The sequence below is a fragment of the Pimephales promelas genome, chromosome 20, assembly GCF_988280905.1.
Source record: "Pimephales promelas chromosome 20, fPimPro1.hap1.1, whole genome shotgun sequence".
Lineage (NCBI taxonomy): Eukaryota > Metazoa > Chordata > Actinopteri > Cypriniformes > Leuciscidae > Pimephales > Pimephales promelas.
This window is the reverse complement of record NC_142788.1, coordinates 3,338,449-3,482,627: the sequence shown is the minus strand read 5'-3', so window position 1 is coordinate 3,482,627 and position 144,179 is coordinate 3,338,449. Positions and strand designations below refer to the sequence as shown.

Genomic DNA, 144,179 nt, shown 5'->3' with positions numbered 1-144,179 from the left:
GCTCTAGCCCCTTCCAGAGCTGAGATATCGAAACTCAAAAATTCGGCCCGAAAAAAAACCGACAGTGGTACCCCTTACGTTTTTTTTTTGGGGCGAAAAATTAAGTTTCTCCAATCTTCCCAAATTCTGATAGAGGGCCATGAGACTTAGACCTGAGTGCAAAAATGGAGGCTCTAGCCCCTTCCAGAGCTGAGATATCGAAACTCAAAAATTCGGCCAGAAAAAAAAACGACAGTGGTACCCCTTACGTTTTTTTTTTGGGCGAAAAATTAAGTTTCTCCAATCTTCCCAAATTCTGATAGAGGGCCATGAGACTTAGACCTGAGTGCAAAAATGGAGGCTCTAGCCCCTTCCAGAGCTGAGATATCGAAACTCAAAAATTTGGCCCGAAAAAAAAACGACAGTGGTACCCCTTACGTTTTTTTTTGGGCGAAAAATTACGTTTCTCCAATTTTCCCAAATTCTGATGGAGGGCCAAGAGACTTAGACCTGAGTGCAAAAATGGAGGCTCTAGCCCCTTCCAGAGCTGAGATATCGAAACTCAAAAATTCGGCCCGAAAAAAAAAAACGACAGTGGTACCCCTTACGTTTTTTTTTTGGGCGAAAAATTAGGTTTCTCCAATCTTCCCAAATTCTGATAGAGGGCCATGAGACTTAGACCTGAGTGCAAAAATGGAGGCTCTAGCCCCTTCCAGAGCTGAGATATCGAAACTCAAAAATTCGGCCCGAAAAAAAAACGACAGTGGTACCCCTTACGTTTTTTTTTTTGGGCGAAAAATTAAGTTTCTCCAATCCTCCCAAATTCTGGTAGAGGGCCATGAGACTTAGACCTGAGTGCAAAAATGGAGGCTCTAGCCCCTTCCAGAGCTGAGATATCGAAACTCAAAAATTCGGCCCGAAAAAAAAACGACAGTGGTACCCCTTACGTTTTTTTTTTTTGGGCGAAAAATTAGGTTTCTCCAATCTTCCCAAATTCTGATAGAGGGCCATGAGACTTAGACCTGAGTGCAAAAATGGAGGCTCTAGACCCTTCCAGAGCTGAGATATCGAAACTCAAAAATTCGGCCCGAAAAAAAAACGACAGTGGTACCCCTTACGTTTTTTTTTTTGGGCGAAAAATTAAGTTTCTCCAATCCTCCCAAATTCTGGTAGAGGGCCATGAGACTTAGACCTGAGTGCAAAAATGGAGGCTCTAGCCCCTTCCAGAGCTGAGATATCGAAACTCAAAAATTCGGCCCGAAAAAAAAACGACAGTGGTACCCCTTACGTTTTTTTTTTGGGGCGAAAAATTAAGTTTCTCCAATCTTCCCAAATTCTGATAGAGGGCCATGAGACTTAGACCTGAGTGCAAAAATGGAGGCTCTAGCCCCTTCCAGAGCTGAGATATCGAAACTCAAACAGTCGGCCCGAAAAAAAAAACGACAGTGGTACCCCTTACGTTTTTTTTTGGGGCGAAAAATTAAGTTTCTCCAATCTTCCCAAATTCTGATAGAGGGCCATGAGACTTAGACCTGAGTGCAAAAATGGAGGCTCTAGCCCCTTCCAGAGCTGAGATATCGAAACTCAAACAGTCGGCCCGAAAAAAAAACGACAGTGGTACCCCTTACGTTTTTTTTTTTGGGTGAAAAATTAAGTTTCTCAAATCTTCCCAAATTCTGATAGAGGGCCATGAGACTTAGACCTGAGTGCAAAAATGGAGGCTCTAGCCCCTTCCAGAGCTGAGATATCGAAACTCAAAAATTCGGCCCGAAAAAAAAAAACGACAGTGGTACCCCTTACGTTTTTTTTTTTAGGCGAAAAATTAAGTTTCTCCAATCTTCCCAAATTCTGATAGAGGGCCATGAGACTTAGACCTGAGTGCAAAAATGGAGGCTCTAGCCCCTTCCAGAGCTGAGATATCGAAACTCAAAAATTCGGCCTGAAACAAAAAAACGACAGTGGTACCCCTTACGTTTTTTTTTTTGGGCGAAAAATTAAGTTTCTCCAATCTTCCCAAATTCTGATAGAGGGCCATGAGACTTAGACCTGAGTGCAAAAATGGAGGCTCTAGCCCCTTCCAGAGCTGATATATCGAAACTCAAAAATTCGGCCCGAAAAAAAAAACGACAGTGGTACCCCTTACGTTTTTTTTTTTGGGCGAAAAATTAAGTTTCTCCAACCTTCCCAAATTCTGTTAGAGGGCCATGAGACTTAGACCTGAGTGCAAAAATGGAGGCTCTAGCCCCTTCCAGAGCTGAGATATCGAAACTCAAAAATTCGGCCCGAAAAAAAAAAAGACAGTGGTACCCCTTACGTTTTTTTTTTTGGGCGAAAAATTAGGTTTCTCCAATCTTCCCAAATTCTGATAGAGGGCCATGAGACTTAGACCTGAGTGCAAAAATGGAGGCTCTAGCCCCTTCCAGAGCTGAGATATCGAAACTCAAAAATTCGGCCCGAAAAAAAAACCGACAGTGGTACCCCTTACGGTTTTTTTTTGGGCGAAAAATTAAGTTTCTCCAATCTTCCCAAATTCTGATAGAGGGCCATGAGACTTAGACCTGAGTGCAAAAATGGAGGCTCTAGCCCCTTCCAGAGCTGAGATATCGAAACTCAAAAATTCGGCCTGAAAAAAAACGACAGTGGTACCCCTTACGTTTTTTTTTTTTTGGGCGAAAAATTAAGTTTCTCCAATCTTCCCAAATTCTGGTAGAGGGCCATGAGACTTAGACCTGAGTGCAAAAATGGAGGCTCTAGCCCCTTCCAGAGCTGAGATATCGAAACTCAAACATTCGGCCCGAAAAAAAAAACGACAGTGGTACCCCTTACGTTTTTTTTTTTTGGGGCGAAAAATTAAGTTTCTCCAATCTTCCCAAATTCTGATAGAGGGCCATGAGACTTAGACCTGAGTGCAAAAATGGAGGCTCTAGCCCCTTCCAGAGCTGAGATATCGAAACTCAAAAATTCGGCCCGAAAAAAAAAACGACAGTGGTACCCCTTACGTTTTTTTTTTTGGGCGAAAAATTAGGTTTCTCCAATCTTCCCAAATTCTGATAGAGGGCCATGAGACTTAGACCTGAGTGCAAAAATGGAGGCTCTAGCCCCTTCCAGAGCTGAGATATCGAAACTCAAAAATTCGGCCCGAAAAAAAAACGACAGTGGTACCCCTTACGTTTTTTTTTTTGGGCGAAAAATTAAGTTTCTCCAATCCTCCCAAATTCTGGTAGAGGGCCATGAGACTTAGACCTGAGTGCAAAAATGGAGGCTCTAGCCCCTTCCAGAGCTGAGATATCGAAACTCAAAAATTCGGCCCGAAAAAAAACGACAGTGGTACCCCTTACGTTTTTTTTTTGGGGCGAAAAATTAAGTTTCTCCAATCTTCCCAAATTCTGATAGAGGGCCATGAGACTTAGACCTGAGTGCAAAAATGGAGGCTCTAGCCCCTTCCAGAGCTGAGATATCGAAACTCAAACAGTCGGCCCGAAAAAAAAAACGACAGTGGTACCCCTTACGTTTTTTTTTTGGGCGAAAAATTAAGTTTCTCCAATCTTCCCAAATTCTGATAGAGGGCCATGAGACTTAGACCTGAGTGCAAAAATGGAGGCTCTAGCCCCTTCCAGAGCTGAGTTATCGAAACTCAAACAGTCGGCCCGAAAAAAAACGACAGTGGTACCCCTTACGTTTTTTTTTTTTGGGTGAAAAATTAAGTTTCTCAAATCTTCCCAAATTCTGATAGAGGGCCATGAGACTTAGACCTGAGTGCAAAAATGGAGGCTCTAGCCCCTTCCAGAGCTGAGATATCGAAACTCAAAAATTCGGCCCGAAAAAAAAAAACGACAGTGGTACCCCTTACGTTTTTTTTTTTAGGCGAAAAATTAAGTTTCTCCAATCTTCCCAAATTCTGATAGAGGGCCATGAGACTTAGACCTGAGTGCAAAAATGGAGGCTCTAGCCCCTTCCAGAGCTGAGATATCGAAACTCAAAAATTCGGCCTGAAAAAAAAAAAACGACAGTGGTACCCCTTACGTTTTTTTTTTTGGGCGAAAAATTAAGTTTCTCCAATCTTCCCAAATTCTGATAGAGGGCCATGAGACTTAGACCTGAGTGCAAAAATGGAGGCTCTAGCCCCTTCCAGAGCTGATATATCGAAACTCAAAAATTCGGCCCGAAAAAAAAACGACAGTGGTACCCCTTACGTTTTTTTTTTTGGGCGAAAAATTAAGTTTCTCCAACCTTCCCAAATTCTGATAGAGGGCCATGAGACTTAGACCTGAGTGCAAAAATGGAGGCTCTAGCCCCTTCCAGAGCTGAGATATCGAAACTCAAAAATTCGGCCCGAAAAAAAAACGACAGTGGTACCCCTTACGTTTTTTTTTTTGGGCGAAAAATTAAGTTTCTCCAATCTTCCCAAATTCTGATAGAGGGCCTTGAGACTTAGACCTGATTGCAAAAATTGAGGCTCTAGCCCCTTCCAGAGCTGAGATATCGAAACTCAAAAATTCGGCCCGAAAAAAAAAAAGACAGTGGTACCCCTTACGTTTTTTTTTTTGGGCGAAAAATTAGGTTTCTCCAATCTTCCCAAATTCTGATAGAGGGCCATGAGACTTAGACCTGAGTGCAAAAATGGAGGCTCTAGCCCCTTCCAGAGCTGAGATATCGAAACTCAAAAATTCGGCCCGAAAAAAAAAACGACAGTGGTACCCCTTACGGTTTTTTTTTGGGCGAAAAATTAAGTTTCTCCAATCTTCCCAAATTCTGATAGAGGGCCATGAGACTTAGACCTGAGTGCAAAAATGGAGGCTCTAGCCCCTTCCAGAGCTGAGATATCGAAACTCAAAAATTCGGCCTGAAAAAAAACGACAGTGGTACCCCTTACATTTTTTTTTTTTTTGGGCGAAAAATTAAGTTTCTCCAATCTTCCCAAATTCTGGTAGAGGGCCATGAGACTTAGACCTGAGTGCAAAAATGGAGGCTCTAGCCCCTTCCAGAGCTGAGATATCGAAACTCAAACATTCGGCCCGAAAAAAAAAACGACAGTGGTACCCCTTACGTTTTTTTTTTTTTGGGGCGAAAAATTAAGTTTCTCCAATCTTCCCAAATTCTGATAGAGGGCCATGAGACTTAGACCTGAGTGCAAAAATGGAGGCTCTAGCCCCTTCCAGAGCTGAGATATCGAAACTCAAAAATTCGGCCCGAAAAAAAAACGACAGTGGTACCCCTTACGTTTTTTTTTTTGGGCGAAAAATTAAGTTTCTCCAATCTTCCCAAATTCTGATAGAGGGCCATGAGACTTAGACCTGAGTGCAAAAATGGAGGCTCTAGCCCCTTCCAGAGCTGAGATATCGAAACTCAAAAATTCGGCCCGAAAAAAAAAAACGACAGTGGTACCCCTTACGTTTTTTTTTTTGGGCGAAAAATTAAGTTTCTCCAATCTTCCCAAATTCTGATAGAGGGCAATGAGACTTAGACCTGAGTGCAAAAATGGAGGCTCTAGCCCCTTCCAGAGCTGAGATATCGAAACTCAAAAATTCGGCCCGAAAAAAAAACGACAGTGGTACCCCTTACGTTTTTTTTTTTGGGCGAAAAATTAAGTTTCTCCAATCTTCCCAAATTCTGATAGAGGGCCATGAGACTTAGACCTGAGTGCAAAAATGGAGGCTCTAGCCCCTTCCAGAGCTGAGATATCGAAACTCAAAAATTCGGCCCGAAAAAAAACGACAGTGGTAACCCTTACGTTTTTTTTTTTGGGGCGAAAAATTGAGTTTCTCCAATCTTCCCAAATTCTGATAGAGAGCCATGAGACTTAGACCTGAGTGCAAAAATGGAGGCTCTAGCCCCTTCCAGAGCTGAGATATCGAAACTCAAAAATTCGGCCCGAAAAAAAACCGACAGTGGTACCCCTTACGTTTTTTTTTTGGGGCGAAAAATTAAGTTTCTCCAATCTTCCCAAATTCTGATAGAGGGCCATGAGACTTAGACCTGAGTGCAAAAATGGAGGCTCTAGCCCCTTCCAGAGCTGAGATATCGAAACTCAAAAATTCGGCCCGAAAAAAAAACGACAGTGGTACCCCTTACGTTTTTTTTTTGGGCGAAAAATTAAGTTTCTCCAATCTTCCCAAATTCTGATAGAGGGCCATGAGACTTAGACCTGAGTGCAAAAATGGAGGCTCTAGCCCCTTCCAGAGCTGAGATATCGAAACTCAAAAATTCGGCCCGAAAAAAAAAACGACAGTGGTACCCCTTACGTTTTTTTTTTTGGGCGAAAAATTAAGTTTCTCCAATCTTCCCAAATTCTGATAGAGGGCCATGAGACTTAGACCTGAGTGCAAAAATGGAGGCTCTAGCCCCTTCCAGAGCTGAGATATCGAAACTCAAAAATTCGGCCCGAAAAAAAACGACAGTGGTACCCCTTACGTTTTTTTTTTGGGGCGAAAAATTGAGTTTCTCCAATCTTCCCAAATTCTGATAGAGAGCCATGAGACTTAGACCTGAGTGCAAAAATGGAGGCTCTAGCCCCTTTCAGAGCTGAGATATCGAAACTCAAAAATTCGGCCCGAAAAAAAACCGACAGTGGTACCCCTTACGTTTTTTTTTTGGGGCGAAAAATTAAGTTTCTCCAATCTTCCCAAATTCTGATAGAGGGCCATGAGACTTAGACCTGAGTGCAAAAATGGAGGCTCTAGCCCCTTCCAGAGCTGAGATATCGAAACTCAAAAATTCGGCCCGAAAAAAAACGACAGTGGTACCCCTTACGTTTTTTTTTTGGGGCGAAAAATTGAGTTTCTCCAATCTTCCCAAATTCTGATAGAGAGCCATGAGACTTAGACCTGAGTGCAAAAATGGAGGCTCTAGCCCCTTTCAGAGCTGAGATATCGAAACTCAAAAATTCGGCCCGAAAAAAAACCGACAGTGGTACCCCTTACGTTTTTTTTTTGGGCGAAAAATTAAGTTTCTCCAATCTTCCCAAATTCTGATAGAGGGCCATGAGACTTAGACCTGAGTGCAAAAATGGAGGCTCTAGCCCCTTCCAGAGCTGAGATATCGAAACTCAAAAATTCGGCCCGAAAAAAAACCGACAGTGGTACCCCTTACGTTTTTTTTTTGGGGCGAAAAATTAAGTTTCTCCAATCTTCCCAAATTCTGATAGAGGGCCATGAGACTTAGACCTGAGTGCAAAAATGGAGGCTCTAGCCCCTTCCAGAGCTGAGATATCGAAACTCAAAAATTCGGCCAGAAAAAAAAACGACAGTGGTACCCCTTACGTTTTTTTTTTGGGCGAAAAATTAAGTTTCTCCAATCTTCCCAAATTCTGATAGAGGGCCATGAGACTTAGACCTGAGTGCAAAAATGGAGGCTCTAGCCCCTTCCAGAGCTGAGATATCGAAACTCAAAAATTTGGCCCGAAAAAAAAACGACAGTGGTACCCCTTACGTTTTTTTTTTTTGGGCGAGAATTTAAGTTTCTCCAATCTTCCCAAATTCTGGTAGAGGGCCATGAGACTTAGACCTGAGTGCAAAAATGGAGGCTCTAGCCCCTTCCAGAGCTGAGATATCGAAACTCAAAAATTCGGCCCGAAAAAAAAACGACAGTGGTACCCCTTACGTTTTTTTTTTTTGGGGGGTGAAAAATTAAGTTTCTCCAATCTTCCCAAATTCTGATAGAGGGCCATGAGACTTAGACCTGAGTGCAAAAATGGAGGCTCTAGCCCCTTCCAGAGCTGAGATATCGAAACTCAAAAATTCGGCCCGAAAAAAAAAACGACAGTGGTACCCCTTACGTTTTTTTTTTGGGCGAAAAATTAGGTTTCTCCAATCTTCCCAAATTCTGATAGAGGGCCATGAGACTTAGACCTGAGTGCAAAAATGGAGGCTCTAGCCCCTTCCAGAGCTGAGATATCGAAACTCAAAAATTTGGCCCGAAAAAAAAACGACAGTGGTACCCCTTACGTTTTTTTTTTTTTGGGCGAAAAATTAAGTTTCTCCAATCTTCCCAAATTCTGGTAGAGGGCCATGAGACTTAGACCTGAGTGCAAAAATGGAGGCTCTAGCCCCTTCCAGAGCTGAGATATCGAAACTCAAAAATTCGGCCCGAAAAAAAAAACGACAGTGGTACTCCTTACGTTTTTTTTTTGGGCGAAAAATTAAGTTTCTCCAATCTTCCCAAATTCTGATAGAGGGCCATGAGACTTAGACCTGAGTGCAAAAATGGAGGCTCTAGCCCCTTCCAGAGCTGAGATATCGAAACTCAAAAATTCGGCCCGAAAAAAAAACGACAGTGGTACCCCTTACGGTTTTTTTTTGGGCGAAAAATTAAGTTTCTCCAATCTTCCCAAATTCTGATAGAGGGCCATGAGACTTAGACCTGAGTGCAAAAATGGAGGCTCTAGCCCCTTCCAGAGCTGAGATATCAAAACTCTTAAATTCGGCCCGAAAAAAAAACGACAGTGGTACCCCTTACGTTTTTTTTTTGGGCGAAAAATTAAGTTTCTCCAATCTTCCCAAATTCTGATAGAGGGCCATGAGACTTAGACCTGAGTGCAAAAATGGAGGCTCTAGCCCCTTCCAGAGCTGAGATATCGAAACTCAAAAATTCGGCCCGAAAAAAAAAACGACAGTGGTACCCCTTACGTTTTTTTTTTGGGCGAAAAATTAAGTTTCTCCAATCTTCCCAAATTCTGATAGAGGGCCATGAGACTTAGACCTGAGTGCAAAAATGGAGGCTCTAGCCCCTTCCAGAGCTGAGATATCGAAACTCAAAAATTCGGCCCGAAAAAAAAAACGACAGTGGTACCCCTTACGTTTTTTTTGGGCGAAAAATTAAGTTTCTCCAATCTTCCCAAATTCTGATAGAGGGCCATGAGACTTAGACCTGAGTGCAAAAATGGAGGCTCTAGCCCCTTCCAGAGCTGAGATATCGAAACTCAAAAATTCGTCCCGAAAAAAAAAACGACAGTGGTACCCCTTACGTTTTTTTTTTGGGCGAAAAATTTAGTTTCTCCAATCTTCCCAAATTCTGATAGAGGGCCATGAGACTTAGACCTGAGTGCAAAAATGGAGGCTCTAGCCCCTTCCAGAGCTGAGATATCGAAACTCAAAAATTCGGCCCGAAAAAAAAAAACGACAGTGGTACCCCTTACGTTTTTTTTTTGGGCGAAAAATTAAGTTTCTCCAATCTTCCCAAATTCTGATAGAGGGCCATGAGACTTAGACCTGAGTGCAAAAATGGAGGCTCTAGCCCCTTCCAGAGCTGAGATATCGAAACTCAAAAATTCGGCCCGAAAAAAAAAACGACAGTGGTACCCTTACGGTTTTTTTTTTGGGCGAAAAATTAGGTTTCTCCAATCTTCCCAAATTCTGATAGAGGGCCATGAGACTTAGACCTGAGTGCAAAAATGGAGGCTCTAGCCCCTTCCAGAGCTGAGATATTAAAACTCAAAAATTCGGCCCGAAAAAAAAAACGACAGTGGTACCCCTTACGTTTTTTTTTTGGGCGAAAAATTAAGTTTCTCAAATCTTCCCAAATTCTGATAGAGGGCCATGAGACTTAGACCCTCACCTTTTGACCATACGTCAATATTCGCCTTTTTAGGGCCCCCTTAAACGTCGGTAGATGAGGTTATGGGATCCTAACTCTACCCCATACCTAAACCTAACCCTAAACCTAACCCGTCACCTAACTGACGTTAAAGGTAAAGCGTCAGTTGTATGACGACCCGGGATCGCCATCTACCGACGTTTAAGGGGGCCCTAAAAAGGCGGATATTGACGTATGGTCAAAATACGTCCCAAAACGTCAGTTATATGACTTTTTGGGATGAGACTGTGTTACATAAAACAACTCACCGTACAAAACACGTTGTGTTCAACCAGTCATATTTACCCCAAAAGAGAACACAAATTGAAAGTAGCATGTGTTGTATTTAGGCTATCCTTGTTATTCATGATTATATGGCTATAGTTGCTTTGCTTTGTTTGCATTTAGCATAGTTTTCCCCGATTGTCTGCAACTGTATCAGAACAAACCTGCCACCCATTTTTGGTTTGTGACCACACCAGTTGAAAACCACTGGCCAATGATGACATAAGAACAACACAATAAGAAAGTCCATGTGAGCACACATAAACACAGACACATATTCCTTTGCTTAAAGGCATCTGGGCATGAGAGAGTTTCTGAGACAGACAAACAAACGCGTGACAGATGCAAATGTTAAAACTCAACTAGCAAAATTATCACACATCCATGAAGTTGGTGTCCAATTGATTTGAAAACAGATTAGCCATTGGCTTTTGTTGGTTGCCAATATTGTCTGATTTCTTTCTTCTTTTTTTGTAAAATATGTCTTAATGGAACACCAGCTGAGAGTTCTATGTGTCTGCAAAAAATACTCATATTTTCTCAACTCAACGGGAGTTAAATGGAGAAACGGTGGTTATGCGAAATGATACTGTTCTAAAATGAGCACTCATTTGTGTGTTTGTGTTTGATATATGGGGAGATTCTGCCAACGTGTGTGTGTGTGAGAGAGAGAGAGAGAGAGAGAGAGAGAGAGAGAGAGAGAGAGAGAGAGAGAGAGAGATAATAAAATAAAACAATTTTCAGAAGAAATGTGAGTGCTTTCCTGTGCAAGACTTGATGCAATGTGGTTACTAAGGTAGTCTTTGGACAAAAGAGCCCAGCCAAAGTCTCAATGATATACCTTGGGTCCTTCAATGTAAGTGCATCTGACTTTTTCAAGCTTTTTGTTGTCTGTTGGGTTCCTCACTTTAAAAAGTCCCATGCAGTGTTTATAGTGTGGGACAAGTTGCATGTTGAAATTAAATTAAACACACTTTGGGAAAAAGGATCAGAGACTAAAGGCTGCCACACTAGTGGCAATGAAAGGTTTTGAGGTAGTTGAAACTGTGAAGAACCTCGGGGTCATTATTGACAGCGACCTAAGCTTCAATAGCCACATGAAGGCAATCACAAAAAAATCGTCTTTTTGTCACTTAAAAAAACAATTGCAAAGGTTAAAAACTTCATATTACCGGTTGAATTAGAAAAGCTTATTCATACTTTCATCTCCAGTAAGGTGGATTATTGTAATGGTCTTTTCACTGGTCTCCCTAAAAAACAATAAAACCTCTTCAAATTATCCAAAATGCAGCAGCAAGGCTACTGACCAGAATCAAAAGAAAGGATCATATCACACCAATTTTTAAATCTCTACACTGGTTACCAGTGACTTATAGAATTGATTTTTCTTGTTTTTAAAACACTAAATGAAGTTTTGTTAATAACTAAGTTCGGGAGGAGCACGTTCAGATAATTAACACGAGTGGACGGCAATCAGCAATCAGCAACCAATGATAAGAGGGTATATATAGACTCAGCAGTCTTACCTCGATCCATTGGCAGTTTGCAGCATTTGGCCATGTCCGAATCTAGCTCTTCCTGTTTTCGATAGAGAATCTTTCGTCCAGAATTAGGAATCTTTTCCGCAACCCGGTATCATCCCATGGGCGTCAGGCCAAACAAACGGGTCATCGCCACCCCGGGCGAAACATCCGCAATCTACTTCCGCGGTATCTTTAAACCGGACCATTCAATAATTCCTGCCATAGAGATATGGACAAGGCAATGCTGCCATCTTAACGCAAAGGAATGGACATTCCTCCAGCGTCGGCCGTCGCAACAGGCAGTAAGTAAGTTAAGCCACGCTGCAGATCCAGTCCCGGCTGATCCACACTCTCAAACATCTGCCGGGTCAACTCTGTGAGTGCTTAGCTGAAAACTTTCGCGTCCCTGATTGAACTTCGCATCGCTTCAATCGTTGAATGTCGAGCATTTACGCTATCCGGATACTAATTGTGATCGATATAAATAGTTTCTGTACAATGATTTGCGTTCCTTAAACGCGATGCTTCTTTATGGCGTAAAACTCACACGTAAACAGTAGGGCTGGGAATCGATTCTAAAGAATTGATTCCTCGATCCCAAAAAGAATCGATTCCTCGATCCGAGGCGTTAGGAATATAGAGTCGATTCCAAAGCTAGGAATCGATTCCATTAACAGGAATCGACTCCTCTTTTAAGATTTCAGAAGTTCAGACCAATTCTAACCCGCAGCTTCACCATTTGGTTTACTAATCCAGAACGAACAAATCGGCAGGGAACCACCCTTAGAAATGACAAATAAATAAATGAGAAACAACGGAGCTTTTACACTAGGCTTGTTACGGTGAAATGCCATATATGGTTTGTATCCTGTGTTTGCAGCGGTCCGAGCGCATTTGTCCCCGACGCCCCCCGCAGCGTGGGTCCGGTTCCACACCCAATTTAATTCTATCGAACCTTGGTGCGTTCGCGTGCATCTTATGTCATTGCAAACGTGCACGGCGCTCGATGGAAAGCAGAACGTGGGTAAATATTGTGTATTTACTTATTTATTTTTAGTAAAATTGCTTCTACTATGCGCAGTTAAGTGAACAATACAGGTTTATTGTACGTGTGTCGCATAAGGTGGTTTTCTGCTGCTTGCAAACGGACCCGTAAGAATACAGTGGATTTACAAATATGTTGCTCTGATTCCACGTACAATGCTCGAATACACTGCAGGCTCACTCTCGCTCGTATCCAGGGTAATTCCTCAACACTATCATCCCTTACTCATTTAACTGAATACATCACAATAAGCTAAAACGCATGCACAGGATACCTTATTTCCTGAACAAGGGCGCACCCGAGTCCGTGCTGGGTAGTCAGTACTACCACCACCTCCTCCAGGTAGTCTCGGGTCCGGTACCCCAGTGCGCACCCGGTTCCCATAATGGCGTTCACATTAGCGATTTTTCATGCGAACCTTTCCCCGTTACGGACTTAACTGCCAGGGTGAAAGTTCCCTAAGCCATTTTGAAACGTTAATAAAGATGTGCATAATCCTGCAAAGATTAAATCGCCCCTCTTTTTCGCATCTTTGTTTGCGCTCAAGAAGATGATAATCGGCCAGCCAGGCCCCAATCTACTTCCCGCTCTTGCTCGGCTTCACACCACAGCTCATTTGCACAGGTACGTTTCTCCACTGCCCAGCAGTGACGTCTACTCTGCTCCCACTGAAGCTCTGTTTCTCCGGCTATTTTTCTATACTGCCCCAGCAGTGACGTCTCCTCTGCTCCCACTGGAGCTCTGTTTCTCTGGCTAATTTTTTCCACCGCCCCAGCAGTGACGTCTCCTCTGCTCCCAAAGGAGCTCCGTTTCTCTGACTAATTTTTCTACTCTGCCCCAGCAGTGGTGTCTCATCTGCTCCCACAGGAGCTCTGTTTCTCTGACTAATTGTTCTACTTTGCCCCAACAGTGATGTCTCATCTGCTCCCACAGAAGCTCTGTTTCTCTGACTAATTTTTCTACTTTGCCCCAACAGTGATTTCTCATCTGCTCCCACAGGAGCTCTGTTTCTCTGACTAATTTTTCTACTCTGCCCCAGCAGTGATGTCTACTCTGCTCCCACAGGAGCTCTGTTTCTCTGACTAATTTTTCTACTCTGCCCCAGCAGTGATGTCTACTCTGCTCCCACAGGAGCTCCGTTTCTCTGGCTAATCTTTTCTACTCTGCCCCAGCAGTGATGTCTACTCTGCTCCCACAGGAGCCGTGTTTCTTTCGGCTAATTTTTCTACTCTGCCCCAGCAGTGATGTCTCATCTGCTCCCACTGAAGCTCTGTTTCTCCGGCTAATTTTCTATACTGCCCCAGCAGTGACGTCTCCTCTGCTCCCACTGGAGCTCTGTTTCTCTGGCTAATTTTCTCCACCGCCCCAGCAGTGATGTCTCCTCTGCCCCCACAGGAGCTCTGTTTCTCTGGCCAATCTTTTATACTCTGCCCCAGCAGTGATGTCTCATCTGCTCCCACAAGAGCCGTGTTTCTTTCGGCTAATTTTCTACTCTGCCCCAGCAGTGATGTCTCATCTGCTCCCACAGGAGCTCTGTTTCTCTGGCTAATCTTTTCTACTCTGCCCCAGCAGTGATGTCTACTCTGCTCCCACAGGAGCACCGTTTCTCTGGCCAATCTTTTATACTCTGCCCCAGCAGTGATGTCTCATCTGCTCCCACAAGAGCCGCGTTTTTTTTCCGGCTAATTTTCTACTCTGCCCCAGCAGTGATGTCTCATCTGCTCCCACAGGAGCTCTGTTTCTCTGGCTAATCTTTTCTACTCTGCCCCAGCAGTGATGTCTACTCTGCTCCCACAGGAGCCGTGTTTCTTTCGGCTAATTTTTCTACTCTACCCCAGCAGTGACGTCTCATCTGCTCCCACTGAAGCTCTGTTTCTCTGGCTAATTTTTCTACTCTGCCCCAGCAGTGATGTCTCATCTGCTCCCACAGGAGCTCTGTTTCTCTGGCTAATTTTTCTACTCGGCCCCAGCAGTGATGTCTCATCTGCTCCTACAGGAGCTCTGTTTCTCTGAATAATTCTCATATGAGCTCTGTTTCTCTGGCTATTTTTTCTACACTGACACAGCAGTGATGTCTACTCTGCTCCCACTGGAGCTCTCTTTCTCTGACTAATTTTCACTCGGCCCCAGCAGTGATGTCTACTCTGCTCCCACTGGAGCTCTCTTACTCTGGCTTATTTTCTACACTGCTATAACAGTGACGTCCCCTCTGCTCCCACTGGAGCCCTGTTTCTCTGGCTAACTTTCTACACTGCCACAGCAGTGTCGTCTCCTCTGCTCCATCTGAAACTCTTTTCTCTGGCTAATTTTCTTCACCGTCACAGCAATGATGTCTACTCTGCTCCCACAGGAGCTCCGTTTCTCTGGCTAATTTACTACACCGCCACAGCAGTGACGTCTCCTCTGCTCCCACAGATGCTCTGTTTCTCTGGATAATTTTCTACACTGCTCAAGCAGTGACCTCTTCTCTGCTCCCGCAGGAGCTCTGTTCCTCTGGCTTATTTTCTACACTGCTATAACAATGATGTTTTCTCTCCAGTACATCACCATTTAGAATTATTATTCCTGCTAAAACCCTTAATTGATTATTTCCTCTGTCCAGCAAGCTTGGGCTCCAAGCTAACATCGCACGCATCAAAATTTATCCTCCAAGCGGTATCTCCCAGGACCCTTCAATCCTATATTACCGCTTGGAGGTAACATAAAGAAAGGAAACGATAAATATAACGTCTCTTATAACTTGCCTTCCCCCGATTTTTCTCTTTCCAATCAAATCTTTTATCTCCTATTAAAGGTTATTTGAGCGGCAATCCAGTTTTTCCCATAAACTGTCGTACGGCACTACTTCTGTGGAGTTAAACAATTCACAAACCCTGATTAAAGGGATCCAAAGATCCCAGCCCACCCGCCCCCGACTCCGGACACCCCATAACACTGGAAATTCTCATTAAATGTATTCGGCTTTCCGCATAAGCTACCAGCCCTTCAGTTCCACTCACACACTCAATGCCACGTTTAAATTACCCTTTTTCGTTTTTCTTAGACACTCAAAAAAACCGCCATCACTTTATGAGCAGAGTGAGTGCTTTCCCAGAGGAGCCCTTACATTTTTCTCCTTCATCCAGCGAGCAGTTGGTCTCACAGCGGATGCAGTGTGAGAAAAAAAATCTCCTGGGCAAGCACTCAATTTTTCCACTTTTCAGTTTTCCTTCTTCCATCCAGCGAGCATCGGTCTCACAGCGGATGGAGTGAGAGCTTTCCCAGTAGAGCACTTAAAATTTTCTCTTTCATCCAGCGAGCAGTTGGTCTCACAGCGGACGGACATGAGAAAATTTCCTGGGCAAACACTCATTTTCCCCTCTTGTCAGGTTTCCTCTTTCCGTCCAGCGAGCATTAGTCTCACAGCGGACGGAGTGAGAGCTTTCCCAGTAGAGCACTTAAAATTTTCTCTTTCATCCAGCGAGCAGCTGGTCTCACAGCGGATGGAATACGAGAAATCTCCTGGGCAAACACTCATTTTCCCCTCTTGTCAGGTTTCCTCTTTCCGTCCAGCGAGCATTGGTCTCACAGCGGACGGAGCGAGAGCTTTCCCAGTAGAGCACTTAAATTTTCTCTCTTTCATCCGGTGAGCATTCGGTCTCACCGTGGACGAGAGTACGAGAAAATCTCCTGGATAAGCACTCATTTTCCTCTTTTCAGGTTTCCTCTTTCCGTCCAGCGAGCATTGGTCTCACATCGGACGGAGCGAGAAAATTCCAGGTAGAGCACTCATGTTTTCTCTTTCATTTCAGCGAATATTTGGTCTTACAGTGGATGCAGCGTGAAAACCTCCTGGACAAGTATACAACAACCACACCTTGTTCGCAGTCAACAAGGGCCATCAGTCCAGGCAGTGAGCCAACATCACGGGCCTCCCTGACCAAGCATCCAGGCCCCTTCTCGAGATGCCAGCCCGCCATTTCTTGGCACTCTTTGGGGGGTCTTTAGTCCGGCGGCTGTCCTCTGCTCTTTAGCCTTTTGGGGGGAGTACTCTGGGTTCGGGCAGAATTCCGAGCACGGAGCCCTCCCTCCGGACAGCACGCCAAATACGCATTGAATCTTACTCACTCAAAATTATATGTAAGTGTGAACTCGTGAAATGAAGTTTTGTTAATAACTAAGTTCGGGAGGAGCACGTTCAGATAATTAACACGAGTGGACGGCAATCAGCAATCAGCAACCAATGATAAGAGGGTATATATAGACTCAGCAGTCTTACCTCGATCCATTGGCAGTTTGCAGCATCCCTCCTCCACCCCTTCTCCACACTCCTAGTCCTGCACACTCCTCTTTCTAAAAAATCACTTACATACGGGGGGAGTACTCTGGGTTCGGGCAGAATTCCGAGCACGGAGCCCTCCCTCCGGACAGCACGCCAAATACGCATTGAATCTTACTCACTCAAAATTATATGTAAGTGTGAACTCGTGAAATGGTCAAGGACCTCTCTGTATAGCAGAGATGCTTAAAACATATAGCCCTCAAGATCACTTAGATCTGCTGGTAAACTCGAACTGGTACAATCCAGCGCTCGTACCAAGCAGGGAGAAGCAGCCTTCAGCTGCTATGCGGTCCGTCTTTGGAACCGTCTTCCTTTAGACATTAAGACCTCTCCCACTATCTCTATTTTTAAATCCAGATTAAAAACAAAACTCTTCTACGATGCCTTCTACTGACCCCCCCTTTTTTATTCTTGTCAAGTCACATGTTTTTATTTTATGTAATGATGTTTTTTTGATTGATGTCTATAAATATTGATTGATGTACAGTTTATAAATTATTTCTTAACTGCTATGATTATGTAAAGCACATTGGGCTACCTGTGTATGAAATGGGCTATATCAATAAACCTGAACCTGAAATTGTCTTCTTAGGGCGAGGGATTGGTTAAAGACCCAAACCCAAAGAATAGCACACCCTTAGCACACACTATGGTATTCTTACAGTTGTTTCTACTGGGATAGTGCAATTTCAATCACGTCAATGTTTGCAAAACTGAATGTCAATAACAGTACAAAAATAACCAAGCCTATTCTCTTCTAACAAACATTATGCACATGTGAGAATGAGTGTTTGTATGTCAATAATGACGCAGTGCTTGAGGTCGCTGCCATTAGTGTGAGTCACAAAGAACATTCTCATCATCATTACTCCTTTAATTCATCGAACTCTCTTTCATCGCTGACAGTCATCTAAACTGTGATTAAGCACACGTGTTGCTGTGTGCATCAGCTATCTTGTGGTGATCATGCTGAAGTGGAAGTAAAGAGAGAACATAAGCGTGTGTGTGTGAGAGAGAGAGACAAATTACAGATCCTGCCGAGTCCGTGTGTGTTTCTCTGGTTTGGGCTTTTGGGCCACGTACACAAGTTTTGTGCTACGCTATCTCACGACCAATTCACACGAATTCAACGAATGAGTGTCTAATTTGTACGACCTCACTCGTACGAATTCGTACAATTTATCTAATACCACGTGATGGGTAGGTTTAGGGGCGGGGTAAGGGGTAGGTCATTTGTACGAATTCATACGAATTGGCCAATTCGTAAAATATGTACGATTTAGCAAAATCATACTAATACGTACGACTGAGGTCTTATGAATTGTTACGAAATAGCCATTTTTTAATCATTCGTTGAATTCGAACGACTTGGTCGTGAGATTGGGTTGGTTTTGTGAGTGAATCCCCTGGGAATATAGACGGGTGTGTGGAGAAGACATATCAACATAGACTTTTATGACATTTCTATTTATTTATTAACTAATGGTAAGTTAAGGAAGTATTGCAAAAACGTAATTGCAGTAATAATGTGTTCAATCAAAGTTATCACGTTTTGTGTTAGCTCCTTATATTTAGTTCCTTGATGGGTTACTGGATTTGTAAAACCTAAAAACCCCTGACCAAAGTCTGATTGTTTGAAAAACATGAGTTACTCCTAGACATGTAACAGGAATAACCGTCGCAAACGTTTGGCATCTCACTGCTGTAAACAAGACACATGGATTGACAACTAAGCTGCCTAATGTTAGCTATTTTTGACAAGATATTTTTTTTATCCAAAGCTACAAATTAGTAATTCATCATACAAGAATCAAAAATGTGTGTAGTATGTGCAGTGCAAGTGAAAGCTAGATGATTTCAGAAAGTAGAGCAGGGCTTGAATTTAGAGAAAGATAAAAACGTATAGGACGTGCCTTTAGGTAAAACAAGAGGAAAAGTTGTGCCTCCAGCCGATTTTTGAAGATTGTGAAAGTGATCAGATGGAGGTTTCAAGCTTCTCCACCACCGGGGAGCAGAAAGAGTATATCTAGTGATAAAAACACTATAGGCAAAGCCTTAAATTTGCATAAGTGCAGCTAGCTAGTGAAGTGGAACCAGCAGGGGTGTGTGATTAGCCTTGCATGGTTCGTTGAAGACCAGATGTGCAACTATGTTCTGGATTAACAGCAAAAGCTTAATTACAGTCAACACAAAATTGCAGTAGTCCAATCTTGAAATGAAGAGGCTGGAGATAAGCTGTTTGCCTTTACGATTCTGTGGATAGAGAAGATGAGCGGACCCAGCCCTGAACCCTGAGGTACCCCAGTGGTTAGCTGATGTAGCTAATCATTTTGAATAGTGAAATCACTCATAGTAACATTAATGTGTTAAGATTACCTCCATCTTGCCAACACTTAACTACAATGTCTGAAAGGAGATGGATTACGACCTCAAATGTCTTGATTTCTATTGGTAGTCATTGTTGCACATGGCATTGCTGCATATAAGCATAACGTTTCAGTGTAACAATATTGCAATGCAACAAACTTTGTTTCAATGTAACATCCTTGTAATACTGTCGTCACAGAACTTGCCTGCAATGCATAGTCAACACTCACTGTTAGTCACCGCCAGTTATGTTCCCAGTTTCCAGACATGGGAAGGTTTGTTGCTCAAAACCGTGTGATCACTCTTAAGTCATTCCTATTGTAGTCTCACATAGTGAGACTTTTGACTCAGGGCAGAAGGTCTGGACCTTTTCACTGATCATTCTGTCCGAGAGCCGCCCACTTATACTGTCTGACTACTGTTTGCCTAGATAAAATTTGAATTGGCCTTATGCACAGCTGCACTACTTCCAGAACTTAAGCCAGCTCCTTGTTTCCATAGACAGTAAAAGAAATGGACAGAGTGATCTCATTGGAACTCCATTGAGACGATTAAAGCCCGTTTTTGGCGATTTTTTTAGCACTTCCGTCCCTGATGCGCAGACTCAAACAGAGCTTGACTACGTAATGTGACGAGAGCAACCCGTCTGTCTTCTAGTGCTGTGGCATTAGAAATCTGAATCATTCCCTTCTGAAACATGCAGAGGCGGAGAGTGCGAGTAGGAGCTGTCCATGAGCTAGGAGAAGGAGACAATTCTGCTAAGTATTCTGATTAATTATTTTGTCATTTTGCCTCCACGTTTCCCCGATTGCGCGGGAGCTTCTTCTCATGTCCATACGGTAATCTCTTTACTGTGCGACAGAGAGTCGCGTGAGTATGACGCAATCGTTAGCCTACTTTCACTAAAACTGCTTCTATAGAGCCATAACATAAGCTACAAGGTAAAGGAGCATTTTATACATTGTCGTGTTTCTTTAGAAATAAATAAAGGACAAATGGGGTCTTCAAACGCCTCAGATGTAAAGTTATTCGCTGTCAAAGTGACGCCAAAATGAATGGGAGTCAATGGGAATGCTAACGCAAGTGAAGTTCTGCTACAAGATGGCAGCTCCCGCGAGGCTTCAACTTCCGGTCGATGGATTACCCCCTTGCTTGTTTCCTGTCTTGGTCAAATTGATTGATTCAGGTGTGCCTGACCTCAGTAGTCATGGCAACAATAATCAGACACACCTGAATTAATCAAGTTTGGCCAATGATAGCAGACAGGAAACAAGGAGCTGGCTGGAGTTCAGGAAGTAGTGCAGCTGGGCATAAAGCCAATTGGATTGAGTTTAGTTTTTCCTGACATATAAACAGATATTTGTTAATTTGGTGCTATTCTGCAGACATGTATAATTGTCCTGCATAATTGACCCTTCATCAATGTACTTTTTCGTGAATTAACAGAAAATATATAATAAATATAATCAAATACACTCCTGTAAAATGTAACTGCAACAGACAAATGTTGAAACAGGTGAAACTCATCTAATTATTCACCAAATTCATTATCTAACCAAACAAATGAGTTTGATTAATTTGTAGCACAAATAAAGGTTCATTAATCGTGATATCACAAAGAAAGTGAGGGCAGGACTCAGAACAAAACAGCATTGCCACAAATATAGCATATAACATATATTCTGAGCAATGTCATAAATAACGAGAATGCTAATGCTAAAAAATTTGTTATTTATTCAAAATGACAGAATATAACCCTGGCAATGGGTTGGGTTAATGTAGGGGAGATAATATACAATTTGTGCAATATAAAAACCATTTTACAGTCCCCATAAAACATGAAAATGTGTATGTGTGTGTGTGTGTGTGTGTGTGTGTGTGTGTGTGTGTGTGTGTGGGAATGTTTCATCTTTCAGGTGAAAGGAATCTCTCAGAGAAAGAGCTGTTTTAGCTGTTATTTCAATCAAGAGAAGCAGGCATGAGAAAGCCACAGACTTTTATTCATAAACAAGTCACACTTGTTCCTGATTCTGATTATATGAGTAATTTTCATGAACTGGCTATTTAAATCAAAACTCAAACCAGATTGATTGAACCTGCAGAGTTGTACTGACAATTCACAGGCTAATCAGTTGCAGACAAAAACATCAGTATTTCTGCTGTATCCTGAGGAGAAGATATCATATTCACATAAACAGACGAGAAGAATATGTATGCGTCAGTGCATCTGTGTGTAGTTTGCTATAGCGTCTGCAAAATGTGTTCATGTCTACTAAAATGAGTCTCGTTCAGCGTGAGCCATGGTTAGGAACTGAGAAAAATATATGAACTAAATCATTTTCACGAATCCTGCTTCTGTTAAAGGTTCTTGAAGGTCTTTCTATGTGGACAAAACACCATATACTGCTGATCCTGTGGCGCTTGTCTATAGTGTCACTGGAATAAAACAAATGAACATGACCATTGGTTTGTGAATATATGAGTCTTAGGAGTTTGTTAAATAAATCGGTCAAAAAAGTTACCAACTCAGTAACTGAATCAGAATGATGAATCTTGACTTGTGAATCTTACACACAAAATGGACTGAACTGATAATGTTTTATGTTTATGGAAAGTTTCATTTAGGCCTAAATCCTTTGGCTACTGACTGGCTGCCTGCTCATATGACACCATGAAATTAAAGATGATATGTTATAAAAGGACGTGTCCTTAAAATACTTGGAAAACCATAAACAGATTTCATTCCAAAATTGTAGTTTTGGAAAACAAGACTGGTTCCAAAAAGGCAATATTATGGTCAATTTATTTGATTTGAATAGATCGGTTGTTTTATATTCATAATCTTTGATTTGTAGTCCAGTGCTTGAATCGGCTTTGGCATTAGTTGAAACTATTTTCTTTGACAGAGCAAAAACACCTAAATTATATTAGGTGATATAGTAAACGTTTGTTTATAGAACTGTATGAAAGCAATATTACACTCACAGTTGTACCGCTGCTTGTATGATATCGCGCTGATAAAGCTTGATCCAGAAGAAGAAAACTAATATTAAGAAGTAATTTACATTGAGTGATCTACTGTCAGGTTGTGTCAACTTTTTGGTTACTATCCAGACTCACAAATTGGTGAGAAAATGTAAGAAATCGGAAGTATACTTTTAAATTTGGAATTGGAAATGTATTTTTTGCATTGTGTAATATATTTTGTCATTTCAAGGTTTAACAGAAATATTTTTCAATTTGAAACATTTCTTTAAAGGTATAGCGGAGGATTTTCTTTTTCCGGGTGGGTAGTCTATACTATTGGTCGATCTAAGTGTCAATCATTCTGGTGATATGTTTACGTAAGGCCGTCGCACGTGCTCGTCCCTATGTAGTTTTCACTTTCAGGTGTATTATGTCGGAGTTGCGGTTTCAGCCATTCCTTTGAAAATGGCTGAGGGTCGAAAGAGAAAAAAAAATGTATACGAAGTGTATGATAAGAAGAGAAAGGCAGCAGAATATAGAAACAAGACCAGAGTGATTTTGGGTGAATATCACACGCTGGCGTGGGCTAAAAGCACAGGTTGGGCTTCTCACTGATGCCGCAGTCGCGAAGATTCTACTACACAGGTAAAGTTTGTCACGCTATTTGGAGAAATCCATTTAAAATCACTAGTAAAAGTTAATGCAAGCTACTTAGCAATGCTAGCCCTGGCACAAGTCATGCACCGCATAGACACGGTAAACGTCTCAATTTGTCTAAAGTAGCCTTTTGACCAAAATGGTAAATGGTATCACGCTGAAATATTCTAAAACCTTGTGTGTTTATTATTACACAAATGCAACAAGCTACTTCTCCATACGCAACTATGTATAAAAATAACTTATTAATACCTACGTATTAACAATGAGACATATTAGGTTAAGGACCAACGTAATAGCACTGCTTATATCTTGCTATGTAACGTAATTGCGATTTGCAAAATAGTTTCCTCAGATCGTATTTTGTGTGATACAGGGTTGGACATATCATGTCTTGAGTCCTCGGTCACTCAATCGATCAGTATAATAAGTAAATAAAACACGGGCATTTGACATGTTGTCTTTCTTATGAATATTTTTGAGTTAGTTTACAATTTGCAACATAATTGTGCAAGGCGTAATAGTAGGCGTTCCCTCTCGGGAGTGTTGTGTTTGTGCATGTGCATTTTATTTTTTTTTATTTATTTATTTTTTAAATTGGAGAGGGCGGGTCTTCTCTAAAATTCGGAAAGATCCTCCGCTATACCTTTAAGCCATTTAAAACATATTTAGCATATATTTGAAATCTATTTTGGCTATTAATCTATATTTTGTTTCTGTATGGGCTTTGCAAGAAAATCCCTTTAAAACCGTAATTAACATCTATTCTTTGAGATAGCAATAAAACCCCATGTGGAAATGTTTCCTGCACTTCTGAGCTCTGAATATCAACCTCATAAAAACTATAAGTAACTTTTCAACTACATGTCAACTAGCTGTCTTTAGAGTATTAGTAGACTGTCAGCTTAATATTTGCTAACACTTTATCTTGTTGGTCCCCCAACAGACATTCAACTGACTATTAGTAACTTGGCGACTACCAGTAAACTTATTCTCCTAACCCAAAGCCTGACACCTAACCATAACCTAACAGTCTACTATAATATACTGATACTCTAATGACAGTTAGTTGACATGTGGTTGAAAAGTTACTTCTAATTAGTAGAATGTCTAAAGTGACTATTGAAATAAAATGTAACCCAATCTCGGGACAACCCCCCAAACACACACATAGATGTGACCTTTTGCTTTGTCTTTGCAGGTTTGATGGTGTTTTTGCTCTATGATCATGTGTTTCCCCAGTGCTGTCGTTTTATAAGTTGGCTCAAAAGTATTAGTCATTAAGTCAAGTCAAGTCAAGTCAAGTCACATTTATTTATATAGCGTTTTTCACAATACAGATTGTATCAAAGCAGCTTCACAGTGATTAAACTTTTAATTTTGGCTGAAAAAACAACACAGTCTTATTAAACAGAACAACTGATGCCTTCTGCAGTACAGAGGAAATCTGCTAAGTTCATTTATTAAATTTCATGATCTGGTTTCCCAAATAAATAAAAATTAAGCTGATTGCGTTGTCGATGAAGGCATAATTCATATATTTGACTTTAGATATACATCAAAATCTTTAGATCTATGAGATTTTGACTTTAAACAATTTCAGTCAGAAGTATTTTTGTAAGTGGGTTTTGTAATTGTGAGCTACCTTCAATCAAAGTAGTGGACAAATTGTAGTTCACCTGGGAATGAATGCTTTGCACGAAGATAAAATGGCAATAGGTTGTATAATTGTGGACAGAAGTGCCAGATAGTTGCATACCTCTGCAGTCCACACACGAAAACAAGTTGTGGTCAAGCCCTGGCTCTCACAAGACTGAATTTAACTGGACAACACTGCATTAGTTTGTTGGCATCTTCATGCTTTATGACCACAGACATACCTGATTTAGCAAATGATGGTAAGATGAAAAGGAGAGAAAAACAGTGGACAGAGAGCAAAGATACTGAATATCTGAAGCTGCTTACACACAGAGTGTAGGCTATTTGAAGGCCACTTAGAAACTTTTTTACCATGCCTTCGTCAATTACTTTTTAAATGCCTTTTATGACATTTATTCGAATATGAAAATCCATCATCCATGTTGAAAACTGGGATCTAAACAATGACAATGTTTTATATATTTAAAAACCAATTAAGGTTGTTCCTCAATTGGCGCTCGAAACAAAAACTATTTTTTCCATAATTTGTTCCCTCGGAAGTTACTGTAGAATACTTGTTTGTAACTAAAAAGTGATATTTACCTATTTCCAATCAAGAAAGTATTCGTGATGTTACAATATTGCACTTTACACTGTAAAAATGAATAGGAATGAATGTTAAATCTAATCAATAAAATTGAGGATTGGATCTTTTAGATGTCAGCCAAACAACATCTAAAATGAATAATCGGTAACACTTTATTTGAAGGGGTGTGCATAAGACTGACATGACACTGTCATAAACATGACATAACACCTGTGATGAACATGAAGGAGTCTTCTTTATGAATGTTTGACTGTTGTCATTAAGCGTCATTCGGTAAATTATGACACTTTTAATGCAAAGTTGACATTGTTTAAAATGTCTTTGCTATGGAAACTTGACATTAACCAAGACAAAAATGTCTTCTTTGTTATGACAACTTGACATAACCAGTCACAAACATGTCATAACAGGTTTAATTATCAAACTTAAAGAAGTTATTTAGCTTTGTGTTAACATTACATTACCCTGTCATATGTGGTTGGTTTTGACTTTGGCCGTCATGACACCATTATAACTGTGTCATTAATATTTTACTTGTCCTCAAGTTAAGTGGAACACATTGTACTAGTTATAAACATGTCATTAAGGGTTATTAAACTGTCAAATGCTTTAACAACAGTGTCATTAATATTTCCCCTTACCTCAAGTAAAGTGGAACACGTTGGACTAGTTATGATTTATTGGTTAATGTCAAGTTGTTATAACAAAGACATTTTAAACAATGCCAACTTTGCATTAGAAGTGTCATAATTTACCGAATGAAACTTAATGACAACAGTCATAAACTTTCATAAAGACTCCTTCATGTTCATGACAGGTGTTATGTCATGTTTATGACAGTGTCATGTCAGTCTTATGCACACCCCTTCAAATAAAGTGTTACCGAATAATGTAAGGGTCAAGAGCCCAACTACACACTGATCACCATAATGGTGACTCAAAATTATGTTTTTATCCTTCCGTGATTCTGCTTGTTAAAATCAGGTGTCTTCAATGATGGCAATAAGGAAAGAAAAAAAAGGAGTTCTTATTCAGTGTGTTATTCCGATATTATTGTTTAGAAAAAATGTGTAAATTTTATTCATTTTAAATGGTTAACTTTTAAGTAATTTTTTTGGTTAATTATTTTTATAGACATTTGCACAACTGTAACTAAGTGTACAAATAGCCTTGGCTACAAAAATAAATCTTAGAGTGTGTGAAGAAGATTCTAACGTAATTTGTATTATTTACTTTATTATAGACTTACATTGGTAAAACTTTTTTTTTTTTTAGAGAAATCTCAACATAAAACTGCCCGTAGCCTCGTTTAAAAGGCTTGGGTGTGCTTGCCACAAATAACTAGTTATTGGCTCGTTCCTCCCTCTCTCCTTCCCTCCCTCTCTCTCTCTCGTGCATCTTTCACAGCACAGCGCACGCCGCTCCTCAACACATCCGATCCGATCCTCCTTGTCACAACACTTGGATAGTGCACGCAGTTACAGAAGAGTCCACAGTTTTCTTCTCTCATCATTACGTTTGAGGGTGAGTTCTTATTTTAATTAGGTTATTTTTTCCTTCAAAATGTGAATGTACATTAGAAACATGCAGCGGAAGCGGAGACAGTTAAATACAACTAATAACAGGAGTAATCCATATCTTTTCACAATAGTGTTTACTCAATGCATTATCTACACATTAAATGCAGATTTATCAATGATTGGCTTTACCCTTTCTCACTGAATTAGGCTACTCTTTAAATTCAGCAATAACAAGAGCCCAATCCTTACAGGATAGTCTACACTGCATTATTCATGTTTAATTCAGCTATAAATAATACAACTAATTGTCTGTTACTATAAATTATGGCTCAATTAATTGACACACACTATGATTTTAAACATGTAAACTAAATAAATAAAAAATTATGAAAAATTTCGGTAACAATTTACAATACGGGTGCACTAATATACATTAATTCATGCTTAACTAATGCACTGATAATCATGAGTTAATGTATAACTAATGAAGAACTAAACCATTATAATTAATGATTACTGCATCAGCAACTAATAAAGAGTCTATATGATTAATAGATTAAGTAATACATGAATTGCTATTAATTCAATGTGTCATTGTGTATTAATTCCTTAACATATTTTATTAACTAATAGTGTAAATTAATGTGTTAATTACCACAATTAGTCAAAGCTATGCACTTCAACTTCCAGTTGTCTGCTTTAATTAATCATTAGCTAATGATTTGCAAAGGTATCATTATGTTATGACTTTACTTGATGGGGCACATCATTATTAACTAGTCATTTAGTAATTGTAGTAATTTGCACATGAATTTGCAGTAACAATGAAGTAATTAATCATGTGTTAATGCATATTAGTGTACCTGTCATATTATCTGGAAGTTGAAATACAAGGCTTTGGCTCATTCTGGTAATTAACATATTAATTAACACTATTAGTTAAAAAAATGAGTTATTATGGAATTAATCCACAATTACATATTTAATTAATAACAATTCATGCATGAACTGATACATTAAACCTACAGACTCTTAATTAGTTTCTAATGTGGTAATCATTAATGAATAGCTTAAATAATCATTAGTTACACATTAATTCAATATTATTTGTGCATTAGTTAAGCATGAATTAATGCTTATTAATGCACCCGTATTGTAAAGTGTTACCAAAATTCCTTTAGCCTAAATAAAATAAAAACATATACATGTACATTATCTTTAGTCCTGGACATAATTATTGGCACCCCTTGATGTTCAAAGTATATTTTCAAGTATATTTTCAAAAAATAAAAGCAACTGAACTGATGTATGTATAATCATAAAACAGGTTCAAAGTTATTGAGAAACAACAAAAAGGATGGACAGAATTATTGGCACACTTTTGATTATTTAGTTCCTTAAACAATATTATAATAATAAAACTCAAATTTTTATTATAAGAAAAAAAATCCAAATAAAACTCACCTGTTGACATGACCTGGTTTAACCGATGAATGATGGGTTTACTACATGGAAAGGGGCTGATTGTTTCCAGTTTCTTTTTCACAATGATGGAGACAAGAGCTGTCTGAGAGCATCATCAATGCTATCATTCAGAAGCATAACAAATCCAAAGGCTACAAGGCAATTGGCAAAGATCTTGAAATCCCTGTTTCAACAGTTTATAATGTTATCAAGAAGTTCCTCAGTCACAAAACTGTCAAGACGCTTCCAGGACGTGGAGCCAAGCTGAACTGGTTGGTGCAGACCACATCTAAAGAGCTCCAGGCCGACCTGTGCTGGTTTCAGCCAAGGCCAAGGAGGACAACACTATTGAAATCCAGGAACAAAAAGACAATACAAATTTTTGCTAGATCTTGCTAGATCCTTCATAGATAAGCCACAGTCTGTCAGGGATAATGTTCTGGGCAGATGAAACCAAAGCAGAGCTCTTTGGAAACGCAGTGCATTAGTTTGTTTACAAGTGGCAAAATGAAGCATGTAAGGAAACAAATAAAACACTCGAACTCTCATGCTGTGGAGAGGCTTTGCTGCCTGAATGATGAAGCATTTTGAAGTGAAATGTGTTAGGTTTGAGGTGAAGGGCTGTTAGATGTGACTCTTTCAGCAGGACAACAACCCAAAACACACATCTAACAGCACCAAAGAATGGCTGAAAAGGAGTGTTTATGGCCTAAATCCCATTGAAAAGCTTAGGGAAGAGTGGAAATCAGCCTTTGCAATAAGGACTCCTGTAACTCTAGAGAGCTTGAATGCATAGCAATGGAAGAGTGGCAGAAAACACCAGCAGCAGACAAGCTTCAAGATGGCTACAAGAAACATTTGAAAAGTCGACGTAGAAAAGTATGGCTACAAGAAACGTTTAGAGGCTATTATTGTTGCCAAAGGTTCTGCAACCAAATATTAGTAAAGGTTGCCAATAATTGTGTCCAGCGTACGTTTTGTCTGTACTTTTAATGTCACTATATTAATGCCTACTTTTGTTGTTGTTCAATAACTTTCGACATGTCTTTAATATATTCTGATTATACAAATTTTGTTAATTTGCACTGATTTCTGAAGATATTCTAAATTCTGTGTACTCACATTTCAGGGTTGCCAATAAAACCAGAACTGTACTTGGATATTAAATAAATGGCACACGCAATTCTCTGTATTTGTCACAGCCAGAGTTATTTTATTTTTTCTTACCGTAAATGTAAACTATTTCTGTTTTGCCTCTTATTTTCTTGAAAACATTTTGTCAATTTAGTTTATTTCAAGGTATTTGAACCCTTGACTTGACATAGTGCCACAATCTAATTGAGCTACAAGAACTACTATTAGGAGGTGTAGTATTTACACTTGGTACATGTTCTGCATTTATTTTCTTATGATCTCCAGAGGTGGTATGATCCTATAGTGTAAATGCATGGTTGTTCAAGCCACCTGTGAATTTTACTCCACCCAAAATGGCACCACTTCAACATAGCAATTCCTGGGATCAGAGCAGTCAATTGTTGAAGTAACCACCTCCTGTTTTTAATTTTCATTAACCATATCAATTGCACCAACATTTTGTATTTGTATTCCCACATTATCACTACCAGAAGTGATCGTTACATTTCCATATAAATACCAGGAGTATATTATTAGGGGCCAAGCACCGAAGGTGTGGGCATCTATTGTAATCGTTCTGGTTCTTATTATTCTTCTTCCGTTTCCTACTGGGCGTCTATGGCAGCCCATAGACCGGTTTGCGGGAAAGTTGTTTTGGTTTGACATTCTGATAGAGGACAGTCCCAACATTAAATTCACCAATTTTGGTGTCTCTAACTCATTCCCTCTAGCGCCACCAACTGTCCAAAGTTTCACTTTTAATATGCTAATAACTTTTGAACCGTAAGGCCTAGCAACAAAATTTTTATTCTTTTTTCCTCATGTTCCTGAGCTCATGCTGATTCTATCGCACCCTATGACGTCATTTTTTGTTGAGAAAAAATGGCCACCATTTTGAATTGTCCAAAAAATGTACTTTTGCGAACTCGCCCTAGAGGATTTCTCCGATTTTTACCAAAATTTCACCGGATCATCTCCAGGCAGTGCTGACAAACATTTATGGAATTCAAGATGATTCGAATAACCGTTTTCGATAAACGCACAAACTAATTTTACGTAGTGCTTGCGAAAACGGACGTAAGGCTGTATCTCCGCAACTCTTACTCGTTTTCAGACCAAACTTGGTACATGTCATCACAAGCATGACCTGAGGCTACATGCTGCGTTTCGACGCAGCGCCACCTACTGGTCCGGAGAAATGGCCATTTTTGCTCATAACTTCTGAAAGGTTTTTCCAAAAATCATAAACTTGGTCTTGTTAGATTCAGGGCGTCATGCCGAGTCGACTGATATCCAATTTTCCCAGATCGGCCATTTTGACTGTCGGCCATTTTGAATTATGTGCTAAAATGCTGTATTTTTTTAACGCATGAACGAATTGTTATGAAACTTGGTATGGGTCATTAGTACGATGCCTTGAAGGACCCTGCGAAGTTTCAAAACAAGTTTTTTTCCAAACGCTTAAAACTTTGGGTGTGGTACACTTATTTTCACGGGAGTCATCTTATTGAGTTCCTGAATCATTGCCGAGTCCAACGATACCAAACATGCTGGGTTTCGGCCTACGGTTGGTGTAGCGTAGCAATTTAACGCGGAAAAACATTTGGCGATATCTTTGAAACCGCTGTTCCGATCGAGACAAAACCACCGTCAGAAAATTGGAGACATAGGTCGATAGCTATACGCCAATGCCCAAATGCGAAAATATTGATAGTAAGGGGTAGTAAAATTCAAACAAAGTCATGTGTGGGTCATTTTTTACGTGTTTTTTCATATAAATGTCTATAACTCTTAAGCATATTGAGATAATTGAGATTTTCACCAAAATTGACACACATATGTATGGGCTCACTCTGAGGACACATAAAAAAAATTGTGGGACTGAGCCTCTTGGTGGCGATATAATAGAACAAAACATGAAATTCCCATTGACTTCAATAGAGTTTTGTGAAACAAAATGCTATACTAAACAAATGCTTTGTTCTAACAAAGCCCCGGTAATGGCTGCTTGCAGCTATATATGTAAATAGAATCAGCAATCTGATCGATCACATGAAGTGACAAAGTGTAAAAACCTGCTTCGTCAGAGTAGACGCCAATACTGTATTGAAGTCTACTCCGTTCAATGGCCTGGACTGTTACCTTGAGCCGCGTTTCCACCGCAGGAACTTTCCCCAGGAACTAGGAACTTTGTGGTGGTACTCGATCTGTTTAGGAACCAGGGTCTAAATTAAGTTATGGGTAAAAAATTCCCCCCACAAATTTTGGTGTGTGTTGAGTTCATATTTCAGTCAAACCGCACCAGAGTTTGTTTGGAAGTGGACTGAGACTCATCATTTCAGTGTCTCGGGTCCTCTTGTTTGGTGGCACCAGGGTTCAGACGGCAGTGCTCAAACTTATTCAAATGAACCGCACTAACAGAGCAATCGCACCATGGTTTGTTTTAATTGAACCAAACATGTCAAGTGTGAACACACCCTTAGACACAGTCTTACCATAATTGTTATGTTTATGCAAATGGCCCCTGAACTCTTGTCTCTTTATCTTCAGGTACAGCAAAATGACAGGCCGTCCATCTTTGTTGTTCAGACTGACTGCATTGGCTGTGGCTGTGTCTTTGGTCTCCACTGGTGCTTCTACCACTAACTATGAAGACGACTGCCACTTGACACAGATTAAAGTCCCAGTGATCCTGGACGAAAGCACAGTGAGGCTTCAAAGCCCAGAATTCACTGCTGGCGACGCAAGTGAGCCACGAGTGATGTGCGGGATTGAGTGCCAACGAAAGCTGCCAGAACCGAGGCCTGCTGAGCTGGAACGACTGCTGTCTTATGAAACCATCTACGAGAATGGGACACGCATCTTCACCAAAATAAAACTGGAAGGGGTCCCTGATTTAAGAAACACGACCTCTTCTGTGGTCTGTAAGACAGGACACCTTAAACGTAGAAAACGGCAGGTATACGGCATGGATGGGCGCTTTGTGATCACAGATAAACACTTCACCACCAATTACCCCTTTTCTGCCTCAGTGAAGCTCTCCACGGGTTGCTCAGGCATCTTGGTTTCTCCAAGACATGTCCTGACTTCAGCCCACTGTGTCCATGATGGCCAAGACTATTTGAAAGGGACCAAGAGGCTCCGAGTGGGTATCATGAAGCTTCGCTCCAAACGCAGGGGAGGACGTCGACAAGGAGCCAGGAGGAGCGGAGAAAAGAGGAGAGAAGCTGAAGGACTACTACTTCAAAAAGTTAGCGACAACAGAAGGAAAAGGAAGAACCGTTTTAGGCGAGACACAGAATCAGAGCAGTCCAGACAACCAGTTTTCCGGTGGACACGAGTCAAACTGTCTCGAGTGCCGACAGGTTGGACGAGGAGAGCAGAGAATGAGGTCTCGGCTGACTACGATTACGCCCTTCTGGAGCTCAAACGACCCCATAAGATGAAGTTCATGGAGTTAGGAGTCGTTCCAGTGGTCAAGGACATCCCAGCTGGAAGAATCCACTTCTCTAGTTTCGATAAAGACCAATTAGGGAAAGTGGTCTACCGCTTCTGTTCGGTCTCGGAGGAATCGAACGACCTGATGTACCAGTACTGTGATGCACAGAAGGGGTCGAGTGGAGCCGGCGTGTACGTGAGGCTACGGGACCAGGTGGGAAAAGGGAAGTGGAAGAGGAAGGTAATTGGCGTTTTCTCTGGACACCAGTGGGTGGATGTCGATGGGATACAGAAGGACTATAATGTGGCAGTCAGAATAACACCTAGCAAGTACGCCCAGATATGCCACTGGATCCATGGAGATGCTAGTCTGTGTAAATTGGCCTGAAAAAGGTCAATTCAAGCTCAAGTAACTGCATTAAATACATCCAACTTGTCAGCAAGTCATCAAGACTGCTGGGTCGGTCTACTTGCAAACTTTATAACTGGTCTTATTTGTGACCTATTGGAAAGTTCATGGCAAGTAGTTCTTCACAAGATGAAATTGGATGCAGCATATTTCTGGTTTCATGGCCAAAATGTGAGACTGTAGGCATCGTAATATCATGCTCAGGCCATGTTTATGTTTAAAAGCCAACATCACCGGCTGAGGCCAAGTAGTCAACTACTGAAAAGAAAAACAACTCGACATTCAGTACGTTTTTTGTTTAAGTTCTTGAAGAGTTCACCGAATATGAAAAGTATCACCGGGTTACTTGGAGAAGAGCCTGTTTTCCACAGAAGAAAAGTGGATGGTGATTCACACTACCTCTGAGAAAATAAATTGTGAACAGCTTAAATGTTTTAGAATAAAATTATTTTAAAGCCTGGCAGTGTAAATCACCAACCAGTTTCCCTGCATGGAAAGTTGTAACTCACATATATAGCTTGAAATGAGTTGGTGGTAGTTCATGACTGGCATGATTGTTTTGGTCTTCTTGTATTTGTATTTATTTAATATGAAATGCCTTTGTCTAATAAAGTCCATTCAGTTAAAATATTAAATTATAAAAACACCCATTCATAACTGAACATCAGCGTCTGCGTCAATGGTTTTAATATCTTTAAGCACAAAATACCAATCAATTTTCCTTTTTACATCATTCTGGTTTATTGTTATTCTTTTGAAATGTCAGAAAAAGGAACATTTGTTACATTACACATGACAAATAGCCATGTTAACAGCACAAAATAAGTAACGCAAACAAAGTGCACATTCTACACTAACAGCTCATCTGTTGGATCCAAATATAAATACAAAGCTGAGCGGAGTGACACCGGAAGCAGCCAACTGATGATTTGATGCAGCTGGGCTTTAACCCTCCAGAGAGCCTGATTGGACGGCGTCCTGGTAGGACGGCCCGCCCTCTTTCTGGTCCGGGTAGAGCTTGATGAGGTCGTCGATTCGGAGGATGGTGATGGCTGCCTCTGTGGCGAACTTCAGACTCTTGGTTTTGACCATTGTGGGTTCATACACTCCCGCCTGCTTGTTGTCTCTTGGCTTTCCATTTACCAGGTCCAACCCGATCCTAAATAAACAGAGTAATCCATCTATTTTTAAACTGCATTGGCTTTTGGTTTAATCCATAATAGACCCCTTTTGTGCCGACATCACAGTTACGTCACGGCGCTAGCTGGAGGCGGCCAATGCAAACCAGCACAGATTCGGCTACATAATAAGGAGCTTAAATAATTGTTACTATTATTAAATGTCATCTTGTTGTGTTGTTTGGTGCAAGAATTGATGAAAACTTTTATTTCTAGAAAATATTTACACAATTAAAATCGCACCGTAATGTCACACTTTACATTGTCGTGGTCTCGGCGCTGGCTCGGCAGAACTGCGGATCGTACACACAAGTCTTGTACAGGACCATATAGGCATCTAAAGAGTTATATGCCCTCAGTTTCTCTTTACGATGGGTTTCTCTATAAGGTAGGTGTAGAAGTCAGGCCACTCAACCGAGGTAACGTACGTTAATCCTGTCAGATCATCCATGCATTGAGTGAGCGTGTAGGCGACTACGGGTCGACCAATCTGGTTCCGTCCGTTAAAAATAACAATCGCGGTCCTGGACACTGAGTAACCTTACACATTAAGATAAAATCGGATTTTCTCCAGTCATTGTTAAAAAACAAGCTAACAATCCTTGCTAACTAACGTTAGTGAAGCAGCCAGATGGATCTTTCTGCCTTCACCTAAGCTCCGCCCACAAAAAAACGTCACCATGTTTACCAACTGTAAAAGGGTCTATAGGCCACATTACTTCCAGATTATTGTCTGAACAAATCCCATCAATCTACAAAACCATTTAAAAGCCATTTCATGCAAGCAAACCACTAAACACTAGCATTTTAATTCCTGATTGCATGTTTGTCTGCTGTCTGACAGTGCAGTCGTATTTCTAAGAGCTGAACAGGTTCCCTGTGTGATGAAACGAGAGCGACACTGACCATTTGAGGTTCTTGCGTTCAGGGTTGACCTGAGCCTCGTTGTGGAAGGCTCTGAGTTTGGCCACCAGGTCGGTGGAGTCTTGTGCAGCGTTCACTGCCAGGGTTTTAGGAATGATGAGCAGAGAGCGAGCAAATTCAGCAATAGCCAGCTGCTCACGGGAACCCTACAAACACACACACACAACAGTTATATGCATTAACGCCACAAGCAAATGATTAAAAAGGACAATTACCGTATATTTACAACAGAGTACAACAGTCATGTACTGTGAACCATGATTTCCCTCCAGAATATTGAAAAATATATAGACTCTGCAACAATTCCTGTTTCCATTGTAACATATTCTTTTCAGGATTGTGGTTAACAGATCATTCAATTTAATTCAGCAATTAAAATCGAAAAAACAACAATGGTAACACTTTACAATAAGGTTCATTAGTTAAGAATGAACAATAGTTCTTCAGCATTTAGTACTCTTTGTAAATATAAATTTCAACATTTACTAATACGTTATTAAAATCAAATGTTGTATTTGTTAACATTATTTGCACCTGTGAACTAACATGAAGAGCTGTATTTTTATTATTTTCCATTAACAAAGATGAATTGCTCATTGTTAGTTACTATTGAACCTTATTGTAATGTTAAAGGAGTAGGAATTAAACTGATAATTTACTCACCCCCATGTCATCCAAGATGTCCACGTCTTTCTTTCTTCAGTCGAAAAGAAATTAAGGTTTTTGATGAACATTACAGGATTTTCTCCATATAATGGACTTCAATGGGAACCAAACGGTTCAAGGTCCAAAAGACAGTTTCAGTGCAAACTGTTCAAAGGGCTTTAAATGATTTCAGACGATGAATAAGGGTCTTATCAAGCGAAACGATCGCTCATTTAAAAAATAAATAAAAAGGTTTAAGTTTTATAAGCACAAATGATCGCCTTGCTCTTTTCTGTGATGCGCGTTCATGACTCTCCTGTTCGAACTCGTTCATCAAAATGAACAAATCTTTTTCAATTTGTTCATTTCGTTTGTTGAATCAACCAAATGACTCAAAAAGATTTGATTTGAAAAATTTTAAAGCCCTTTGAGCAGTTTGCACTGAAACTGTCTTTTGGACCTTGAACCGTTTGGTTCCCATTGAAGTCCATTATATGGAGAAAAATCCTGGAATGTTTTCATCAAAAACATTAATTTCTTTTCAACTGAAGAAAGAAAGACATGGACATCTTGGATGGCATGGGGGTGAGTAAATTATCAGCAAACGTTTTTTTTTTTAAAGTGAACTGCTCCTTTAACTATTTGTTAGTGTTATGCTGAAATCTCACTGATGTATAGCTTCACTAAACCTCAGTGTTAACAGTAGGTCTGTCTAGAAAGGTTAACAGATAAATCACTCAGTGGAGAAAATGAATGAATTGTGAATAGTCTGTAACAGATCACACACAGGCCTAGTGAGGGTTAATAAGCCTCGATGCTAAACTGTGTGTGTTAGTTTCGAGCAGGATGGATGCAGCTGTCAGCAGAGCTGTTTATCTGTCTCTTTCCACACTCACGTAACCGCACAATCATACACACACTCAAACCATAGAAACTGGTCTCAACTTCATTCTGACAATAAAAGCTTGCCTGTTGCATTTAGACATTTATATATCAGCAACAAAACAACATTGGCTTGATGAACTTGCTGACCCAGCAGCTGAAGGGCTGTGCTCTCACCATGCTTGTGGCGTAGTTCTCCAGATAGATGGACAGAGCCGCCTCCACAGCGCCACCTCCTGGCACCACGGACTTGGACTCCAGCACCCTCTTCACCACACACAGGGCGTCGTGCAGCGAGCGCTCCATCTCATCACACATGAAGTCATTCGCCCCGCGCAAGATGAGGGAGGCACACGTACGCGCCTTTGTGCTGAAATACAAAGAGGGAAAAACTTTCAGGCTTGACAAAAAAAATACCGTTTTACAACTTCGACTTATTTTAGTCATTTCACCACTGATCTTGTTTTTTTTTTTTTTTTTTTTTTTTGCAGGGGATTTAGTTGTAGAAACATGTATTATTTCGCTCACTTCTGATCCCTATATTTATATCATTAAATGCTATTAAAAATATATACATATTTTACTAGCACATTTAATTAGCATAAGTTTGTGCTGTACAACTTAAGTGTGAAGAGATATTTAGGGTTGGTGCTTATAAAACACATTCTAGTGACATTCATTTCAATTATTCACTCTAAATATTTCATTTACATGATTTCTGGATGTAATAATAAAATGTGACTTAACACCAACGTAACTTTCTTTCAGTGCAAATTTAAGGCCTGTTCACACCGGGACGAATTTCGCGCGCGATATTCGTTGACGTTTAACGCCTCGTGACTAAACAATGGGCGCCAATGTGAGTGTTCACACCGTCGCGAAAAACGCCACGCGTAAAAGCGTCATTTGACATGCCGCGTCAAAACCAATGCTCATGTGTCTGGTACTTCTGAAGTTACAGTAAAACTCAACTTGGGGGCGCTCAAACACAAAACGGTCTTGCCGAGCAGCACACATACGGCGAAGAAGAGATAAGATACCTATGGGCAAGAAGATGAGCTGCTGGTCTCGGAGTATAAAGAGCCATATGATAATATTTATAGTAGTATTTCTGTAATAATAGTATAGTATAGGGTGACCAACAGTCCTGTTTTCCCGGGACATGTGTAAAACGTCACTTTGTGCTTTACAGAAATCTGAGTTGAGATGAGAACTGCGCATAGTGTGCATAATGTCAGTTAGATTTTGACAAGTGAGGAGAGGAGATAGATGACCGCTCTGCCGACTCTTTGTATTCTTTCTTTTATTTTATTTTTCTATTGTGACCAGATGTTTGTTTGTGTTTTTTTTCTCTCGCTCGATCCCCGTGTATGAGGAGGACGAGTGTGACGTTTGAGTGGTTTTTTTTTTAAACGCGGGGAAATACGACAACTCTCGTCTCTCATGCATCTGTTCATCCGACAACTAGGGCTGTCGCGGTAACCGCAATATTGTAGTACCGCGCTTCTGACAAGTCAACCGCAGAGGATAGCACGTAACCGCAGCAACCGCGATATTCACTTTTTTTTTTAAGGATATACCCTTCCTGTTTTAAACTTCATGCATGTGTATTGAATGTTAAACAAGTTCATAATGATAACAAGACTGTTTATCATGGTGATGTGTAGCCTACAGGCTTCACACAGACAGTGAATGATCGGCAGAGCGCGTGCGATTACCTGCGTCTGTCTTTGAAGTCGTGAAAAGCTTGTCGTGTCAAAGGGAAGCGAAAAATTTGTCGCATCATCATTTTAACGTTCTCTTCACGGGGATTTTCCCATAAATGCGCGTCAGCAGCAGCGCTGGTCAGCATCCCACAGCACAAGGAAGCCGAAATAAAATCAGTGAGTCACGCATTGAATCAATGCTATATGGGTCTCTAATAAGTGAAGCATCAGCTTCAGCGTTGCCCGTGCGACGCATTGCTGCTCAGCTGAGCCTTGAAAAGTTGAATCTCAAAGTTAAATCTCAAAGTTAAAAATAAATAACATCTTGTTGAATCAGCTTTTTTAAACGTGTTCGTTGAATGAACGGTTCAATGACTCGCTCAAAGTCCGTTGTCATAATAATATGCGCGCTGAGTTAAAGTCTTTCAATGCGCATATACTGTAGACGCTGTTTAGTTTCGGTTACATTGGTTACTGAAAATGTCCTCGTTTTTGTCCACATCGTAAACATTATTTATATAGCAACAAAAACATATAAATTAATTAAATAAATAAATGGCGGTAATACCGCATATCGCGCTATTGAGCCACTCAACATTACCGCAAGGGAAATTCCATAACCGCGACAGCCCTACCGACAACTGCTATGTTTTTATCTCTGGGCAACATCTCCACTTTGCATTACACATGTCCTGTTTCCACGTCCCGTCCTGACTGTTTTTAAGTGATGAAAATGCCTGGTTTTCAAAAAAACTGCTGGGAAAGATCAGTCCTACAGCAAAATATAGATGGGCAAACAAGGTGGACGAGGAAGAAAAACAAGATAAAGAGAATGAAAACTAAAGATATAAATAGATTTTGTTAGTTGGTTTTTGTAAGTTCGTGAGAGCTATTTTTGTTACATTTGGAGGCATTTATTTTAGTCAATTATTATTTATATATTTATTTTTCTAATACAGAAGACATTATTTCTATCATTATTTCATTCGTTTTTTTAATCTGTCATAACAAAACATTGAGACATGAATATGATCACCCTAGTATAGTATTCTATTATTATTTCTGTTTTACATTAAGCGCAATCTAATGTCAGGGAATGAATTTGCATGTTCACTCGGCTCATCGTCAGCGAAAAACGCTTGGGTGTGAACACAAAAAACGCGTTGAAAAACGCGCGCTGATATTCGTCCCGGTGTGTACGGGCCTTTAATGTGAGATTTGTCTTCAGTGTTTGGACAAGCATCTTTTTAACTTGAGACGTACAGATTATTCAGATAAAAAGATTTAGCGCTCATTTGCAGGATAATGCTAGTGCAAGGTACAGGGAACCAGACTTTCACTACACTGGCTAAACACTTTTCCTAAACACACACCAGCTGACATCAGTAATGCGTTCTGTCCTTTTGACACAAAAGGAACGTGATCTCACTTTTTGACCAGGATGAGCTCGTCGTCACACACTCTCTCCTGCACCACCTCCTCCGCCTGACCCAGCATGGCCACCTCGAACGTCTCCTCTCCCTCCAGGTTAGACAGAGATGAGCAGACAGTGGCTGTGGGGGAAAGTCAAAACACCAACATTGAGAATACAACGCCTTCAAGAAAATCAGGGCTGAATCTGAGCTTAAGTGTAGATAAAAGTGTAGTCAGCTGACCGCCGGTCGCTTTGGCGATGCGTTTGAGGTCCTTCTTGAGCACTCTCCTCACGGCCATGGCTCCCACATCTACAAAGTACTTCAGACACATGTCATCAATGCCTCCGGTGGCCAGAATCACGTTCGCTCCCGACGCCAGGATCTTCTGGATGCGCTCCTTCGTGATGTCTGATTCCCTGAGGAACACATGCAGAACAGGCACATTTACAGAGATCGCTTAAGACCTCGAATTATGACAGCAGTGCTTCCCCATTAATAACCTAGACTCATAATGCAATTATAAAATGTATAATTATTTTACTATATAAAAATTTACTACCACAATTTCATATTAAACTGAAAAAAAATGTGAATTTCAAATCACTTAAGTTCTCGAACACTCTATTTTGCGCCAATTGCTATCAAAGTAACTGTGAAATGAACTGAACGTCAAAAGCGTGATGTGGCTTTGTGCCCTTTAGTTTCCCTCAGTGTGCCCTTATCAAAACGCTATGATTTGATTTAGTGGTTTGTTGACTTGTTGAGACGCAGGTTTCAAAGCGAAGCGCACACGATCAACTTATGTTTACAAGGTGACAGTGAATGAATGCGGCGTAATCTATCTTCTGCATGTTCTGTGAGTTTAACATGCAAATGTGTGCCAGTTACGCTTCATTTTCCAACATTACTGATACTCACTGGACAGATTGCAGGATGTCACTAGATTTGAAATGAGATGCATTTGTATACCTGTCTTCCTAGACCTCACCTCTGTCTGATTTGGTCCAGCTTCTCTGGATCATTGATGACCACCTGAACACCCATCTTCATCTTGGTTTTCTGCAGGCTGAAGTCCAGACAGGCGATCTTGGCGTTGGACACGCGCTTCACCATTCCTAAACAGATAGCAGGCATTTTACTACACCGTCACACTGACATAGTGTTGTCACGGTACCAAAATTTCAGTATTCGGTACCAATACCAGTTAAAATTCACGGTTCTCGGTACCAATTTCGGTACCAAAGCTTAGTTTAAATTTACATATATTTAAGTGTTTATCACGGTTACAAGTATGGAAACTGTACATTTGTATTATAAACACTTTAGAAAAAGATTAGATAAAATGACCTACAATAAACAATAGTATACACTAACACATTTTTAAAGTTGTTTGTAAAGTTTTAATCCATTATTTATTTAATGCACAATGAATTAAGTGAACAAACATGAACAATCAGGTGTTTGTAATAAATAACATTTTCAAACATTTGTAAAAATATATTGTTCACTCAATGTGTTGATAACTAAGTAATGTTGATGAATGGTATCTTTGTAGCATTACCATAAAACATGTTTTATTTGACTTGACTGTCCTTTTATTTAATCTAAAACTGCATTCATATTTAATTTTAAAAAGGCTTTTTAAACCTGCTGAGTTATAAAGGCAAGAATACGCCTAGAACTGGCATTAACATTAAATGATAATACTAATACCAGTACTCTGGTGTCGGTTGGATACTACTGTGCTCATGTACTCGTAAAACTACCCCGAAAGCACTTTAGAGGCCGTTCACATGTCGCGCGTGTTTTTTAATTATATTTTTGCGCGTGCTTATTCTTTCCAAAGCGCTTGCTCTCACGCGGCGTCTGTCGTTGCTATGCAACGCCAACGAGTTTTTATTAGGAGCGCGCTTGAATCGCGCCTATATTTGAAATTGCGAATTTGCATGTAATCGGCCTCTTATGGCAACGTGACATTAGCCTAATCCAAAATATTTCCATATGTGGCTCTTTCCTCCTTTCGTTTCAACAAGTGGATTCAGAGAGAGAGAGCCATATCAGCGTTATAAAGAGGACGCAACTGTGCACGTTTCAGACATCGCGTCTAGAACAGAACTGGATTAACCTGGTACTCGGTACCTAGAAAAGCTGGTACCGTAACATTTTTTTTTTAGTACCGACTTGGTACCGAAGTACCGAGTTTTTTGACAAAACTACACTGACATGTACTATAAAACAAGCGGCGCTCGAACAGACCTTGCGACCCGACGGTGCAGTTGAGAGCGTATCCGTTGACGAGGAAGCTCTCCTTCTGGCTGCGCCCGTGAGCCTTCAGCACGTTGACGGAGTTGATGGGATAGCGAGCCACACCTTTACCATCAACGAACTTCACAGCCAGGGCAGCGTCCACCACCATATTAGCAAAGAAATCAGCATCACTGACACAACGTCAAGGAACATCATTGATTTTAAATGCGTATCAGTCTCATTTTATGCAGAAAGGAAATAGACTCTCTTTGACTATACAAAACATTTCATTATTTACACTTGAAAGCATTTTTTGCTGCAAATTCCCAAAGTTCTTCACTTATCTGATTTTAAACGCCAATGAATAGTAATGTTGTGAGGGATAGACAGTCTATTATTATGAAAATACCTGAAGAGATGTATATTTATAATGAAATACTAATTAGACATAGCCTTTCCGTGGATATTTTGCCACTAAGAAACGAACATTATTATGTTTTGATTGATACAATCTATATTGTGAAAAGCACTATATAAATATACTTGAACAGAATACTATAAAATAACATCTTCTGTCTGATTTTTTGATCCGACGCCACATCAGATCACAAAGGGTTATTTAAAATACTTGATTTGTGGTATAAACGTAAAGCCAAAAATGGTTATTGCATTTATGGTGTGCTAAGCTAACATGCTAGCTAGCCCCAAGATGCACCTGCCACCTACTTTACAAAAATTAAGCCATTTAAACCAGACAACGGCGTTTTGGGTGCCGGAAAACATAAACTGTAGAAAACGGGTTGCAAAGTGCAAGTTTCTGAAAACTGTCTCCGTGTAGACAACAAAAACGTGAATCTGTGAAAACGATGAGGTCATGCACACGTGTATTACGTGTTCAGTCTTTAGTGTCTCGTCGCCATCTAGTGGCCTGGCTGTAGAAAACAGCGTTTTGTCGTTTTCTTGAATCCGTGTGAATGGGGATCGTTTTGACAACGGTGTCGTCTACATGCGAAAAACTGAAAGGAATAACTTCTGTTTTAAACATATCGCTGTCGTGTAAACGTACCCCGAGACCATACTTATCCTTTTAGAGCAATGGGTTCATGAACCGCATCTGTTCTAGTTCGGGTATGCCATTTCTTCAGATTTCTTCAAAAGCTGGCTAACAAGTTAAAACTCATTTAAAACTGTGCTCGACAAAACAAACATTTTGGCCTAATTTAGTGTGTTTTTGTCCATTCAAGCAGTGCATTGTGTGTGCCAGTAGTTCTCTTGTGTCTTATCATGCTTGAATGGCTTAAAGGGATACTCCACTTTTTTTTGGAAATAGGCTCATTTTACAACTCCCCCAGAGTTAAACCGTTGGGTTTCACCGTTTTCGAATCCATTCAGCCGATTTTCTGATATTTAGAAGAATATCAGTAACCAGACAGTTTCTGGTCTCATTGACTTCTATATATTTTTTTCCTACTATGGAAGTCAATGAGACCAGAAACAGTCTGGTTACTGATATTCTTCTAAATATTAGAAAATCAGCTGAATGGATTCGAAAACGGTGAAACCCAACGGTTTAACTCTGGGGGAACTGTAAAATGAGCCTATTTCCAAAAAAAGTGGAGTATCCCTTTAAAAAGCATGTGCACGAGTAAGTGTGTGATCATAATGTAACACTATATGCATAATGTAAAGGATGACGGAAAAAAACAAAAAAACAAATGCTGGCTTAAATTATTAGTAAGTACATAACAAAAGATAAAACCACACTATGAAACACAATGTCCAGTGAACAGCTCAACACAGAGGATACACTCCAATGATCTTCGAAGACATGGACGTCTTGGCGGCATTGATGAGACACTCTCTGCCCAGGTCATCTGTGGCGATGGTCAGATTCTCATTGATGTATCGGACCGCCTCCCTGTGAGCACACAGATTAATGCACATGTCCTGCTTAATCATGCTTAAAACGGCACAGGAAGTGTTGCTCACTTGCAGGCCAGTCTGTATCCACTGATGATGGAGGTGGGGTGTATCTTCTGCTTGACAAGCTCATCAGCACTCTTCAACAGTTCAGCAGCAATGATCACCTACACACACACACAGATATGAGGGGTTTCCACCACACAATCCTACTCTGAGCTTCTAATGTACTGTCAGAGACGTGTGGAGGCGGCAGAGGAAGACCTGCACGTCCCACAGTTTACGACACACAGTTTCTGTGTCCTGTTAGCATAGCCACACACTGACACAACACAGATGGATGGCACTATGACAGGAGGAGTTTATATATAATAGACACTCATCTGCCTCACCACTGATGTCGTGCCGTCTCCGACCTCCTTGTCCTGCAGCTCGGCGAGTTCACACAGGACCTTGGCCGCCGGGTGCTCCACCTCCAGCAGCTTCAGGATGGTGGCCCCGTCGTTGGTGATGGTCACGTCCTGAAACGCACAAGCACCCGCATTAGCAAACAAACCAGACACACGTCATCTCTGTGGATAATGGATCTGGATTGAAAACAAAAGATCTTCATGTCAATCTTTTAGTCTATACAGTTTTTAGTTGAAAACTAGGGGTGTGATAAGGATTGATGTGTCGATGAAAAATGGAATATATCGATTTATAAAACGGTTAGTTCGAATCCTTGATTCTGATTGGTCAAGAGCAGATAAAGTACGGCTATGACCGTTTCACCCAACGGTTCTATTGATCGCTGCGCAACACTGCGGTTCTATTTAGTTTTTATTTGAGCTTTAATGCACATTGGAACGTTGTTGCTGTTCAGGGACTATTTTTCTAGCGGAAGAAAGGCTTTTAGAGATTTTACTTCATGAAAGTTGAACTAATACATGTTTTTTACTTTAATATTGTGTGACAATCGTAAGTAACGGCTGTATTACTCCGCTTCGCCCTTCAGCCGTTTCTTACTCACCATACAGCTAGAGCCAGACCGATTTATCGGCAGACCGATATTATCGGCCGATATTCGGCATTTTCCAAACTATCGGTATCGGCAGTTATAATGGCCGATAAATGAATATTTTAAAAATAGAAACGGACGAAACACGCTTCAACCAATTCATGAGTGTTGGAGTTGTATAGTTTACACCAGAGGGTACTCTACACCGTACCTGTTATAACGCGCCACACATCCTGCAATCTGCTGATCCAGGTTGCAGGTAGCTTATAAGGCAATGTAGGGACTAATTATTTTATTTATCAGAATTTTTATATATTTTGATGTTCCTCTGTTCTGTTGTGACAACAATAATGCATTATTATATTATTTTGGTTAAAACTCATAAATAACTACAAATAACTAATGTTAGGGAAACTGTTAATGTTTTGTTGCGTGTTTCGGGTAAAAAATAAATAAAAAATATCGGCCGATATATCGGAATTTAACACCAACAAATATTTGTATCGGTATCGGCCTTCAAAATCCTTTATCGGTCGGGCTCTACATACAGCACAGCCTCTCGTATCTTATCGTTTACATACGCCAAAGCGCACATTTTCGTTTACTCGTCTGCTGGTGTCCTTAAAATGTTAGTTTTTGAAAAAGACGCCTGGCAAGATTGGATGAGCCTTAAAAAGTTGTCACAAAAGCCGGTTTTGTCCACTGTCAAGGCATCGCGAGTTCATGTTTTACAGCAGAAATCGACAAGCACCCTTGTTATTTGTGAACACATCCCGATAAGACTCAGTATTCGGGTCAGGTGTAAAAGAAAATAGTCAGTTCGTAAAGTCGCGCTAGCTGAGAGGAGTTTCGTCAAAGTGGACTAAAAGTGATCGAACGTGAATACTTTTTCAACAAACTTGATGAACGCGCAATATCTTCTTCGTAAAAGGAGTAAAAGGAAAATAAATGCTGAAACTTCTTGTAGTGTAATCAGGCGTTTATGTCAGCTGAGGAGATAACGTTACAAAGATTAAACGGGTGTTGTACTATCATAGCATTATATATCATCGCAATTACTTTGTTTTTTACTTTGAAACAAGAAATGTGGAAGTTTTTGCCAAAACGATTTTTTTAGTTATCTGCTTTTGCTAAAAAAAATAACTTATTATAAAATAAAAAAAAGGATTTTTCTTTTTAAATTGTAAGTTACCTGTATTTTTTTGTTATTATTACTTAATCAAAACAACCCATCAGCAGTTTGAGTAATATTACTTGGAATACATAATAATAATTATAAAAAAAACATGATTTATGAAAATTAACAATAACAGAATTGTTTTTGCAAATGAACTCTTCTGTTGTAAATGTCCCAACTGAGAGAGAGTGTGCGTGCAATTTGCAAAGAGTTTAATTAAACGTTCCTATTATATATTTTGGTTGCATTTGTGAGTTAATAAAAATGGAACTGGTTGTGTAACCTTGGCACATAATATCTAAATATTGATAACTCGATCGATATAGCCCTGAATTGAATCGTACCGCAGAATTTTTTTGAGGTATCAGCAAATATCATATCATAGCATATCGTAAAAAATCAAATAAATTGTATGCATCACTAATAACTACATTAATTATGTTCCCAATCAGATGGTTGGTCTAGAATATCCACTTTTTTCATACGGCCTATGACACTGCGTGAATTATGGGAGTAACTTTAGTTAAAATTGAAACAAATCAATGAAAGGTTCACTCTATGAACGCAATAAGCATGTTAAAAAACGGTACAATGAGATGAACATTATTCTTCTCAACAAACAAAAATCAGGACATGTAAAAATGTAAAAGACAAGCATTAACAAATGACAGCCAGAGACCATGAAAACCCCCCAATTAATTCTGCAACAATATTACGAACGTGTTACACTGTACAGTAAACACTGCTAACATGTGCAAGAAGTGAAAAGGGGAGAAAATTATATTAAAGCATCCTTGTGAAAACAAAACTGGAAAGAGATGTGAGGACTTGGGGAGAAAACGAGAAATTCTTAGTGTATTCGAGTGAATTATTAATGCGATATTACTGTAAATTAAATCAAATGCCCAGTATATGTTGTCCTTTCTCATACAGCGGAAAACAAAGAAAATAATCAGAAGTAAAATAATGCAGCAACTAAAGAGCTCTTGCCACAGATATTCATACATTATTCGCTCGAAACCTGAACATGAAGGAAATTCACCAGCTCATTCAGTCAAACTTACGGATAGTGATCAATTGTAGCACAACCTTATGAATGATTTTATTGTTAATTAAGTGGAACCTCCCCAAACCGGAAGAGCCTCCTGTAATCTAAACGTCGTGAGAAAGCTGGATGAGACTGAACATTACTCTGATAGGGGGAAATGTGGGTAAACTTACACCAATGTCATCCACCAACATCTTGTCCAGTCCTACGGGGCCGAGGGAGCTCTTGACGATGTTAGCGATGGATGCAGCGGCCATGACTGCAAATTAAAAACAAAAAATCAGAATATGAAGATTTAACTTTTCTGCTCAGCATGATTACGCAGACAGTGTTTCCTGCAGTCAGAAACCTTTGCCATATACGTTTTTTTTAATGCAAAGTTAAAACGCAAAAGGTTATAGCGCAACTAACTCATAAAAGTGTTTGTTTAAAGGATTAGTTTACTTTAAAAATACAAAAACTTAATTTACTCACCCCCATGTCATTCAAGATGTCCATGTCTTTCTTTCTTCAGTCAAGAAGATACTAATGTTTTTGATGATTTTTCTCCATATAATGGACTTGAATGGGGTCCAAACGGTTCAAGGTCCAAATGAGTTTCAGTGCAGCTTCAAAGGGCTTTAAAGACACGAGACGATGAATAATGGCCTTATCTAGCGAAACGATCAGTCACTTAGTTCATTTTGTTCGTTGAATGAACGAAATGACTCTGAAAACGATTCGCTCATTTTGACAGGAGTCACGAACGCGTATAACAGGTGGCTAAGGCGAGCATTTATGCTTATAAAACTTAGACTTTTGATATTTATTTATTAAATGACCAATTGTTTCGCTTGATAAGACCCTTATTCATCATCTGGTGTCGTTTAAAGCCCTTTGAAGCTGCACTGAAACTCACTTTTGGACCTTGAACCGTTTGGACCCCATTGAAGTCCATTATATGGAGAAAAATTCTGTAATGTTTTCGTCAAAAACCTTAATTTCTTTTCAACTGAAGAAAGAAAGACATGGACATCTTGGATGACATGGGGGTGAGTAAATTATCAGCAAAAGTTTTTTTGAAAGTGAACTAATTCTTTAAGTTCTGTGGTCTTATAAGTTATACAGTTTTGGACTTAAAAACTGACAGTAAACGGGGCGTGGATGCAGCGTCACACAATAGCAGAAGTCTAACGTTACCAAAGCCATTAATGTATATGCATGGATTACGTTTTTCTTCAACGTTACTGTATACCGTGTAGTTCAAGCAAGAACTTATACCCATCATGGTGGCATCACTAATTTAATTCATATTTCACATGCTTTGATTCCTCCATCTGATAAAGTAGCGCACATGCGTAGCTAGATCAGTGATGGATACTCTAACGTCACCGGGTCAAGAAACACAATCCCTGTTAATTACCGACAGCGTCCGGACTAAAGAAATGAACACAATAAAGACTGCAGAATACCGTGAATACGTTTTAAGTTGTAGGTTCAGTTTTAAACACACACTGGTTCCCCTGAGCCGCACGTGCTGCTCGAGACACCGGCCGGAGCAGCTCTTCCGGTAAAGCATCGCCGCATCGGGCCGTTTACCGCACCGCTTTGTTGTGCTGTGGTCAAACATGCTCCCGACTCACCGTTTTGAGCCCTGACGGACTCGCCGGTCGTCCTCTGGCCGAGCACAGTTAACGGACCCTCTGTCATGGACATGTTGGACTGGAGAGAAGAATGGAGACGCGCGCGGTGGATTATGGGTAGGTGCGCGCGGGAGGGGCGCGGGTGGAAAGTTCCAGATCAATCCTGATAAACAGCTTTCTTTCAGTTCACACTCACATACATGAGCCGCTTAACCTTTCCAAAGACACTGGTATCTATAAAGAGCAATGCAACCTCACAGATTAATCCAAATAGCGTTAGAATTTGAAAGAAAACTACAATTCCCTGTTTGAATGTGGTAATTTCTTCGATGGTTTTCGTCAAGGCATTAACCAAGATTGAGGGACATCTAGTGGACTGGGGGAGCAGCGGCAGTTCTTTTACCGTGTGTTTGTGATGGGAGAAACGATTATTTTCAAAGATTCGAATCAATTGAAACAATTGCTTCACAAAATGATTCGGTTCGAAACGCCAAACGCTGGTGACCCCTGCTGGTCAGAACAGTGGAAATGCAACAACTCAAGCCAAACATGCATCAAAACACTTCTACAAACCCATTACAAATGTTTATTTAAAGTAAAATCAATCAAATGCAATTAACTAATCATCTAATAATATTAAACATCAAGTGTCTGTGTATAATATGTGTTCTTTTATCCATTTTCAGGGCTTGTTTTGTTTGTTCCATGGATGGCTCAGCATAATAGAAACAGCAAACACCCCTATAGACTTGGTTGGTGTCAAGTCTAAAAGCCAAGAAAAAAAATCCTTTCCCCCTGATTGGAAAAGCGTGGTGTTTTCCCAGTATGGCGTACTTATGCTATGTTACAGGCAGGTTTTTGAGCACGTAAATCACGAATCACAACTTTGTAGCATTCCAGGCCAGTCACGCCAAACTACCTGAGCGCAAGGAATTGTGGTAGCTAGATGTAAACAAAACCAGCACCTTACGGGGTTTATGCGCATTTGCTAACGCCAAAGGTGTTTACTTCTTGTTTATTTGAGGGAAGAAAAACAACACATAAGGCAAGATAAGTTGTTATACCATTTATTTTACTTCATTTGTATATTTTGGAAATGTATTTGGTATTAATTTATCCTTGCACTCAATGGACTGAAAACTAGTTAACATTATATTGTCCTAAAGTGTATTCTCACCGTGTACCGCCTGAAGAAACACTGTCCTTGTATAGGGGCTGCCTGCCATTGTTGTTTTGTATGGTTCGCAGCAGGTGTCAGAGCTCATAACTGGGAGTACATCGATCTACTATGAGTTCATGGGTGGGAAGTCATGGGTTTGACTGCATTTTTTGTTGCGTCAATGAGTCTGACCCTAAGGAAGTTAATATAGCAAAGATCGGTTGTTCCCAGCCATTTCACTTCAAGTCAAGTCACATTTATATAGCGTTTTTTACAATACACACTGTATCAAAGCAGCTTCACAGTGATAACATGAAAATAATACAACACGGATCAATAATATTGTTGAATATTAAATGTCCCCAACTAAGCAAGCCAAAAGCAAGGCAACAGTGGCAAGGAACCAAAACTCCATCAGGTGACTGAATGGAGAAAAAACCTTGGGAGAACCCAGGCTCAGTCGGGGGGCAGTTCTCCTCTGGCCAACGAAGGAACAGTGATTACAAAACAAATTGGATCGAAACATTAAGAGTATTTGTCCATTTCCATTTGTTTAGAAGTCGAAGCGCCCGTGCCTTCAGATCAGTTGGACGTGGCTGTGATTACAAGAGGTAAAAACGATATAAATACTGTTCGTTTTCTCACACAAACCGCTCGTTTCGTGTCTTAGGCCATCAATGTGTGCTTACATTTACGAGTCATTAAATCATGTTTAATTTGAACTTCTCTGTGCATGCTCTTTGAGATGGTGACCATAGACCTGCATGATATGACTGGCAGACAAAATATCAAAATTGAAAATACTGTGGAAACAAAGACTCCTACATCTTGGATGCCCTTGAGGTAAGATAAAACATATCAAAAATTAATTTCAAAGTGAACTATCCCTTTAAGAGTATAGTTCACTGTGATTTCACTCAAATTCACTGTGATTGCAAATTTAGTCCCTCATGTTTTCAGATTTGTCTGTTTTCCCCTTGTTGGCTATATAGGCTAACTTTTGCTCACAATCCTAAAATTGCAAGTTTTTAAAAACAATTACCATTATTGTCAATATGTAAACTACAAAAAAAAAAAAAATGCACATTTGTGAAACCAGTGATGTCATATGCATGTATTACATGTTCAGTATATAGGATTAATGTTTCTTTACAAAGTGGCATCACAAACCACTGGCCTGGCATATATAGCATTTATATATAGTTAATATAGTCTTTTTTTTTATAAAGTTAATAAAGACCCTTATTTATCGTCTGGTGTCGTTTAAAGCCCTTTGAAGTTGCACTGAAACTCTCATTTGGACCTTGAACTGTTTGGTTACCAGTAAAGTCCATTATATGGAGAAAAATCCTGGAATGTTTTCATCAAAAACCTTAATTTCTTTTCAACTTAAGAAAGAAAGACATGGACATCTTGGATGACATGGGGGTGAGTATTATCAGCAAAAGTTTTTTAAAAAGTGAACTAATCCTTTAAGAAGTGACTGATGAAAAAATAAATAAACATTTAACTTTGGAAAAACTGAAGAAGCAGTTTTGTTTTAATTGAAGGTTTATTTGTTGCCAACAGTACATCTTCGACCAGTTACTACAAGGCAGTTATAAAAACAAAACAAATGTCAAAAAATTAAATTAAGATAATGAAAATAGGCAAATGGCAACATTCATAAATATGTACATCTTTACAAACAGAATATTTAAAAGGAGGAAAAGTGCAAAAGTAACAATTCCAATGAATAACAGTCCCCACCAGTGAAACAGAAAATGAAATGTACAACTAAATAAAATAGAAAAAAAAAACTATATAAACATACTTCATTCAAAGCTTCCATCTATATTCAATTCAGTTTATTTACACTGGTACTTTCATTTACACCATTTACTCCTGGTGCTAGGTTTCTTATTTCAATGTAACGTTTTGTAAGGAAACATCTTTGAACAATACTCATACAACAACAGAGCTAACATCTTATACACATTTTTTTTCAAAAACCAAACCAGCTGAGCAACCAGTCGACAACGGAGACAGGGGGATAAATAAATAAGAAAAATAAACTGAAATGTGCTGTGAAAATTAATAATAAAAATATCTAAATGTTTTGAGTGTGGAGACAGGGTGGGGACAGCCAATGCTGAATATTTTAAACACTAAACACAATTAAATGATCAGACAACACAAGTATTGAACTCAAATTTACATCAAATTACAATACGTTTCTGACACCTCAAACTCCTCATTCTCCAATATGGTCCCCTGAACAGATTAACTTAAAATTAACAAACTATACATTTTATTGTCCTGTGTTTTTTTGCCGATTACATCTTCTAGTTGTGGTCCTGACATGATGCTAAATTAAATTAAATCTAAAAACAGTCTCGCAATTTTACTCCATAGTTACTGATACTTACTTAACTTCTTGATTGTAACTAGGATTTTAGCAAAACTTGATCACCTTTTAAATATGACCTTCCAGTCTGATAAATTTATATCTATCTCTAATGTACAGCATATTAAAATATATATGGAGTCTATGTATTCTTGACCTGGAGAAATGTGGCATGCAAATATTACAAATTACGCACTGAATGGTCATTGGCTGATGTTAGCATAGTTTCCTGTAGATGCAGCCACCTACACAACCAAATAACGTCTACACAATTAAAAGGAAATATTTAATTATTGGCTTAAGGAGCTGTCAGCATGTTTACACAGAAATTATGGCAGATAATGTAATTAACATCACCAGGCATGTGCGCCTTATGTGGCTTATCTTAAAGCTTGTATAGCAACATTTATATACATGTACTTGAATATTATAAGCAGAAGTTTGAGAATATTGTAACATTTTAAGAGAGAAATAAGTTGTGTCTAAGTCCATGTAGCCAGTGTTCTTCTTTCATTTTCGTTCTTTTCTGAATTACAGTTCCCTTTAAAACTTAGGTCATGGTACAGGTCAGATCACATATCTTAGTCATGTGACATAATTATTGGGTCTTAATATTAAAGAGCATATTGCAGGTAAAAAAAAAAATCGAAATTTATAGATAACCTTGTATAAAAATACCATATGAAAAGTTAATGCAGGATTTAAAATGTTTTAAAACAACATAAGGGCACTAATTTAGAAGATAAAGTGAGCGTTTCTTGGACTGCTAGTAAAAACGGCTTTTTTTTCACCATCGCGTCATTTGACGTCATATTCGGGAGCCGCAGCCTCGGCTCAGTGCAGAGTAGGCTGGTGTTCAGTGAGAGCGCTCGTCAGTCGGTGTGCTTTCGTTAGTTTTTGCATTTTAATTTATCATCGTCATGGTAAATTATTGTGTTTGTGGAGATTGCAAAAACTCCATCCTGTCAGGACTTTAAGATCGAGTCCACAAGTTTCCATTACAATAAAAGTGACGGTGCTATATAGCCTATCTTTCGTTCCTGGTGCGGTTTGTGCAGGTGAAGAGACGGGATTTCTCTTCCGCATCGGCTTCGGAAAACGCGGTCGTGTGTAGCGTTCACTTCAGATCAAATGATTAGCATCCCGGCGATATGATGGAGTTCAACATGGTATGCCGAAGCAAGAATATAGATCGTCGTATTCTACCAATGGCATCAAATAGTGTTATATATGTAACTTAGTCATGTCATGCCCTAAATAGAACTTGTAATTGAAAAACAAAATTGGTTGTTTAAATACTCAAATATTTAATGTTCTGTTTATGTTATAACCTAGGTGAAAAATATGTATTAAAAATTTACCTGAGTATAGCCTATGCTTTTAGTATAGAAATATACTCAAGTAAAGTTTTTATACATTTAATAGTATATAAATCTACCCTAAACATACTAATGTCTGCTGGCCTGTTATAAGATCATAATAATCTGTACAATATTGTGAGCACAGTGTAGCAGTTAGCGAACGTGTATAGCCTACTATAAGCACGTCTCTCACCTAAAAGGCACCTGTCCTGTTCTCCACTGGTTCTCCTCACATCACAGCTCAATTTTTCTCTGACCATTCTGTCTGACATTATCCTGGCCTGTCCCTGCTCTCTTTAGCATAGCAGGCTCATAACTTTATGGCTTGATCCGTCATACCAGTATTTCCTCAGCGTCCGAAATGTCATGCGATTCATTGTTTTCCTGTTGTGTGAATAGACGGCTCTCCCGCTCATTGCGTCACGCCCGCCACGCCCATTTTCAGACGCGGAAGTAAAATTTTCTCACAAAAACGATTGCAGAAGCTTCTGTAGCGTGTTTATACGTATATTTTAAAGAAAATCGAGTTCCTACATTGTTTTTATATGCATTGACTCGTTGGGTCCTCTAACCTGCAATATGCCCTTTAAGGAAAAGAAAGCTGTGTACAGTGTTACTGCTTAGATCTGTATCTTAGTGTGTTCAAGTGTAGAGATGAGCGAACTAATGCTTGAATCCATAGTTTTCAAATTGAATGGTGTTGTTGAGTTCACCGAGCTCTGTAAAGTACAATGGATTACAGCTAATATGTTGTATATCATGTGCTTTGTGTTGTGTCTTTAAGTTGTGTCTCATTTCCTACTTGTATGTGCTAAGTCCATCATTACTGCTCCCTAAGCAAAACTGCTTGAGCTGAGACACTGGATCTTTTCCCTCAGTGACTGGACAATAGTTGGCTGATTTACACCTTGCTGGCTGCAATCTGGATCATCCCACAAGTATCCCTGCAGAGCCGTGTCAGGGTTGGTGGGAACCTCCGGTTCATTTACGAGGGTGCCTTGAGCAATTTTTTGCTTCTGTTCTTCATCCTCGTCTTCTGAACGGATCTCTACATAATCGTCATCGTCATCTCCAGTGTCTTTAAAGTTGGCCAGATAATTCTCCGTGGCACTTTGCGCGTTCAGTGGCACCTTTCTGTTCAGCACAAGTATTTGCTGCGAGTCCCGCAGTGTGATATCACACGACACTGAGAGTTCTGACGTCTCCAGGACTGGGCATTCTGGGAGGCTGTGCTGTCGAGGCATCTGCGTCCTTGATTCTTTTCCGTTCGCTTCCCACACCTGATTGCATAGCCCCCCGCCATTTTCGTTTCCAGTCTGGTCTATCAATGAAGATGAGGACTGGCAGCGATTATAGGACGACACCTTAGCGTTTCGTGGTCCAATTGAAGTGTAAATGTGATCGGAGTCATCTTTACTTGGTGTCACACAAGCACTCCAACGCTGATTGGGTGGAGTACTAGGAGTAGGCGGGAGGTTCTTCAAAGCAGGGGTAGAAATTGCAGGGGTCATTCCTCTCTGTGGGGTTGAAGTGCATACTGTTGTTTGTGCTGGCCAGGACACAAAATCAGCAAGCTCCCCATTGCTGTACGTACAGTTCAGCCAGTCAGAGTCTTGTGTAGAGCGCGTAGATAAGGAAGGAGAGGAAGTGGTGCTGGGGAAAAGTGGATGATGGCCGGCAATACTGATCGATGACTTCAGTACTGGAGTAGTGGCTGGGGAACCCTTGAATACCACATGTTCATACAAATGAGAGTACTCGGCTATTCTTGCACCTAAGGAGAAGGAAGACAGATGCATTCATAAACTAAAATACCACATTGTTCAATGAGTAACACAATGGGGTGCCCAACCCTGCTCCTGCCGATCGACTGTCCTGCACAGTTCATCTCCAACCCATATCAAACACACCTGGCTTTAATGTTCAAGTGATCCTAAAGACCTTAATTGGTTGCTTTAGGTGTGTGTGATTAGGGTTGGAGATAAACTGTGCATGACAGTCGATCGGCACCCCTGATGTAGAACAAAGAAAGAATGACATCAGCCATAAAGTACAGTATGTCTTACCTATTGCAGTGCCACCTTGTTTCTTCTCCTCCAGTATAGCTGCCAGGTCCTTCTGTTTGCTTAGCCTCAGCTTAGCGCAACTGGGTTCATGGTCCATGCTCTTCATCTTCAGTAACTGGTTGGCCTTTTTGATCTTCTGACTGTACTGTCTAGCCATGAGGAAAACTCTGTTTTTGCCCCTATCCCCAAGCTCAAGAACCTGGTCCCCAGCTTCCCCACCCAGCAGCAGACTAGAGGAGCCAGAGTCCATGCTACTAAACATGGCATGAAGTCCTGAGTCCTTCGATGAAGGGATGTCCTCATCGTCTATCCGGAAGCTTCCGCTGCTTAATCTTGCAAGTTTATTGCGGATGCTCTTCACTGTGCCAGGTTGAGGCTCAGGGGTAGGGGAAGGGGCTACAGGAGAGCATAATACTCCATCATTTTCACCCAACACAGTTTCTGGGAGGAGGTCTGGAGTGTTGAGGATAGGTATAGACATAGATAGACCTGGCGGGGGGTTAGAGGCTGGTGGGTTGGGTGATCCGGTTGGAGCACAAACAACCGGGATTGTTTTTAAAGGTAATTTACTTGAAGAATCACTTGACTTTTGAGCAGAATTAGCTTTTTTATTTGGAGATTCCTGTGCTTTGCATCGGGGATCGTTGCTTCTCTGTTGCAACTTGGTCACTTTACTTGGGGAGTTGTGCGTTTTTCTTGGAGAGTCTTTCCCTTTGTGTGAGGAATTACGTGCTTTTTTGGGAGAGTCCTGTGTTTTACATGTGCTCTCTGTTCTGCTTACAGGAAATGCAGCTGGAAGTCTGTCTGGTTTCTTTTCATTGTTCCGGATGTAGTTTTCCAAATCCGTCCAGATCTCATCCACTTTCTCCAGCTGTGGAGAAAGCTGAGATGTTTCAGTGTCTGAAATTGCAGCAGAGGGAATGTGGGGCTGATCTGCCTCTGTTGTGTTGGTAGGGCAGATTCTTTCCTCAGATACAAACCCTGTTAAAATCTGGCTAGTCATGAGATCTACCTCAGATGTCCGCAAACTGTCTGGCTTTCCATCATCCATTTCAGCTGCAAGGACTGGTGGCTCCTGAAAGACAATGGTGTCGTAAACATTCTCTTCATCCTCAACAATTTGCAGCTCACATGTCTCAAATGGCTCCCCTTCTTGACCAGAAGACCTATTGCTCTCACATGAACTCTCAGTTTCAGTTGGAGTTATGATAACTTGAGGAGCTATCCTAGATTTGACCTCTGCTACCTCAGAGAGTGCATGGACAGCTTGATCCTTGCGGATAAGCCCCATGGCTTGAAGCTCCTCGTAACTAATGTTGTCATAAACATTCTCGATATCATCAACGGTTAACTGCTCGGCAGATGATGACCCTGAGATTTCATTGCTTGAAGACTCGGTCTGGTTGTTGGCTTCTTCCTCTTGTAGGGCTCGCTTGCTAGGACTTAATTGCTCACTTTGGTTTTCTCCAACACTGTTGGCCCTGCGAAGTGTTGTTCTGCTCCTGCTTGTAGGAAGATCTAGGCATGATCCTTTAGTCTGTTCAACATGCCAGCTACAGGGTCTTTCTGGATGGTCAGCAGCCTCATGGTCACTCTCAACATCATGACTGCTTGTCTCATTCTCCGTTGGCAGGAACATCTGATAGATGTCTTCATCATCGTCAATTTGAAAACTCTTTTGACGAGTTGGAAACATAGCCCTCCGGACTCTGTGATCTGTCCATATGTTGCGGAAAGAAGGCTGCTCTCCAGTTGCCAGCATGTTGCGTGTGTTGTATTCATTTCCGTCTGATTCAGGAGGTGCGGTCACCCGTAGGATAGGGGGGGTGATAACCTTATTTTGCAGGGACTCTTTAGCAGTCTGAATGAAAAATGAATAATAACACTTTTTACCATACATTATATCAGTGCCGCTGGAACTAAAATACAATTTTGATAACGACAATTTGTTTAATTAGGGATTAATGAGATTAAAGGAGAACTCCGGCGAACAATGAACCTTTGGTCTAATAAAACATCGGTACATAGTCAACCGTTCTCTGAGATTTCTTTTCATGATAATCGAATGTAAAGTGTTTTATCTCTAAAAACTGTTTAGCGTATAATGCTAGTAATGGGGGCATTGACTAAGTAAAAAGAAATCGCTAGTTTATATCACTAACAAGGCTCAAAATAGCCCCACACTAACGCATAATGAGGCATTGAGAACTTTGTAAGTGTACAGACCGTTTAATAAGAAGATACTTTATAAAGACAGTTCACTTCCCGTATACAGACAGGAGCCATCTTAAAAAATAGTCTCGATAAGTCAAGCCACGAACGTCGTGCTGAGTGATCTGAACTGTGTGATGTTCAGCGAACGTATGAACTGTATGAACAGCATTCGGGGATCGACTTATCAAGACTATTTTTTAAAGATGGCTCCTGTCTGTATACGCGAAGTGAACTGTCTTCATAAAGGATCTTCTTATTAAACGGTCTGTACACTTACAAAGTTCTCAATGCTTCGTTTTGCATGTATGGAGCCTCAGTATGTTACTGTGTTAGTGTGGGGCTATTTTGAGCCTTGTTAGTGGTATAAACTAGCGATTTCTTTGTACTTAGTCAATGCCCCCATTACTAGCATTATACGCTAAACAGTTTTTAGAGATAAAACTCTTTACTTTCGATTATCATGAAAACAAATCTCAGAGAACGATTGACTAGGTACCGATGTTTTATTAGACCAAAGGTTCATTGTTCGCCGGAGTTCTCCTTTAAAAGTATGAGAGCATTCTAAGCTGTGCTTTTCTCAGTATAAATGCAAGCCTACTCCATTCACTGAGACATGTTGCTAAATCTCAAAATAATTATCACAATAATTAGTGGTGTGAAATGTGTCCCAGCCACATCAAGTGTCACCATGTCCTTACCTGGAGGTCTGTATGAGTAAGGTTGCTGTTTCTCCACTGGTCAATGCTGTCCACCGACACTTGCTGGTTTAGTCGTTTCCGGCTACCCTTCCCTGGCACTCTCAACTTTCCCCCAGAGCTCTGGTTGTGCAAAATTTGTTTCATTACATTATCAAAATCATTTTTATATTTGACAATAAGAGTCTGCACTAAGATTGCAGGCACAATGCTAAGGCATTATCAGGACACTTCCATACAATTGCTTGGGCGGTTTCTAGATGTATTTTGTTCTCTAGATATGCTTTTGGTCTCTCAAGCAAGCACCACTAATTATCTAACAAACAATTGTACTTCTGAATTAGAAAACAGGCTAGGCCAGTAAGCTTAATATGGAGTCAAGTGCCTTGCACAATGGACAATGGTGGTGAGAAAAACTGAAAACTTGATTTCAGAGGCTGCATTTCTCATTATTATGTTAGCAGCTCAGATCCTACACCTTTAAATGAGTAGTTTACTTTTCAGAAAACTTTTGCTGATAATTTACTCACCCCCATGTCATCCGAGATGTCCATGTCTTTCTTTCTTCAGTCGAAAAGAAATAAAATGAAAACATTCCAGCTTGGTTTTGATGAAAATATTCCAGCATTTTTCTCCATATAATGCACTTCAATGGGAACCAAACAGTTCAAGGTATAAAAGACACTGTCAGTGCAAACTGCAAACTGTTCAAAGGGCTTTAACCGATTCTAGACGATGAATAAGGGTCTTATCAAGCGAAACGATCGCTCATTTAAAAAAATAAATAACAAAGTTTACGTTTTATAAGCTCAAATGCTCGCCTTGCTCTGTTCTGCGATGCAAGTTCGTGACTCTCCTGTTAGAACTCGTTCATCAAAATGTTCCGTTTCGTTCGTTGAATGAACCAAATGACTCGGAAAAAGATTCGTTCATTTCGATGAACAAGTTCGAACAGGAGAGTCACGAACGTGCATCACAGAACAGAGCAAGGCGATCATTTCGCTTGATGAGACCCTTATTCATCGTCTGGTGTCGTTTAAAGCCCTTTGAGCAGTTTGCAATGAAACTGTCTTTTTGACCTTGAACCATTTGGTTCCCATTGAAGTCCATTATATGGAGAAAAATCCTGGAATGTTTTCATCAAAAACCTTAATTTCTTTTCGACTGAAGAAAGAAAGACATGGACATCTTGGATGACATGGGGGTGAGTAAATTATCAGCAAAAGTTTTTTCAAAAGTGAACCAATTCTTTAACAAACTAGCATGTCCTTGTTTGCTGCTATTTAAACTGACCTCTTAGTAATTATTAATCGGGTGAAAATAAAAACATTCAATGCCAATTCAGACTTACCAAACCAGTATCATCCTCATCATCAGCATCCTGTAGATGTGGCTCTTCATCTACATCACTGTGGTCACCAGGGTCCAGAGATTCTTGTGATTCGCTGACAAGGCTGCGGGATCGGCCGATAGAACCCAAAGTGGCCACAGGGGACAGCAGACTGACTCCAAAACTAGAACTCTGTGAGGAGCAAATACATTTACAGTTTATTTTTTTTACTTGTTTAAGGTTTATCATTAGATTTGTATAATGGATCAATGCCTGCATGTTACAGTATGCGTGGGGTGTTTTACCTTCTGTATATCTGGACTGGATACTACAGCAACAGTAAGAAAGAGAGAAAGAAATAAAATCATAAAAACACATCAAAACATAATGTTTAAATGATTAAAACATTTACTTTTCAAACAAATGACACTTACTTATATGTTTGGAGTTTTTCAATAACTTAGATAAGGGCTCTGATGATGAGACAAAAAGACATGTACAGCAAGACAGACAGAGTAAATGAGTAAAAATGATGATCAATAAAAAAGTATGTTTGTTTGTTTATTCGTGCAGTGGGTCTCACCTGTCTTCCTGCGTACTCTCCGGGGCGAGGGACCCTCTTTAGTGTTCACTCTCTTGTCGTCAGAGTTGTAGTTGAAACTTGGGTGGTCTGAAAAAAGTTAAGAAAAGTGTATGAAATCCAGTCATTGGAAAGATGGATAAAATATAATATTGCAAAGTGCAATTTGAAGTTTAAATAAAACTTACTTGCGGTATCCATATCCAGAATGGCCTGCTTAGCCTGTGGAGAGACAGAAAGAAAACTGACTTCCTCAAATACTACATATTTATTTGTGTGTAGTATGTGTGATGGTTTTTGATGAAGTATCTTGAATTTATGCTAATTATAATTTTGAATTGAAACGCATGATTATGCAATAAATATGTTTTATAAATTAAACAATTAAAATAAGAAATATAAATTAAAAAAAACATGAAAGTGTTACAGTTATTTTATTACAGTAATATGTCACAATGCAAAACATCTAAATGGTCCTAAAAATAAAATCTTTTGATTTTGAGGCAAAATATGATTCAGACACATTTATATGTGATTTAGAAAAACAGTTCAAGACCTTAAAATTCATCAAATAATGATTATAGAGTACACCTAAATATGAGTAAACCGAAATTTGCATCTTTTCTCTGTGAAAATGTGAATTTTTGACAACTAAATGTCCTCTGGGTGGCGCTATGCCTTCACTTCTGTAAGTACAGAAACTTCTGCTTCACCTTCGAAGTTCTTTGTGAACTATATTTTATCATGACGTAGTTGAGTGTGAATAGCCAGATTTGGCCACAGCTGCCTAATCACTGAGCACATTGTACAGAAGTAGAGTTGGGACAAAATGTGTATGTGCATGTCCTAACCTTGGCCGGTATTTTGGCAGGATGGTTTTCAAGGATCAGTCGTTTTAGATGCAGGACCCACGTTCTCTTGTCCTGTTGAGACTTTGCCTGAAAATGGATGATTAGAGATATATCAGCACAATCTGCAAATTAAAATATTCAAATAATTTACTCACACACCTCTATAAGGCTACTGTGACCGAGTCATCCCGCAATCAAAGAACATCAACATCAATCAACAAAATCAAAGCAAACACTTTCATCAACTGGGTGGTGAACGTCAGCACAATCAGTAACTAACATACAGATGTGATCGACTGGAACGGGCTCTCACCGGTGACGCACTTGTACACACTTCATTTCAAAAGAAAGTAAACTCTCTGATTTTTCATTACAGTGGTGCGGTTGAACATAGTTTTCTCAATGTACTAATGACACAGGTGGATGGATGGTTTCATAACATCTTAGGGTTAAAGCTGAACATATGGTTAGGCATGTAGTAGCCCCTGAGATAACAGTGAGGCATCCAATCATTAGGAGACGCGGTGATTTACGGACAGTGGTTCAGTATACGGCACCATATTTATGACTACTCGGCTGACGTCCAACACACAGGTCAGATGTAACAGCACTGGCTTTAGGCGAGACTCGTACTGTCACACACACTTATGTCTGCGTGTATTCATACATGCTGAAGCTTGTAGGTGGGTGGGTGTGGTTTTACTAGGGTAGAGTTCAAGGCGATTGGCTATCCTTCAGAAGTCTGGCCTCATGCTAAACATTCCACTGTGTGTTTAACATAACCTGCTGATCTTTGGTTACATGGTGGTGTGTGTGTGTGTGTGTACGTCTGTGTGTAAATTAGAAAATTACCTGCACAGTGTGTTGAAGTTTGGGGTTCTTGTAGTGGAACACACTGAAGCTTAGCGGCTCTTTGGGAATGACTTCTACCAACATTAGGTTACAGCACTGCACAATTGTAGCGATGGGAATAAACATAGAATAGAGATTATAGTTACTTAGTGTTCCTATCATTTGATAAAACCATGACAACTTATGCACATTTCATTTACAAACAATAACTCAAAAGTGGTACCCTTAGGGTTACAATGGCCTTTCACTGGGGCGGCACCCTTGACGCAACACCTTTGTAACTTCTTCAGCCCCAAAGGGTGTATATTAATACTTTGGAGTAGTATTAGATTCCCAGTAAGGTAGTACTCTTATGGTACTACTATGAACCCTTTAAATAAGAAACAAAGCTGTCACTTTGAGGGTACACTCTCAGAAAAAAAGGTACAAAAGCTGTCACTGGGGCTGTACCTTTTCAAAAGGTACACTTTTGTACCCAAATGCTGCATATTGGTACCTTAGTGGTACATATTAGCACCTAAAATGGACATACTACCACCTAAAAAGGACATATTAGCTCATTGAATTGACATATTAGCACCTAAAAGGTACATATTAGCAACTAAAATCTACATATTAACACTTAAAATGTACATATTAGTACCTAAAATGCACATATTACCACCTAAAATTGATATATTAGCTCATGAAATTGACATATCCTGAAATGGACATATTAGCACCTAAAATGTACATATTAACACTTAAAATGTACATATTAGCACCCAAAATGTACATTTAACACCTAAAATGTACTTATTAGCTCATGAAATGGACAAAAGTTTACCTTTTGAAAAGGTACAGCCCCAGTGACAACTTTTGTACCTTTTTTTCTGAGAGTGTACAAGCTTGGAAATTTAAATAAACCCAGTTTATTTTTTGGAGCAGGTCAAAAGTGGTCAAATGGACACCATTGTGAGTGCTATCCGGAGCTGTTTACTGTAATAGCAACATGATGGCATATTTGTGCCTTCGGATTTTCCACTATACTTTATATGCACAGAATGTCACTTGTCTTTGCCAAGGATACAGTGCAAGAGATGCAAAGAATGCTAGCTGAAGGTCCTATTTCAGAGACAATCTCAACTTGAACATTCTCATTTGCAGTTTACTTGAATGAATGAGTTATTTATATAGCACATTTCCTATGTACTACTGTGCACCCAAAGCATTTTACAATCAGCACTTTACACTTTACAAATTCCCTGTTCTATTGTGCTACACCAGTGTGGATGAAGCGATGGCAGGCACACCAGATAGGTGGAGAGGAGAGAAAGTGATCGGGCCAATTCAGTGGATGGGGATTATTAGGAGGCCATGATTGACACCGGGGTTACACCCCTACTCTTTACGAGAAGTGCAATGACCACGTTGAGTCAGGACCTAGGTTTAACATCTCATTTGAAGGATACTTGTGAGAGTTCATTTGGATTCCTTTTTTACCAATCCTGAACAGTGCAAGGGTTCATTTGAACCCAATTACACTATACCGCCTTTTGAAGTGGACTCAGGGGCAGTTTGTTTGGCAACAGCCAAGCCTGGAAAAACATTTTCACACCAAACAAACCTTGTCATTTCTACTGTGAAAGTGCCCTTAAGGACAATAGCTAACAAGTTGGTCAAACTTGTTAATCAGCTGGGCTACCGGCCGGTGAGGACAAGGCTGACCTGGTAGAGCACCTTGGCTAAGTCTAACCACCAACAAAAAGAAAGCTACTGTGACCTGAAAAACAGCTTGACCTCCCTGGGGTATTTATATGGGCTCTCACCAGGATGTGGGCCTTGTAGGTGTAAGTCTCCTCGCGTTTCTTGGTGATCAGCAAAAGTTTGTCGAACAGGAAGAGCGTTCTCTCATTCTTCGCTCTCTGGATGCGGAATGTTCCCTCGAGAACCAGCTCGCCATAGCTAATCAGATCAGGTCCCTTCCAGTTAGTCAACAAACTCTGAATCTCCTGAGAGAGAGAGAGAGAGAGAGAGAGAGAGAGAGAGAGCAGAAGAGGAGGAGTGTTACTTTCCACGTACATGACTTTAGCCGACAGGCAAGTTGGGAATGACGTCTATGTCTGATGAGTCTCAAACAGAATGTTTTATTATCTGTTACCACATACCCATAAAAAGTGTGAACCCTGCAGCAAAAAAACAATTTAAGGTAGCTGGTAGTAGGTTTTAACTGATCCATGCTGATCATTTATTGCCTTAATGTTTGATCAACTGGACTAGTATCTAGTGACCTTGTGTGGTTCTAATATTGTAGAGTGTCCAATCCTGCTTCAGAAGGGCCACTTTCCCACCGAGTTTAGGTCCAACCTGCTCTAACACATCTGCCTGGACGTTTCCTAATTTGACCTTGATTAGCTGGTTTAGGTGTGTTTAATGAAGGTTAACCCCTAAGGAAGATTGCCCTCAGGGGTAGAGTAGGACACCCTGTTCTACACCAGCTTGTGCAAGTAAATAACAGCTACCACGTTCCAAACAACTGCATGACTCCCAAGTGATTTAGTACTCAAGTCTAGTCTCAGACTCGAGACCAGTCTCGAGACCGATTTCTGCTTTCTCGGACTCGTCTTGGACTTGTTCCTTCAAAGACTCGGTCTTGACTCGGACTCAACCCTTCAAAGACTCGGTCTTGACTCGGACTTGGCATAGATGGTCTCGTTCCCATCACTGATGACGGCTCTAAACAATTCCCAATCTAGCTTAGTCTGTAGGCCTAACTGTTGATTATAAACTGGGGTGATATTATATCATGAATATCAAAACTGAAATGTCGGGACAAAATCTCGACTCGGACTTGCTTCCTCAAAGACTTGGTCTTGACTCGGACTCGACTGTACTTGAAATTCAATGGACTCTGTCTCAACTGGGATTCGACCCTTCAAAGACTCGGTCTTGACGCGGACTCGACTGTATTTTAAAACCAACGGACCCGGTCTTGACTTAGACTCGACCCTTCAAAGACTCGGTCTTGACGTGGACTCGACTGTACTTTAAAACCAACGGACTCGGTCTTGACTTAGACTCGACCCTTCTAAGACTCGGTCTTGACGCGGACTCGACTGTATTCTAAAACCAACGGACTCGGTCTTGACTTAGACTCGACCCTTCAAAGACTCGGTCTTGACTCGGACTCGACTGTATTTTAAAACCAACGGACTCGGTCTTGACTCGGACTCAACCCTTCAAAGACTCGGTCTTGACTCGGACTCGGCATAGATGGTCTCGTTCCCATCACTGACGACGGCTCTAAACAATTCCCAATCTAGCTTAGTCTGTAGGCCTAACTGTTGATTATAAACTGGGGTGATATTAAATCATGAATATCAAAACTGAAATGTGGGGACAAAATCTCGACTCGGATTTGCTTCCTCAAAGACTTGGTCTTGACTCGGACTCGACTGTATTTGAAAATCAACGGACTCGGTCTCGACTCGGATTCGACCCTTCTAAGACTTGGTCTTGACTCGGACTCGACTGTATTTTAAAACCAACGGACTCGGTCTTGACTTGGACTCGACCCTTCTAAGACTCGGTCTTGACTCGGACTCGACTGTATTTTAAAACAAACAGACTCGGTCTTGACTCGGACTCGACTGTATTTTAAAACAAACAGACTCGGTCTTGACTCAGACTCGACCCTTCAAAGACTCGGTCTTGACTCGGACTCAACCCTTCAAAGACTCGGTCTTGACTCGGACTCGGCATAGATGGTCTCGTTCGCATCACTGACAACGGCTCTAAACAATTCCCAATCTAGCTTAGTCTGTAGGCCTAACTGTTGATTATAAACTGGGGTGATATTAAATCATGTATATCAAAACTGAAATGTGGGGACAAAATCTCGACTCGGATTTGCTTCCTCAAAGACTTGGTCTTGACTCGGACTCGACTGTATTTGAAAATCAATGGACTCTGTCTCGACTCGGATTCGACCTTTCAAAGACTCGGTTTTGACTCGGACTCGACTGAATTTTAAAACCAACAAACTTTGTCTTGACTCGGACTTTGACCCTTCAAAGACTGTCTCGACTCGGATTCGACCCTTCAAAGACTCGGTCTTGACTCGGACTCGACTGTATTTTAAAACCAACGGAGTCGGTCTTGACTCGGACTCGACCCATCAAAGACTCTGTCTCGACTTGGACTCGACCCTTCTAAGACTCGGTCTTGACTCGGACTTGACCTTTCAAAGACTCGGTCTTGACTCGGACTCGACTGTATTTAAAAACCAACAAACTTTGTCTTGACTCGGACTTCGACCCTTCAAAGACTCTGTCTCGACTCGGATTCTACCCTTCAAAGACTCGGTCTTGACTTGGAGTCGACTGTATTTTAAAACCAATGGACTCGGTCTTGACTTGGACTCGAATCTTCAAAGACTCGGTCTTGACTCGGACTCGACTGTATTTTAAAACAAACAGACTCGGTCTTGACTCGGACTCGACTGTATTTTAAAACAAACAGACTCGGTCTTGACTCAGACTCGACCCTTCAAAGACTCGGTCTTGACTCGGACTCAACCCTTCAAAGACTCGGTCTTGACTCGGACTCGGCATAGATGGTCTCGTTCGCATCACTGACAACGGCTCTAAACAATTCCCAATCTAGCTTAGTCTGTAGGCCTAACTGTTGATTATAAACTGGGGTGATATTAAATCATGTATATCAAAACTGAAATGTGGGGACAAAATCTCGACTCGGATTTGCTTCCTCAAAGACTTGGTCTTGACTCGGACTCGACTGTATTTGAAAATCAATGGACTCTGTCTCGACTCGGATTCGACCTTTCAAAGACTCGGTTTTGACTCGGACTCGACTGAATTTTAAAACCAACAAACTTTGTCTTGACTCGGACTTTGACCCTTCAAAGACTGTCTCGACTCGGATTCGACCCTTCAAAGACTCGGTCTTGACTCGGACTCGACTGTATTTTAAAACCAACGGAGTCGGTCTTGACTCGGACTCGACCCATCAAAGACTCTGTCTCGACTTGGACTCGACCCTTCTAAGACTCGGTCTTGACTCGGACTTGACCTTTCAAAGACTCGGTCTTGACTCGGACTCGACTGTATTTAAAAACCAACAAACTTTGTCTTGACTCGGACTTCGACCCTTCAAAGACTCTGTCTCGACTCGGATTCTACCCTTCAAAGACTCGGTCTTGACTTGGAGTCGACTGTATTTTAAAACCAATGGACTCGGTCTTGACTTGGACTCGAATCTTCAAAGACTCGGTCTTGACTCGGACTCGACTGTATTTTAAAACAAACAGACTCGTTCTTGACTCAGACTCGACCCTTCAAAGACTCGGTCTTGACTCAGACTCTGCATAGATGGTTTCGTTCCCATCACTGACGACGGCTCTAAACAATTCTCAATCTAGCTTAGTCTGTAGGCCTAACTGTTGATTATAAACTGGGGTGATATTATATCATGAATATCAAAACTGAAATGTGGGGACAAAATCTCGACTCGGATTTGCTTCCTAGAAGACTTGGTCTTGACTCGGACTCGACTGAATTTGAAAATCAACGGACTCTATCTCGACTCGGATTCGACCCTTCAAAGACTCGGTCTTGACTCGGACTCGGCATAGATGGTCTCGTTCCCATCACTGACGACGGCTCTAAACAATTCCCAATCTAGCTTAGTCTGTAGGCCTAACTGTTGATTATAAACTGGGGTGATATTAAATCATGAATATCAAAACTGAAATGTGGGGACAAAATCTCGACTCGGATTTGCTTCCTCAAAGACTTGGTCTTGACTCGGACTCGACTGTATTTGAAAATCAACGGACTCTGTCTCGACTCGGATTCGACCCTTCAAAGACTCGGTCTTGACTCGGACTCGACTGTATTTTAAAACCAACGGACTCGGTCTTGACTTGGACTCGACCCTTCTAAGACTCGGTCTTGACTCGGACTCGACTGTATTTTAAAACAAACAGACTCGTTCTTGACTCAGACTCGACCCTTCAAAGACTCGGTCTTGACTCGGACTCAACCCTTCAAAGACTCGGTCTTGACTCGGACTCGGCATAGATGGTCTCGTTCGCATCACTGACAACGGCTCTAAACAATTCCCAATCTAGCTTAGTCTGTAGGCCTAACTGTTGATTATAAACTGGGGTGATATTAAATCATGTATATCAAAACTGAAATGTGGGGAGTCGGGGACAAAATCTCAACTCGGATTTGCTTCCTCAAAGACTTGGTCTTGACTCGGACTCGACTGTATTTGAAAATCAACGGACTCTGTCTCGACTCGGATTCGACCTTTCAAAGACTCGGTCTTGACTCAGACTCGACTAAATTTTAAAACCAACAAACTTTGTCTTGACTCGGACTTTGACCCTTCAAAGACTCTGTCTCGACTCGGATTCGACTCGGATTCGACCCTTCAAAGACTCGGTCTTGACTCGGACTCGACTGTATTTTAAAACCAACGGAGTCGGTCTTGACTCGGACTCGACCCATCAAAGACTCTGTCTCGACTTGGACTCGACCCTTCTAAGACTCGGTCTTGACTCGGACTTGACCTTTCAAAGACTCAGTCTTGACTCGGACTCGACTGTATTTAAAAACCAACAAACTTTGTCTTGACTCGGACTTCGACCCTTTAAAGACTCTGTCTCGACTCGGATTCTACCCTTCAAAGACTCGGTCTTGACTTGGAGTCGACTGTATTTAAAAACCAATGGACTCGGTCTTGACTTGGACTCGAATCTTCAAAGACTCGGTCTTGACTCGGACTCGACTGTATTTTAAAACAAATGGACTCGGCCTTGACTCGGACTCGACCCTTCAAAGACTCGGTCTTGACTCAGACTCTGCATAGATGGTTTCGCTCCCATCACTGACGACGGCTCTAAACAATTCTCAATCTAGCTTAGTCTGTAGGCCTAACTGTTGATTATAAACTGGGGTGATATTATATCATGAATATCAAAACTGAAATGTGGGGACAAAATCTCGACTCGGATTTGCTTCCTAGAAGACTTGGTCTTGACTCGGACTCGACTGTATTTGAAAATCAACGGACTCTATCTCGACTCGGATTCGACCCTTCAAAGACTCGGTCTTGACTCGGACTCGACTGTATTTTAAAACCAACGGACTCAGTCTTGACTCAGACTCGACCCTTCAAAGACTCGGTCTTGACTCGGATTCGACCCTTCAAAGTCTCGGTCTTGACTCAGACTCGACTGTATTTTAAAACCAACGGACTCAGTCTTGACTCGGACTCGACCCTTCAAAGACTCGGTCTTGACTCGGACTCAACCCTTCAAAGACTCGGTCTTGACTCGGACTCGACTGTATTTTAAAACCAAAAGACTTTGTCTTGACTCGGACTTCGACCCTTCAAAGACTCTGTCTCGACTCGGATTCGACCCTTCAAAGACTCGGTCTTGACTCGAACTCGACTGTATTTTAAAACCAACAGACTTTGTCTTGACTCGGACTTCGACCCTTCAAAGACTCTGTCTCGACTCGGATTCGACCCTTCAAAGACTCGGTCTTGACTCGGACTCGACTGTATTTTAAAACCAACGGACTCGGTCTCGACCCGGAATCGACCCCTCAAAGACTCGGTCTTGACCCGGACTTGGCATAGGCGGTCTCGTCCCCATCACTATGACTCCCTGTCTGTTTCTAGGGCTAAGTTTCTCAAATGCATCACAGGCCAAAATAGATGTTACAAACTCTTGGCACCAAAGTTTTCTACAATCTATTTACGTTTATAGTACTGTTGAAAAATGCAGTCTGTGTGTATAAGAGTGTGTGTAGGGTACACAAACCTGCAGCCTCACTGCATGCTCGTGTTTTCTCTTCATGTCATTGATGTGCCAGGCCACCCTCTGCATGGTGTCGATTGCCTCCTGGATAACGTCATACATCTCTGAATCCTTCTCCAGATGAGTGGCGATCTCCTGCAAGACCCCAGTACACCTCTGACCTCGGATCATTGCCGTGACCATCTCTATGTGTGTGTCTTTATGTACAGGTGAACTACGGTCTTTGTGTGTAAAAGAAGATGGTTCTGTGTGTGTGTACTTACATGCAGTAGTAGATGGTACTTTAGGATCCTCTGGACAGGTTTAAGCAGGTAGGAGCCGAGAGGAAGGGAGTGTTTAAGACTCTCCTGGCGCTCTCGCAGAAACTTTGCCACCGTTTTGTTCCGCATGCACTCTGTTAAGACAGCAACGGACCTGCAGATGCATACAAAAACAATGCCAATAAAAATCTACTCACAGACTTGCACAATATTAACAGATCAAACATATATTGTTAATTATATATCCCTGTCAACCAAAAAATTACACATGCAATGGTCAACTTTTGAGCAATTTGTGTTTTGGTGATGTTTTTTTTATTTTTATTTTTATGTATGAAGTGAGTTCTGCTCACGTTCACACAGAGGTTCTAGTAAAATAACCATATGTGTAGGTTACGACATGAACGGGATATGTCAATTGTGTATCAATTCCCACAGCCTCAGTGTCACAATGTCCAGTTTAAAAAACTGTATATTATCATTTAGAACCCAACAAACTTTTGTGAAACTTTTTGCTTGAAATGTGCGTATCTTACACTTGGTTGGATGCTCTCAAATTCATTTACATTCAGATATTTTCAAAAGTGGTTTAAAAATATAGTTCACCTAATAATGGAAATTTGGTCAACATTTATCACCCTCATGTTGTTGGAACCCCCCCACCCCCCATACAATACATTCAATGTAGCCTATGTTGTTTTGGACTGAAATTCATGTTATGGAACAAAAACAGTTGAATCATTCCTCAAAATATGTTTCTTTTTATTTTTTTATGTGTTCCATGGAAGACAATTGGGACAATATGACGATGAGTAACTGATCACAGAAGTTTTGGTTGGTCCAAATTTTTTTTACAGCATATTACTGTAAAAATAAACAAACACACACATGCACACACAGGCACACACACAACAAAAACACATCTGTGCACGGTTGAGAGAGTAAGGTCGGGCCCTTCTGTTAAAACACAGATTTTACAGTTTATTGGGTCTGCTGCCACGCCTCACAAAGCACTGGGACAGATAGACATGTGTGTGTGTGTGTGTGTGTGTGTGTGTGTGTGTGTGCGCGCGCACATTCCAGTGTCCTGTGCACAGACATCACATTGTCCCAATGGGAAATATGACCCAAGTATCACTGAGATACAGCTATTGCTTTCAGGAGTGTTACTGTATGTGTGTGTGTGCGTGTGTGTGTGTGTGAGAGAGAGAGAGAGAGAGAGAGAGAGAGAGAGAGATATGAGTGCCATATGACCTTGGTTAGGGTCAACAGCTGTGTGAGGGTGTGGAGAGAGGGTCTCCATGGCCCAGAATCTATTCATACACACACACACACACACCTTGCAGCATCTGATGAAACTACTACTGAGTCATGTCACTTTTAATTTTCTCTTATCATCAAAATTAGGGCCCATGACAGCACGTGCTGCCCCAGTGTGTGTGTGTGTGTGTGTGTGTGTGTGTGTGTGTGCGCGCGCGCGCGCACGCATCCGTGTGTAAGATAAAGAATTTAAAGAAAAGTAGGTGTGTGTAACATTTTTCTATGGAAAGGTGTTGTATATCAATACTTTTGTTGAACTTTGTCATATTCAAGGCACATGAATTGATTCAAATCCCTGCACACATACATGCACCCAAAGGCAAATATATTTGACACATATTCACATTAATCTGACCTTCAATGAAGGCCTCAACACTGTTCAGCTACAAAAACAGTGACTTTTTATATTTTCATCTCTGATTCTCACTCGCTCACGTTTTAACACACCAAAACAAATGTTTGTAAAGTTGACCCAAAGCAATGCTACACTATTTTCAAATGAACTTATCTCACAGCAGCATGCTTATATTAGTATGTAATAATAATAGGGCTGTGCAAAAATCAATTGCGATTAATCGCATCCAAAATAAAAGTCTGTGTTTACATAATTTATTTGTGTGTGCTGTATATAATTATTTTGTATATATAAATACCTATGCATGCATGTATATATTTAAGAATTATTTGCGCTTAAATTCTGTATATATAAAAATACATAATCTATATTATATAAATATAAATATTTTATATATGAATAACACATTTTCTTTAATATATACATGCATGTGTGTGTATTTATATATACAAAATAATTGTTAAAAAATATTCCATGTGCCTACAGCGGCTCAATTATAAGTTTATCAAGCGACGAGACTACTTTTTGTGCGAAAAAAACATAAATAACGACTTTATTCCACTATTCCCTTCCTTATGGGCGCATGCGCGAGAACTGAGACGAGGACGTTCTCATTCGTCTACTTCTTGTTACCGGCTGCTCACCGCTAGTATTACCGCCACCTACCGTATAAGATGATGTGCTGATATAGCTGGAAGCGCAAAACTTTCTGTTTACAAGCAGAGGAAGATGCGCGCTGTACATACGCTTTTCAATTTGCGTATTTTCCGCACTATAAGGTGCACTTAAAAGCCTTTAATCTTCTCAAAAAACGACAGTGTTCCTTATAATCCGGAGCGCCTTATATATGGATCATCATTTTATACGGTAGGGGGCGGTAAAACTCCTAAGCGGTGAGCAGCCGGTAACAAGAAGTAGACGAATGAGAACGTCCTCGTCTCAGTTCTCGCGCATGCGCCCATAAGGAAGTAATGGAATAGTGGAATAAAGTCGTTATTTCATGTTTTTTTCGCACAAAAAGTAGTCTTGTCGCTTGATAAACTTATAATTAAGCCGCTGTAGGCACATGGAATATTTAAACATTTTCTTTAATGACTTTATGGGCCGTCAAAAGCCAGTCCCTTAGGCCGGCTATGTAGGACTGATCCAGCTCTCAGATTCAATCAAAAATATCTTTATTTGTGTCCCGAAGATGAACGAAGGTCTTACGGGGTTGGAACAGCATGGGGGTGAGTAATTAATGACTTAATTTTCATTTTTGGGTGAACTAACCCTTTAAGGTTGAGCCACTGTAGTCACTTGGACTATTTTAACAATGTTTTTGATAACTTTTCTGGGTCGGCAAGTTTCAATTCCTCAAGAAGCCTATGGAGGAGTGATCCAGCTCTCAGATTTCATCAAAAATATCTTAATTTGTGTTCCGAAGATGAACGAAAGTCTTACAGGTTTGAACAACATGAGTGTGAGAAATAATTACTGACTGAATTTTCATTTTTGGATGAACTATCCCTTTAACTTCCAGGAAGGCGGGTCCTCTGTTGAAGTTTAAAACTATTAGATCTGCCCAGAGTCACTCTGGATCTGCCGTAACCAATCGCTAATGCTCGGGCGTGACGTATGACGACTTCACCTCAGCGTCATCGTTCTCAGCCACTCCCTCTGTTTGCTGATTGGACCGGTAAAAAAAATTGGCCGAAGAAAACCCAAGAATACACAACACACCCAGACGTAGAACTGAAGGAAAATGAAAATTGAGCGGAAGTACGTGGCAGGGCGGAGCCAGGCTAGTGATCGAGTCCATCAACACCCACAAGCTTCACAGTCCTATAACTCGTCCTGGGTCGACATTTCATTCATTAGGCGGTTTTGATTTAAATGCTGTTTAATATTGATGATCGTGTCTATTTACAGATGCATATGATTCCATATGCCATCGCTTGTTCCTGTTTCTTCTTCACCTGTGTTTCGGTTCTCCTTCAGAAGATGTGTAACAGCGCCCCCTACCGTATAACAGTGAAATCACGGAAAGCCGGAAATTTCTTTTAATGGCGGATTTGGAAAACGCATTGTTGGAGATGCGAAACTGTAATCACTTTGTTGCGCATCTGTTGTGTGAACTATAAAAAGCGATATATTATTTTATAAATAATTTTATATTATTTATATTTTATATTATATTGGGGCCTTTATGAATGTTGACCCCGACTATATTTTCGGGAACCAGTGAATCGTTCAACTACACTCTAAAAAATGCTGGGTTGTTTAAACCCAACTTTGGGTCAAATATGGACTCAAATATGGACCCGTTGGGTTAAATTTTTACATTACATTTTTAACCCAACATTTCGGGTTTGTCCATATTTGACCCAAAATTGGGTTAAAACAACCCAGCATTTTTTAGAGTGTATGATGGTTATGATCATATAGTTGGCTAACTATGCTTTTGGTAAGCACACCCCTGTTCATCTTGGTGACCATCATAATTGTAGTCTTCATCTTATCTTTAGGGGTAAAATAAGTGCAAAAGGTTACTTTTAAATGTAATTAACAAAGGGGCAGATTGGACAGATGATAGAGAGAGACAGTCAGACTGGGGGTTTCCCATGGGGTGAACATATAGAAACAGACTCCAGTGCTGTTATACACAACATATAATATGACCACACACTCTCACATGTCTCACATTCCACACACACACACATGCATCTGAGACAGACTTATAAAGCTCTACATTGACACACAAACCAAAGGAAGTGAACAACAACCACAAACCGCAGGACATATTTCTTACCTTGGATAATTTGTGCAGTACTGTGTGTATATGTGGAAGTCTTCACTCTGAAAGACAAGAAGGAAATTAGGGTTAGTTACCAAGGAAAATGACTACAAGCATGTTAAATAATACCTTAAGGAAAAATAACGCAGAAAGGGTTGTGTGATGGTGAAGGGACAAGCAACACGCCTCATTTTAAATGATTTAATGGGTTAGTTCACCCAAAAATAAATATTCTGTCATCATTTACTCACCCGCATGTACTTAAGTGCGTCAAAAAGCACTCTAAAGTTCGAGTGCTAAAGTAAAAAAAATAATGTAATTTACATGAAAAAGTTAGTTCAGGCACTTAATTCTTAATTACTTACTTAATTCAAGCGAATAGAAATGAAAGTGTAAATATCAACTCAATAAAATGAAGTAAAATTTACTCAACTTTTCTGATACTGGGGTTCCCATAATGCACTGGACCTTGAATAATTAATTAGGTTCATTTTTCACTGGTTTCCAGCTGTATTTACACTGTTTTATCACTGATTTTTGTTGTCAGTATTAGTAACTTGCCATTTTTTGACATTTTGAGTAAATGTTTTGCTCAAAATGACACATTCAAACACAAAAACGACCCATCAAATGTTTCCACCATTGTCTACCAAGTATTGAGGTCTTTACATTCACATGACGTTTAACATCTGACATGATGTAATATAAATGACTTAGATGAGTAAATCACATACTATAAATGACTAATGAAATTCAATATTATAGTTTTAGTGAAATGTAATGCAAAGGAAATTTCAACTAAATCGATACTAATCAACATTTTACTAGCCAAGTTAAAATCACTTATTTTCTGTAAAGTTTACTTAATTCCATATTCCAAGTAAATTTAACTTAAAGATTTCTAATTAAAGGTACTGATAAACATGTTTAGATTTTTACTTGGCAAATCTTTGTAAATTTACTAGCATTTTCTGAGTGAAAAAAAGTTGCCTAGCTTTTTTCAAGTAAATCCTACTCCATTTTGTTTTAAACACTTTACAATAAGGTTCATTAGTTAACATTAGTTAACTACATTAGTTAACATGTACAATATGTGAACAATACTTATTCAGCATTTATTAATCTTAGTTAATATTAATTCCAACATTTACTAATACATCATTAAAATCAAAGGTTGTATTAGTTAACATTAGTTAATGGACTGTGAACTAACATGAACGCACAATGAACAGCTGTATTTGTGTTAACTAACATTAACAAAGATTAATAAACACTGTAACTAATGCATTGCTCATCGTTAGTTCATGTTAGTTAATGCTTTTACTAATGTTAACTAATGAACCTTATTGTAAAGTGTTAGTTGCAATTAAGTGTCCCAAGTCATTACATGCTGTTCGTACTTAAATATATTCTTTTAAATTATTGTATCACTCTTAGAAAAAAGGGTTCATTTGGGTTCTATATATGATGCATAGGGTTCTCTAAAAAAGGTTCTATAAATGACAAGAAAGAATCCTTTTGGCACAAAGGTTCTTTATAGGCTATTATTCATTCATATATTACATTATTCTGCAACATTTTGTAGTTGTAATTATATTATTGTTTATTAAACTGTTGTAGTAACTTAATATCACATTTTAATCATGCTGATTTTTGGAGGAGAAAAACTGAAATGGCACTCTTCATGTGATATTGATTAATTACATAAAATTATATAAATATATATATATTTTCACATGCATTCATAAATACATTTTATTGTCAATAATATGACATATTTAATCCGGAAAGGACTAAAAAAAATTATGATGAATGAACCCAACAGGTTCCATATAGAACCTTATTCCTGGTTACAAAGAACGCTAAAGTGTTCTTATTATTGAACCCTTAAAAAGAGTTCTGGATAGAACCTTTTAGGGGTTCCAAATCCGCAGCGCTGATAGAACATTTTAAGGTTCCATATAGAACCTTTTCTTCAAGTGTACTTTTCATTAATGTATCCTAAAGTGTACTTTTTTCCACAAGGGTATCGACATTTAGATGGCTGTCTGTTTGTGCACATTAGCTTGCTTGCTCTGAAAGGTCACATCAGGATGGTGCGGCAGCGGCACACACACACACACACACACGGCGGTCGCGGTGACTGTAATAAGAGTCCTGATGTTCTGTTTACAGTAATGCTAGATGTGAGCGTGCTCTGATTAAATCTCTCTCTTCTCCTCCTTCATCTGGAGTCTTTCGCTCTCTCATTCTGCCTATATGAACATCAAAGAACTGGGAAAAGTACAGAGAGTCTGAGTATCAAAGAGCCGTTTATCCTCTTCCTCTAATATCCCGTCTCTCGCCGCCCCCGCCAGCTTTCACATCTGCCCTCTCTCTCTCCGTACACACACACACACACACACACACACACACACAGGTAGCTTTAATAGTGAATGTGTCCTTGCATAAAAGCTGTGACCCAAGTGGAAGGTTCTCTATGGGAAAATGTCTAAATTCTCCTGTTTTCTAAAGTCTGGAACCACAAGATGTGCTCACTGTTTGATAATCCTAGTTGTCTTCAAGTCATACACGTGTGCTAGTACACAATGGCGCCACCAGGGGGTGGCCAGGGGTGGCCATGGCCACCCCTGGCCGACTCCTGGCCACCCCAATGGCCACCCCAATGGCCAGTATTAATTTTTGTAGCATCAGTTATGCATTTTATAAATAAGTCAAAAATATTCTTAAGTAAAAGAAGACGGGGAATTATGTGTCGTGACGTGCTTTTTAAGTGCCAAATGGTACACTGTTACAGCAGCTTTTAGGTGTGTTTTTGCCGTTTGGACAGGCAGGGATGCAAACAGCGCGCTTTTCGGCGCCTCCCGCTTTTTTCACGTCAGTTTGGGTGACAAAGTCATCTGAAGTCATTCCATAGCTTAATGTGAGGGACAGAAGTATATTTACATCATTAAAGTATAAACTCGTTTTCCCTCCTCTGCGGCTGTCATCATTCTCCATTCATATTCAAACAGCACGCGCGCCTCTTGGATGCACGGTAAAACTCTCTCCAATATGATATATTGACATTATAAATGCATGATCTGTAGATAAAAGTCTGTATATTCGCATAAAATTACTTTATTTTCTTGGAGTTTGTTGCTGTTTTTAAACGACTCACTACCGTGTTCTGTTAGATCACACATACATATCACAAGGATTATGAATCGGCATCAAACGCACAATAACTGTGAAACAAAGGAACAAATCGCACTAGGATTTGTGCGCTCAACATTTCTTCGATTTGTGACATGAGCTTTTAAATGCACACTTATGAAGCGCAGTGATGCTGCACACTGTGACTCCATGTTGCTTTGAGCACATCATTCTGCACCCGCGATGCGCATACACGCTGTGTGCATTTGCGCACAGAAATATTATTAAAAGCCAATATATTTTGTTATACCTAGCCTGCTCAATACATTTTAAATAAGCATAATTTAATTGTATATAATTTATTTGTAGTTTAGGCTATGCACTTCTGAATTCTTGACATTAATATATAAATATAAAATTGTGACATGATTGCCTGATTGAATTTTAAAAGAGAACTAATAGTAATTTGTTTTTATTAACATATTTAGATTTTATAAAATTACTGTGCAGATTTTTTCAAGAATTACTTTTTGCTGCTGATGTATACACTCATTAAGTGTATTCAAAATTCATAATACATTTATGTAATATTTAAAGGTGTTAACTGTAATCTTACACTGCAAACTAATAACTTAAAAATGATTAAATTCATCACAATTATGTAAGTATCTGGGAATTTGCTGTGGGGCAAGGACCCTTATATCATATAATATATATCATTATATACAATGTAATATATATGGGCCCTACTAATATCATTAGTAACATTAAATATTACACAATAAACCAAAGTATATCAGTAGGAGTTTCCTTAAGTCTTTCTGACAGTTTTCTACAGGCTGGTTTATTACAACAGTAGAAAACAATTCTGAAATTATGGTTTATACTGTAGTTTTGGTGTGCCACCCCAAGATTTTAACTGGCCCCATCTGGCCACCCCTACGAAAAATTTCTGGAGGTGCCACTGCTAGTACAATATCAATATTAATGGTCAGCTTAGTTTCGACATCATGCATTTTTGTGTCACTGCATTGACCATCAGCATCCAGGACCAGAACAATATCTGTTGCTTTAGGGTTTATATGCTTCTGCCAAACAGCAGGTGGAGGATCCTGTTCTCAGAGAAACACACGTTTGAGAGAGTCAGCGTTTGTCCTTAACACACACAGAGAGAGAGAGAAAGGACAGTGTTCTCAAGGAAGCTTTGATAGGAATCAGATGTAATAAAACCCCTCACTTTTACTGGAATCCTGAAGCTCCTTTGTGATATCAATACCACAGAACTGAGTAATGCCTTTAAACACACACACGCACACACACACACACACACACACACACACACACACGGTTGGGAGTATTTGCTGATGATGACTCACCTTTATCAAGAGGACTGACCAATAAGCACAAGCCAAGCTTTTTTTTTTAAACCCTTGTATGGTGTTCGGGTCTGTTGGACCCGTTTTCATTTTTTTTTTTTTTTCAAAAGAAAAATGATTCGATTAATTATTTTTTCAAACTCAGACTCATTGGCATTGGCTCATTTTATGTGAAGAATATATATCAGAACACATTTTCAATAAAAACACACTGTACCACTGTATTGATTTTGTGGAATATAGCCTGATTGTATAAAGTTTCAGTTATCCGTTTCATTGTATTATGAGTTACTTCCTGATCATGATGGTGAAAATATAATAGGCTACTTGAAACTTATGGGCATTTTAATGTATAACAGTTTAATAATTTTAGCTAAGCAGTTTATACATGTAGATTTACGAAGGTAAGACCTTTGTTTTTTGGTTTTTATGAAGGAGTTAACTTTGTATAATAAAGCTTTGAAAGATATAAAACAAGACAAGCATTGGAGGTTTTCAAAATTATACACAATTCGATAACTGATTAGACCTCTGTGACATTTTATGTTCTTTTTATTTATTTATTGTGTTTACAAAAATCTTAAATTGTTTTGATATTGAAGATATGTATTTGTAAGATGATTTTGATTGTTTAATAAAAAAAAACGCATGTTTTTTTTTATAAAATATACTTTATTCCACAAGAACATGTGCTGCATGCATTTTTTTGGGTGTAAAATAATATATATATATATATATATATATATATATATTGTTTTTTATTTATTTATTTTTTTTTTATTTTTGTTTGTGGTTCTGTATGTATTTGTTTGTCCAATATGTATAATTGTTGTAGTTTTTTTGTTTATTTGATTGGTGTTCTTTTGTAATGGCTGTGATGTCTTCGAAAACGAGATGTTGCATCTCAAGGGGTTTATCCTAATCAAATAAATTTACTTAATATCCATCCATCCCAGACGAGACTCTTGCAGGTAAAAAAGTAATAATCATGTTGTAGCATCAAAAAATATCTAATGAGTCATATCACAGTAAAATTTTCCAAGTATTGATTTTAGATTGGGAGCAAATTCTGATTAATCCTCTGTCCAGTAAATTGGACATCATGCGTGCTTTCGCCCATATTTTTCAGTTTTGGGTGAACTATCCCTTTAAAATCAAAAAGCAACGTGATTACGTAATGTAGGTTACTTGTAATTTATTATGTTTAATACAGTATCTCTTCATACGGTTCACTCAAGTGGACAACTGAAAACTCCTTTGAAAAATATGTTTAAAAAATGACATTTCAAATCTTGTTTTTATACCGTAAGACCAATAAAAACACACAAAAAAATTCATTCAATTAAAAAAAAAAAAAAAAAAAACATCAGTTAATTTAGCATTTCCCCCAGTGCAAAACAGCTTAAAAACAACTAAAAATAGTTAATTGTTTTTATTACAACCAAAACTACTAAAAATAGTTTAGTTAATTTAAAAAAAAATAATAATAATAATACATAAATAAAAAATAAATAAAATAAAAAAATGTAGATAAAACACCTAAACTACAGTATATATAACAATAAGGCTAAATTAAAAAGTATAATAAATAATTACTAAAACATACAATTAAAAAGAAAAATATAAAAAAATATAGAAAACAAAGCATTGCCGAAAACTCAAAAATATTAAGGAATATTTATATAAACAGTGTAAATAATACTAAATGAACACTGGTATAGTTAAGACTCTAATTTCTGATTGGATGAGCAACTTAAGATGTATTCCTCTCGTTGGATAAGTGTCATCATATACTGTATTTCTAATAAATACAACAGTTACATCTACAAAATTCAAGGACAAATGTCCATGTAATAAATTAACTGATGTTTTAATATTTACATTCTAGACCTAGTTAATTCTCTTAATTATTAAATGCTCTTAAAAACCAACTCCAGGTGACAAATACTGAAATATATTCGGGACACCTTTTCATCCATTGTAAACATACCCAGATTTAGGTTCATTTTATAAACCCACAGCCATATTAGTGAATTGGCGTTGTTCATAAATGTCATATTTTGATGTTTTGATTTCAAGTTTGTCAGCAAAACACACACTTAACCCTTGTGCTGCATTAGATTTTTAACACCGTTGAGTGCATTAAGGACCAAAAATGGCCACATATTAAACATTGCCTAAAATATTATATATTATTATTATTTTCCACTTTTACCAAGTTAAATCTTTTAACCAGCATCAGTCCTCATCATAACTACCAAAAATGTATTCAATTTCAGGATTTTAACCCTTTAATTACCAGTTTTGTTTGCGAAACCATCGATTTGTATAAGAGGAAAAAACACAAAAATTCAATTATTTTCAATAAACAAAATGCAAAGAGAAAACTTTAGATTTGGATTATCACAGTCCCACTTTGCAAAAAATCCCACTTAGCGCGTTAGAGACCAAAAATGGCCACCTATTAAACATTGCCTATTGCCTAAAATAAGGTGCATTTCCACCCATAGGGAATAAATATGTAGTGACGTCATCACTATATAATGCAAATATAATGCTTTTGCTTCAAAATGAAAGGATGTTTGTGCAAAAATCATGTTTCATGTATTACTGACAGCCTCAGATTTAAACAACGTTTTAATGGGTTTCAATGGGCCATTTTTGGTCTTTATGGTGCTGAGTGTTACTATTTGATCTACACAGTGTGTGTTATACATATTTTGCAGAATGGGATCACATTTTTTACATGTATCCAAAAAGTCACAATTTTGCCAAATTTCATACCATTTGCATTAAAACAGCCAAAATGGTCAAAGAAATTAAACTGCAAAAGACCAAAAATGTCCCTAATGCAGCATAAGGGTTAAGTAATAACCAGTTACAAACACTGACCACGAAGTGTGTGTCTGATTGAAAGCCTGTGTTAGCATATGTGTGCAGCCGGGCTGTATCTTTCTGGTGTTTCTCACACCATGTTTCATGAGCATACGCAATTATATCAGTGCAAGCAGACGTCTGAAGGCGGTGTGACACTCGGGCTGGGTTATAGGCTTTATCTTAGTTCTCGTACTAAGCCTCAGTCGTTTGCTCTGTGTAAATTGTCAGCCCCCCGCTAACGCCACATTAGCACAACAATAACCCGAACAAAACAAAGCAATTATCACACAAAACCACAGGAAGGAAAACCACAGACACCAGTTGCATTTCAGCAGTTGTTATTAGAGCTATAAAACAGCTAACACATTTCTCAAGTGTGTGTTATTATGCCAGTCAATAGAGGTGGGAAACTTATTCGAACACGCAATAGGCATGATAGAGTCGATGATTGTTTATGTGTGTGACCATGTGATCGTTTTGAGCATTCTTCATAATGTTTAATTGGCGTTGCATGACAGAAAGAAAGTCTTAAATAAAGTGTGACTTTCGAGTGATCTAAGCTTTAAGGTTTGTCTGTGTGAAGAAAAGATGAGAGTTTTACCTTGGCTACGAAACACTTTGCAATGGCAACTGGGTTGGCGTTACACTTCTCCAGGTCATGAAGCAGATCACTAAAACAGACACACACACATTGGGTTATAGTATATCATTACTCACATCCACGTAGCCGGACTAACTAACGTTTCACGATGTCTTCCAGTATTGTAGGCCATGAACTGTGAAGGAAAGACCCACTTCCATGAACTGAACAGCATTGTGAAAGCATGTGTGGTCACTTCTGCATTGCAGTCATATGAAGTAACACTATGAGTGTGTTTGTGTGGGCTGAATTTGGAGAGAGTCTGGAAAAATGTGCAGGTGTGTGTGTGTGGTCCGAAGTTAGAGGAACTGAAGGAAGAGACTGCAACAAATACAACAGACAGTCTGAAACAGAAGATCTTCAATGTGATGTTTAACCTTCGTCTACCTCAGGGGGGCAAACTCTTATTCTAGGTGTATATTATCCTTACTTTCATTAATGTGAAGTTACCAACTTAATTTAGTTACCAAATATGAGGGACATTGTGTACACACAGTAGTAAATTAGTAGTTCTAAACAAACATCAGAATAAAACTTGAAAAAACTAAAACTATACCAGACTAAATGAGTTTTGATATTAAATGTGGACTTCTTGCGAACTGATAAACATACATTTTCCATAAAATACACAAAATAAAAGTTTGAAATCATTTAATGAATTAATAGCACTTAATGAATGTGTTCAAAATGTAAAAAATTATGAGGTATCAGGACTGTGCATAGCTAAATATGTTTTCTCATTAAATTTAGTTTGTTAGAGGGAATTAATCGAATAGCAAATTATTATTTTCATTCAAATTGTGACACGGTTGTAGGGTTTTAATTTTTGGAAATGTTAAGAACCTGCCCGGATAGCAAACTGACATTGAATCAACGTGGAAATATGACATCGAAACAACGATCTGACATTGTTTTGCTCATCGAATTAACGTTGAACCAACGTCAGACGCGTCATTCTTTCAAAACTAACGGAAAATCAACTTGAAATCAACGCGTTGTTTCAACGTTATGAAAGCAAACCAATTTTCGATTTTCATTTAGCTTTGAAGAATGCCGCGTCTGACGTTGGTTCAACGTTAATTCGATGAGCAAAATCAACGTTGTTTCAATGTCATAAGAGACGTCGTTTCCACGTTGATTCAATGTCAGTTTGCTGTCTGGGTGTTGTGGACCAGGTCAAAAACCACCACATTAAGCTGACATGGTAGTTTAATTGTGTTGACAGAATAGTTTTCCCTAAAACATTGTGCCTTTTTAAAGAGCCCCTATCATGGATTTTTGAAAATGACTGTTAATGTAATGTGGAATATAGCTTTAAGGGAATGAAAACATTTATATCTGAAAGTTCACCGTATAAAAAGTTATTGTCTTTCAAAAGTGAGAGTCGACTCTGAGTCTATGAAATGAATCGTTTTTGAAACGAGTTATTAGCTGTTACATCGTGACGTAGATATAAAACATTAGCTCATTAGCCGCTCCCAACAACTGCGCGCGCAGACGGAAGTGTAAACTTGAAGTCTAGAACGCAAAAACTTCAGCTGAATCGCATCATGTGGAGAAGACGCTGTGCTCTACAATGCAAAGACAGTTCAGCCATTTGTTTTCATTGTCCAGGGACGAGCATGTGAAGAATCGGTGGTTAGAGTTCATATTTGCAACGATACCACAACAGTATAACTAGCCCGATTGTGTTCTCATCATTTTAAAGGATTAGTTCACTTTTGAAAAAACTTTTGCTGATAATCTACTCACCCCCATGTCATCCAAGATGTCCATGTCTTTCTTTCCTCAGTCGAAAAGAAATTAAGGTTTTTGATGAAAACATTCCAGGATTTTTCTCCATATAATGGACTTCAATGGGAACCGGATGGTTCAAGTATCAAAAGACAGTTAATAACTGTTTCAGATGCAGCTTCAAATGTCTTTAAACGATATCAGACGATGAATAAGGGTCTTATCATGCGAAACGATCGATTATTTCAAAACTTATTCCAAAAATGTAACTTTTCTAAGGACAAATGCTAGCCTTGCTCTATTCTGTGAGGCGCGTTTGTAACGTCACGTAATACGTAATTACGTTCAAAAGGTCACGGGCGACGTAGCCGAAAGTACAGTCAGTGTTTACAAGTTGAACGCATAGGTTGAACGTGCAAACTAGCTCAAACGCCGTTTACAAAAAAAGGAATTAAAAGGTAAAACAACGATGTCGGACGATTTTGATTCTGTACTTCCGGCTATGTCGCCCGTGACCTTTTGAATGTAAACGCATTACGTGACGTTACAAACGCGCCTCAGAGAATATAGCAAGGCTGGCATTTGTCCTTAGAAAAGTTACATTTTTGGAATAAGCTTTGAAATAACCGATCGTTTCGCATGATAAGACCCTTATTCATCGTCTGGTGTCGTTTAAAGACATTTGAAGCTGGACTGAAACTGTTATTAACCGTCGTTTGATACTTGAACCATCCGATTCCCATTGAAGTCGATTATATGGAGAAAAATCCTGGAATGTTTTCATCAAAAACCTAAATTTCTTTTCGACTGAAGAAAGAAAGACATGGACATCTTGGATGACATGGGGGTGAGTAAATTATCAGCAAAAGTTTTTTCAAAAGTGAACTAATCCTTTAATGACGAATCGTTCAAAAACATAAATTAATTCAAATGTGAATTCGCAAGCCGGTTGTTCCTGAAGGAGGGCTCAGTATCCAGTGTATATGGATCAGCTTCCTCCTCCTCCGAATCACAATCTATAAGTAATATAATTTGCTGTTATGTTTTCTGTAGCATGCACAATATAGTTATATTATGTTGTGTACACTCCGCGCAGCTTCTAAGCGGGGTAAAGTTAGTTTTGTTTTTGATATTCACCAGACATTCATTGAAAAATGGCAATTACCTCCTAAACGACTTAGCCAAATATGACTTCGCTCAATATAATAAGCCCTGCCCTTCAAAAGCCGCCGCAATGTGAGTTTCGCCGGGAAAGCTCGCTCTTGACGGAGACGCGAGTTAGGAACCGTGTGGAAAGTGCACGTTTGTTCAAACACTATATACAATTTTCAACACTTGACGAGCTATAATCCTGGTTATGGGCGACAGTCTCTGCCTACGGTTTACCAATAACAACTGACTGGGTCATTTGACCAATCGCCGCAGATTCGCGTCACTCAAAGGAGGTGTTTGGGAAAATGAATCGTCGAACGAATCATTTGCGAGTCGTTGAGGAAATCGGGTAAAAATAAATGCATATTATAAGACAAATAAAGTGTTTTTTTTTATCCTTGCATGCACATTAAACTGTTTTTGGGAACTCCCAAAACAAAAATAGGAACATTTCAAATGCTATGATAGGGGCTCCTTAAAGCCTAATAGTTCATGGTCAAGTAGCAAACACCCATTACTCATCTATAAACAGTTCGCCACTGAAACTAGCAGATGTGTCTCACTGTAAAAAGGTTGCTGTAAATTTTAAAGTAACTTACTGGCAGCTGGATGCCAGTGTACTGTAAGTGTTTACAGTAGCAGTACTGTAATTTCATTTACAGTAATACAATTGTGTACTGTATTAATATTTATAGTAATAATACTGTATTTTGTATTCATGAGTACAACTACTGTATTTTTTATTTACAGTATTAGAATTGATTTCCTATTATAAAGCAGAAAATTATACAGTAGAAAATAATTACAGTAGTAAACACATATTTTCCCATAATCCTTGGCTATTTACATGTTATACTGTTGGCACATTTAACAGTATTATACTGTACATATTACAGTAAAATACTGTTCAAATGACAAAAAATCTGTTACAGTGTACCTGTTAAAACGGTAGATGTCACGGATATTTCCAAATAAAGAGTTCCTCTCTTCATCTCCCAGCAGCAGAAGAGACTGGTTGCTGATGCAGTCCAGGTAATCCTGTGGAGAAACGGATGAAAGCATGAGTAATCTCATCAGAGTTCATGTGCGATGGGCATCACATCACCCCCACCCGGCTTTCAACTCTTCAGGGTTTGCCATATTTAGACAGACCTGCTTCATCATCTCTCACATCTCACATTAACATTTGCACATCAGTAGATAAGCTATGTCCGCAAGTTATGTTAAGGAGTTAGGGAGCGACACTTTGATGCACATAGTAGTCATTTGGCAGATGCTTTTATCCAATGCGACTTATAACTGAGGACTAAACCAAGTGAGTCATCGTGAAGAGGCAAATACTCAGAGGCGTATTGCATTCACTTGAAGAAAAAAAAATCTACTCTGTTTTTCTGAATTAACGAGTTAATTTTTCATGAGAAAAAAAAATTGCTCTGTTTTTCTGAATTAATGAGTTAATTTTTCATGAGAAAAAATTTTTTTCCTCTGTTTTTCTGAATTAACGAGTAAATTTTTTATGAGAAAAAAATTTTTTCCTCTGTTTTTCTGAATTAATGAGTTAATTTTTCATGAGAAAAAAAGGTTTTGCTCTGTTTTTCTGAATTAATGAGTTAATTTTTCATGAGAAAAAAAAGGATTTGCTCTGTTTTTCTGAATTAATGAGTTAATTTTTCATGAGAAAAAAAGTTTTTGCTCTGTTTTTCTAAAATTAATGAGTTAATTTTTCATGAGAAAAAAATTTGCTCTGTTTTTCTGAATTAATGAGTTAGTTTTTCTTGAGAAAAAAAGTTTTTGCTCTGTTTTTCTGAATTAATGAATTAATTTTTCATGAGAAAATTTATTTTTGCTGTTTTTCTGAATTAACTCATTAATTCAGAAAAATAGAGCAAAAAAAAAAAAATTCCATGAAAAATTAACTCATTAATTCAGAAAAACAGAGCAAAAAAAAAAACTTCTCATGAAAAATTAACTCATTAATTCAGAAAAACAGAGCAAAAAAAAATTTTCTCATGAAAAATTAACTCGTTAATTCAGAAAAACAGAGCAATTTTTTTTTCTCATGAAAAATTAACTCATTAATTCAGAAAAACAGAGCAATTTTTTTTTCTCATGAAAAATTAACTCGTTAATTCAGAAAAACAGAGTCGATTTTTTTTCTTCAAGTGAATGCAATACGCCTCCGTAAAATACAACGCAAGTGCTCAAAATACAAAGTTCAGACATTGCACGGGGTAGCATAAGCCAGATAAGCAGGAAAAGAAAAGGATTTTTTAGTTTTTTCTTTAAGGGCTCACGGAAGAGATGAGTTTTCAGTTGTCTTTTGAATGGGATTCTGCATTCCGGATGAGGGTGGGCAGATCATTCCACCAGCATGGTACCGTGAATGAGAATGTTCTGGAAAGTGATTTTGAGGCTCTCTGTGATGGTACCACGAGCGGTCACTCATTGACTGATCGTAGGCTTCTGCTCGGGATGTAGACTTGACATGGTAAGCATAGCAAGCATCAAAAAATAGTATTTGCTAAATGCCATATCCATTATGCAAATTAAACAATGGCCAGCAGAGTGAACTTTTAAATGATCCGTGGAATCTTCTTACGGAAATGTCTATTATATACTCTTATATACTTCTGATATCTTATATGTTTCTTTCCCAAGGGCCAGTGTTAGGAGCACCGCGTCGCCGGAAGTCCATTTCGACAGATGCCTCCCTCACTAGCCGCGTTTCCATTACCCTTCAATTTGCGCAAATTGAAATCGCGAAATGAAAATACGCTCAATGCAAACACGTCAATTTCGCAAAAACTCCCGTTTATCGCAAAAAAGTTTTTACGCTCGCATGAGGAGGTTTTTCAGGCAATTCGAAAAAGGATTTTTTCGCAAAACTGCAATGGAAACGGATTTTGCGCATTTACAGTCACCTGACTTAGAAGAAGACGGAGTGTGTTTTAGGTCCGTGTCCGCAAATAATAATCATAATTATCATCATTAGCCTATTATAACATTTATTAGGCTACATATGTAGCCTAGAAGACACTTTTATCCAAAAAAGCAACAAAGCAATTCGTCACATCTCATTCATGTACAGGTTGGACAATAATAGGGCTAAGATTATCACAAATAAACACTCGATTTTGACCAATATCCAAGAGTGTGTGCGGAGTTTGGAGCACTGGATGGCAGACAGACGCGGGCGCGCCGTGAACACTTTCATTTTCCTATCAACAGTGGAATCAACTTATAATACTCTAGCATTTCTGGCTATACAGAAAATAATAATACATTATTCGCAACTACTTTTATTTGCGTAATGTCACAATAACAAGAAAACGTTGTTCTTTTGTAAAATAACAAACAATCAGGCACGCTTTATGATCTTCGTGAACTGGAGCGCGAGAACTGAAACAATAGTCTGTTCAGACTAAAGCTTGAAATGTCCACTTCAAAAAGAACAAATTCGAATCGTAAACTAATACCTTCTGATTATGTAATTCTCTCTAAAGGTGCATCCGGAGATTATGTTTTTAGCTCGTTATTTTTTCAGACGCATTTATAATAACTCACCTATTCAGCACTGCGGGAAAAATATCATAAATATCCATGTTCTAATTTGGACTTAGAAAACCAGTAAAATCTAAATTTTTTCCCCATATTAATTTGTGAACATTTTAAATGTTTTAAAGGGGGCAAAAAGTCATAAACAAATATCTGAAATTTCGTTGAGATGTAGCCTATATAGCGCAGAATTGGTGTGGTCAAACTAAATTGATGGTGTTCAACTTTGCGTTTTAAAAATACAACAACCGTTCATTTTTCGTTTTGCAACGACCGTTAATAATAAATATAAATATAATAATAATAATGTATAGTGCGGTGCATGGCTGTGGAATAGGTTATAAACCTACCAAAGTCCGTTGATTTTTGGAATGACTTATTGCGAGATTTAAAAAAGTCGGTTTAGTCGGTTAATGGAAACACCGTCATTTCGCATAGTTTTTTATCGGAATTTGGAAAATATCGCAAAAGTTTTGTGCAAATCTGTAATGGAAACGCGCCTACTGGCTGGGATGCAGTCATGGACAGCCGCTTTGCAGGGGTCTGTGGCAGGACCATCATTATTCTTGGCATATAAACTGCCTGGAGATGTTGGCTGTGTTCAAGGCTCTGAGGAACTTCCTCCCAGACATCAAGGGTTACCATGTCCTAGTACAATCAGACAATACCTCAGTGGTAGCTTATCTGAACTGATAAGGGGGACTCAGATCGCGCTCTCTATCCATATTGGCGCATCAGATTGTCCTTAGACCATCCACTTTGGTTCTCCCTCACACATCCAGTCCCACTGGGGTTGGATGCCATGGTACAGGCCTGACCGAGGCTACATCTGTATGCTTTTCCCCCGATCGCTCTGCTACCGGGAGTCCTGGAGAGGTTCCGGCATCAGTCTTCTTCTGGTAGCCCCGTTGTGGACGGCCCGAGTATGGTTTTCAGACATAATTTCACTCCTGATAGCTCCGCCATGGCGGATTCCTCTGAGGAGGGATCTGTTGGTGCAGGCGGAGGGCACAATCTTTCACCCTCACCCGGAGCTGTGGAAGCTGTGGGTCTGGCCCCTGAGGGGGTTCAGTACCTAAACGCTGGTCTATCAGTCGGGGTGGTTTAAACCATACTTAGCTCTAGGGCTCCATCTACTAGGAGATTATATGGCCTCAAGTGGAAGGTGTAGAGAACATGAGTTAGATCCATTTTAATGCCCGGTGGCTTCTGGAGTTTCTTAAGATCATTTCTCTGCGGGTCATATAGTTGAAATAAAGTTGTTATTTCTGTTGTTTTTTGCGCACAAAAAGTGTTCTCGTCGTTTGATAAACTTAAGATTGAGCCACTAAAGTCACTTGGACTATTTTAACGATGTCTTTAATAACTTTTCGAGGCCGTCAAATTTCAATCCCTCAAGAGGCCTATGGACTAGAATGGAGGAGAGATCCAGTTCTCAAATTTCATCAAAAATATCTTAATTTGTGTTCCGAAGATGAGCGAAGGTCTTACGGGGTTGAACAACATCAGGGTGAGTAAATACTGACTGAATTTTTATTTATGGGTGAACTAACCCTTTAAAGTCGAAATATTTGGGGATTAAAGTCGAAATATCTCGAGATTAAAGTCAAAATATTTTGAGATTAAAGTCGAAATATTTCGAGATTAAAGTCGAAGAATTTTGAGATTAAAGTCGAAATATTTCGAGAGTGCAGTCTTTTGTAGAAGTTGCGTGTGTGCTTGCCATTGTTTCACATTGCCACTCACACAGGCATTCATAATGGTCCGAGTGTTTCACATTGTGTGTGTGTGTGTGTGTATGTTTTGTTTCAACAAAAGGAAATTCAACAGGTGTCAATCTACCAGCATTAGGCAACCATTATAGGACATTATAAAAATACTGCACCAGAATAGACTTTTGCCTATAGAAAAACCAACTCGGAAAACACTTTACAGACTGGATGGAGATATCCAGCTTGAATTCAGCTGTGAATGAATGAATGAATGAGGCATTTATATAGCGCTTTCATATGTCTACTAGGCCTACACTCAACAATCATATCAGAGAATCTCTCCTTTTTCAGACTGACTAAAGTTAGAAAAGTGAAATCATACTTAACCACCCCTTTAAACAAACTTGGCCTTGTTTTTACTAGAACGAGGGAACAATTAATACAATGAATTTGAAAAGTCTTGAGTAATTAATGTAATTTTTTTCAATTTTTGGGTGGACTAATCCTTTAATCCATGGCCAAAATATCCATTTCTTGCCATTAATACTGTACTTTGAAACCCAACTGCAAAGCATTGGCTGAGACAGTATTGTTACCTCCCATCCAAAAAGGCAGAAGCTGCATTTGGTGATACTAATGATACGGAAAATAAACAGCATTAAGTTGCACAAATAGGCTTCCTAGTTTTTTGAATGATGAACATGGACTACTGATACCCGCTGATATAGACAGGTGTTTCCTATTTCCTAAAGTGTTAGTTGACATTTGTGCATTCAGCTTTTGGCTTCGCCAGTATAGCTCTTTTAAGTCGGCTTGGTGCGTCACAGCCTTAAAGGATTAGTTCACTTTTGAAAAAACTTTTGCTGATAAATTACTCACCCCCATGTCATCCAAGATGTCCATGTCTTTCTTTCCTCAGTCGAAAAGAAATTAAGGTTTTTGATGAAAAAATTCCAGGATTTTTCTCCTTATAATAGACTTCAATGGGAACCAGGTCCAACCGAGGTCCAAACGACAGTTAATAACAGTTTCAGATGCAGCTTCAAATGGCTTTAAACGACACCAAACGATGAATAAGGGTCTTATCATGCGAAACGATCGGTTATTTCAAAGCTTATTCCAAAAATGTAACTTTTCTAAGGACAAATGCTAGCCTTGTAATATATTGTGAGGCGCGTTTGTAACGTCACGTAATACGTAATTACGTTCAAAAGGTCACGGGCGACGTAGCATCAAGTACAGAATCAAAATCGTCCGACATCGTTGTTTTACCTTTTAATTCCTTTTTTGTAAACGGCGTTTTAGTTAGTTTTCACGTTCAACTGCTACGTCGCCCGTGACCTTTTGAACGTAATTACGTATTACGTGACGTTGCAAACGCGCCTCACAGAATGGAGAAAGGCTAGCATTTGTCCTTAGAAAAGTTACATTTTTGGAATAAGCTTTGAAATAACCGATCGTTTCGCATGATAAGACCCTTATTCATCGTCTGATATCGTTTAAAGCCATTTGAAGCTGCATCTGTAACTGTTATTAACTGTCCTTTGGACCTCGGTTGGACCTGGTTCCCATTGAAGTCTATTATAAGGAGAAAAATCCTGGAATTTTTTCATCAAAAACCTTAATTTCTTTTCGACTGAGGAAAGAAAGACATGGACATCTTGGATGACATGGGGGTGAGTAAATTATCAGCAAAAGTTTTTTCAAAAGTGAACCCTTTAAAGATGGAGGAAAACATTATATGAACTGCAGAAGCCCCCAGTGAGCTCTCACAAAAATATTAGCAAACAAAGCATGTCAGAATCTGTATGTGTGCTGTATCTTCTGCTCCGCCCTACATGCGAACGTCTCTCTCCTCGGATGACAGACGAGATAAGTGATTCTTTCAGTCAGATGCAAATCTTTACCTGAACACCCCCAGGCAGTGTAAGAAAACAATCATTCTGTGTCTACTCTAAAACACACCCCGTGTCGACACCTCGCCGTCAACACTCCGCTCACACATAAACACAGACCTAAAGGTTTGTTTCGTTTTTAAAACTGAGAAATAATGTGATGCTGTCACCCCAGGAGGAAACAAAAATAATAATTATGTTTATTTCAGTTTTTAGTAATAATAGTACTTTAACTTATATTATTTCAGGGAGTTGCCAAGGTTTGACGTTTCTGACTTTTTATCTAATATTTATCTTTTATTTCATTTCAGCTGTATTTCAATTAAAGTAAACAGTATTAAAAATAATTTTAGTTAGCAATAACAACACTTACCGTAACATTTGCATGTTATTTTAAACTTGCGGTCAGATTAAGAGAATCATTGCGTTAAAATATGCTCACAATTTTACATTTTTTTGCAAAAAGGGAGCACAAATCTGCACATTAGATATAAACATGGTAAAACTTATTAAACCAGGGGTCTTCAGCTGAGGATCCGTGATTTCTTGGGGTCCGTTGTGGTACAGCGGGGGTCCACCAATTATTGTCAGATCTCAAATTAATTTTAAGTTCAAAGCCAGTGTTGTAGTCGAGACCACCTCACTCGAGTCCGAGTCGACACCGAGACCAGAGAGAGTCGAGTCCGAGTCGAGACCGAGACCAGTGAGGGTTGATTACCTAATTTACTTTTATTTACTTAGAGAAATCCTTTTTTTTTATTATTAAATATTTTATTCACATACATTAATAATCATGAAAAATATTTTTAATTGAACTCGAGTGGACTCGGGAATAATTCCGAGTCCTAAAAAAAAAATGTTCGAGTACAAGTCAATTCTGAGTCCAAATGCACACGAGTCCATGACAAGACCAATACCATTAAAATATGGTCTCGAGACCGAGTCCGAGACGAGTCCGAGTCTCTAGTACTACAACACTGTTCAAAGCTAAAACTCAGCTAAATGTTTCAGTGTCCCTCCCTCATTAACATAAGTAAATTAAGTGAGATTACAATGTAAGGGGTTCCAGTGTGAAGAATACTACATTCCTATTTCTAAAAGAAAACATTAAATTACATAAATATGTATTCATATTAATAGCAGTCTCATGTGTTAGCAGAACTGTAGCTTTTAAAGTTGTTTTCCTAACCTACTTTCCTCTACTTTATCTGTCCTCTCCATCCATCCTGCTTTCCTTTTGTTCCATTCTGTCCTCGAACCATCTATCATTCTCTCAGTGCCAGGGGGCCTGTGAATGTGTGTGTGTGTGGGGAAGGGGTTTGCAACCCCCTAAAACTCTCCATCCTCACATTAACCGAGAAAGAGTGAGAAAATCAGGGCAAGGGTGAGTAGAAGAGTTTAGCATTCATCTCCTCGCTCTCTAGGTCAAGTGACAGCCATGCGCACTTTACATTTGACAGCTATATCAATCATACACAAAGCAACACACACACTCTAACTCACACAGCTCCAGTACTCATGCTTTATGGGGATTGCCTGCATGCTTAAGGACAAAGGTTCAAGGTTTGATCCCAAACCCACACACTGGACAGTCACTTGCAAGGAATAGTTCACCCAAAACTAAATCGGTTATATCATCATTTACTCGCCATCCTGTCATAAAATAAATATGCATGACTTTCTTCCATTGAACACAAAAGGAAATGTTACAGATGATATCAAGCTCTCAAATGTGCAATAATTCAAAAAATGAAACTTTATCAAGACGTGTCGAACAAGGTCACCAAATGACACCAAATGGCATTTGTTATTGCATATCAACGCATTCTCATCCTAGGGCGTCATCTAACTGACGCTTTTGACCATGTGTCTAAATCCGACGCACATTGCAACCTTTAGCGTCAGGTAGGTTTAGGTCTGGGGTAGGGTTAGGGTTAGACCACTAGGAGGCTCGTCTCATATAGAGGGAATGCGCGTGACGTCACCGTCGGCCGGAGTGCCTGCAGTTCCTCACAGTGAGTGGCAAAAAGACTGAGCGGCTCTATATGTGTTCAGCGTGAATGCCGCGAAAAACAAACACAACACACACAAATAAAGTGGGAAAGAGCTTTGCGATTGACTGTAGGCCTACAACTAGATTTGACAAAACATCTGAGGTATATTTGTACAGACTGCTATGGAAAGAGGAGCAAATGGATCGCTGCAATTCACAGAAACAACTGGACTCCAGTCAGCCAAAGGGGGATTTGCAGTTATCATTTTGTGTCAATATGCTGAATTTAGCTGGAAAACCATACCCATATACAGTATTTTGTATTGTTATATACATTATCAGCTCATCAATTAAATATTTATCATTGCATATTCTGCTTTATTGGGGCCATATAGTTTTTTTTATTAGAAAAAGTTTTATGGCTGGACGATATGATGATATATATAGGCTATATATAACACTGATATAAGTGATCAACCGGATTTAGACCGACCTATATTATATTTATATAAAGCGTTCACAGGCAAATTTGCTTTACGTTTAGGTTTTGGTTTATTTCCCCGGTGTCGAAATCAGGCAAACATAAATGTCAGGCAACACGATTCCCGGCTGCATGTCAATATCCATGGATCACTGGATCTTTAGTAAGTTGTAAGGAACACTATATTGAGTCCAACATTTAGTTTAAATTGATCAAATTGTTCGATTTAGTCGCATTTCCACAGTTTTCCCCTATTAAATCCAGTCACGCAGCAGATCTTTTGCCACTCGGTCAAGCTGAGGGGGGTTGTCACGCGGGAAAGTCACGTGTCAATGCATTCCCTCTATTGACGCTAAAGGTTGCCATGTGCGTCGGATGTTGACGCATGGTCAACAGCGTCAGTTAGATGACGCCTTGGGATGATCTTGGGATCTTTAAAACTGTGTTTGCAATGTAAAACCTTTTGATTTGTTGAGATGTTGTATAAAATCAATGTCACATTTGCAGTCGTGTTGATATTCGGGAAACATTGCATTTTGCCTGTTTGCACGCTCAGGTTTAAGGTTATTTTAAGGTGGAGTAGAATTAAATGAATGGCAAAACAAAGCATTTTGTCCGCATACCCCTCTGTTACCTCATGTACACCAGTTTGGGAACCACTGCTATATAGTAGGCGAAAAACATTATGTGACAAAAGGAGTGTCTCTATTCATAGTATTTACAAAACAGTGGCGAACTACTTCTGAAGTGCGCACGTTACTTTCCCTTCACTATCCCATGAGGCCACAGGAGAGGATGTGTGAATGCAGTGAAGCGGCGCGACTGACGCTGGTAGGTCACATAACAATAATAACGTGGCAAATGCACGATAGTCTGTCTGAATTTCACATCACATTGTGATTGTTCATACTACGGAAATTCATACTATATATAACATACTTTTTAAAGGTACAATATTGTTTCGCCACCAGGGGTCGCTAACCTCTTACAATAACAAAGGCGTTTATTAATGACGTATATTCCGCATTAAGGGGTCAAACTGATGGATCTTTTATGGATGAGTGAATACATTGATGTTTTTTAACAAGACTGTAGTATGAAGCAGGGCGCGATTGCTAGACGTATACCAGCACCACACGCAAAACGAGTCCCGCGGATAAAGGAATAAGGACATTTCATTCTACCAAACTACACGCTGAATTACTCACACAGGTCCGTTTATTAGAGGAATTAAACTTGAGGTAACGCAGCGCTGCTTCACTTGCTCTAACAGAAACACTATCACACTAAACGGCATTTGTGTGTGTTGAATGTTGTTAGTTAGGTTGTTTGTTGGCTGTAGACTAAGCTAGATTAACATTAGGGGTGGTTAATCTGTCTGATTTCCCGATTCGATTCGATTACGATTATTGAAGTCCCGATTCGATTACAGTCGATTTTCGATTATTAACGATTCTCGATTACCGATTATTGATTTTCCATTTCACAACAGTAAACGAAAATACACTAGATCAACATATGATTATATTAGCAGCAGCAACATTTTGGTATTAATTGCACTTCTTATTTGTTTGATATTCATTGAAAATATAATGATGGTTAGTAGTGGACATGCAAACATGCTTGTTATCTACTACTTAGGCAACTCATTATCTTTACATTTATTAACTTTACATTTTTTTTCAAAAGCAATTTTGTTGCATTATAATGCAAATGCACCTGGTTCTATTAATTGACAGCATTAAAATGTATTTTGTGATTTCCTTCAATTGAAAATGTTTGAAGCAAGTTTGGGGGACTTGAAGGGCACCCGATTCAGAGAATCACCTAGAAATTCAATAGAACAGCATTTATCTGAAATAGAAAGCTTTTGTAACATTAAACAATACCGTTCAAATGTTTTGGAGTTGGTAAGAATTTTTATTAAATTTTTTGGGCAAAAGAAAAAAGAAATCTATACTTTTATTCATCAAGGATAAATTAAGTTGATCAAAAGTTAAAGTACAAGACATTTATAATGTTACAAATCGATTATCTGAATCTTTTGTGTGCTTTAAAAGTACAAATTAATGACCCATAAAGAATTAATGCACAATATATTTTATTAACATTACAAAGAACGACCAGGAAAATAAATGTGTGCTTGAACTAGCATACTTGTAGTAAATAAATAATATAACGACTGGTGCAGCCGAGTGTTTTTCCTCCTCTGGCTGGAAAGGTGTCATATGGCTTATCATATTTGTCGTGTTTCCGTCGTTGGTTTTATTCCACAAAGCGTACAACTAGTGCGGCTCTTGTCCAGCTCCTTTCCCCCTTCAACTTCAGAAGCCAAAATATTTCCACACGTCAGCTTTTAAGTTAACCTAACAAGGAAAGTGTTTGGATCTCGCGTTCCATCGCATCTCTGTTATGTGCAGGCCACAGACGGTCCCGCCACTGCACTTCCGCGCTTCAGAGTTCCGTCTTTCGCGTTCCGTCAATATTACGTTATTATAAATACATATCAAAAAAAACATTTTTGAAATCGATTTTTTGACATTTGTGAATCGATTCAGGATCGTCCACGTCCGCATCGCGATGCATCGAGAATCGATTTTTTCCCCACCCCTAATTAACATTAGAGAATAACATACAGATCATATTCTAACTTTTCATCATGTTGAACTACATAACATTGATTAGTTTTATATACATTGATTTGCTCACATGTTTGTTCAAGTAACATGCAACATTCGCGTCTCTGTCAAGTGGAAGTTAGTCGCGGATGTGGAACTCTCGGCATCTCGAAAGATGTTGATCTTCGTTTTAGTTCGTTTTACTTCGTTTTTTTTTTTCGTCCATGAACGTGTTTCCATAATAAGACAGTCATAAGTGGATACAGTAAACACATAAAACAGTTAAATATGGAGATAGATGGAAACAAAAAACAAAGTTTTCAACTACCCCCGTTTCCCCCTCACAAATTCACATAAATGTGTTATTACCTCATTATGACTGTAACAAAAGATGTGTGCGGCTGATGCTCCTTTGGTTATGAACAGCTCGTGCAAACGTGCGTGTGTGATCTATGAGCGCGCACACCACTGGTTGCAGTTTCGCTTGTCGCCAGAGGGGGCGTAGTTCTGCAGAAACTCTGAGACTTGCGCAATGCACCTTTAAGCGGAATTCAAAAAACACTGCCTTCATGGTCATCCAATCTAAATCGCTAGGTTTACATGCAACCAAATAATCCATTAGTAATCGAATTCGCTTTTGGCTAAGCCACGCCCTAGAATGTAGATTGACCAATCACAGCGCAGCCAAGAACGAGCTCCCACAGAGGTCCGACACTTTTTCACAGCGCTCCATTGACTTTCAACACAGGCGTCTCATATTTATGGTCTCGGCAGGCTATTACCGTCGTAGTTTTATCCAAAATATGGTTAAACGTTGTGCCTCGGGCATTTGTAACAAAGATACGCGTTTCCCAGAGAGGCTGGAGGGGGGTGTCCGTTTTTTCACCTTCCCAAAACCAAAGTCAAATCCAAGTGTCGTGTTTGTATTAAACTGTGTGGACGTCCTCAGTCAGATAAACCCCGCAAAGATCAACAAGCACATCTTTTTTGCTTCTAACCTTACTGTGAGTGTGAAGTTATACTAGTTTTATAATGTTTTAGGTTATGATTCAGTTCTCATACCGGTTGTTGTACCAACGTTATACTCGTGTAGTCCGTTTGCTTTGTAATAACGATTATAGACGTGAATAGAGACCTACCCAGCTTTGCATGAGCAGTGTTGCTCCCTGATATTGTTAGTCCCAGCCTCCGTCTCCATTAGTAGGATATGCGGTGGTTCATCTGTGACCGGTAACGTTATGCTTTTGCCTCCATTTTGGATGCCTTTTAGTTTCTTGCGTTTGTATGTCTTGAATAAAGCCTTCGAAAGCATATTGCAGCCCCTTTTGCCTACTTCTATCTGACACTTTATTTGCTGCTTTATAAAAGTTTGATAACATTTCAGCAGGAAGAGCTGTCGCAGCATAAGCCATGCAGAGCGCAGATGAAGTTTGACGGATGTAGCAACAGTAACTAAGGGGGGCGGGGCTTAGCCAAAGGTGAATTATGGATCTTGTCATCAAGCTGATGGATCTTTTATGAATGAGTGAATACATTGATGTTTTTAAACTTAGTTTAAAAGTTAGTCGCGGACGTGGAGCTCTCGGCATCTGGAAAGATGTTGATCTTCGTTCTAGTCCACTTTTTGTCTCAAAGTCTGCTTGCCATGGTCCATAATATTTGAACAAAACCCTGCTAGGGACGCTCACGCTGTTGAGCTCGCATAACGGGCATAACAGACCCAGTTGTCCACGTCTGTCGCCATGGTTGCTATCGCAGTGCGAGCGCAAACCCGGCGGTAACGCGGATATGACATCATTGACTGGCGACTCCTCACCCCTGCTCACACGCCCCCTTTCCTCGGTTAAACATCGCAATTTTCTCACGATTTACAAATAGTTGGAAACATTTGGGATATTGTAAGTAATCAACTAAACAAAATGTATAACACTGGCCTAGTGGTTTTTTGGATATTTTACTGCAAAAAATCCTGCATATTGTACCTTTAATGGTCATATATGGGTTCAAACCAAATGTAGTGCTTATTATACAGTATTCGATTTCAGACGCTAAGGAAGTGACCGCACATGCTTTGTGTCTTTCATACCTGGACTATACTGCGAAGGTCCTGGACGTAGGTTTTTTCCGTTTCAAGGATTTCCTCCACCACTCGGTCCACATACTGGACTTTGCGTCCTTCTGGTGACTGAATCTCTGCGTCCCCCTGATTGGTGGTTGTCCGTCTTCCCGACTCCTCCTCCTCCAGCTGTCGGGCAGGCACCAGCTCCAATCGGATGGCTCCAGAATCGTGATCCCGCTCAGGGGTGGAGCCTAATACGGGCCGCCCCCCCAGCGAGCAGTGACTGTCCCGGGAGGAGGCGGACGAAGACGTGGAGCCGTAGCTCACCGGCCGGTCGTTGCAGTGCGTGGAGTCCATGCTGCGTGAGGAGCAATGTCTCGGGGCGGAGTTTCTGATGGGACCTCGCGCCTGGCTCAGGACCGGCCCTCCGACAGGGACCTCCGGGAGTGGCGGTAAAACATCAGCGGAGAATGGATAATCTTCTGAAAGACAAAGAGCCAAAAGTGGTTAGACGATATTGAAGGAAAATTTGCCATATATTGTTAAAGAATGAGATACGATAATTCAGTAACACTTCATTAATTAATTAACACGAACTAAGAATGAACAATACTTCTTTAGTATTTAGTAATCTTGCTAATATTGATTGTTAACATTTACTAACAATATTAAAATCAAAGATTGTATTTTTTAACATTAGTCAATGCACTATACACTAACTGTAACATTAACAAAGATTAATAAATACTGTAACAAATGTATTGCTCATGATTTGTTCATGTTATCAACTAATATTAACTAATGAACCTTATCGCAAAATTCTTTAAGTGTGCAACATTAATTTGAATTATGTTTAAAGAGTAACTAAACACTAAACCAACTTTTTTTAGTTAATGATCTGTAAGAATGGATCTTTATTAATTCCAGTCATTGATTCGAGTAACTTTTTTGACATTTGTCTATAAAGTGTTTTATTTCTACAATATATGGTGTAAAAACGTTTTAGTGCTGCCCTCTTCAGGTTGAACGGTGGCTACTGCAGTTGAATTTTCCTATTGAATGTTCCATGACGTACGCAGGTTTCAGCTCACCACGCGAGCTACGCTCGTGGCAGTATAAAAACCATCTTGTGTCGTCAAAACCACTGTAGCGAGTCAGGAGTTGGAATTGCGAGTATTAAAAACGATCAGGATAGAGTGTTTTAGCATCTATTTCGTACCGTCTATCTCCGCTGGGGTCCGCCCACTTTTTCAGCATTTTCAAATATTGCCAGTGGGTGGAGTCAGGCTCTGACCAGGGGTTTAGTTACCCCCTTAAATGTTTAAATTATATAATCATCAAGCACATTTCACATTCTTTCTGGGAAAGCATCACTACAACTTCTAGCAACATTCACTGTCGCATTGCATAAAAAGTAATGTCACAAATCAGACAATGTCATTCATTCTAAAAACACACAAAAACTACAACCCCCAAACCCCTTCACTGTGATTACATATGTGATTCCCACAGAGTTAGATCTCAAGAAGGAACTTACACAATAACATCCTGAGAAAAACCCACAGCATTTCTTTGTGGTAATACACACACTCAACCATTTTGGGTTTGTTCTTGTGACAGCCGTGCTCTTACAACATGAGGAGAAAGCTAACCTTTTATTTCACACTGAAATGTAACACACCAGAGTGGACACTTTGTGCTTGCTAATCAGTTTTAGCATAATGCTAGGTGATTGCTTGGGCATTTTGGGCTGTTGCAAGATCTAGAGACCGGGTGACTAGAGACTGGGATCGGACGTAACAACCTCCACAACATCTTAGCTAGGGTTGGGTATCGTTTGAATTTGAACGATTCTGATTCCGATTCCGATTCCTTGTTTCGATTCCGGTTCCTAACGATTCTCGATTCCGATTCTTTTAAGAGGCAGGGTCAAAAAAGTTAAGCTAACCAACGGCCTTTCTGAAGAAAATGATCCTTTCTGAAGGAAATACTCCTTCTGTAAAAATACACAAATTTTGCATTTTGCCGAGATTTCGTTATTTTTAGAAAAGTGAAGCCACACTTTGGACCGCCGACGTAAGGTACTCATGTTCGACTCGCGCGGTTATGCCAACACTTCCGGTAGACGCTTCTTCGTTGGTGTTGTTCAGCGGTTTCTTCTTCCGCTCGGCGGACTGTGAATATCGAAACTAGGAATCGAAACTTTAACTTTTGAACGATTCCGGGAAAAACGAAAAGTTAGTCTCGGTTCCAATCGATACTCGATTCTCGATACCCAACCCTAATCTTAGCATTAATGATTTGATCGGCGTTAAGAGATTAGGGGTTGAATTGTGGTGGACAGTAGCATAGCAAGAAGCAACATTCACATTTTTTTCTAGAAACTTGTCAAACTCAAGTGTTTATTTTATTTAGTTTTATGAGCGTTCACTGCCATAGAGTTTCTTCCATGTCTCTGTGTTGGGCATGATTCAGATGTGTCTTAAAACAGCAGTTGCAACCCGATCTCACGGGAATTCGTACGAATTTTACGAGGTGGCTAATTCGTAACAATTTGTACGACCTCACTCGTACGAATTAGTACGATTTAGCTAAATCGTACATATTTTACGAATTAGCCAATTCGTATGAATTCGTACGAATGACCTACCCCTGACCCCGCCCCTAAACATAACCGTCACGTGGGTTTAGACAAATCGTACAAATTTATACGAGTGAGGTCGTATGAATTAGTACGAATTAGCCACTTTTGAATCATTCGTACGAATTCGTACGAATTGGTCGTGAGATAGGGTAGGCAGTTGACAGGCACTCACCATCTCACTTCAAGTGAATTACCAAGAGAACACACACACACACACACACATGCAGAGCCTTTCATACAAGAGAAAGGCCAGCACTGAAAGAGAGAGGCTTTAATGAGCAGATTAACGTGTAATGGAGACATTTTACTCTCTGGGTGAAATGAAAGAGAGCTCTGTGTGACCGTGTGTGTGTGTGTGTGTGTGCACGTGTGTGGTTGTGGACTGTCTATTCTCAGACTCACTAACACAACACTGTAAGACCATCCAGACGCACCCACTCCACACACACTAGCACAGGTGTGCACACACAATCAACTCTGTGTAACATGGTCATTTGACACAATAGGTAAACTACAGCAGAGGAAAGGGGTAATATATACTGTATATATGGGACAAAATGAAGTGTTGAATAACAATATTTCATACAATTCCCACCAGACCGCTTCAACAAGTAATCGCTCTCCGACAACAAAACCATATAAAGGGATTCCAGGGAATTTAAGACTTTCTTTTTGTCTTGCAGTCAACCACACGTCTCCTTCTCAGTTGCCAGTTATGAATAATCACCGTCATTACTCACTCAACACGGAGCCATCTTTATTATCCTGGGCTCCAGAAAAAAAGCCACATGATTGGCTCTTGATTGTCTAAGCGAGCTTCCGATTGGTTAATTCCAGTGCATGCCAAACTCACACGCTGACCCACTTTCACTAGACAAACAAACACAAAATGAGATGCGGCCACCAACAAACACAATCTCAAGTGAATGCATGTATGCATGCTTGTGTGTTGCATGCTTACTGCGCTTTGAACTACTGGAAATATACGTGAATGTGTGTGTATATGTAGTGTTGTTTTTGGCAGCCTGTTTTAATTTTAGTTTTAGTCTAGTCTTTGTGTCAAGCTGACTTTTTAGTTTTTATTAGTTTTAGTCATGTTCATACTCTTTTTAGTCTAGTCTAGTTTTAGTCGACGAAAACTGATGACATTTTAGTCTAGTTTTAGTCAACGAAAACCGATGACATTTTAGTCTAGTTTTAGTCGACGAAAAACATAGTCTAGTTTTAGTCAATGAAAATTGTATTTTAGTCTCTTTTTAATATGCAATTCTATTTAACCTAGTCAACATATAAGTAGCCTAGTATAGGTTAGCCTATAGACGAAACCAAAATTTTCTTTTAGCCAAACCCATTTCAAACAATCGTATCTTCTTATTATATTCTTATATTATTGTTACCTTATAGACTCAAGAATACATCCATTCCAGACACGGATTTTACCAACCAAACATGTTAGAAGTAGCCTACACACATAGGCTAATGAAAGACGACGTAACGTTAAATAACATTTTGTCTCGTCTCGTTTTGGTCAACGAAAATGAAGACATTTTAGCATAGTTTTTAATTTTTGTAAACCACATTTAGTCTCGTTTTTATTCGTCAATGATATTGCATTATACATTTTGTTATAGTCATCGTCACACGACCAGCATTTACGTTGCGTCTCGTCTCATTTTCGTCACGTGATAAAGATTCGTTGACGACAATACTTAGTCATAATTTTCATTGACAAAAGCAACACTATGTATATGTTAAAGCCTGTTCATGCATCGGGTTGTGTGTTTTGGTGGATGGGGTCATGTTCAAGTAAAATAAACTTCTGTGGGTGTGTTTGTACACTTCTCATGCACGAGTCTGTCTATTGTATGCTGTTTGTTTTAGTTTATTTGTTTTAGCTTACGCTACTTTATTTCAGACTTTGCTGATTGCGCTGGTCCGAGGTCTGTGGACAGCTTGAGATTTCACAAAACGTATGAACTTTTCTGGAACTGTATTTAATATAATTATAGATAGATAGACCTCTCATCATTAGACGATTTCAAAACTCACCTTAAAACTTATCTTTTCGCTACTTGTTTCCCTTGATTTCTGTGTTTATGTACCACTATCTCAATTTATTTTTATTGTTTCTATCATGTTTCTATGTCTCAATTTATTTTTATTGTTTTGATTTTTATCTGTACTTAACTGTAAAGCGACCTTGAGAACTCTATAAGGCGCTATTTAAAATAAACATATTATTATTATTATTAAAAATACAGTATACAATGCAGCCAATTGAAGTGAAAATGCTACTTTAAGAGTATTTTTACAAATAAGATTAAGAAAATATTTAAATACATGATATAAAATTTTCCATAAAAATGTATGTTAAATCTTATAGTGCTTATCAATACATTTAGCAGTGTACTATATATTATCTATATATTCACTTTGCTTGCTGAATTTAAAAAGTATATTATTTCCATAAGTACTCATAATTTCCATCACTTCGCTATTTGCTAAGTCCATAATTTAATTTAGCAAACAACACATTATCTTCATTTTATAACTGAAAACATATACACTTGTTTTCTTTTTTCCCCCCACAAGTCTTTTGTATAGATAGATAGCAAAAAATGCATCTCAAAATGCATCAGATTGATGCTTCTCACGGGGGAACCCCCCGAAAATGTATTTCTTTTATTTTTTTAATTAAAAGTATTTCTGTACTTTATCCACTCAATAGTCTACAATACAATAGCCATATAAACGTAGCGTAATTATAATAAAATATTTTAGGTGCATGAAAAAACATGCTTGTTAACCAGCAGACAAGCTAATCCAGCACAAATTAGTGCATAAAAGGTCACCAAAATGAAGTTTTTGAACCTCATAATTAAATACAAACGGAGGAAAAAAACTGCAAAAGGTCCACTTTTTGAAAAAGTAGTTGGCATAAAGACTAGTTTTTTGGAAGTGCTTATGACAACTATTATAACTAACAGTCAATTCAAGAGACAATCATTCTTTACATATTCAAATGAAAGCAATCTACCTTTTTTATGAACTCGAGTTATGACTAGTCATAAAAAGAGATTACTAACTTCACTTCCTTTCCGTCAAAGCGTGATGCTTTCAAGAGTCCAGGACTTGCATCATGCTCATATAATGCATACAAGGCTCCTGTAGTTCATATATATTGAAGTTAAGTGTAGCTTTGTTATGTCTGACACACTGCAGAATTTACAACGCAGTTTTAATAATCAGGTTAAAAGCAAATCTCAAATCCCGGGTCATTAGACAAACATTTTTAATAAACTAAGTAGGGTTGCATTTGACTTTTACCTTGATTAACTTGAACTGGACTCTTTATCTGTACAGTGCCAAAAAAATGCCAAATTAAACCATTAAACATATTAATCACAACTCAGGAAACAAAAGCACAAAATACAGAACGACCACTCATAATAGACGAGATATGACAACGTAACAGACACTTTGCACGTAATAGAACATTTTGTTCATGTTTTTGTTGTTTACACATGCACAGATGATAATCGTATCGTTTTTCAAAAACTAGTCCTTTTCTTTTCTGCTTGCAGTGCGTCAGTCACAATTGTCACAGGAAACTGATTAGAGCACACACAAACACACACCGAATCATACGTCATCAATAGCGGTTCACATCCATGATTTAGTACGATTGCATTCATATATGGACCATCCTTGAGTTCACATGAACCGTACCCCGCACCACCCGTTTATGTGGACTCGGGTTCAGTTCGCAGGTGCGGAAACCAGCGCTCACATCAGATAGAATCTATAAAGAAAATAAAGATTATCGTCCCACAAACGGATGATAACACACGCTCTGTTTAGCACAGCAGTTTTGAATGCCCGAGCTCTTTAAAGCCTGATTCTGATTGGCTGTCTATGTTTTTATCATCCAGTTTGGAAAGTGATTCCATTGATATTGTTACTTTGTGTTGTTAGTTGTGGTTTGGACTTCGCTATTCTCAAAAAATAAGAAAGATTATTACAACTTTATAATCAGCCCATCATAATTGTCCTTGGTGTAAACAGGCCTTAACTTTGTGACTTAAAGGAGTAGTTCACTTTTAAAAAGACTTTTGCTGATAATTTCCTCACCCCCATGTCATCCAAGATGTCCATGTCTTTCTTTCTTCAGTTGAAAACAAATTAAGCTTTTTGATGAAAATATATTCCAGGATTTTCTCCATATAATGGACTTCAATGGGAACCAAACGGTTCAAGGTCCAAAAGACAGTTTCAATGCAAACTGTTCAAAGGGCTTTAAACGATTCCAGACGATGAATAAGGGTCTTATCTAGCGAAACGATCGCTCATTTAATAAAAAAAAAACAAACAAAAAAAAAAAGTTAATGTTTTATATAATCTCAAATGCTCATCAAAATGAACGAACCTTTTTCCGAGTCATCTGGTTCATTCAATGAACGAAATGAACAAATTTGATTCGGAAAAAGATTCGTTCATTTTGATGAATGAGTTTGAACTGGAGAGTCACGAACGCGCATCACACAGAGCAAGGCGAGCATTTGAGCTTATAAAACTTAAACTTTGTTATTTATTTATTGAATAAGCGATTGTTTCACTTTATAAGACCCTTATTCATAGTCTGGAATCGTTTAAAGCCCTTTGAACAGTTTGCACTGAAACTGTCTTTTGGACCTTGAACCGTTTGGTTCCCATTGAAGTCCATTATATGGAGAAAAATCCAGGAATGTTTTCAACAAAAACCTTAATTTCTTTTCGACTGAAGAAAGAAAGAAGTGGACATCTTGGATTACATAGGGGTGAGTAAATTATCAGCAAAAGTTTTTTTTTAAAAGTGAACTACTCCTTTAACTTGCAGTCAACATAAAATGTAAGACATTTGCTCCGTCTCTAAAACGTTTTCATCTCAGCTGATGTTTAGCATTTTGAAGAAGAGGCTTAATGAGGCTTTTGTCATGATAGACTTGATTACTTTCCTCACTTTAGACGCACAGTTTGAGCTCATGCGAACTAAACAGAGACAGTGGCCTGTGCTTCATGTTTGTTTGTATAGACGGTTTTTCCAGTTCTAGAGAAACTCCCAACTATCACATGACTGGAGCTACTTTTGTTTGTCCAACTTACGCTCAGTCTTTTGCCCACACAGTCAGTGTCAGTGATACATCCTGTAAAAAACAGCTGTTCGTGCCTTTACAACCTTATACACATGCTACACACACACACGGGTAGAGAGAGAGAAATAAACACAAGCATGGTGTGTGCTGTTGAACTTCAAAGGCTAAGAAGCTCAGAGGTAACCGGAAACCAAGCAATGGTTTTAGAAGAAAACAGGGCTGTCTGTGCGTGTGTGTGTGTGTGTGTGTGAAATAAATTGTAAAGACATTTGTAAGATCATGTTCACTTTGATCATTGCAACCAAACACATTAAAGCGAGAGGCTTTTGGTTTATTAAGCAGAGGATTCTGGGTTTCACCAGCTTAAATTACAGCTAAATTTGATATTTAGTGTTTTTAGGTTTGTTTGTTATGTACGCTCTTTTCACACGCCCTAGAAACTCATAAACACAGATTCTAAGGTGTTATGGGTGGTTGCTAGGGTGTTGCTAAGGCATTACTAGATGGTTGCTAGGGTGTTCTGGGTGATTGTTGGAAAACTGAAAGACAGTTACTACAGACATCCCAAGTCTCCCGGAAGTTCCGGGAGTCTCACGCATATTGATAGCGTCTCCCTGATGCCCGCAAATGAGTTAAAATCTCCCGGAATCTAGAGCGAGATACTGCGTGTATAACATAGCGTGCGGCGCGTGCACGGCAGAAATATGGGAAGCCAAACAAACCAAAAGTGGGACGAGACAGCGGGGCTTTACCCAGAGATGGGGACTCGAGTTTGAGACTCGGACTCGAGTCGCACTTGAGTCACACAAACACTGACTTCAGACTTGACTCGTGACTCGACCCAAAAGACTTCAGACTTGACTTGCGACTCGACCCAAAAGACTTGTGAGCAATCTGTTTTCATGCAATTATTGCTTTCTAAATCTAAATTCATTTTAATGTATTTCTATTTTCTTTTATTGGCGCATACATTGGGGAAGCGTATGATAAGCTGCATGTCCCCCGCCCTTTACTGTGAGACAGAGCGTATTTAGGCCACGCCCACAGCGGGGGAAAACAAACCAGCCGTCTCCATTGACTTTGCATCTGTAGATTTCTCATAAATTCAACAAAAGTTTGGCATTGTAAATCATCGCGCTGCTCCGCGATCTGCACCGTCATCACAGACATCGCTAGAAAGCTCTCTCTCTCTCTCTCTCTCTCTCCAGTTCAGTGTTGTCGGATCCAAATATGGTCATTTCCTTTTAATCAGCAACCAATCGCGAAAGTAAAAGGGGGGATTTAACTCTAACAGGATAACAAAAGTAGATATCCATAAATATCTATTTTTCCCCCATCTATTACTGTATGTGAACACAATGAAAAAAATATTTTAAACCTGGCTTTATCTAATAGGCTATTCAGATTTCGTTTTTTTTTAAATATATGCAAATTCGCACATATTTAATTAGACAATGCCTAATAATTTAAGACTTGAGACTTGACTTGGACTCGTGGCAAAAGACTTGAGACTTGACTTGAGCTTGCCCCTCAAAGACTTGAGACTTGACTTGGACTCGAGCTCAAAGACTTGAGACTTGACTTGGACTTCCAAAAAATGACTTGTGAACATCGCCTTTACCGCCACGCGGACATGTCATCTGCACGGTTCAATGATCATTCGTCAGCGCAGCGCGGACGTGTTTCCTAGCGACACTCAATAGTCAGTGCAGCGCGAACAATCCTCACCAATTCTCCCTCGGCGGATCGGCGCAAAAAGGAGGCGTGTTTCGGCACAAACATTCCCTGGTGCTATTTTACACTTCCAGAAAACAATTGCGCCACTGACCACAAAAAACCTGGTCTAAAGTCAGTGGCGCGTTGCGCGTTGTTCACAATGCTATTTTAAGTGCGCATGCTTGGCCATAATGTAGAGGGTGCACAACGTGCATACACTGATTCTCTCATCAACACAGATGCAGCAGTTTTTATTTTTGCAAATCATACATTATAACAAGGAAAAATATTAACAGATGAGGGAAATCATTGTGCTTTACATGAAGATGAAAAAAGCTTATTACCAATTTTTTAAGGCTAATTGTACACGTAGGCTACTAAAGGACCAGACCTGTTTGCCCAATAGTGGCAAGAAACATACGTATATAATGTTTAACCGACGCTGATGTGCGAGGGATTCTCCCATCCCCATACAACGTCACCTCTCTGTCTTTCACTGCCCTGACAAGAACGTCGTTCTCATCGGCTGTGAACGCTCCTGGTAAACCCGCCGTTATAATAACAATCCGTCATGCAACATGCGCACCTGTTCTTAAAGGGTATGTTGGATGGCGCTCTGATTGGTTTATTTCACGTTACGCCCAAACCACACCAATGAATAATGAAGCTACTCCAGACCAACCTCTTTTAGATTTGCGCCAGACGCAAGAGGCATTTATCCCGCTGGGAAAATAGCAACAGCGCCGGGACCCGCCCATAAAGTTACTTGCGCTTTGACACTTGCGTTTCAGATCGTTAAAATAGGGCCCCTTAAGTCTCTATGTCATATGATATTCTGGCTCAGTTCCTTGCTTTAATATAATAACAAATCTAGGGGATTTTTTCACCCGTTTTATCATTCAGCATGCCAAAATCATTACCGTAATTAAGGGCCATATTCGTCGTCTGTGTGGATTTGTTAAGTTATTTGCTAAAGCCTTATGAAGCTCTATGTAGGTCTTAGGAAGCTTCATTGCTCACAGTGTGACTCAGAAGGTGGGCAGCTGGACTCAGTTTCCCACTCTCTTCATATCACAATGCTGGCTTACACACACACACACACATATCCATTCCTCACAGCGAACGGTGGATGGAGGATGAAGAAGGGGGCGAGAGTATCCAGGGGGGTTTAAGGCGGATTAAGCCTCCTGTCTACCCCCCTCTGAGCGCTACTGCTGGGAGACTCCAACATGACATAATTCAGAGGAGACTAAAGGACAAAGACCTCTCTCACACACACTCTCTGCCTCGCTCTCGTCTGCTCATCAGATACACAACATCAAATAGTTCCCCCCAACAGCCCTCTTCAGATGAATGGCGCACGTTTTACAGTTACACACACATTCAGAGGGTTGAAGGAGTTCAGGCCGGGCGGCCCGTGAACACAGGGCTTTTATAGTTTACTGGAGGGAGAAAGGGATTTTGAGAGAGTCCCAAACTTAATTTGTGTGTGTGTGTTTATATATATAGCTGGATGTCAATAAAATTTTAAATACAGACTTTGAGCTGAAGTCCATCCAGCTGTGAGCTAAGCTGTACAGTTGAGCATTTCCCGAGGCCTGTACCTCCAATTTATCCTATTTTTACTCTCTTTTCAGTTAAAACACACCAGTGGTCAACCAGTATGGGGTTTTCACTGGCTGATATCATGGTGACTTATGTAATGCAGATAATTCACAGTAAATGAGATGTCTATTACACACTTTACTGGGTACACGCATTAAGTGTGAATTAGTTTTAAATAAAAGACACATCACATCAAATAAACAGTGATACTCACATAACAGTAATACTCCATTTTTCCATTTTCTGAAGACAACGTGTGTAGTGTTTACCTGTGAGGATCTCACTTCTTGAGACTGAGTGGATGCAAGTACGTTGTAGTTAGATTGATGGACGGATAGATGGATGGAGCATAGATAGACAGATACAGACGGATGGAGTATAGATAGACAGGAGACGGAGGATGGATGGATTGGTGGTTGGATGGATGGATGGATGGATGGATGGACGGAGGATAGATAGATAGATAGATAGATAGATAGATAGATAGATAGATAGATAGATAGATAGATAGATAGATAGATAGATAGATAGATAGATAGATAGATAGATAGATAGATAGATAGATAGATAGATAGATGGACAGAGGATGGATGGATGGATGGATGGATGGACGGACTAACAAGCGGACGGAGGATGGATGGATAGATAGATAGACAGATAGATAGATAGATGGATGGAAGATTGGATGGATGGATGGATGGATGGATAGATGGATGGATGGACTAACAGGCGGATGGAGGATAGATAGATGGATGGATAAGATGGATGGATGGATGGATGGATGGATGGATGGACTAACAGGCGGATGGAGGATAGATAGATAGATGGATAGATAGATGGATAGATAGATAGATAGATAGATAGATAGATAGATAGATAGATAGATAGATAGATAGATAGATAGATAGATAGATAGATAGATAGATAGATAGATAGATAGATAGATAGATAGATAGATAGATGGATGGATGGAAGGTTGGATGGATAGATGGATGGACGGACTAACAGGCAGATGGAGGATAGATAGATAGATAGATAGATAGATAGATAGATAGATAGATAGATAGATAGATAGATAGATAGATAGATAGATAGATAGATAGATAGATAGATAGATAGATAGATAGATAGATAGATAGATAGATAGATAGTACAGTGAGATCTGCAGTGTGTGTGTGAGCTGTAGTCTGCAGTCCGCCCTTTTATTATGCACAGTAAGCATTTCTTTACCGCACACACACTGTACAGAAGGCACACATAATCATTCCCAAACACACACTCATAAAAATGTCAACCACTCTTCTGCATAACGGTTGCCTATCAGATATGATATAGCAGATATATTCAGATCAAACTAGTCATGCTTCAACACACACGTCTATCTGCGGGAGTGAGCTCTCGAGGTGTGTGTGTGTGTATGTGTGTATTTCTGTTCTGACCCGTGAACTGTTGCAGGAACTCAGAATAGCAGCTCGCGAGAACATCAAAGCATTGACATTATTATGATGAACGTGTTTAAGATGGTTGACCGCATGACTTCTGAATAGTTCATTTAGCATCACGTTCTTCTGAAAATATTCTGATTATAGTTTAAGAGCTGGTTTAATCCTGTTACTCATTTACAAACTCATATTATTTCCCTCACACTGTAAACGATATTTGGGAGATTATCAGTGAACTTCGGTCTTCACACAAAGCTAATAAGACTTGTAATAACACATGAATTATATGGACTATTTTTATGATTATTTTATGGTGCTTTTATGGTGCCTACGTTTTCCTTTAGTGTTTGTGAAAGGAAAAATCCCGCGTCGGAACATCATGACAGTGAGTAAACAATGACAGATTTTACCTTTAATCGTCAGTAGCGCGCATGCACGTTTTCACTCTTTTTGTTGTAGTTGTTCTGGTGTGTATGTTTCTCTGTTAGACTTGTCTACCCGCTCAGACTGATAAGGTCAATCTTTAATGATGATTTGACTCTGAAGAATTATCCTATGTGGCCTCAAATACGTGCGTCAGTTGGCAAATTCAATTCCTCGTATGCGTCACTGGCGGATCTTCCCTAATATTCTGTTATGAGCGCATATGATGACACCATGCAGTGCATTCTCAGGCTCAAACACTGTCAGTTGTGTATTCATTATAAACATGTCCTACAGGGTAAAGCGAATGCAAACGCAAAGATTTCACACCGTCACGTTTGCTTTAACAGATCTCTGATCACTGCACACATGCTCAAAGTCAGACAAAGCTCTCGTTCTCGTGGTCTTGATATCTCCACGACAGTGTGTGTTTTTCAGCCAAGAGCTGCGTGTCCATAACCAATGGGATTAATTCCGTCCAGCACGCGGGCAGCACACACACTCGCGCAAGCAACAGAAGGTCTATTCTGGTCTCTGAAACATGTTGGAGCTCCACCACGACTTCTGGAGCTGGAATGTCTGTAACGGATTCGAAACATTTCCAAGCTTCTCCTCTTCTTCAGATCCTGAGAAAATCCTTTCTTATCTCTCCATCAAACATAATGACTCAGAGTGATCAACTCTTTAAATAGCCCACTTCCTGCAATCAGACCGGCTCATTATCTCCCAAAACTCATCAGGCCGATCGAAGATCTGATTGTAGAATGTTCTCGACACTCTAAAACATCCTGGGGTTTTTTTGTTTGTTTTTTTCAACCAAAATCCTGGGTTGAGACTTTTGGGTTATTATTTCAGTGTCTGGGTAGTTTTTGTTTTACCCAGATCCTGAGTCAGACGTAACAACCCAGTGTGTGGGTAGTTTTTGTGTTACCCAGATCCTGGATCAGATGTGACAACCTAGGGTTTGGGTAGTTTTTGTGTTACCCAGATCCTGGGTCAGACGTAACAACCCAGTGTTTGGGTAGTTTTTGTGTAACCCAGTGTTTGGGTAGTTTTTGTGTTACCCAGATCCTGGGTCAAATGTAACAACCTAGTGTTTGGGTAGTTTTTGTGTTACCCAGCTCCTAGGTCAAATGTTACAAGCCAGTGTTTGGGTAGTTTTTATGTTACCCAGATCCTGGGTCAGACATACCAACACAATGTTTGGGTAGTTTTTGTGTTACCCAAATCCTGGGTCAGACGCAACAACCCAGTGTTTGGGTAGTTTTTGTGTAACCCAGTGTTTGGGTAGTTTTTGTGTTACCCAGATCCTGGGTCAAATGTAACAACCCAGTGTTTGGGTAGTTTTTGTGTTACCCAGATCCTGGGTCAGACATACCAACACAATGTTTGGGTAGTTTTTGTGTTACCCAGATCCTGGGTCAAATGTAACAACCTAGTGTTTGGGTAGTTTTTGTGTTACCCAGCTCCTAGGTCAAATGTAACAACCCAGTGTTTGGGTAGTTCTTGTGTAACCCAGATCCTGGGTCAGACATACCAACACAATGTTTGGGTAGTTTTTGTGTTACCCAGATCCTGGGTCAAATGTAACAACCTAGTGTTTGGGTAGTTTTTGTGTTACACAGATCCTGGGTCAGATATAACTACCCAGTGTTTGGGTAGTTTTGTTTAACCCAGATCCTGGGTCAGACGTAACAACCCAGTGTTTGGGTAGTTTTTGTGTTACCCAGATCCTGGGTCAGATATAACTACCCAGTGTATGGGTAGTTTTGTTTAACCCAGATCCTGGGTCAGACGTAACAACCCAGTGTTTGGGTAGTTTTTGTGTTACCTAGATCCTGGGTCAGACGTAACAACCCAGTGTTTGGGTAGTTTTTGTGTAACCCAGTGTATGGGTAGTTTTTGTGTTACCCAGATCCTGGGTCAAATGTAACAACCTAGTGTTTGGGTAGTTTTTGTGTTACCCAGCTCCTAGGTCAAATGTTACAACCCAGTGTTTGGGTAGTTTTTGTGTTACCCAGATCCTGGGTCAGACATACCAACACAATGTTTGGGTAGTTTTTGTGTTACCCAGATCCTGGGTCAGACGTAACAACCCAGTGTTTGGGTAGTTTTTGTGTAACCCAGTGTTTGGGTAGTTTTTGTGTTACCCAGATCCTGGGTCAAATGTAACAACCCAGTGTTTGGGTAGTTTTTGTGTTACCCAGATCCTGGGTCAGACATACCAACACAATGTTTGGGTAGTTTTTGTGTTACCCAGATCCTGGGTCAGACGTAACAACCCAGTGTTTGGGTAGTTTTTGTGTAACCCAGTGTTTGGGTAGTTTTTGTGTTACCCAGATCCTGGGTCAAATGTAACAACCCAGTGTTTGGGTAGTTTTTGTGTTACCCAGATCCTGGGTCAGACATACCAACACAATGTTTGGGTAGTTTTTGTGTTACCCAGATCCTGGGTCAAATGTAACAACCTAGTGTTTGGGTAGTTTTTGTGTTACCCAGATCCTGGGTCAAATGTAACAACCTAGTGTTTGGGTAGTTTTTGTGTTACCCAGATCCTGGGTCAGATATAACTACCCAGTGTTTGGGTAGTTTTGTTTAACCCAGATCCTGGGTGAGACGTAACAACCCAGTGTTTGGGTAGTTTTTGTGTTACCCAGATCCTGGGTCAGATATAACTACCCAGTGTTTGGGTAGTTTTGTTTAACCCAGATCCTGGGTCAGACGTAACAACCCAGTGTTTGGGTAGTTTTTGTGTTACCTAGATCCTGGGTCAGATATAACTACCCAGTGTTTGGGTAGTTTTTGTGTTACCCAGATCCTGGGTCAGACGTAACAACCCAGTGTTTGGGTAGTTTTTGTGTTACCCAGATCCTGGGTCAGATGTAACAACACAATGTTTGGGTAGTTTTTGTGGTACCCAGATCCTGGGTCAGACGTAACAACCCAGTGTTTGGGTAGTTTTTGTGTTACCCAGATCCTGGGTCAAATGTAACAACCTAGTGTTTGGGTAGTTTTTGTGTTACCCAGCTCCTAGGTCAAATGTTACAACCCAGTGTTTGGGTAGTTTTTGTGTTACCCAGATCCTGGGTCAGACATACCAACACAATGTTTGGGTAGTTTTTGTGTTACCCAGATCCTGGGTCAGACGTAACAACCCAGTGTTTGGGTAGTTTTTGTGTAACCCAGTGTTTGGGTAGTTTTTGTGTTACCCAGATCCTGGGTCAAATGTAACAACCCAGTGTTTGGGTAGTTTTTGTGTTACCCAGCTCCTAGGTCAAATGTAACAACCCAGTGTTTGAGTAGTTCTTGTGTAACCCAGATCCTGGGTCAGACATACCAACACAATGTTTGGGTAGTTTTTGTGTTACCCAGATCCTGGGTCAAATGTAACAACCTAGTGTTTGGGTAGTTTTTGTGTTACCCAGATCCTGGGTCAGACGTAACAACCCAGTGTTTGGGTAGTTTTTGTGTTACCCAGATCCTGGGTCAGATATAACTACCCAGTGTTTGGGTAGTTTTGTTTAACCCAGATCCTGGGTCAGACGTAACAACCCAGTGTTTGGGTAGTTTTTGTGTTACCCAGATCCTGGGTCAGATATAACTACTCAGTGTTTGGTTAGTTTTGTTTAACCCAGATCCTGGGTCAGACGTAACAACCCAGTGTTTGGGTAGTTTTTGTGTTACCCAGATCCTGGGTCAGATATAACTACCCAGTGTTTGGGTAGTTTTGTTTAACCTAGATCCTGGGTCAGACGCAACAACCCAGTGTTTGGGTAGTTTTTGTGTTACCCAGATCCTGGGTCAGATATAACTACCCAGTGTTTGGGTAGTTTTGTTTAACCCAGATCCTGGGTCAGACGTAACAACCCAGTGTTTGGGTAGTTTTTGTGTTACCCAGATCCTGGGTCAGAAATACCTACCCAGGGGTTAAGTTATGATTCACAGGCTTGTCGTGACCTCTTCAGGAGAGAGAACTGCAGCTCTGTCAAATCGGTGTCTTTGGTAAAATACAGGTTTGTCAGTCACAGCATATTTCGGCTATGAGTGAAACACAGGGCGTTTATGGCGTCTGAAGTCAGAAGTTCCCCCGTTGAACATGACACAAGCTTCGGCACGAGATCCAGCGCCGTTACAGTGGAAACGGGACAACAGAGACTGGTCCACTACACTTGAATTACTTAATTTTATACATATTCTGGAAGCTGATTAAATAAGCTTTCCAGTGATGAATGGTTTGATAATATTTCCCCGAGATGCACCTATTTGTAAATCTGCAATCTGAGGGTGCAAAAAAATCGAAACATTGAGAAAATTGCCTTGAAAGTTGTGCATTTATATTCACGCTTGTGCTGAATCCACTTATTTACGGTAGGAAATTTACTAAACATCTTCAAGGAACATGATCTTTACTTAATATCCTAATGATTTTTGGCATAAAAGAAAAGTCCATAATTTTGACCCATACAGTATTTCCACAAATATACCCGTGCGACTTGTGACTGGTTTTGTGGTCCAGGGTCTCATATGTTTTCAAAACTATATAAAACATGCTATACTGTAAAATATGATTAAAAAAATAAAGGATTTACCATGCAGACCAGTAGTTGTGTTGAGTAATTATTTTTTAAGTTTAGAGGATTTAAGTTAATCTGTAAACGTTTATTCATGTATGAAGTCAAAAAAAAAAAGAAGCTTGTACAATAGTAAAAATGAATCAACCTAATTTGCTGGGTAAAATGAACCTAACTTTGTTGTTTTTAACCCAGTGTATTTTAGAGTGAAACTTTGGCATCATCACTTCAGTTACTCTGTAAAGACCTGATGCACATTAGAAAGAAAGAGAGTTATTTTAGTTGTATTTGCAGACAGACACTCTATCTACATCAAAGAGCCTGACTGCGGTCCAAGGAAAATCTTAAATATCAATTTATCAACCACAGAAACTATTCCACACGGGAGACGGACGGACACATCCTGACGGATGGATGATCATAGATCAGGCTTCCTCTAATGATCTATGGCGTCGTCGTCATCTGCAAAGCGCTGCTGAACTGTGTTCGCCCGTCTGGAGGATCACCGTCTGTCATGTGTGTGTGACGTGATGTGCATGATCCACCTCTCTAACATGCACATGCTTTATTACACATGTATAACACAGGGTGTGTTGAAAGACAATATGCTAATTACACATTTAAAACAACCAATTACTGACAGGTTGGTAAGAGGTTCTCATAGAGGACTGAATGCATTTAAAGAATAGAATGTGACAAAGGGAATTATCCTGCATGAATGAACACACACACACACACACACACACACACATGAGGGGTGAATGTCCGCCTGTGACCCACTGCCCCCGTCCTGCTCACATATTAGATTTCACTGAGACAGATTTGCTTCAGAGAAACCTAAACTTGACATTTATATACGGCGCACAAATGCACACACACACACACACACACACACACACACAAATGATTGGCAGGTACAAGAGCTGGGGCAGAACCCTTAAAAGGACAACTTTGCACCTATTCTACCCCCAAATAATGCCGGTTAGTACCTTCGATTTAAAGGAGTAGTTCACTTTTAAAAAAAACTTTTGCTGATAATTTACTCACCCCCATGTCATCCAAGATGTCCATGTCTTTCTTTCTTCAGTCGAAAACAAATTAAGGTTTTTGATGAAAACATTCCAGGATTTTCTCCATATAATGGACTTCAATGGGAACCAAACGGTTCAAGGTCCAAATGAGAGTTTCAGTGCAGCTTCAAAGGGCTTTAAACGATTCCAGACGATGAATAAGGGTCTTATTTGGACCTTTCGAGTCATGACTCGAAAAAAGATTTGTTCATTTTGATGAACGAGTTTGAACAGGAGAGTCACGAAAGCTCATCACAGAACAGAGCAAGGCGAGCATTTGTGCTTATGAAACTTAAACTTTTTTATTTCTTTTTTAAATGACCGATCGTTTTGCTAGATAAGACCCTTATTCATCGTCTGGTGTCGTTTAAAGCCCTTTGAAGCTGCACTGAAACTCTCATTTGGACCTTGAACCGTTTGGTTCCCATTGAAGTCCATTATATGGAGAAAATCCTGGAATGTTTTCATCAAAAACCTTAATTTCTTTTCGACTGAAAAAAGAAAGAAGTGGACATCTTGGATGACATGGGGGTGAGGAAATTATCAGCAAACGTTTTTTTTAAAAGTGAACTACTCCTTTAAGGTGTACGAACCTTTTAGGGATGGATGTTGTCCCTTTAATGGTACTGACCCAGTGACAGCCGTAAAGGGGCAATTTTTCGCAATTTTCAATTTTCTTTTTGAACTTTTGAAACGAGGACTTGAAGTTCTGACAGGTTTTCAATGAATTCTTCAATGCCATCTTTCAAACACACGCTTCAAACTCTTTCTCGCTGTCTCCAGCTGGGCCGTGTCCCGGGGGGTGTTTAGCTTCGGGGACAGATGTCCTGAGGGGGTGCTGGTATTGTCTAAAGCAGACTCTAAACTGTTATTATCCCCCCAAAAACTCAACCCATGGGGGACTAATTTAGGTCAGGAGTGGGGGAGACGGAGCCACAGAGAGCCAGAGGTTTACACACAACAACAACAACAACATAATCCAAACAATACAATACACACATCTACACTGAAAAAAGGTACAGGATTCAACTGAAACACATTGCACTGATAGTGATAGACATGGCAAGTAAGACATTGACTCTGAAATTTTGAAGTAAAATGAACTTCCTAATTTACAATGTAACACTGTTCGCATCATCCGTGCTCACAGAAAACACAGACCTGCTTATAATGACTTACTATAAGGTTTTGACTGATGTATGTAATGTCTAGAGGCAATTTTGTACCCACAGTACAGCTAAGTACACTATACCCCAATCACACACACACACACACACACACACACACACACATATGCACTTACAAACATCTCAGTCAGTTGAGGTTGTGTAGAGGACTTCTGTTTGGTACACGCGCCCACCATACTAAGCCAAATGAATACTCTCAGTTCACAACTTGCCAACACACACACATTTAGTTAAACACAGAGTGTCCTCACGGCAGGACTCGGGCAGTTTCCACACACACACACACACCAGCTCTGAAGCTCAGACATCAATCACCAAAGTGTTCAGATGCTGCCACACACATTCACAGAAAGCTTTCAAGAGCTGATATGACACAAACACACACACACACACACACATGATCTAATTCAAACAACCAACATAATAACAGTAACAACAAACACTATCATCTGTTTATGATACTTATTGCAAGTGTGATCTCTTACCCGTAGGCATTGCAGCTCGATCCAGATTTGATTACATATCCACTTAGTATTCCAGACCAGTGCCACACACACACACAGAACACACTCTTCTAATCCTTCAATTCACTTTACATTCTCCCTGAGACACACAGGATTGCTCCGTTTGTGTGAGTGATACTGAGGGTATCTGCACCCCCCACACACACACACACACATTCAGTAAATCCTGGGTTCACACACACATAAGCTCTGAGCCACACTGCAACGGTCTTGACGGTCTGCCTGTCACACACACATTGAGCAGTTCTGGATTCTCTTCCCAAATCTCCCTCCCTGTGGCTCCTCCCTCTCCCACAGAGTGCCCCTCTCTCTCTCTCTCTCTCTCTCTCTCTCTCTCTCTCTCTCTCTCGCTCTTGACTTTCTTCTGTGAGCTCCGGGACATTTCTTTTTTCCTAATTTCATGAGCCTTATGTTTGACATCACGGTCCTGTTCCAAACACTAGTGAGGCTGTGTGACACGGTATCGTTTTGGATGGGAGTTGTAAAATATTCATTTCATAAGTCTATGATTGTTTACTGTGACATGATTACGGCTCTCAGACAGATATCCATCAAGAATGTCTGGCTCTGATGAAGCTCTGACTGTCTCTACTGAGGGCAAAACATGAAGTGCAGTGCGATCCCTCAAACAACTCACAGAAATCACCAGAGAAACAATGAGAGCTTGGCATCGGCACACATAAAACACACTGCACACACACATATTGGGTAGAAAAACCTTTTCAAAAAAACTTTTTATCAATACAGTTCACTATTAAATAAATCATATTAAATATTTCTCTTGTATACTCCACCAATTTAGATACACTTTCATTTCTTTGAGCTTGTCCCTTTAAAAAAAAAGTGCTTAGTTGTTTTGAATACACACTTTTGTGTATTTCAATCTTAAAAATGAATTTGAAAACGGCACTTGAATATAATATTAAAGGGGAGGTTGACTGCTTTTTTTATTTGCATGATTGTGTTTATGGGGTGCAATATAACATGTATTCGTGGTTTTTCTTTTTTTAAAAGTCTTATTTTTCATAAACTTCACCTTTATTGTAAGCCGCGCTCTCCTCTGTCCTCGAACGAGCGGTTCACTTCCTGAGTCTATGAAAACACTCCCTCAGAAACACACAGTGGGCTCAGATTGGTTAGTTTGGCCCGGTGTGTTGTGATTGGCTAAACTGTCGCTCACGTTGTCCGGAAGGTTAACGCCCATTACCTTTACGGGCGAAACGTTCATGTCGTGAGCTTCAGTCCAGATGTAAATATGTGTCGAACTGCAGAATCAGTTTGAGGCAGAATCAGACCGAGAAAGCGGCGATAAAGAGAGTCAAGCAGAACCACACCACACACGGCTCTTAATAAACGTTTATGAATGATAATTTGCTACATTTTTTAACTTTACACACGTTTGTTTTACACAATAGCATCTGACTGGCAACAATAGCAACTGACTGGCTACTAATGTTAAACACAAACAGCGTTGGCAAGTTTACGCTCTTGATCAAATCGAAAATAACGTCACAAAGCATATATACATGAAAAATACGTTTAAAACATTAGTACTTGCATTATAAATATTTCTGGGTTGTTTTAACCCAACCTTGGGTCAAATATGGACAAACCCAGCCATTGGGTTCCATTTTTTAATTACATTTTTAACCCAACATTTGGGTTTGAGCATATTTGACCCAATGTTGTGTTAAAACAACCCAGTATTTTTAGAGTGTATACAAAATTCAGGTCGTGTTTGTCGTAGACACAATAGCATTACTAGTAGGCTATAGTGACTATAAAGCCAGCGCTGGCATTTGAAAAAAATAAAACACAAGGCTACGTCTGGAATTATACATGCAAATACGTTTAAAATGATTAAGTCTTAGCCGACTTACAAGTTGTGGCCCGACAACTGCTGCCTCTGGTTTTAATCTGCCTCTAGTTGGATCTGCTTCATGTTTTAGTAACAGTTTCTTGTTGAATCCGGTGTTGAACTCGTGGAGATTCTGGAAGCTGTCTTCCGTAAAATGCGCAGCACAGAGAGCTAAATTACAATCGTCATTTTCAGGAACATAATCAAACATCAATTGTAAAATGTGCATGCCATTTTCTGCATATTCTGAGGGAGGGGTTGATGCAAATGTGTGGGTTAGTGACGTACCATAACCCAGCTGTAGTCCCAATCCAGTCGTTTTTGTAGGCAATTATACTGGTAACACTTTACAATAAGGTTCATTAGTTAACATTAGTTAATGTATTTACTAACATGCACTAACCATGAGCAATACATTTGTTACTGCATTTGTTCATCTTTGTTAATGTTAGTTCATGAAAATACAGCTGTTCATTGTTTATTCATGTTAGTTCACGCTGCATTAACTAATGTTAACAAGATTTTAATCAAGTATTAGTAAATGTTAAAAATAACATTAACAAAGATTAACAAATGCTGTATATGTGCTATTCATTATTAGTTCATATTAACTAATGTAGTTAACTAATGTTAACTAACGAACCTTATTGTAAAGTGTTACCATTATACTTCCTGATTTTAAAAAGACGATATCTCTGCTTACACTGAACTTTCAGCGCTGCAACTTTGCAGATACTGTTCATGCACCAACAGCAACATTACACACTATTTAAAATGAAAAAAGTGAAATCGCAGTCAAACCCCCCTTTAATGAGGTAAAACGAAGTCAACATTTTTCAACTGTTTCTTAATAAACGTGTATTTGTGTACAATAAAATATTCTGTAATTTTAGACGTAATTAAAACACTTTAAAGCTCAGCTTATTGCATATAATAGAAATGTAAACAACATTTAAGTTATTTAAGTTAAAATTACACCGTGTTTGCACTTGTTGTATATTTTCTGTAAAATGCTGGGTTGTTTTAACCCAATTTTGGGTCAAATATCCATGGACAAACCCAAACGTTTGGTTAAAAATGTAATTTAAAAATTTAAAACCCAAAGGCTGGGTTTGTCCATATTTGACCCAAATTTGGGTTAAAACAACCCAGCATTTTTAGAGCTTAATAAATACTCTTTTTTTAAAGTAAACTTTTCTTTCACAAGGGGTCCCAATGCATTCTGGGATTGTCTTCTCTGCAAAAGATGCATATGGCAAAAGAAAGCATAATTATAATGATTAAAATGTTGTCTACCTACTAGGTTTTGGACTACAGTTCAGGTATACGGAAGGAAGAGACTCTTTTATTTATTTATTTTGCGTTAGTCAGCTTCTTCACGGCGAGCTGAGCGTCTCACACACACACACACACACACACGCACACACACACACACACACACACTGAAACAGTAGCAGGGGGTTCAGGCCTGATCAATAGCTGAGAAAAACCCCACATAAAGACGGTCCTCTCTGTTCTTCTTCAGCTGAAACGAACAATACATCACAGCCACTTCATCAAACACTATCAGCTTTACTTCTGGCCACTAATGAGCCTCTTTACATCACCTTTCACTTATGCAGTTCATTCATTATATCTAATTATCAAGATATGTATATATATATAACCATAACCCTAAACCTACCCTAAACTTGCATTTTTACATTTTCAAAAAGAGATTTCCCTTATGGAAAATGTCCACACAAGGATTTCAAACATTGCCATCTTTGTGGGGGCATTTTGCCCTCATGATTTACTTGGACCATCGCACACACACACGCACACACACACACACACACACACACACACACACACACACACACACACACATTAGTGACTATGGTTACACTGGCTGAGTGGCAGCGTTGGTGTTTAGCGTGAATGCCGCAAATAACACAAAACACATCTAAATCGGGAAAGGGCTGTGCGATTGACTTTACAAACAGATTCAACAAGAAATGGGAGGTACATTTATACAGACGGACGGCAAATGCATCGCTGCAATTCACTGAAACAACTGGACCCAGCCAGCGAAACCTGGATTTGGAGATACCGTTTGTGTCAGATATGTTACATTTTGGGGTAAAATCACTCTCAAGGTTGTATATTGTGTTGACAATTCATCAATTAAATATTTACCATCTTATATTCTGTGTAACTGAAGTTTTTATTTAAAAATTCCATTATGAAGAGCTTTGTGTTGGTTAGATAATGTTAGACAAACCAATAGTTTCCCTTACCAAAGCAAGTTTAGACAGACAGAGAGATCAAAACACTACTACAAAAAATATTAAAACAACCTAATAATCTTGAAGACAAGCCACATTTATTTGAATAGCTCTTCACAATACACATCTTTTCCAAGCATGTTTACAGAAAGTCATAATGTTATGTCTATAATGCTTTAGCTGGGTAATATGACAATATTAAACTCAAAACATTAGAATATCGTGCAAAAGAGCATTTTTGGTGAAACTAAAATAGACTCATTGCATGAAAAAAGTGAGATATTTCAAGCCTTTATGTGTTATAATTGTGATGATTACGGCTCACAGCTTATGAAAACCTTTTCACAATATTCTAATTTTGACTTTGGGGTTTTTATATCTGTAAGCCATATAATCCTTGAAAATAAAGCCTTGAAATATCTCACTTTACATGTAATGAGTCTATATAATATATTAGTTTCACTTTTTAACTTGAATTACTGAAATAAATGAACCATATTCTCATTTTTCGAGTTTGACCTGTAAAACAATGATGTAAGCGATCACTGTATCTATAGTGTTTAGCAGATAAGGCGTTCAAAGGCTTTGCATTATTTATTTCCCCAGTATTGAAATCAGGTAACACACTTCTGACAAGCATGCAAACAAATAAAGCGGAGCACACACAGAGAGTGATCAGTGAGCAATTGAAAGAGGGACGAGTCAAGCCAACAAACAAGCAAACCGCAGCCTCACATCACTGTCTCACTGACGATTGAGTGACGTTCAGGGCTTCACCGGGTGTGTAGTAAGTGTGTGGTTAACAGGTTTCATTTGTGGCTTTGAGTTCATTCAGAATTGGCTTGAGTTAAAGAGAGTCTAAGTCAGAAGTAAAAACAGAGGTACATGCTAGTACAAGTGACTTTAACACACCTTTAACACATGCACACACACACTGTTCCAACACCTAAGAAACACACTGCTATTTTACACAATGCGATAGGCATCTGTGAAATTGCTAATACCTTTTAATGAGCACTGGTGGAACGCACACACACACACATACATGCATACACACATGCACTCATACACAGACTCTCTCTCTCTCTTTCTTTCGCACACACACAGACACACACACACTTAGTAACTAGTTTGACTATCCTCAGTCGGCAGGGCTATTCATATCCAGTGACCCAAATTAAGAAGTGACCACCTCTCAGCTCCAGCATGCAGCTCATCACACACACACATGCACACACACATATTTATACATAAATATTTGCCCATGTGACAAATCCAGCTTACTGTCAGTGAAAACTGCGAGGTGGTTCACCAAGGTTTGTGTGTGTGTGTGTGTGTGCTCTGCATTGTAACAAAAGCTACAAGAGCTTGTTGTCAGTCAGAATTGATGGATTAAAATCTCTCTCACACACCCAAATCCAGCCCTTTTCACAGTTTCAGAGTTTAGATCGGCAGTCTAATCCCTGATCACTCAAACAAACTGAACAAACCCCCCCCAGTAACAGGAAGAGGGTGAGATTTCACACAAACACACATGCACCCATTCACCCGCATATAGCTTACACACGTTTAGTGCTATCTGAGGACATCCCTTATCATTGTGCGCTACTATTTGCCCCACCAGATATTGTTATAAAAGGATGTCTTTGAGAATATAATAATAATAAATGACCTAAATGTTTTCATCACAATACCAAAGCTATGTTACAACAGAGGAGAAGATATACAACACTGCGCCCGATATAACGAATGAGGTGAAAACACAAAGAAACTAATTATTACAAAATACAGAATTATGGTAAAACTAAATAATGTTACATTTTTGAACATATAGGCATCATGTATATTGTACAATGTTTCATAATCTCTGTTCATGTCAATTTCTCAATAAAAATAAAATATATATTTAAGTCAACTCAATATTTAGGTGACTTTTTTTTAACTTACATATGTGATCACAGCATATGTGAGCTAAACTGAGGATCATTGATCTTTTTTTATATCTTTTAAATTGCATGAATTATTGTCTACGGTGGCCCAGTAGTGCACAACACAACGAAATTTAAAAAGCAAACATAAGTTCACAACACAACGAAATTAAGCCAAAACACAACAGAAAATGTGCCGACTCTATAGAACCACTGTTTACAACTATTTTCTAAGGAAAGTAGCTGAGGCCTTTCCTAAAAGTCGCTTTTTTTTTTTACATTTCTTCGTATATTTATTTATGTATTAATTTATTTTTAATTAAGTCAGCTTTGGCATTCCATAAATACTGACTGTAGTCTTTAGTCTCTGGACAAAAAAAATCCTCTGATGATGCAAAATGATGATTTAGATTTTTTTTTTTTTTTCCAGACAAAAAATACATAAATATTTTGTCTCAGGGGGATATGAGGGTGGAAAGCATGGTAATAATTCGAAAATACTACAGGTTTCCTACTAATACAAAGCTTAATGCTAAATCCTGATGTATCCCTTTAAGTTCAAAGGTTACACTTTATTTTGATAGTCACTTTAGACGTTCTACTAATTATGAGTAACTTTTCAACTACATGTCAACTAACTGTTATTAGAGTATTAGTATATTATAGTAGACTGTCAGTAGACTGTTAGTTCATGGTTAGGTGTTAGGCTTTGGGTTAGGAGTAGGGCTGAACGATTAATTGCATTTGCGATAAAATCGCGATATGATGAAACGCGATTTTGTAATCGCAGCTGACACGCGAGAGAAAAGCAGTCTGCAAGATAAAGCATCAACTTGCCACGCTTGTCTGGCGTTCAGAAAAGAACAGTTTATTTTTAATGTATGTGATATTGTGTTATTTATTCTCTCCTCTCCTCAACAATCCTGGATTGATTCAGAGAATTTCAGAATCGAGTATTAGCTTAGTTTTTAAACACAGATGCGTGATGACGCTGCGCGTGCTTTAGAAACGAGCCTCTCTCGCTCTCTCTCTTCCTCACTCACACACGACACCGCTCGAACCTTCCAAAACATAGTAACGTTATTTCATAAAGTTCGGGATTGAACCGAATTACAAGGACATTCGCGGGCTTCATTGAACAGGGTTTGCCGCTTTGCTTGATGTTATAACATTCCACTTGCAGTGCGCGTTCTCTCCCGCGGGTATTTTCTTTACAAATGCTTCACAGAGGCATTATTTATGTCTTTTGGAAAGCAGTTGGCTTATATAGCCTATTAAAACCGTGAAAATCACTGAAGGCTGCTTTCATTTTAAAATACTAACGCGTGCTTTGTGAAGAGCGCTCGAGCATGCGGCCGTGAGCGACTCATTGGTAAATGTACTTGCATGTCAAAATGCTTTTATGACGCGAAATTAATGTAAACACGGTCAGTTATATCTTAAACCAACAGGACAAACCACATTTACAATTTCAAAAGCGATATATGCATTAGTGTGTGAATGCAGCGTATCGTATCTAAACTGAGGGGAAATCACTCCAGCTCTTGAATGAAAAACATTCAGACAGCCTACTTTTAAATACTGAGCGCACTCTTTGTTTATTGCTTGTAATGTTTTTTTGTTGTTGTTGTTGTTTCTCTTTATTTACTAGCTTTTATATTTTGAAGCTATGATATTATTTTATATAGCCTATTTAAAATTCTTAACATGTAATTGGTTTAATTAAATGTTTTTTATATTTATTTTTTAAAATATGTGTTTTTACACATGTAATTAAATACATATTTTAAGATTAAGATTAATTAATAAGAAAAAAAGTAGATCGGATCATGAGCTATCTAAAGATTCCCATCCCTACTGTACAATGATTTATTGCTTGTCTTTGTCGACTAATACAGAAGGTAAATAACTTTTTTTTTAAATCGCATATTAAATCGCAATCGCAATATTGGTTAAAAAAATCGCAATTAGATTATTTTCCAAAATCGTTCAGCCCTAGTTAGGAGAATAAGTTGACTTGTAGTCGCCAAGTTACTTATAGTCAGTTGAATGTCTGTTGGGGGACCAACAAAATAAAGTGTTAGCAGATATTAAGCTGACAGTCTACTAATACTCTGATGACAGTTAGTTGACATGTAGTTGAAAAGTTACTTATAGTTAGTAGAATGTCTAAAGTGGACTATCAAAATAAAGTGTTACCAGTTCAAAATCTAGCATAATACAGAAATGAATAAGACTGAATAAGAAGTAATATCATATTGAATTATATTCTGAATCTAAAAATCACATGCTTTAAAAGCAATTGTGACTGAACACCTACACAAGCGTTACTCTTTCAGTTTCATTACCATCTAAACAAAAGTGGAAACTTAGGAATAATTGTGTACTATACTGTATGCAAAAAATAGACCATGTATCATGTACCACAGTGAATCATAAGCACTAGAGAGTGTCATTCTTGTTTTTACAAAGTAAATAATTCTATAATGCTACCTGTTGGTTAATGTTTTTAGGTCTGTGTTTTATGAGCATAATTTAACATAACCCCATTTGTTGGGTGACAAAATTTGTTAGTTCATGATTACTTGTGCATTAACTAAAGTTAACCAAATGCCTGATTGTAAAGTTGCCAAGTGCGGGTTGCAGAAACATGGAGAGAAAGGATACAGCAGTTTACATTTATTAACAAAAACTCAAAGAAAAAAAATACTCAGCGACAAACACACAACAACGATGTGCTAAAAAAAATGTACAAATGACAACATTTTCAAAATGATCCCCGTTCACACAGATCTGTGAAACGGCTAATAACGCTGTATTATTCATGTCTGGCCAGTAGTTGGCGATGTCACGTTGTAAAGAAACACAACGCACCTGCACACATACGCATTCTTTTACTACAGTACACTCGGGCCAAACGAACATGCCTATAGACACAAACTACATAATCTATCTTTTTTTTTTTGTCCGATGTTCATGTTAATCTTAATAATAATGTATTATTACTTTGTCTTCAAGGTAAATTTCATCTTAACAAAGCCAGAAACATTGAAGAAACGTTTTCATAGTTTACACAATGATAAAGGTGTTATTTTCAAAAACTTGCACTTTGAAAACCGTTTTCAAAAGTTTGCATTTTCAAGCTACCAAAACGCAGTTGTCATGTAAATGTACGCCCAAAACACATACAAAGTATTCTGTTTTTAGTAAAAAATGGGGTCGTGTAAACAGCCCCTCAGGCCAGGGTCCACTGTTGCCAACTATTTTCTAAGGAAAGTAGCTAAGGCCTTCCCTAAAAGTCGCTAAATGTCGCTAGATGACGTCATACGCTAATTAGCATATTAATTACGTCATCGCGTCATACTTACGTCCTGTCAGCCTAGTGCGTTTTCTCTCTAAATGAATGCTCTATTAATATGATATCGCCGAATGTCAAATAAAGATGTTTTCATTTCCTATCTTTTTTGTTGTCAGACAATAGAACGAGTAGCTATAACATAGTGAATGAATACATTTTTATTAAGCCTATGTGGAACATTATCTGAATTGAAAGAGTTAGAGAAACGGATGAACTAAGCTCTGTGATAGTGAGTGAACGGTTACAAGTAATAACAAGCACATGAAAAGAAATAAAACGAAAATGATCAAACTAAATTATTTAAATATAAAACAAAAGAAAAGCAAATAAGTGATAAGTCCGTGGAAAAACACTGCTCATTCACGTCTGCCAGCGGCCGTGTGCTCCTCTCAGCCATTCACTGAACAGGGGAGACGCAGCGAGAGAGAGTGACGACGCACTCGCAGGAAAAGTACTGGCAACATTTGGAGGTTACTGAGGTTTGTCCAAAAGTCGCTAAAATTGTCGCTAGTCGCTTTTTTGAAAAAAATGTCGCTAAAGGGGTCTGAAAAGTCGCTAAAATAGTGACAAAGTCACTAAGTTGGCAAAACACTGCCAGGGTCAAACTGTACCACCATCAAACTGTAACAGTTATCAGCTTGAGTGCCCTTGAGAGCCACCAGAGGGCACTCCACACCAGACGATCATGTTTCACTCTCAAACTACATTTCCCATAACTCACTGCCCGGACTCATCAGCACTCATCTCATTCACCTGCTTCTCATTATCTTGTTTAGTTCACACCATAAATACCTGGTTTTCACATTCACTTATTGCGAAGTCTTGTTTAAGTGTTACACTGCGTTTCTGCGCGCTTTCCCGTGTTTGTTTTTCTTTTTTTTGATTTTGGATTGTTCTTGGACTCTGATTATTGCTGCCTGCCCTGACCTCTGCCTGTTTCTTGGACTCCCTCTGTTTATTGTCCATTGTCAGGGTTCTCAAGTCTCACGCATTGGCCGTGAGACACACGCATTTCGACCGGTTCACACGCTCACACGCCACACTGTGTATTTCTCACGCTGAAAAGGCAATGCCAACCAAGTTGTCCTGGCTGAAAGCTTTCTAACGTTGTATACGAGACGCAGGCAAACAAAGTGAAGTTTCCTGCCGCCAGCGCGTATCTCCGCCAGATTGCGTTCGTTACTAGGCAACATATACTGTATGCGCGCTGCGTGCACCACTGATCTATACATGACATGTCATTCAGTAGCGCGAACACACGGAAATGGACGGAACATCCTCGGCCACCGTACGTTCGTTACTAGGTAACCAACAACATCGCGCGAACACATGTGTCGTGATGGAGAAGAAGGTAAGTTGGAAGAAGCTCGTCTAACATTTTTGGGCTAGAACATTTAATATGTAGCCCATCGTACATTATTATTGATGCAGTCAAAAACTCTACAACTACTTTGCAACCAGGCTCAGTTTTGCTATCTTACGTTATCTGAAACTAAGAGAAATGTTAGTGGGTATGGAAAGGAATGAAGATTTACTGATTTTATTTTAAATTATATTATACTGTAATATTAATAGTCTTTCTAGTTACATTAAGGATGTATTACAGCAGATTGCTCTGGGTAATATTTAATCATTGTCATAATGTTGCATTTGTATTTTTCAAAGATGTCAGGAAAAAAGCAGAAAGATATTTTGTCATTTTGGGCACCAAAGGGTAAGCCCCCTAAAAAGGTTGCCAGATTAGAGGAGGAGACAGTGGAAGAGGTGGTGCACTCTAATCTGTCCATTTGTTCTCAATGTCCCACCACACAATAAATCATTCGTCTAGAAGACGCATTCAAAAATCAAAATGCAATTTTTAAAGATTTGTTTGAAACTGTTTGGAGCAATTTGTTATATTTTTGGTTAGCTATATTTGTAATACTGCATTAAAGAGTATATTTGATGTGATGAATTGCTCTGTCATTTATCAGATTTACTAATTGTTATAATTTTAATTTGTTCTGGTTAATTATGAACAATGGGTAAAATTGGGGGCGGGGATGGGTGGGGCGGGGCTTCATTATGGCTCCTCCCCTAACCGCGTGTGATCTCACTCCAAGCTTTTGCTCAAACTTGAGAACCCTGCATTGTCCTGTCTGCTGATTCTTGACCCTGCCTGTACGACTATTCTTTAATAAACTGCATTTTGATCCTCAACCTTCTTCTCTCTCTCTTTTTTATTTTTTTATTTATCCAGGTAAAATGTTTGAGAACCACTTCTCATTTACAAACATGACCTGGCCAGTAACGAACTGCTTCTTGTCTCGGAGCGGTTCGTAACACAAACAAACCAAATGTGGGATGATTATAAGTTTGTGTGGGACAATATGGGACATGTTACCAAAACTAAAACATACCCTGAAACTGTTATGTAATGTCTATCTAACTTAATAAAAACATTCTAAAAGTATTCTGCCTTTCAGCTGTAAAAAATGAACAAATAAATACAAAACAACATGAAATTAGAAAGTCTTTCTTATATCAAGAATATATTAAAAACCAAAAACTTTCATATTTTTAGAAAGGATGTGAATTAAAACAACCACAGCAGGCAACAGGTTAAACAACAACAGATAAATCCTGTTAAATTACAAAATTTTAATTGACCGAATTATCCATGTGTTTTCTGACAGGGACGAATCACCGGTCCACATTTTGATTGACAGCCGTCAGAACCTAGTGGCCGTGTTTACTGCTTTCTTTTCAACCATTGGATAAGATATAAAAAACGCCTGTTGTATTTATAGGCTACTTAGACGAAGGGCTGTTAAATATAGGTGAAAAACAATGCTGTAAAAATAATAATTAAAATGCTTTCTTAAAAAGGCAAAAGAACGCATGCACGTTTTCTTAACATGATAATTAAAAACCAATAGACTGATGCGGGACATTTCCTCAATATGCAACGTGCGGGACAAGGTGAAAATGCTGTGCATTATAACCCAAAGCGGGACCTCAGGCAGGAACAGAACAACCAAGTTTAGCACAACAATAACGGACAAACTAACAAAGGGAACTAAGGTTTGATAACTAAATGAACGACAGGTGAACTTCATTAGTGATTAACTGGCACATTGAGGAAACTACAACAGGGAACAGAAACCGAACCAAAACAAAAGAGAATTATAAACGTTACAAAAGTGGGTAACACTTCGTTAATGAATAACTACACAAGAACTAATGAGTAACACAATATTAACAATCTAGTAACTATTATTAACTAACAAGAAACTCTGATTAACGAATTAGTAAGTAATAGCTCACAGATGAAAGTGTTAACTATATACTTCTGTGGGAATTACTAATTATTTGGATTCGTATTATAAAGTGAAGATCGTTGGAACTAACTAGTAATTACTCAAGTGTTACTACATGATCTAGTCATGATTTGTGTAAACGTTTGAGATTTTTGGTGAACTTTAGTAACTTTTAGAAAATGTCTTTAGTAACACTTAAGTAATTACTAGTTAGTTCCAATGATCTTCACTTTATAATACGAATCCAAATAATTAGTAATTCCCACAGAAGTATCTAGTAACACTTTCATCTGTGAGCTATTACTAAGTAATTTGTTAATAAGAATTTATTTTAGTTAATAGTAGTTACTAGATTATTAATAAACTTTTTCAGTAGTTCTCTGGGAAGTATTAAAAAAATAGTAGTTATTGATTACTTAATAGTGAACTACCACTTTCGTCTGTGCGCTATTACTTACTAGTTCGTTAATCAGAGTTTCTTGTTAGTTAATAATAGTTACTAGATTGTTAATATTGTGTTACTCATTAGTTCTTGTGTAGTTATTCATTAACGAAGGAACCGTATTCTAAAGTGTTACCCAAAAGTGTTATCCTTAATATGTTATAGGGCTGCCCCGACTACATTTTTTTTGTAAAGTTGTCTAGTAGTCGTTCATTTAAGCAATTAGTTGACTAGTTGCACGATAGTATTAATTACTAATTAAATTAGGGTCGGAATATATGCCTTGCGCTCAAGCACACGCATAAAGCTCGCCGCAAGGCACTGGCAAATGTAATGATTATGAGTGAGTTGGAAAAAATACAAAGGAGACATTTTTATTGTTTATTAATAAACTCGTGTTTTCTGAGTCAGTGTCGGCTGCAAAGATGAAGTTGAAGATGATGACTCTTCATCTCCTCAGTATAGTTAATACGCCTTTAGAGAGAAATGCACCTTTCATACGGTTACATAATCAGAGTTTTTCAATTGGTTGGTTTAAAAGTAGACATTTCAAGCTTTCTATCGATGGATGGCAAGTAGCCTATATACTCTGAGTTTCGGTTCATTTACGTGACGCACTTCAGGTCACAGAGACCGAGACGGCAGAAAGCCTTCTTTATTTTACTGAAGCGCAACGTTTTGTTGTTATTGTGAGTGTACACAAATAAAAGTAGTTTTTACAGTATGTAATGATATATTACTCTTATCTGCATGTCCATAAATGACAGAGTATTTTAATTTTAAAAAAGGCAAATAATGGCACTGGCACCATTACATGTCATGTAGTAAAGTGCGCTATACTTCATTTACATTTATCCATTTGGCAGATGCTTTTATCCAAAGTGACTTACATTGCATTTCGGTACCTGGGAATCGAACCCATGAACGCTCTACTGTTTGAGTTAATCGCTCAATGTCCAACTTCTTAATGGGATTCAGTTACTGCGTGTATCACAGCACAGAACACATGCAGATCAATAACTAACTTTTATGTACATGGCAGGAACTAGATCTTCTAGAGGAATGTGTGTATAACATTTTAATGAAAGGGTAAGGGTTGGGGTTATGGTTATATTAGGGCTATATTAAATACTGAATATCATTTAATTTGCCAGAATTCTGGGAACAATTTTGTACCCCAGACTTTATCGAAGTACAAAAACACAAAACGCAGACGGGTGGGGGTTGCCAGGAAGACAGCTGTTGTTATGACAACAGGTTTGGGGATCTGAGGGGTGGGACGGCCCACACAAAAGAACATCGTTACAAAATGAGTTCTCTCTCTTTCTCGAAGACTGATATAGAGGGCAAATACTCTGCTCTAACACTATATGGGCAAAACAAGCTACTTTTGTTGTAAGTTTGCATACATGAATATATCGTCACACTCCACCAGATGCAAATCTAAAGCAAATTTCCTCAGATACATCCTTGTAATAGGCAACATTTCAGCAGGTGGCTGTGTGTGCGTCCGTCTTTCTGTTTGTCTTTGCATGATTGTGTTCAAGTGTGTGTGGTGGTGTGAATGTTAGATGTTGTTTTGATGATAAATTAAAGCCTTCGTCCCTGACCCCAATCCCTAAACCATGTCCACAGCCCCCACCACACACACCTTCACACAAACACATTGACAAACATGAGTTTTCAAAAATCTGGTATAGCAAAACAAATGCACACACTCACATTGATTGTGCAGCAACTGGTAAACTCACTGATCTGTGTTTCATGTCTCTTGTGTCATTTCAAAATTCAAACTCAAATCAATGTTTAATGGCAATTTTTTCATTAGTAGCCGACTAGCCGTGTAATAAGATGGAAATTATATGGCCAGCTTTGTGTTTCAAGGGTTCAGTGTCATTGTGTGTGTGTGTGTGATGGAGGAAGTGGTGTTTGGCCTCAGATGATCATGCTGGGTGAGCAGTCAACAGGAGGTGGAAATGGTCTTCCTCTGACTAATATGGATGTGTGTTCAGTATTAGTGCGCTGAAGAAGATAAAAATCAGTTGCACTTTATTTTACAATGTTTTTCAAGCAGTACCATTATCTACTTTATAAAATAATGAAATATCATTGGAACAAAATAAATGAGATAGGATATTAAGAATCTTATTTTCAGAAAATATACCTAAATTTTAAAAGTAATCCTCACTCAGTGTATAATGGATATATGTTGTGTCAAGTTGGAAGAATCTTATGAAATAATCTGTCTAAATGACATCGTATAACTCAAGAATTCAATAATGCCTCCGTCTAACATGGTACAACATGGTCAGAGCAATAACCTAATAAACTTCAAGTTGAGGTATCTCTTCGAATGTCCAGTTTTTGGTTGTCGTCACTACACACTGAGTCTATACAAATGTCATTATCATTGTGAATGAATAAATAAATAACAGCCATAAACTCACCTTTTAAACAGCTTTGCCGGTGTTTCCTGTCCTTTGGACTGATTCACACAGTTTTCTTGAGAGTAAAATCCTTCGTAGATTTAATTCCATGTCCTCGGGCTCAAGCAGTCTTGCTTGCTGTCAAACACACACACACACACAACTTGAGGCTGACTCTCAAAGTCAGGCTGAGCGTTCACCGCGTCCACACCTCTATGAGATCAGAGAGAGAGAGAGAGAGAGAGAGAGAGAACATATATCTGATGATCATTCTCCTGATGCACCACCATATCACAAGACACACACACAGTCGATGATATTTTTTGGATGCAGTAACTGGATCACAGTTAATGCTGCGGGCAATGCAAATTGTAAAAAAATGACTGGAATATAATAAACAGTTTGAAAGAAAGAAAGTTGGATAGAACTGGAGGGGTTAAGAAAGCGAGAGCCAAGGGCGAACTGTCCTCCTCACTATACACACAATTGGGTCACTTTAAAGAGGCTACACATACAGAAATAGATCTGAAAACAGTCTGAGATGGACGTAGAGATGGGATTTTTGCTCAGCGCTCAGTCAGGAGCCAATGCTTTGAAAACACACACACACACACTCAGAGTGTAACTGTAAGAACCAGACACTTGGTTGACCTTCAGTCAAGAGAAGAAAAAACTTCACCTAACACACATAAACACCCTCCAGAGGAAATCGGTAAAATTGTATGAAACCCAAAACATTGTCATGGTGTAAAACATGGGCATTGTTTCGATAACTGTCGCACATTCTTGAGGAAAGTACCTCAGTACAGTCCAACAGTCATTCCTGCTTCCTGACACTGAAGTGTTTCCGTCATACTTAAGTTTTACACTAACGCACACACACCTAACATATTTACGACCTTAATCATGACAAAAGATACAATGCAGAATAAATAATAATAAAAGTCCTTGTAAAATTGCCATAAGCACATAGACACACCCACAAAGGGCACACAGGGACAACACTATTTGAGTTTGTGTGAGATTCAGGTCACGGTCGGACGCAACCTACATGGGAAACATAAAGCTAATTAAAGCTGTAAATTGATTGAAAACTTTCAAATAATTAATCACAAATAATTAATCCTAAACCTAACCATCACATGGGTTTAGACAAATCGTACGAATTAGTACGAATTAGCCACTTTAATCATGCGTCGAATTCGTACGAATTGGTCGTGAGATAGTGTTGGAGTGTCACAATCATTTGTAACATTTTAAATTATTTAGATTAAATGACTCATCTGTCGACTGATAATCACCAATTTTTCAGTGACTGGCTTGTTAAAACAAACAAGCCACATATTTCAGATAAAATCATGTGCAGGAAACGCATCATAATGTGACATCAGCTAAAATATGTTGAATAATTGGCCATAGTGTTGGGAATGGCTACGAGCCATTGAGTGATTCATTGATTACACATCAGAAAGGCTCTCGACACAGTGAGCATGAGCGCTCTGTTTACAGGCCAGGTGACTACCGCATCATATGGTAATTGGTGGATTTGACCTCCAAACTATTTATATTGACCTACAAACATCAATCCTTCACAATCATTACTCTGAAAAAGTGCACATTAAACACATACACAGGAGCTACATATCAGGAGCACATAAAAAGCTCATTTTAGGCACAAAGGCAGAAATAGACAGCGGTTTTTAACACACACTTATAAAAATGGTGTGGGTAAGCCAGTATTGGGATCCCATGTGTTTGGTATTAAAACTGAAACCACAGTCTCTAAAACACAACCCAAATATAACTAAAGTCAAAAGTATCACTGGACTCTGTGGATTATCTTTCAAAGATTGCTTGTGCATAGAGATATTAACTCTAGTTTTTTGACTGATTGATGTCTGTACAAAACTTAGCAGTGTGTATTGAGGCTTTTTCCAAGTAAGTTGCTACATGTTTAAGGGATCTAGAAAGCTGTGGTTGACTGTCAGGATGTTGCTCTGTAAAAATTAAAATGTAAGTTGTGGATGGACATGCAGCTTAGTTTCAATAAATGCTCCTTTTTCAGTAAGAATGAGAGTTGAGGATGAGTGCAAGTTATGCTTTTACATAGTATAGATCTGGATTTTGTTTTTAATCATACCATGATAAGTACATTTTTCCACATTATGAACAGTAATGTTTGTGGTTCAGGGTTCGGATCTTTCAGATACAATATTTTGAAAATGAAAATTGTGAACACAAGTCTCTCCCTGTCCCAACAAATCTGAAATGTGAAAACACGAAGAGAGAGAAACTCAGTAATTCATTTGGGCTTGGTTTTCTGCTTTCATTGTTGGCTGGACGACCAAAACCATTAAACAGGAGAGCACATGTCTGACTAATGAAGGGTTATCTGTGTCAAAACTCCTCTTAGACATGTATATGCATTCACAAAGAAGTAACAGGGCCCAGATGTTTGTCAAGCTAAAAGTATGAATATCTCAAAATGTAAAAAATGTCCTGACACAGCAAACTGAGAGACAAACAAACAGCAGATGAACCAAATATTGTTTCTAAACTTCCCTCTGCCTTCAACAGAAAAACTCCCAATTGTTTTTTACTATTTATTAGAAAATTTGAATGGTGTTTACCTGCAAAAGTCAACACAATGATACTAAGACTCTGTGGGTGTTTGTCAGGCTGTTACTAGATGGTTCCTACAATGTAATAGATGATTTGTTAGGTGGATAAAAGGTTTGTAAACCTGACATACTCATGGAGAAGTTCTTTTTTTTTTTTTTTATTAAACCAATGAACATCCAATGCCGCCCCCACACTTTACTCTCAATAACTAAAATCGACACACAACAAAAATGGCGGCGGCGGTGCGAAAACAGCAGTTAAGAAAGCATCTGAGCGAGGAGGATATGCTTGCACCAGCTCTGCAGTTTGGCACGTTTAGTTATATAGCACTTTATACAATGTATGAATTTAAAGCAAGAAGCTTTACAGTATAAAACGTGAAAAAAGTGTCAGTGTCTCTTTTAGTCAGAATTGCAATTTCAGTTTCTTCTATAAAGCAGCTCTCCGATATGTTCATGTTTTCACTCGCGAAGATTTCCATGTTAAAGAAGGCGGAGCTTCAGAGCCAAGCCCACCTATTGTGTTCACCAAGGACCAATGGTAGTCTCCCAAAACAAACTCTTAAGAAACTTCATTTTGACCAGATTTTTTTTTTATTTTATTTTTAAATCACACAGTTCAGACGTCACACCAGTTTAAGTTTGGTGGCCTTAAAGGAGTAGTTCACTTTTGAAAAAAACTTTTGCTGATAATTTACTCACCCCCATGTCATCCAAGATGTCCATGTCTTTCTTTCTTCAGTCAAAAAGAAATTAAGGTTTTTGATGAAAACATTCCAGCATTTTTCTCCATATAATGGACTTCAATGGGAACCAAACGGTTCAAGGTCCAAAAGACAGTTTTAGTGCAAACTGTTCAAAGGGCTTTAAACGATTCCAGATTTAAGTTTTATAAGCTCAAATGGTCACCTTGCTCTGTTCAGTGATGCACGTTTGTGACTCTCTTGTTCGAACTCGTTCATCAAAATGAACAAATCTTTTTCCGAGTCATTTGGTTCATTCAACGAACGAAACGAATGAATTGACTCGGAAAAAGATTCGTTCGTTTTGATGAACGAGTCCGAATAGGAGAGTCACGAACGCGCATCACAGAACAGAGCAAGGTGACCATTTGAGCTTATAAAACTTAAACTTTGTTATTCATTTTTTTAAAATGAGCGATTGTTTCACTTGATAAGACCCGTATTCATCAACAGTTTGCAGTTTGTACTGAAAGTGTCTTTTGGACATTGAACCGTTTGGTTCCCATTGAAGTCCATTATATGGAGAAAAATCCTGGAAAGTTTTCATCAAAAACCTTAATTTCTTTTCGACTGAAGAAAGAAAGACATGGACATCTTGGATGACATGGGGGCGAGTAAATTATCAGCAAACGTTTTTTCAAAAGTGAACTACTCCTTTAAGAAGTCCATCCTAGTTTTTGTGTGCATTGTCAAAAACCATCATGTAAAATTCATCAGCCAGGAAATCTTAAGAATGTGATTCTTTAGTAAGTATTCCCAGAAAAACACAGGGCTTCTTCTTCCGAAGGGATTTAGTAATAGCCACGATCCAGTTTAACTGGTGGGGCTGTTTTCAGTATAAATATTTGCTTACACATGCTTTAGAGATCCAACACATTTGTGACTGCAGATTGAGTATAATTTATATCCTGGACTGCGTCCTGTAATACACAGATCAACACGGTGAACTGCTGCAGGCAGATCTGCTGTAGCACCGCATGCTGCACAGACACGCAGTGTGAGTGTGTGTGTGTGTAGACACAGATGGTGAACCTGTGAGTCATCTCTCTGTTCTGCACATAAAACAGCCTTATAATTCTCATTCTGATCTCATATTTCTTGAGTGTTTTATTTCATTTAGGAGCTGTTGTTTTACAGAGCATGAAATCATCATCTCTTTAGATGTCACTTGTTGCTTCACGTTTCTTTCAGAAGAGATCTAAACAGTAGCATGAATACTGGCAGATATTGCAGCTAGGGCCCATTATCGCGATATTTTGAACATGTATACACCCCTGATAGATTACATTTCGAGAGTCTTAACCGTGCGAGTCCACTGAGGTGGGAGACATCTATCAGTATTGTAGATTAGCAGTGTTGTTGACTAGATAAGACCAGACTGTCACGGTGGACAGTTCCTCTGTTTCCTTCTAGTCTCGTGTTTATGTTGTTGTATGAATGCACGTGTGTGAGGGGCGTGTCTGTGTGGCATTACCTGATCCACTCCAGCTGCTCATCATCAATCATCACCAGCTGCAGTCGATTACCACCATGCATATATACTCACCACTGTTCTCTCATCTTTGTCAGATCGTTGTTTGGTGTTGGTGTGTCTGTGTTCCTGATCCCTGCGTTCCTGATCGTCTCGTCCTCCGTGAAGTGTCGATCGTGTTTTGAGTATTGTTCACCGTGTCCTGTGGAATTCACCGTCTGTCTTCACATCATCTGGTTGACCGTCGAAGTCCCTGCGTCACCTTGTATCTGGCTTACTGCATTGGACTGAGTTTCAATAAATCACTGTTCACTCGCAATTGCTCCCTGTGATATATTGCACCATGACAGAACGATCTGACCGTCAAATGGGAGCAGCGAGTGCTGCAGCCACATCCATCGAGGAGTTCGTACATCACAGCATTCAGAGAATGAACTCTCAGGAGAAGGAGATCGGCGACACGGGTCGCGCAGTTCAAGCTTTGGTGACGCAGGTGTCCGAGCTCACCCAGCAGATCCAGCGCCTACGTGTTCCCGCTGCGCCCCCCACACCTGCCGTTCCTCTCGCACCATCGGGAAGCCCCTCCCAGTCGGAACCCCGTTTGCCGGTACCAGAAGCCTATTCGGGTGAGCCTTCATTTTGCAGAGCATTTCTAAACCGGTGTTCTATGCATTTTGCCTTGCAGCCACGCACTTTTTCCAACGAACAGACCAAGGTTGCATTTGTACTGACATTATTGACTGGGAGAGCGGCACTCTGGGGAACGGCGGTGTGGGAAAACCAGAACCCATGCTGTTCCTCGTTCCAGGACCTGTCGAAAGAAATGAAGAAAGTGTTCGACAGGTCAGTATCAGGAAGAGAGGCGGCCAGAACGTTGGCGGAACTTCGCCAAGGAAGACGTTCAGTATCGGAGTTCTCAATCGAGTTCAGGACTCTGGCGGCGGAGTGTGGCTGGAACGAGGAGGCGCAGTGGGACATGTTCCTGCATGGGCTGGCTGACCACGTCCAGAAGGAGATCTATGCCCTGGATCTCCCCACGACTCTCAACGGCCTGATTGACCTCGCCTTACGGGTGGACGCTCGACTGTCCAGAGTCGAGCGCAGAACAACTTCCACCCGTACATTCGGAGAGATGGACGTCCAACGATCCAGCGGCAGGGACGTGGTCAGTCCCGTCAACGATCACGAGCCTATGCAGGTGGGTCGAGCTCGGCTTTCCCGGGAGGAGAGGGAGAGGCGGAGGTCCCAGGGCCTTTGCCTGTATTGCGGAGGGACTGGTCATTATGCTTACAACTGCCCGGTAAAAGGCCAAGCCCGACAGTAAACGTGAGGCTACTGTCGGGTGGGATCTCCGCCAAGAAGACCTCATCAGCAACATCTACTTCCACTCTCCTCTCGGTAAGACTGAGATGGTCAACTAACCAACACGACTGTCTTGCACTACTGGACTCCGGGGCGGAAGGTAATTTTATGGATTTTAATTTTGCACGCACTTTTCAAATTCCCCTCCGTTCCCTCGATCACCGGATTTCTGTGCACGCATTAAATGGCCAAGAACTCCCCACCATCTCACACAGAACCGAAGACATTACTCTCATCACCTCTGGCAACCACACCGAGACTATTTCTTTTCTTATTTTGGACTCACCCCTGGCACCCGTTGTTCTTGGACATCCTTGGCTCATCAAACACAACCCCCGTGTGGACTGGATTCATAAAGCTGTGCTGGAGTGGAATAAGGAATGTCATAAGTCTTGTCTTGTGTCTGCTTGTTCGTCTGTACCTGTTTCTGTGTTACAGGAGGAGGCGGGGGATTTGTCTAACGTGCCCACGGAGTATCTGGACCTGAAGGAAGTGTTCAGTAAGTCTCGTGCTGCTTCTCTCCCTCCGCATCGTCCCTATGACTGTGCGATAGATTTACTGCCAGGTAAGTCTCCGCCTAAAGGCAAGTTATATTCACTTTCGATTCCTGAAAGAGAGGCTATGGAGAAATATATTTCTGATTCTCTAGCAGCCAAGTTCATTCGCCCTTCCTCTTCTCCAGCGGGGGCGGTGTTCTTTTTTGTGGGGAAAAAGGATGGATCGCTGCGACCTTGCATTGATTACCGAGGGTTGAATAACATCACGGTAAAGAATACTTATCCTTTGCCGTTGATGTCTTCAGCCTTCGAGAGGTTGCAGGGAGCATCCATCTTCACGAAATTGGACTTGCGTAACGCATATCATTTGGTTCGCATTAGGGAGGGTGATGAATGGAAAACTGCTTTTAACACCCCTAGGGGGCACTTTGAATATTTGGTCATGCCGTTCGGATTGTCCAACTCCCCAGCAGTTTTCCAGGCATTGGTCAATGACGTGCTGCGAGACATGATCGACCAGTTCATATATGTCTACCTGGATGACATATTGATTTTTTCTTCGTCTCTCCAGGAGCATGTGCAGCACGTCCGTCGAGTGCTTCAGAGGCTGCTAGAGAATGGGCTTTTTGTCAAGGCGGAGAAATGCGATTTTCATGCACAGTCTGTTCCCTTTCTAGGATACATCGTGTCGTCCGAGGGGATGCGGATGGACCCTGAGAAGATCAAGGCTGTGGTGGATTGGCCAAGCCCAGATTCACGCAAGGCCCTGTTGAGGTTTCTGGGGTTCGCCAATTTTTACCGGCGTTTCATTCGCAATTTCAGCCAGCTAGTCGCGCCTCTGACTGCCTTGACCTCCCCCCGAACTGCGTTCAGGTGGTCCGACTCAGCCCAGGCTGTGTTCGCTAAACTGAAAAGCCGCTTTGTTTCAGCTCCAATCTTGATAACCCCTGATTCATCACGTCAGTTCGTGGTGGAGGTCGACGCATCAGAGGTGGGAGTAGGAGCGGTGTTATCCCAGCGTTCACCTGTGGACGACAAGATGCATCCTTGCGCGTTTTTTTTTCACATCGTTTATCTCCAGCCGAACGCAATTATGACATTGGTAACAGAGAGTTGTTGGCAGTCAAGTTGGCGTTGGAAGAGTGGCGCCACTGGTTAGAAGGGTCGGGGGTACCTTTTATCGTCTGGACCGATCACAAGAACCTTGAATACATTAGAACTGCCAAAAGATTGAACTCCAGGCAGGCTCGGTGGGCACTTTTTTTCGGTCGTTTTGATTTCACTCTCTCCTACCGTCCGGGTTCCAAGAACATCAAACCGGACGCATTATCTCGCATATTTGATTTTTCCGATCGCCCGTCTACTCCCGAGTGTATTTTACCTGAAACCATATTCGTTTCAACACTCACATGGGAGATCGAAGCGAAGGTCAAGAGAGCCTTAGAATGGGTAACGCCTCCGTCCGGTTGCCCACCGAATCGTTTGTTCGTGCCGGAGGGATTACGGTCTGACGTTATCCAGTGGGGTCACAGTTCCAACGTAGCCTGTCATCCAGGAGTTACTCGCACTGGTTTTTCAGTCAAGCAACGGTTTTGGTGGCCACGTATGACTCGCGACGTTCACGATTTTGTTTTGGCTT

The 144,179-nt window shown here is 39.5% G+C and overlaps 4 protein-coding genes across 6 annotated transcripts; 2 read left to right on the top strand and 2 right to left on the bottom strand.

Annotated features, from left to right (window-relative positions):
- The first annotated feature begins 26,399 nt into the window (after window positions 1-26,399).
- Window positions 26,400-32,982, top strand: prss35l (serine protease 35 like). Its single transcript, XM_039651294.2, has 2 exons — window positions 26,400-26,483; window positions 31,628-32,982. Exon 2 carries the CDS (start codon window positions 31,638-31,640, stop codon window positions 32,901-32,903), a length of 1,266 nt encoding a protein of 421 aa, XP_039507228.2. The 5' UTR covers window positions 26,400-26,483; window positions 31,628-31,637; the 3' UTR covers window positions 32,904-32,982.
- Window positions 32,983-33,640: 658 nt separating this feature from the next.
- On the bottom strand, window positions 33,641-49,042 carry tcp1 (t-complex 1). The gene is made up of 12 exons (XM_039651293.2): window positions 48,689-49,042; window positions 47,240-47,325; window positions 44,234-44,362; window positions 43,911-44,008; window positions 43,729-43,839; window positions 41,931-42,112; window positions 40,663-40,789; window positions 39,915-40,090; window positions 39,689-39,812; window positions 36,731-36,923; window positions 35,009-35,172; window positions 33,641-34,083 (listed from the first exon to the last, which is right to left on the bottom strand). The coding sequence occupies exons 1-12, from the start codon at window positions 48,759-48,761 to the stop codon at window positions 33,870-33,872; spliced, it is 1,677 nt and encodes a 558-aa protein (XP_039507227.1). The 5' UTR covers window positions 48,762-49,042; the 3' UTR covers window positions 33,641-33,869.
- Window positions 49,043-51,840: 2,798 nt separating this feature from the next.
- On the bottom strand, window positions 51,841-136,065 carry LOC120462654 (pleckstrin homology domain-containing family G member 1). 3 transcript variants are annotated; one of them, XM_089124213.1, is made up of 18 exons: window positions 135,868-136,065; window positions 99,982-100,436; window positions 86,579-86,679; window positions 82,717-82,786; window positions 74,743-74,789; window positions 70,280-70,430; window positions 70,020-70,151; window positions 63,991-64,173; window positions 62,183-62,278; window positions 61,331-61,417; window positions 60,668-60,701; window positions 60,483-60,569; window positions 60,334-60,372; window positions 60,205-60,227; window positions 59,921-60,094; window positions 58,573-58,692; window positions 55,661-57,521; window positions 51,841-55,368 (listed from the first exon to the last, which is right to left on the bottom strand). In XM_089124213.1, exons 2-18 carry the CDS (start codon window positions 100,309-100,311, stop codon window positions 54,428-54,430), a joined length of 4,476 nt encoding a protein of 1,491 aa, XP_088980339.1. In that variant the 5' UTR covers window positions 100,312-100,436; window positions 135,868-136,065; the 3' UTR covers window positions 51,841-54,427. The 3 variants fall into 3 exon arrangements, with proteins under 3 accessions (XP_088980339.1, XP_088980338.1, XP_039507202.2); XM_089124212.1 differs by lacking the exon at window positions 135,868-136,065 and adding an exon at window positions 120,230-120,504; XM_039651268.2 differs by lacking the exon at window positions 135,868-136,065 and adding an exon at window positions 120,230-120,504 and having other exon boundaries at window positions 59,921-60,091.
- Window positions 136,066-142,151: 6,086 nt separating this feature from the next.
- Window positions 142,152-143,724, top strand: LOC120461633 (uncharacterized). The gene has a single exon (XM_089124467.1). The coding sequence runs from the start codon at window positions 142,152-142,154 to the stop codon at window positions 143,697-143,699; it is 1,548 nt and encodes a 515-aa protein (XP_088980593.1). The 3' UTR covers window positions 143,700-143,724.
- Window positions 143,725-144,179: the final 455 nt, after the last annotated feature.

Excerpts from the sequence above, each read along its gene's own strand:
- prss35l (XM_039651294.2), top strand. The coding sequence starts at position 31,638 with ATGACAGGCCGTCCATCTTTGTTGTTCAGACTGACTGCATTGGCTGTG.
- tcp1 (XM_039651293.2), bottom strand. The coding sequence starts at position 48,761 with ATGTCCATGACAGAGGGTCCGTTAACTGTGCTCGGCCAGAGGACGACC. Across the intron at positions 47,326-48,688 it reads GTCCGTCAGGGCTCAAAACG|TCATGGCCGCTGCATCCATC; the intron begins GTGAGTCGGGAG and ends TTTAATTTGCAG. Across the intron at positions 36,924-39,688 it reads GAGCTCATCCTGGTCAAAAA|CACAAAGGCGCGTACGTGTG; the intron begins GTGAGATCACGT and ends TTTGTATTTCAG.
- LOC120462654 (XM_089124212.1), bottom strand. Across the intron at positions 70,431-74,742 it reads TACTGCACAAATTATCCAAG|GTCCGTTGCTGTCTTAACAG; the intron begins GTAAGAAATATG and ends ATGCATCTGCAG. Across the intron at positions 60,702-61,330 it reads CTGCCAAAATACCGGCCAAG|GCTAAGCAGGCCATTCTGGA; the intron begins GTTAGGACATGC and ends GTCTCTCCACAG.
- LOC120461633 (XM_089124467.1), top strand. The coding sequence starts at position 142,152 with ATGGATTTTAATTTTGCACGCACTTTTCAAATTCCCCTCCGTTCCCTC.